The sequence below is a fragment of the Spermophilus citellus genome (genome assembly GCF_964194105.1).
Source record: "Spermophilus citellus genome assembly, chromosome: 4".
In the NCBI taxonomy this organism is placed as follows: domain Eukaryota; kingdom Metazoa; phylum Chordata; class Mammalia; order Rodentia; family Sciuridae; genus Spermophilus; species Spermophilus citellus.
Window position 1 is genome coordinate 226,995,458 of NC_138185.1, and position 106,788 is coordinate 227,102,245.

General features: G+C 59.6%; 3 protein-coding genes and 2 long non-coding RNA genes across 11 annotated transcripts; 1 reads left to right on the top strand and 4 right to left on the bottom strand.

The window, feature by feature from the left end:
* Window positions 1-4,748: 4,748 nt before the first annotated feature.
* GPR132 (G protein-coupled receptor 132) lies at window positions 4,749-15,940 on the bottom strand. Its single transcript, XM_081292425.1, has 3 exons — window positions 15,915-15,940; window positions 11,178-11,283; window positions 4,749-5,885 (listed from the first exon to the last, which is right to left on the bottom strand). Exons 2-3 carry the CDS (start codon window positions 11,182-11,184, stop codon window positions 4,759-4,761), a joined length of 1,134 nt encoding a protein of 377 aa, XP_081148551.1. The 5' UTR covers window positions 11,185-11,283; window positions 15,915-15,940; the 3' UTR covers window positions 4,749-4,758.
* Window positions 15,941-39,050: 23,110 nt separating this feature from the next.
* Window positions 39,051-40,715, bottom strand: LOC308647003. The gene is made up of 3 exons (XR_014021558.1): window positions 40,582-40,715; window positions 40,206-40,379; window positions 39,051-39,553 (listed from the first exon to the last, which is right to left on the bottom strand). It is a non-coding gene; the product is annotated as an uncharacterized lncRNA (long non-coding RNA).
* Window positions 40,716-68,408: 27,693 nt separating this feature from the next.
* On the bottom strand, window positions 68,409-91,403 carry JAG2 (jagged canonical Notch ligand 2). 5 transcript variants are annotated; one of them, XM_081290692.1, is made up of 27 exons: window positions 90,660-91,403; window positions 90,091-90,441; window positions 83,463-83,520; window positions 81,811-82,062; window positions 81,678-81,738; window positions 78,678-78,808; window positions 78,460-78,579; window positions 78,193-78,306; window positions 77,891-78,004; window positions 77,645-77,758; window positions 77,519-77,565; window positions 77,248-77,421; window positions 76,342-76,492; window positions 76,103-76,255; window positions 75,923-76,036; window positions 75,676-75,789; window positions 75,485-75,598; window positions 75,277-75,393; window positions 74,876-75,026; window positions 74,717-74,802; window positions 74,055-74,168; window positions 73,866-73,981; window positions 73,241-73,489; window positions 72,607-72,738; window positions 71,425-71,581; window positions 68,940-69,041; window positions 68,409-68,561 (listed from the first exon to the last, which is right to left on the bottom strand). In XM_081290692.1, the coding sequence occupies exons 1-26, from the start codon at window positions 91,386-91,388 to the stop codon at window positions 68,971-68,973; spliced, it is 4,104 nt and encodes a 1,367-aa protein (XP_081146818.1). In that variant the 5' UTR covers window positions 91,389-91,403; the 3' UTR covers window positions 68,409-68,561; window positions 68,940-68,970. The 5 variants fall into 5 exon arrangements, with proteins under 5 accessions (XP_081146818.1, XP_081146816.1, XP_081146814.1 ...); XM_081290690.1 differs by lacking the exons at window positions 68,409-68,561; window positions 68,940-69,041 and adding an exon at window positions 69,767-71,274 and having other exon boundaries at window positions 74,876-74,903; XM_081290688.1 differs by lacking the exons at window positions 68,409-68,561; window positions 68,940-69,041 and adding an exon at window positions 69,767-71,274.
* Window positions 91,404-96,132: 4,729 nt separating this feature from the next.
* NUDT14 (nudix hydrolase 14) lies at window positions 96,133-102,992 on the bottom strand. Of its 2 annotated transcripts, none has more exons than XM_081291092.1 (5): window positions 102,858-102,992; window positions 99,991-100,034; window positions 99,301-99,365; window positions 98,893-99,130; window positions 96,133-96,467 (listed from the first exon to the last, which is right to left on the bottom strand). In XM_081291092.1, the coding sequence occupies exons 1-5, from the start codon at window positions 102,936-102,938 to the stop codon at window positions 96,227-96,229; spliced, it is 669 nt and encodes a 222-aa protein (XP_081147218.1). In that variant the 5' UTR covers window positions 102,939-102,992; the 3' UTR covers window positions 96,133-96,226. The 2 variants fall into 2 exon arrangements, with proteins under 2 accessions (XP_081147218.1, XP_081147219.1); XM_081291093.1 differs by having other exon boundaries at window positions 96,295-96,486.
* A 90-nt stretch (window positions 102,993-103,082) lies between these two features.
* Window positions 103,083-106,518, top strand: LOC308647162. Of its 2 annotated transcripts, XR_014021602.1 has the most exons (4): window positions 103,083-103,219; window positions 103,577-104,084; window positions 105,523-105,621; window positions 106,119-106,518. It is a non-coding gene; the product is annotated as an uncharacterized lncRNA (long non-coding RNA). The 2 variants fall into 2 exon arrangements; XR_014021603.1 differs by lacking the exon at window positions 105,523-105,621.
* The last annotated feature ends 270 nt before the right edge of the window (window positions 106,519-106,788 follow it).

Consider the following 106,788-nt stretch of genomic DNA (forward strand, 5'->3'; position numbering starts at 1 on the left):
ACCTCCCTGTATTCTCTCGGCAGGAAAGTCCCCCTGGGTTGAGCTGGTGCTGGGTGGCTCTGGCTCGTGACTAAAATACTCAGGGGTCACTCCAGGGGAACTGGGCTGATTGGGCTGCACGAAATAACCACACAAGAAACAATACCTTTTTCTTTGGGGGTGCTATGACTCCTCTGACCTTAAGCTTCTGCAGAAAGAGTGGCACTGACCCCTTTTATTGAGGAGAAACTATTCAAATGAGGCAAGGGATCATGTTTCAGGGGGCTGAGTCTATCTTTGTGATGTCTGCTGTCAGCAGGTTGATTGACATCAAGGTAGGCCACACCCAAGGGCAGAGTAAGAGAAGGGGACACACACAAGGCATTTCCATGGAACATTCTATCCCAAACAGGGCAAGGGTAATATTACAAAGGAACAGGTGAGTGTAGCTTCACCCATGGGGATGTAGGAAGGCACGCCCATGCACGAAGACACAGTGGCACCCTAGAAGACGGGGCTGTCCAGCAGCATGACTGCCAGATGCCACACCGCTCAGCAGGGGAGATAGACCCAGTCATGTCTAGTTCAGCCCCCCACAAGCTGGCACGTGCACAGTTCCTCTCTGTTGCTTAGGTCCCTTCCTTCTCCCCTCCTGTGTGTCCAGGACTGTGACTCTTACACTCAGCATTACCTGCACGTAGCTTTCCATTCTGCCATCCTCTCCAGCTGCTTTTCCTACACCCCAAGACATTTTACATTTAAAGCCAGAGACTGTATTTTGAAAACGAACCACCAGACTTTCCATTTCTCACAGGCCTGGCCCTTGGGAAAGGAGCTGCCCCCACTCAGTTGAGCACGTGCCAGAGCCATGGATTCGTCTCTAGGCCATGGCACCCCAAGCCAATTGGTCTGCAAGAACTCTCATGCCCAGTGGTGACTGCCCAGTTCCTGGTCTCCCTGATTATCCATTTTCTAATTTCACTCAGTTCCCACATCAACGCCAGCAGGCCCTCTGGGACCCTGCGGCAGAGGCTCCCCAGGACGCCCACCTGGCCATATCAGGGCCTGTCTCCAGCCTCCCCGCCTGGTGGAGGCAGCCTCCCTGATACTGGCAAGTCCTTCAACTTCTTATCTGGGCCCTAGTGGCCAGGGTGCTCTCTTCTGCAGTACTTATACTAAAACCCTTGGGGTAGCCCAGCATAGGAAAAAAGATCTGTTTATTTGTTACTCTGTGGCAGCAAAATTGAAAAGGCGATATCTTTAAAAAAAAAAAAATCATCTAAATGGGAGACTCCAAAATCCCTTGGCAATGGGGGAGGCCACAGCCAGTGGCTTTACACTGCACCACACAGGAGCCAGATGTCCCAAGAAAGCCCTGTGAGGGATGGAGAATGAGCTGAACTTGTGCTGAGTAGACAGGGCCTCATGAACCGACAGCTCCCCCACTCCTCACCCCCTGCAATTTGCAGAGGCAAAGACCTGAGGCTGGGGTTGCAGTGGGGTGGAGTGGAGCCCAGAGAAGGGGTCATGAGGCTGTAGCTCTGTCGCCAAGCCAAGGCCCTCTCAGACCTGAGAAATAAACCTTTTGCTAACCAGTGTTCTGTGCCAGACCAGGTGTCTGTGCCCCCGCCTCCCACCCAGCCATGCAGACCTCTGGGGCCCAGGTTGCTGCTGGGAAAACAGTTACAGGATGACTGAGCCATTTCAGCCATGAAGGAAGCCCAGTGGACCTACAATTCACCTGCTCATCAGCATGCCAATGTAAAGCATGGCCCTGACCACATTCCCACCCATCTTGGTATGGTCTGCTTTTGACCCCCAGTTGAAACAGGTCCAGAGAAGAATCTGAGGACAGGGACTGGTGCCCTCCAGAGAAATCAGAGACAATTCTTTCCACTAACCCCTGTCTTTCCTCTTTTCACTCTTTTTAAAAATACCTTTATTTTATTTGTTTATTTTTTATGTGTTGCTGAGGCTAGAACACAGTGCTCTATTCCTGAGCCACAACTCAATCCTCTGCCTAAGTGGCTCTCAGTTTGTAGGGGAATAACCAACCGCCAGCTAGGGTCAGAAAGGGGTGACAGTTCTTGTCCCTGCTGTCTGATTCCTGCCCGTGTCTCTCAAAGCTCTGCATCTACTTTCTGAAGTCTTTTGTCTTTTTCAGACATTTAAAAGAGTTTGTGTGCTCTCTTCTGCAGTACGCATACTAAAATCAGAAGCCTGAGAAGATGAGCATGGAGGACGCAAATTCGCGAAGCGTTCCTTTTTTTTTAAGTGCTACATATTTTAAGTGGCGTCAATGTTGTTGAAATTCCTTTTATTTAGCCCCACCCCCACCCGACGCATGTACTTTTCTGGGCCTCATGTTTATGATGGGAAGGAGCCCCAAGAGAAGAGGCCACTCAGGGACTTCCCGGTCACCCACCCCTCCTTACGGGACACTGTCCAGGCCAGCCCGCGTGGTACTGAGGGGATGCTCACGATGCTGGCCCATCAGCGCCGTGACAGCCCCCGGATGCTGCTGGCAGGAAAGGGCCCAGGGCAGACCTGAGTCCGCCTTGGGGAAGGACCCTGAAGTCCCCAGGGACTCGGTGAAGAGCGAGCCAGGGCGGGCTGGCGTTTAGGACAAGGCACAGCTTCCCACCCCTCCTCCCGTCCAGGCCTCGGTGGAAGCGCTGGCTCCCAGGCGCGGGTCTGGCCCGCAAGTCTCGCCCACCAGCCCTCGGCCCCGCCCACCGGCCCTGGCCCCGCCCCTGCTGCGATCGCCCAGCACTCGGCCCCGCCCAGCCCAGGTCCCAACCGGCACTGGCTGTCTTCGGCCGCGCACCCCTCCTCCGGACACAGCCCAGGGGTGCCATGGCGTTGCGGGAGGCGTAGCTCGCCCGCTGTGCTGCGCCGACTGCAGTCCCAGCTCCCGCCTCCAGGCGTGAAAACGCTGGTATCCGGAGTGACTAAGGCACCCAGGGCCCTTTGTCACAGGCTGCTGCAGCTTCAGCTCAGGGATGGAGAGAGGCTGAATGGGCCACTGGGACTGCCTCCAGGGCAGAGGGCAGCATGGTCACCCTCCACCCGACCCGGAGCACAGGGAACCAGGCAGGTATAAACCCAGCACGCGGAGCTGTGTTCCCCTGGCCACTGGGCCCAGCATGTATCCTGGACACAGAAAGGACAGCAACAGAGAGAGCAACTAGAGCCATGTCCACAAACTGGGGAGGCCCGGCAGCCAGGGCAGCTGGAGGAGGGTGGGAGGGCTGTGCCCTGCCATGCTTGGGTCTTGGACCAGTGGTCGGCAGAGCTGTGAGGTCACTTTGTGGTCAGTGGCCAGCTTGTGAAATCAGTCACAGCAGCCCCCAGACACCAGCATACTGTTGAAACAGCAGGCAATCTCTCCAGGGTCTTTTTGTTCTCACCCATCCCAGAATTTTCCAGACTGTTTGCAGAATCCCTGCCATCACTCTTAACGCCCCGGTTCTGGTTGTCCCTGTGGGATCCAAGGGCTCACCCTCCTCAAGGCCTTTGTACCAAGGGACTCCCAGAAGAAAAAAAAGCTCTTGTAAGGGTCAAATGGAGTCTTTCTTTTCCAAAGGAAGTGAAAAGAGCATGTATTTTTGTGTTTTTATTTCTAAGTGTGTTTCTGTGTGTTTTCCAGGTGTCTCTCACAGTGAAGAGCAGAGGCCCACACCTGCCTTACAGAAATGAGAACCTGACTCAACACAGGGGCTCTGTGCAGTTCCCCGGGAAGGAAACTTGAGCGTGCCCCTGGTACCCGCCCTATGTCCAGGCAGCTCCACCTGCTCGGCTCAGTCTCCTGCTGAGACTCTTGCTGAGGCTAGGATATCAGGCAGGTGGGAGGGTCAGCCCCAACAGTGACCCAGTGAGATAGGTGTCATTGTTCCCAGTATCCAGATGGGGAAACTGAGTCATCAGCATGGCCTGGCAGAGCTGGGATCCGAGTGGGCCGTGAGTTTCCTCCTGTACTCCACCCTGGTGAGGCACTAGGCAGTCATCTGCTTGCTCTGTCCCAGCTCCCAACCCCCTCCCCTGTGACGATGAAGTCAGGAAGTCTCAATGTGAAGGAACTCCAAGCATCCTCTTGCTCTGTGGCAGCTGTATCTCAGCCTTCCTGGGGTATCTACCAGCATTTCTGACTGATTGGACTTCCCAGCATGAGTGTCTGGGGCTCCCTGTGGAAAACACATGGACTACCCTACTGGGCACCAGCAACTGGCCACCCTGGCTTCTGACTCCCTTAGGTGACCCCTGGCGGCATGTGTCTGCTCAGCTCAGAACCAAGCCCAGACAAGTGTCCTCAGGGCTGGGCTCCTGCCTCTTGCTGCTGCTGGGCTGTGCCAGTGTCCAGGCACTGTGACGGTGCAGGGTGCCCCTCGTTGTGGCTTGTATCGACCTGTGAATCAGAAGCACGGAAAGCCCCCTGACACACTGCAGCAGTCACCCAGCAATGCCTGCGGCAAAGCACACTCATGAAGCTGTCGTCCAGAGCTCTGCTGCAGCCCTGCGTTGGCTAATGGCTGAGGGAACCCGCAGAACAAGCTGGCATCTCCCGCTGCCCATTCCCATGCTCTCTGGCTCTCTGGCTCCTGACAGCCTGGGAGCATCACCCACTTACACACTGCCACCTTCCAGTCAGGAGACCCTAGGGGGCAGAGGCTCACCGAACGGGTGGCTCCAGCACATGGACACTGTGGCTGATGGGCAGTGTGACCACGTTTCTGGCCCTAGCTTCCCACACCTGTGGTCCTCCCCTGCAGTACAATGGTCTCAGCAGGTCTCCTCGACCAGCCTCTCTGGGGTGTGCGCTGAGCCCCACCTAGCTGGCTGCAGCCCGGGAGGGTTCACAGGCGGGGGGAGCGCACAGTCGTCTGCAAGCGCCATGGGGAAGTGCATCTCCTCTGAGTCCTTGGAATGCGTGAGCTTGGTGACTTCTGTCTTTGCAGACCACTTCTTCCACCCCTTCTGGATTCTGGACACTTCTTGCCGAGAATGGTCTGTGGCCAGCACATAGATGATGGGGTCAGCCACACTGTTGACCGTGGACAGGCAGAGGAACACCATGGACACCGTGTACAGGCTGGCTTCAAAGGCACACACCGCAACCTTGTCTCCTCTGTAGTAGGAGAAGGTGGCCGCTTTGATGAGAAGAACCACATGGTAGGGGGCGAAGCAGACCAGGAAGATGACCACCACTGCTATGGCCGAGTGCTTCACCTTGGCCTTTTGGGCAGCGGTCAGGCCCCTGCTCAGCTTGATGCTCCTGAAGATCCGGTGGTTAGTGAACGCTATGGTGCAGAGAGGGATGGCGAACCCCACTGCAAACCGCGCATAGTGGTAGCCCGCGATCTTTTCGTTCATCCGCATGGGCTCGAAGCAGCTCTCCTCTTCTTCCATGTCAAACACCGGGTAGTAAACAAGCCCCACGAGGACAAAGACACACACCGAAATGAAGACGGCAGTCTTCTGGAGGCGCCGGCCGCGGCTCTCCAGTGCATACACCACTGCCAGGAAGCGGTCGCAGGAGATGCAGCACAGTAAGAGGATGCTGATGTAGATGTTGCAGAAGAAGATGTAGGCGGTCACCTTGCAGGCCCGGGGGCCCAGGGTCCAGCGGTGCTCGTTCTGGATGTAGATGACCCAGAGCGGCAGTGTGCTCAGGTAGAGCAGCTCACAGAGCGCCAGGCAGAAGAGGTAGACGGCCAGCACGTTGCCCTGCAGAGCCTGCAGTAGCGTCAGCCACGCGGTCAGGCAGTTGGCCGGCAGGCCCAGCACACACACCGTGCTGTACACCACCACCAGGACCACTCTGCTCTCCTCGAAAGACGCGTTGCAGAGCCCAGCAGACAGTCCCGGGTCTGCCTGAGAGAGCGGGGTGGTCACTGGGGTGGCATTTCCTGTGGGGCAGAAACAAGAGTGAGATTTGCAGAGCCAAGAGAAAGTGAAAGGCCCACCAGATGCTTAGACAATTTCCAGAGGGATTATTGAAAGAGATCCTTAGATCCTGGATGTCCAACCCATTGACCTCACGGACAAGAACACAGGCTGTGCAAGATGCACTCTTTGCAACTCATCCAAGTCAGTTTTTAAACTGCATGTTTGAAGAGGATGTTTGTGTCTGTTTTCTGACAGCTGAGCAAGAGCCCTTCTGAGTACCCCATCAACAGTGTCTGGAGTTAGGTGCTCACTGCTTCTCTCCTCCATCCTCGATCTTGCTCTGGCCCCAGCCCCTGCCCTGACTTGGGCACTGTCTCATCCTTACTCATAGTTTTATCTTTTCTTTGCCTTTTTGACTCTCAGTTACCAAGAAAGATAACTAACCGTCCCTGTCATGATGATAGATTCATCCACTTCTCCTTTTAGGTCTTTCAAGATTTGCTTCCTATATTTGATGCTTTTGTTAATTAGTGCCTAGAAATTAAAACTCGTTCTGTTTCTGGTGAGTTGATCCATTGGGCATTATGTCATGATGCTCTTTATCTGTGTGGTAGGCAGAATAATGACCTCCTACAAACATGTCTGTATCCTAATCCCTACTTGTGAATGTGCTAGTTATGGCAGTGGGGGAATGGGTTGCTGATAGAATCAGGATTAATTAGGATCATCTGGCCCAGTGCATCACAGGGAGTTTAGATGTGGGAGAGGGAGAAAGAAAACAGCCATTGTGGCTCTGAAGACAGAGGAAGGGCCTCAGGACAAGGAACATAGCCTCTAAAACCTGGAGAAGCCAAGGACAGGGGCTCTCCCTGTGGCCTCCTCCTTGTAATTTTATGTTGCCTTGGCATCTACTTTGAATGCCAGTCTAAGTTTCTCCTACAGAAGCAGGGCTCATTCACCCTGGACAGAGCTTCAGTTCAAACCCCTCCCAAACAACAGGTCAGGGGTGAGCACCAGGAGCCAGCAGGGCATCTGATAGGACCAGCAAGCCTCCCACAGGGAGCCCTGGTCACAGGTCAGACACCTGGGCCCCGGGCCACCCACTAGGTGGAAGAAGTACCCAGAAAGCACCCTGTGCACATGGGGGCTCCTTCCTGACCCTTGCCAGGGCTGCCGGTGCCCTGGGGCTGGACCCAGGTGGCCGGGCCCTCAGAGCACTCGGCCTCAGCTGGTGGGACCCACTCCAGACTCGGGAAGCCAGAACCCCAAGACCACATGTGTTGCATTCATAGCCACTTGCCACATGGGCCTTGGGAAGTCCCAGGGCTCCAGATGCTCCTGGGGACAGCCCTGCTTGCTGTGGCTTCTTGTCCAGCCTGGCCTTCGGAGGCCCCTGAGTTCTGCTTCTTTCTGTTCGTGTTGCAGCACCAGAGACTGAGCTGGGCCCCAACCCTGCTAAGCACATGTCACTAAGCCATACCCCAGCACAGGACCCTTGAATTCTAGATGTGATGCTCACAAAATACTATGGCTGGATTAAAACAACGAATATTCTTTGCCTCTGAACTCTCGAGGTCAGCCCTTTGCATTTATAATACTCTCTATGTACTTTCTTTCTGAGACAGGGTCTTGCTAGGTCAGGCTGGTCTCCAGCTCCTGGACTTGAGTGGTTCTCCTGCTTCCACCTCCCGGGTTCTTGTCCTGCTTGGACATGGGTGACACCAGGACCCATAGGTGGGTGCCACCACTCCTAGCTTCCCGTATTAGATTTACTCCTCCACCTTGTTTTGCCCTCCTTTGCAGTTTTCCATTTACTTTTACTCCCCTTTTGCTTTCTGCTATGGGCTGAATTCTGTCCTCACTAAAAAAGACACTGTGGGGCCCTAGCCTCTGGGGCCTCAGAAGGTGACCTTATTTGGAAACAGCATCTTGACTGAGATGAGCATGTGAGAATGGGCCCTGAGGTGTCCTTACAAAAAGGGGAAATTTGGGGCTGGGGCTGTGGCTCAGCGGTACAGCGCTGGCCTTGCACATGTGAGGCCCAGGTTCGATCCTTAGCACCACAGAAATAAATCAATAAAAGGTATTGTGTCCCAGTACAACTAAAAATAGATAAATATTAAGGGGGGGGGTTGGACACAGGCGAGCACAGAGGAGAGAAGATGAAGACACCCATAGAGAAGAGGGCCCAGGGAGGGGAGGCGGGGCCAGCCCAGGGCCCTCTGGTGTGAGAGGTGAACTGTGCAGTCAAGGCCCCCCAGGGCAGCCGGGCCTCATCTTCTGGAGCCAGTGAGCTGACTCCACATTGCTCTACTCCCCTCTCCTCGCTTTGGAACTTACTGATTCTCTGGATGGTTCAGCGATTACCTTGAGGTCTCCAAGGGTGCAGTCACCCCTGAGTGGATCCAGTCTTCACCTCTGGGACCCCTGGCCTGGCCTGTGTTTGACTCATGTCCCTTCATTTCACTTGTATGGTTTTAAAAAGGTGGTTTTTAAAAAGTCTGCATAATAACATCCCACTATGGCAACCATCCTGGGCACGCGTCCAGCGAGCTCAGAGTGCTGTCCGGGGTCACCCTGGGGTGGGCTGCTGGCCCGTGACCGCCCGAACCCAGCCAGGCCTCCTTCCCCTCAGGCTTTGCCCTGAGATGCGCCCCCTTGCTGTTGTCCAGGTGCTGCTGTAACCAGCTGGCACAGCCCGGGCAGCTTACGGACATCGGGTGTGCCTCTCACCCTGCTGGAGGCTGGGCGCCCCACAAGGCCAGCAGCCTGCTCTGGGGCTGGTGAGCCTGCTTCCCACCTCCACGGTCTTCACTGTGCTGCAGGGGTGAGGCGGCTCCCGGGGCCTGCTGGGAGGGCACTCACTGACTCCTGGGGACCTAGTGGCCTCCCCCAGGCCCACACCCTCCTGCCCTCAGCTGGGGGGCAAGGATCTCAGCAGTGTCCGGGCGCTGGAGGATAGCCTTAGTAATGTTCTTCTCTGTCTCTGCGGCTGGTCTGTGCCAGGAGGGCATCTGGGGCTCGCGCTACCACTGGGCCACATGCCGCCCCAGAAGGGCTGCTCACCGGAGCCTTTGGGGGCAACCCCCGTCTTGGTTGTCAGACGTGCCTTCTACACGCAGCTCTCTGGACGGCTTCCCGTGGACCTACCTCAGCTCCCGGCTGGAGGCCTCGCCCCTGAGCCTGGCTTTGGTGGTGGTTCTTGTCCTGCTTGGACATGGGTGACACCAGAGCATATTTTGACACAAGACTTTTGCCGGTAAATGGATGGATCTGGAGACTATCGTGCTAAGTGAAGTAAGCCAGTCCCCAAAACAAAGACGGAATGTTCTCTGATCTGCAGAGGCTGCCCTGGTCCTGGCCTCTGTGGCTGCTGGGGAGTGGCCCCTGGCTGTTGTGCGGCCTCCTTATCCTGGGCTCTGCACACGCTCACCCTGAGCTTTCTGTCCTTCTGCAGTGCTTCCTGGTGGCCCACACCCGTAGGGCTAGCCTAGTCATCTTTTTATATCCATCCAACCTCTGTGTTTAAACTCACTGGAATTTAGAACTGTGCCTTTCACTACTAGAGGCTCCGCGCGGCTCCTGCTCAGGATGCCTGGCATTGCTGGAGGACGCTCCTGGGGGGAAGGTGTGGTCCTGGGGGGGCTTGCTGCCCCAGTCCCACAACAGCAGCCTGCAGGAGGGTCCTCTGATCTCTCCAGCCCTGGCTCCTCACAGTGGGGGGCCCATGGAGGTCTTCTCTGCAGGTGCCCCATTTGAGCCCCCAGTCGAGTCCTAGGATCACCTACCATCCTGATCAACTGGAGAATGGACCACAGGAGGTCAGTTTGCAGCATAAACCAGACTCAGGATGTGCCTCTCACTGTGCTGGAGACTGGGCCCTTGGTCTGGGCCATTGCTGGGGCTCGCTGTGACTCCAGAGCAGCACATGGCCTCTGAGGTCAAGAGGATGGAGGCAGGGGTCTGAAGGCCACAGGCCCGTGAAGCTCCTCACAGCCAGGCACAGCCACTGCCTGGCCACACCCTCACTGGCCTCTGGGTCTCCTGTGAGTCCAGCCTCAGCAGTGCTCCTGGACATCCGGCCAGCTCAGGTCCTGCCCAGTGTCCTCTTGTGTTCTCGTCCGCGGAGTGGACGGAGCCCAGCCAGCCTGGATGCTGGGTGCTTGTGTCTTGGGCCCGTGCTGCCTCCTCGGTGCTGCCCTACTCTGCCCTCAACAGGACAGGGTCTCATCTCCCATGTCCCTCTCAACACGCTGTTTTCCCCAGAGGTGCTGGGGAAGCAGCCCAGGGCCTCACCCTGCTAGGCAAACTCTGCACTGAGCTCCGCTCTAGCCCTCTTATTTTCTGTCTTCTGGTAGTGGCTGTCCTGTTGGGTGTGAGGTGTGAGGCAACCCACCCACTGTTCCTCCCACTCTGGCATGTGTCATTGTCCCCAGTCTAGACGGACAAGTTGAGGCAAGTTGAGACTCGGGAGTGCTGAGCTGCCTCAGGGCCCCCAGCGATCCTCTGCACAAGCCTGTGAGCGGACGGCAGTGAGCAGGGTGCCGGGGCTGCGGGGCCCACAGCTCCCTCCCCTCATGTGAGCACCCTGCCTGGTGTATGAGCCCACAGAGAGGTTGTCCCCCACTTCCTGGCCTCAGATGCCCCTCTCAGCCGCGCCCCCCCCCCCCCGCTACCTCCATCCCAGCATCAACACCTGTTAACCCAGGTGAGGCAGTAGTGAGCCCTGGGTGGCCCAGGGCCCCTGCGTGCTCCAGAGCAGCTCTGGTGCGTCCCCCTCCTCCCCTGCACTCCCCCACTGTCCAGGGGCTTGGTGAGGCCCGGTCCCATACCACCTGCTCAGGCCCACACTCCTGTAGCCTTCACTGAGGGCCAAGTCCCTCCTGCACCTCCCTCCCCCACTGGTGACTGGGCGGGGAGCCTTGGTGCAGGCAGAAGAGCCCCAGAAGGGGAGGCAGCAGGGGCGGAGGGTGCCGCTCACGGTCAGCTCTTCCATGGCCAGCAGGGGTCCCACAGGGCAAGGGCACGTGGGACGGCGGTGACTCAGGCCTGGTGCTCAGGGGTCCTGGACGTGAGAGCTGCTTCTGTCCCTCACCCCTCTCCTGGCTGTTCCCAGCACTCTCTCGAAGAACTGTGAAGTGGGCACTTGTCAGCTTCCTGGTGGAGCTCCTGTGGGCCTGTGGTCTCCGTCCACTTTGGTTCAGAAATCTGTCTCTGCGTGCTAATTTTTGAACTGTGAGATGAGATGGAGTACGTCGTAGGAAGACTCTCATGGACCCCCTGAATGTTGAAGTTGAAGGAGGCTCACTCACCTGGCATGTTTGCAGGTTCCAATCTCAGGGTGGCTCTAATGTAAGCCTTCTGGTACACCTTGTGCGTCTTGTTGGTCCTACTGAGAAGTGTACTATTTAAAAGGACCTAGAGAAAGCGCAGGTGGAAATTGCTTTAGGAAAAGCAGATTAAATCATGTGAATTAAGCATGAATTAATTCATTTGAGAAAATGATTAGAGAACATTTATGATGTGCCAACTCTTGAATTCATCCTGTGGGATGCAATATCAGGTCCTTAATATATATAAAAAAAAATTCCCCAAAATCAACAACAGGAAACCTAATAGAATTACTAAAGCCAGTGAACATCACAATGTACATCATAAAAAAAGGAATTTGAACTCTCAGTGTCATGGAGAATAAGGAGGAAGGCGATGTAGTGGGGATTGAGGGGAGTCTCAACCATCGCCAGTATGTTTCCAAACATCTTAAGTCTTTCCCTTGGGCCTTCTTGTTTTCTGTTGTCAGCGCTGGACATCAAACTCAGGGCTCCACACACCCCAAAGTTCTGCCACGGAGCTGCATTCCCAGCCCTGTGCTTCCTTCGAACCTATCAGATTCTGTCTGGAGTAGTCCTCACCAGGAGTGACCCACGGCATCAAGTGCATGTGACCCAGAAGCTGTGTCACCGCCTGTTGCCCAGTGTGAAGGGGATGAGGACCCTGACAGGGACCCCTGAGAACAGTGTCCTCAGACAGAGGGCATGGGAGGTGGGCAGCAGGCTCCAGGGGACCTGCTTCTCTGCATCCCTCAGTAACAAGGACAGCCCCCAGAGAGGCCCCGTGATGACGAGACAGAGGGTCTGAGGGAAACAGAGCCAGGCCCACTCCAGGGAGTCAGGGAGGCCCACTGGAGTCCTGGGACCTCAGGGGCAGCCTGGGCCCTCTGGCTCGGGTACATGTGTGTCTCAGTCCTCCACAGAGGAGCGGAGGCTGGGTACGCAGAGGTCAACTCAGGGGCCCCACTCCACCTACTGTGGCTCGAACCCACCACCGCCAGGGACAGCACTGGGTCAGGCACAGCGCCTTACAGAGGTAGGCCAAGTAAAGCAGGCTGCAGCCACCAGGCAACCAGGACTACAGGGACACCCACGCCAGCACCTGGCCAGGGCCGCCTGCACCCAGACCCCAGCTCACGGCTGGCTCAGCTCCTGAGCACCCTGCCTTCCTTTTTCAAGTATGTTTCTAGAAGCTGGAGGTAACAGGAAGCTGAGCCGCTCACCTGAGGCCACAGGAAGTTGCTCAGTGTGTGAAGAGTCAAGGCATCCTCTCCACGTACGTGGCCAAGCGAGAGGCCCAAGCCAGACAGAATCCAGGAAGGCCTTTCCCAAGCGTGGCTGGTGGCAGCAGCCCGGAGGCTACCCACTCCCTCGGTCTCCCTTCCTGGGTCTCGGCCAGCAGCCTGTTTCCCAGTGTGAAGGGGACGAGGACCCTCATAGTGACCTGCCGGGACACTACCGGGGGACTTCAGGTCCTCCTGCACTGAGCTCTGCATGCTGTGGTGGAAGGGGAGTGCCCTGTGTGTGGGGCTCTGCCCTCTCTGCGTCCCCAGCTAGCCACCTGGGGTCATCTGCTGCTGTACCAAAGCCTTGTGAGAGATGCAGGGCTTTCTGGCCCTCTCTAAACAGAGGGACTCCAGGGCACGGAAGTGGTGCTCCCCACCAAGGAGGGTCAAGGAGGTGCTTTCCAGCTGGTGAGGTGGCCACGTGGGCCAGGGCCCCCAAGAGAGGGGCTGACGGGATGAGTGCCCACCTGTCCAGGACCAAGGAGGACAGCCACCCCACCTGTGGCCCGCTTCCTCCCGGGCCCAGCCCTGGGTGGCAGGTGGCACTCTTGTACCTCATCTCTGGCCCAATGCTGTGAGCCTCTCTCTCCTTTCAGATTTTGAGGGACACAAGAGGAGCGTGTCCTTACAGAGCAGCAGAGCAGCTTCATGAGGCCACACACATCAGACAGAGTGGAGGCCCCGGGTGGGCGTCAGACAGCAGCCCTCCCCTGCAGGGCTACCCCAAGCACTGGTCCCTGGAGCGGAGGGAGGGAGGGCAGCTCCACACCCAGGCTCACAAAGGCCGCGGGACTGAGAGCCCACAGGAAACCTGAGAGAGGCTTCCCTCCTGCGAGGCTGGCCTCGGGTCCAGCAGCCGGCAGAATGACCTCTGGTACCGAGAGGCTTCTCTGGGTCCCTGCCTGCCTACGGAGGCACAGCCTGGACAGCGCAGCCAGGCACAGCAGGGCACTGTGGTCCAGATCTGGGGCCTGTCTGACCTCTGGGCTCCAAGGGTTTCCCTGGACCACAGCAAGGGGGCAGGGGGTGACACCAGGAGGGGGCAGCTGGTGCTGGGGCAGCTGAAGGGAGGCTGTGGGCCCACGGGACTGAACCCCAGCCCCGGGCTGGACTCCTCCCATGGTCTCCGGGCGCCTGCCCAGAACTGCCTCCAGCCCGGCCCTGCACACCAGTCCCCAGCCTTGGCTTCTCAGAGTGGGCCCCGCCCAGGCTTTGTCGGGGTGCTCCTGCCCCACAGGCACACGGCCTCAGGCCAGGCAGGGTCCAGGCCTGGACACTGCCACGCCCACCCTCCGTGCTGCTCCCAGCCGCTTCCCGCTTCCCCTGAGTCTCCTCCCCGTTCAGGTGAGCCTCTCACCTGCTGGACTGCAGGGGCTCCCTGTCGGGCGGCTCAGGTGCCATGTGGCCATCTCTGGAGCAGCAGGGCTGTCTCCCACGAGGAGCGGTAAGGGGCAAGCAGCCCCAACCTCCAGACACAGGCTTTTCCCAGGAAGGGTGCCCCTGGGCGGGGCCCCTCCTGCCCCTTGGCTTTGTGTGCCTCAGGAGGACCAGGGCCAGGTGGGGGGGTCCCGTGCTGCTCCACTTTTAGAAGCAGATGTGGCCTTCCAGCAGGGCAGGAGTCAGGCCAGGCCATGCATAGTGGCTGCTGGCCTCGCCTGCCCTGGCCATCTGGGCCCATCTCTGGGGCTCTGACTCAGCTGGGGCAAGGGCCTTGACATGGCAGCAGGGTCCCCCCCCTGGGGGATGGCCCCCCATGCCCAGGAGCATCCATGGGTCAGCAATGCCCTCAAGGCCCATAGTACCAACAGGCTCAAGTCACCCTCGCGGTCCCAGGCCATGTGCCCATGGTGGCCCCATGTTCCTGGGGAAACTGTGGAGGCTGGATACAGAGCAGCTCAGCTGGACCCTGGGATGTGGCCTAGGGACCGCAGTCACAGTCCTGAACGGGCAGGCACGGATCAGTCCTGTCTCTTCCACCTGCTCCCGAGCGAGCTCCGTGCATCCCAGGCCGCAGACACTGCTAGTCTCCTTCGTGTGTCCCAGCCCCCCCTGTAAACCGCCATCTTCAAACCACACCTTCCCCTTGAGCCCCGCCAGTGCCCTCCGCCTGACTTCTCCTTTCGTGCCTCCAGCTACCTTCCCAGGGCCCGTCCCCACCCTCAGCTCACACCCCTGGGGCAGCTGCCACTGGCTTTCTGCCCACTCTCCCAGGGAGGAGCTTGCCCAGTCCCTGGAAACGCCAGGCGCCAGGGTCAGGAGTAGGACCGGCGGCAGCCAGCCTCGGCCGCCCAGCACCACCCGGCACCTGCCTACAGCCCCTGGGTTTTAGAATGTCTGTCCATCACAGAGCTCTTCAGACGTCCTGGCTGTCCCTGCCCCATGCTTCCCACCCACCCTGGCTGGGGCTTCAGGGACTCCCAGCCTGGGCTGCTGGGCCTCTGAGGCTGACTGGTTTGGTGGGTTCCCCTCCTGGCTCACACCCCTCGCCACAGCAGGGTTCGTCGGCTGTCTCCACCGTCCTCCTCCCACATCCTTCTTTAAGAACCTACCCTGGATTCGGTCCCCACATCAGGATGTGCTCAGGCCAGAACTGCAGGCTCACCAGAATCAGTCACGGGCTCTCCAGGAGGAGCCGGGGCTGACTTCCTGCCCAGCAGAAGCCGCGTTGCCATCCTTCCCAGTGCGGTAAGGTAAGACCATCGTCTCTGACACACATTCTCTTTGGTTGGACTGCTGGTGAGTGGGCCTCCCACACAGCTGCCAGCTATCCAACACCTCTCAGCCTTGGCTGGGCCTGGCCCTAACGCACGGCATTATCCATCCTGGATGGCGATGCTGGAAACCACTGCTCAGCCTCATTCTCCAGTCCCCAGTGGTCAGTCCAGCCCCTCGGGGATGTGCCCAGCCTGGGTCCATGAACCCAGCAGAATTTACAGAGCCCCTGCTGTGCCAGGTGCTTGGGATACCTAGCCTGAGAGACCTGTGAGCCACCAGCCACAGGATCTTGCCCCATGATTGGACAGACCACCGTCCACTCCAGAAGAGTCCCTACTGTCCTGCAGTCCCTCCTTATGCGGTGCCTCTCAGCCTAGGCCACCCTGGAGGAAGGAGCCCCATGTCCACAAACCATGCTGCCCCAGGGGGATGGCAAGCACGCAGGCTAGGAGAGGGGAGAGGAAGTCCAACCCTGCCTGGCATCTGCGCCAGCAGCCACGTAAGGACCTCTAGAGAGAATGGGGGCAGATGAGGACACCAATGTGACAGATGCTCTTGGTGGGCACAGTGCCCCTAAGTCCTATCTTGGGGACAGGCCTCAGGTTAAGAGCCTTCAGCGAGCCCCACCTTTGTTCCAGCACACAGGCAGCCTTCTCTCAGGCCCTCTCCTGGGCCAGCCCCCCAGGACCCTCCCAGCACACCCAGGACAGTGACTTACCCAGGCCCATCCTGCCGCGGCTCTGTGTGCCCTCTCTACAGGCCCCCTGACATTTCAGGAAGTAGAGGGGTCTGAGCATGTTCACTCCGAAACTCCCTTAACCACAAAGCGGAGCTGAGTCGGGGTTGGCTGACAGGCTGGGGCGTTATCTCCTGGCTATGACAGCATGCCCCTCACTTTCCTCGGGACAGGGGAATCAGGAAACGGCTCCAGACCCTCCTGTCTGCTTTGACAGCATCCCCAGCAAGCCATGCCTCCTCTCAGGAGATGAGCCGGGACCCAGGACAGACACCAGGGGCCAAGGAACAACGCAGCCAGGCAGCTCCATCCAGGTGGTGCCACACCTCCCAGTGTTGTCCCAGGGAGACAAGGCAGCACCCGCCGCAGCTGGGCCTGGAGAGAGGGAGGCCAGGTCCTCTGCAGCACAGGAGCAGACGCTTCCTGCTCACCAGGAACACCCAGGGGTGCCTGCCAAAGACGCCCAGCCCTCCCTCTGCCACCTTCCTAGGGCAGGCCTGCAGGCACAGGGCTCTGCTGGGGACTTCTCCCCGACAGGCCATGTGGCGACCGGGAGTTGGGGGTCAGGGGCCACCTGGGAAGCTGCCTTCACTGATGGGCATGGGCTTCCTGGGCCCAGTTTCCCTGGAAGACACCAGCCCTGCCAGCGTCACCCACCCCTCCCCGACCTCTCTGCACAGAGGGCTGCCTACGGGCTTGGGGTGCAGCCCCTCCCTTGCCCAAGCCTGGCACAGTCCTGGCTCTTCCAGCCATGAGGTCACGAGAAGGAGTGTGTCCAGGGACATCTCCAGGACAGCTCTGCGGCCAGCACTGCTCCAGACACGCACACCGGGATGTGCTCAAGGCTGGGCCCTGGGGTTCCCCCAGTTATGTGGGCCTCCGCCCACCCAGGCGCAGGGCCATGAGGCCCCAGCTCGCCCCCTCGCAGGTGCACCCTGAGCAGCAGTCTCTGTGGTCTCGTGTGGGCGCAGCGGAATCCCTAGGAGTCCTCGAAAGCCCACATGCCATCATGTGCGTGTCCAAGGCACCACTCACCTCAGCCTTCAGGGAGCACCCACCAGGAGCTGGGACCCTCGAGGGGTCTGCCACGCACACCACATCCACCGGGGTTCACCACAGGCCACTGACTGCCCTGCCCCTGGGCCGGCGCCTTGGGGAGCCCAGGTGCCCAGGGCAGCGAGAGGGCACAGCCTCCTGCCCCCACCAGCCTGTCTGGGGCACTCTGCCTTCCGCTTCTCACAAGAGCCCCATCTGGGGCTTGACAGGTGGTAATTTCCAGTGACATCACCCTCTGTGCCCCGCTGCTTCATGTGGCAAGGGCTCCCCTCCCAGCGGGGGAGACGCACTTCCCCCTTGGGCGCCATGGTCTCCTCCGGGGGTGGCAAAGCCCTGGCTTCATTTATTTTTCTCTCTAGACTCACAGACTTTTCCTCTATGTGGTGAAGTCACCGTTCCACCACTTCCAAGTGAATGGCTGGGTGGCCTTCGCACACTCACAGGACAGCCCAGCACACCCGGCTCCTGCCCTGCCCGACCCTGCCCTGCCCGGCCCGGCCCTGCCCTTCCTGGCCCTGCCCTGCCAGGGCCAGGCCTCTCGCTCTGCGGCTGCATGGCACTGGCTGCTCCAACCTCGTCTTGAGCAGCGCTGCCCGCTGTCCACCCTCCTGTAATGGTTCTTTCAGTCAGCACTGTGTCCCCGAGGTCCTTGCCTGCTGCAGCAGGTATCAGAGCCCCTCCTTGTCAAGGCTGCACGGTGGTCCACTGTGTGCACCGACCTTTGCTTCTCTGCTGGACACAGTGTGGCTTCTTGGCTGCCATATGTGGTGCCCCGAGGATGCAGATGTGTGGGACCCGTGGACTTAACACACTCTGTGCATCTCTGTCAGTCGCCATTCTTATTCTTTTTTTTTTTTTTTTTTGGTACTGAGGATTGAACTCGGGGGCCCTGAGCCACATCCCCAGCCCTTTTTTATTTTGAGACAGGGTCTCACTAAGTAGCAGAGGCTGGCTTTGGACTTGCAATGCTCCTGCCTCAGCCTCCTGAGCCGCTGGGATTACAGGGTACGCTACGCAGGCCTGTAGGTCATTATTCTTGAAGACGCTCGCATCGTCCAAACTTGACAAGCTGCCCACTCTGCCTCTGTGCTGTTGAGCATGGGGTTGTCTCTGTAGATTTGTCACTGTGGCAAGTCACGTCCACCAGTTTCCAGAAGCCACGCTGCCTCTCAGTGGGCCCCTCTGTGGTGCCTGACCTGTGGGCTGAGCTGGCAACCTCTGGCCAGGAGGGGTCTTCCTGGCCTTTTGGACTCTGTGGTTGGCTCCACCCACCGTCCCTTGGAGGAGGGCCTGTGCTTGGCTCTCCCGCCTTTTATGATGCCCAATGGGGGCAGGGTTCCCAGGAGTTTCTATAGGGGCCACAGTTTCCTGGGTTCCAGCCAGGGGAGTTTTGAAGACAGCCTTGCGGAAGGAGGAGCTGCTGGGGAAGGAGAGGGGCTTTTGAGAGGTGTCAACACAAGAACTTGCCAATTCTGAAAGTCCTCGGTGCTAGCCCCTGTCCCTTCAACCCAAACTTGCTGAGTATGAGTCACCAATGTGCTTTCAGTTAGGCCCAGTGTCAGTGTGCCCCAGTTAGGCCCGTGTGTCAGTCAGATTTTCTTCACCGTGACCAAAATACCTGACCAGAAAAACTTGGAGGTGGAAGGGTTTATCTCTGCTCACCGTTTCAGAGGGTGCAGCTCAGCTCTGCAGAAGAGGTTGGCACAAAGCTTCCCAGCTCGTGAACCCAGGAAGGAGAGGGAAAAGCTGGGGGAGATAACCCTTCCAGAGGGTGCCTCTCCTCCCCCAGCTCGGTCCCACCTCCCCCAAGTCCATGCAGTAATCAATGGTGGTTACAGATGTCCGGTCCAGTCATTGCCTGCAAGGCTCGCCTTTGAACCTCATTGCACTAGGGATCATGTTTCCAACCCACAGCTCTTGGGAGAAATTCCGGATCCAAGCCCTGACGTCCCCCCACAATCCCCTAAGCTCATAGCTACCTCAAAATGCAAAATGCATTCAGTCCATCTCTAGGAGTCCCAGTAGCCTTAACAGAATTGCTCAAAAGTCCAAGTCCAAGGACTCCTCTTGAAGCCAGATTTAAAGACAGGTAGTTAGTGTAGCTAGATAAATCGGTCAGATGGAAAAACAGGAGTCTGATTAGAGCCGAGCAAATGGGAAACAGCCCCTGGGAGAATGGAAGGCTCCTGTCTCCAGAGCCCTTTGATACTCCCCCTCCCAAAAGAGTTGTTTTAAGCAACTCCTGAGCAGACAGGGAGCTGCTCATCAAAGCCCTGGGCTTCTGCTCCCTTCCTGTCCAGCACTCCACCTGGCCCTTCCAGGCCACCTGCTCACCCCCTGGCCATCCCACCACATCCCCAGCCTCTGTGCAGGATGAGGTAAATGCACAAGACAAGGGAGAAGAATGCAGGAGAACAGGGGACTTCAGACACATAAAAGGGACAGGACTTCCTCATTCCACGGATTCTTTGGGTCCCCTTCTTCCACATGGGAGAAGCCTGCTGCACTGTCCTTTAATAAAGCTTCTCACTTCCTACTCCACGCTTGCCTGGGCGTGCTTCTCTGCTGTGACCCTGCAACTTGGAGGAAGCAGGACCTGTCTAGGTGACCAGTCACTGGCCGAGTCACTCAAGACAAGCTCTCAGTGTGAGCCTCTGTAAAACTCAAAAGCAAGAGACCTGTATGCAATATGTTATGACACAGAGGAGACATCCCATTCCGCCAGGGAGAAAAAGGGGCATAGAACCTTGGGGCCAGAGCAAGACTGAAACCCTGCTGGGAAAACATTAAACCTCTAGCTCCATGCCCTGTGGGCCCCGAGGCCCGCTGCAGCCCGCGTGGCCTCTCTCGAGCTGGCTCTGTTGTTCCCTGCAGCTCTCCTCAGCAGATGTCCCGTACTCTTGGCATCCCTGACTCCCAGGGCTCTCCACTGCAGCTTGGGCTTCACTCTCACGGCTTCCTGGGTCGCCGTCTGAGGGCCTGCCTGCAGTTGTCCATGTCCTGCTACGCACTGCCTGGCCTTCGAGCTTCCCTTTGAGATCCCAGCAGAAGCCTCCAGGACCCATAACCACAGCAATTTTCCTTCCTGCAGATTCCCTACTACATGGCCAGAGCCATCACCAGCTTGAGCAGTCACCAGGCCCCTCCCCCACCCCGTGGACCTCACCACCAAGTGCCAGGGAGCCGGGCTGAAGGATCCCTGGGAAACGACTTCCTAGGCAGCCCAAGGAGTGTGCACGACTGCAGCCCTGAATCTGCAGTGGGTGTGGTCCTGCATTTCCTGAGGTGACCTCGTGGTATCTCTCCTGCTGACTCCCCAAGAAGCAGGTTTCTCTTTAGGGGTGCTGATCTCAGCAACTACACATACTTTGGCCACAACTTTAAACCTGCTTTATTTCTGGCCAAACTGCAAATTTTTCAAATCCTTCTGCTCTGCTTTTTGCTCCTGATTCTCTCTGTCACCTGGCAGAAAACCTTCAGCCTGTGCCACTGCCTGAGCGCTGCCGGGCACTTTCCTCCTCTAAGTCGAAAAGTCTGTAAGCTTTAAATTCAGCCTGACAGAAAGTCTCAGGGCATGGACAAAACGCAGAAAGGTTCTTTGCAATAATGTAACCCGAATGGCCTCTAGTCCAGTTCCCAATACAGTCCTCTTCCCCCCTGAAACTTGGTGAGCACGGTTCTTACTGCGCACATTCCGATCAGCATCTGGTCCTGAGCTCCCACCACAATCACCCATCAAGCTCTGCTTGCAACACTCTAAGGCTTCTCCCGCCTGCGCGTCCAAGCTCCTCCTGCAAACCAGTTCTCAGGAACCAGAGCAACAGGAATAAACACAGCTGTGACCCCCATCTGGGTTCCAATTTCTGTGTTAGTCACCTTTCTATCACTGTGACCAGAATACCTGACAAGAATAACTCAAAGGCGGAGGACTTATTTTGGCTTACAATTTCAGAGAGATCAGTCCATGGTCAGCTGGCTCCATGGCAGAAGGACATAGCGGAGGAGAGCTGCTTGGCTCAGGGGAAAGCTGGGAGAAGCAGGCAAACGGAGGTGGGGGAGGTGAGCCCCTTGGGCACGCCCCAATGACCCACCCCTCCAGCCAGTCCCCTCCCAGAAGTCCATTCAGCTCCCAGTGGATGTGGAAGAACACACTGATGATGTCAGAAACCTCATGATCAATCATTAGCCCACGAGCCCACCTCGAGCCCACCTCTGAGCCCACCCGGAGTCCACCTGGAGCCTACCTCAAGCCCACTTGGAGCCTACCTCGAGCCCACTTGGAGCCCACCACTGAGCCCACCTCAAGCCCACCTCTGAGCCCACCTCGAGCCCACCTCTGAGCCCACCTCAAGCCCACCTCAAGCCCACCTCAAGCCCACCTCTGAGCCCACCTCGAGCCCACCTCTGAGCCCACCTCAAGCCCACCTCTGAGCCCACCTCAAGCCCACCTCTGAGCCCACCTCAAGCCCACCTCTGAGCCCACCTCAAGCCCACCTCTGAGCCCACCTCGAGCCCACCTCTGAGCCCACCTCAAGCCCACCTCGAGCCCACCTCAAGCCCACCTCTGAGCCCACCTCAAGCCCACCTCTGAGCCCACCTCAAGCCCACCTCAAGCCCACCTCTGAGCCCACCTCGAGCCCACCTCTGAGCCCACCTCTGAGCCCACCTCAAGCCCACCTCTGAGCCCACCTCTGAGCCCACCTCTGAGCCCACCTCGAGCCCACCTCAAGCCCACCTCTGAGCCCACCTCAAGCCCACCTCTGAGCCCACCTCAAGCCCACTTTGAGCCCACCGCTGAGCCCACCTCGGAGTCTTGCTGTGTTGGGGATGCACTTCTAACACATGAGCTTTTGGGGGACATTCCAGATGCCAACCAGAACAGCCCAGGACAAGCTGCCTGTAGCCCCCGAAACCCCAAGCACCATGCCTGCCCACAGGGTCTCTTCCTCAGGAAAGGAAGGCCTGGCAGCCTGCACACCCTCAGAACCCCGAGCCTTATCTCTTGGTGAGTTCCAGCACTGGCATGAGGGTCCGGGTGTCGGGAAGGAAAGGAGAGAAGAATGCTCAGCCCTGCCCCTCGGAGAAGGCTCCGGATGGCCCAGAACCTCTGCTCCAGCCTCTGATGAGAGCTGGCTGCCCCAGAGAGGGTGGGAGAGGAGGCCCTGGGGTGAGACAAGGCCTCCCCTGTGGGGGATGGGGGAGGGTGTGCTGGCTGTCTAGCTGGGCTGTCAGCCTTCAAGCACACAACTCCACGACTGGGGGGCTGGGGGGTGGGGGAGAACTCATGTGAAGACAGGGACAGACAGAATGACAGCCCTAGGGCTCTGAGAGGAGCAGCCCAGGCAGCCTGGGGACTGGGCATGGTGGGAACCACTGCTGGCCCCTCCCATCTGTGGACCATGTCCCTCCTCCTTTTGGGGGAGGGCCTGGAACCCTCCATCTCCATTTCCATATTGAGGGACAATCCCTGTTGGGCAGGTCAAGTCTGGAGCCCACCCCTAGATTAACCACACCAGGGCGTGGCCCAGGGGGCAGCAGAACGGAGGTGCAGCTGGGGCTTGTTCCAGCCAGCATGGAGGCTGCAGCAGGCAGGACCCGCCTACCCCAGCTTCAGCCTGCTTCTCCAGTGTTCCCCTTTACCTGGTTTTGCCCTCTCTGCTTTGTGCTGGGGTCAGCCTGTCCCGGCCAGCTCAGTGTCCTGAGGGCATGGGTCCTCCCCCAACCCCAGCCCCCCAGGCCTTGCCTCACCCCAGGGCCTCCTCTCCCACCCTCTCTGGGGCAGAGGGTGGGGAGGACAGTTTTAGCTTAGGCTCCAGGGCTCTGGACTCTGCCACCCCATATATTCAGTGGAGGGTCCTGGGGAGGAGGGTCCAGAAAACCTATGGCTCCCTCAGAAGTGGAACATCGGCCTGATGGGCCACTTGCTGGGCCCCAGTACTGGCCCCAGTCATCCCGCCCATGATCTATCTCTAGACCTCCCTAGACGTCCCTGTTCCTCCCCACAGAGGGAGCCTGAGAAGGCACACCCCTCTGGACAGTCCCTGTGGCACTCATGGCCTGGGGCTGTGAGTCAGTTGGGGTCAGCCCAGGCGCCTGTCCATACCGCTTCCAGACCCAGGGAGGAGCTGGGCAGAGCCCGCATCTCTCTGGGGCTATCCCCAGGGTTGTGGGAGAGACCTGTTTAAAGAGGCATCTGCTGTGTGCCACCCCTTGTAGCTTTAGGAACTGTTGGCTTTTGTCCTAAGGATCTCTTGAGAAGACAGGATGAACTTCAACCTGAGGGCCACCAGCCCTTGGGACCTGGGGGCAGGGACAGGCACTGTAGAGCCACCAGTTCCCTGGGGCCTACCGTGAGTCAGGCCTGATGAAGAAAGTGCAGGACAGTACAGGGGAGGGCCCCCTCTGTCCTCTCTGCACAGACCCCTGTCCCAAGCCTTGTGCAACTCCTGGCCTCCTGCAGAGCCCCAGCCTGTCTTTGACCCACATTGTCTCCTTTCTCCAGGAAGGCAGCTCTCCCCCCAGGAGGCCTGAGCAGCTCATGCCCTCACCCAGCACGGCCCAGGCTGGAGGACCTTGCCCAGGGTAGAGCCGGTCCCCCTCCAAGGGCACAGTTAGCATCTCTGGAGACACACTGGAGAGGGTGCTACGGGCATCTATTAGGGTAGAGGCCAGAGATGCTGCTACAGGTCTCACACCACCACCAAGAGGCACCTGGCTTCCAATGTCCACAGTCAAAGCCCTGGCAGCCTGCATGGCCAGGGGAGGGTTGGGAACAGGCCCCACAGCGGGGAGGAACACCCCGCTCCCTACCCTCCTCCCTGCATACCAGGTGTGGTGTCCCCCACAGGCTATGGGGGCTCCAGCCACCTCAGCTTCCAGGAGCTCGGGAGCAACCTGGGGGCTGCTGTCCTGGGGACCCCTCGCCTGTCACTAACGGGGAGGACTAGGACAGGCTCCAGCAGTCCTAGAGTGAGGTGGGAGCTCCACAGAGGGGCTGAGGCCCAAGTAGGGAAAGGGCATCCGGGCAGAGGGGCAGCCGGTGCCAAGCTGGGAGGGGAAGCTGAGGGGGTGGGGTGGGCCAAGGGCACAGCAGGCGGGGGTTGCCCTTGGAGGCAGATTTAAAGACAGGTAGTTGGTGTAGCTGGATGAATCCAATCGGTCAGATGGAAAAACAGGAGTCTGATTAGAGCCGAGCAAATGGGAAACAGCCCCTGGGAGAATGGAAGGCTCCTGTCTCCAGAGCCCTTTGATACTCCCCCTCCCAAAAGAGTTGTTTTAAGCAACTCCTGAGCAGACAGGGAGCTGCTCATCAAAGCCCTGGGCTTCTGCTCCCTTCCTGTCCAGCACTCCACCTGGCCCTTCCAGGCCACCTGCTCACCCCCTGGCCATCCCACCACATCCCCAGCCTCTGTGCAGGATGAGGTAAATGCACAAGACAAGGGAGAAGAATGCAGGAGAACAGGGGACTTCAGACACATAAAAGGGACAGGACTTCCTCATTCCACGGATTCTTTGGGTCCCCTTCTTCCATGTGGGAGAAGCCTGCTGCACTGTCCTTTAATAAAGCTTCTCACTTCCTACTCCACGCTTGCCTGGGCGTGCTTCTCTGCTGTGACCCTGCAACATGGAGGAAGCAGGACTTGTCCAGGTGACCAGTCACTGGTGGTGTCACCCAGAGGAGACTCTGGGGACAAAGGGCCTCCTCAGTCTGCTGCCACAGCAGGGGGTGTGCAGAGGGCTGTGTGCCACTGTGTCAGTGGTTGCTGCTGGCAGACTCAGGAGGTACCAGGGCTGAGGAGACCCGAGGGCAAGGGTGTGTGCACACAAGCGTGTGAACAAGGACGCATGTGTGCGGTGAGCTCGTACACATGTTAGAGTGTGTCTGTGACTGTGGTGTGGGAATGTGCCACCAGAGAGGACCTGCCACTCAAGGGCAGCAGAGGACACTCCTCCACCTCCACTTCCTGCTCCTCAGCTACGTACCCCTGTCTCTGCCTTGGCAGCTGGGGCTTCCTTCCGGGGGAGGAACGCTGGGGCTGCCTCTCCTGCCCAGACTGGACCATGAGACCACGGCTGCTCACCTCACACACACCTGTGCACACACAGGTGCCCATCCTCACAGAGTCGTGTGTAGAACACACACACACGTGCCAAAACGCCAAGCCGGGCTCTAGGCTCACTCCTAGACCCCACCTGGAGTCCCCGGGGACAAGGCGGGTGGGACCCTACAGTGTGGGAGGGTCCTCCCAGTAACACCATGTCCACTCTCCTGCGCTGCTTTGCACACTGCAGCCACCACCTGCCTCCACGGGGCAGTTCTGACCTCCCCTGGCCTGGAAGCTGACACCCCCAGATGTCTGCCCAGGAAGGCCTTGAGCTATCAGTTAAGTCCATCTCATAGTTGCAGGGCTGTTGAGGCTTTTGATTTCCTTTGGCCATTAATTTTTTTCTAATAATTCGTCCATTTCGTCTTCATTTTCAAAGATGTGGACATAGAGTCGTCGTGGTATTCTCGTTATCTTTATCTGGCGTTTCCTGCTTTGCATTTCTTGATTTTTAAGTGGACATACAGGAAACCTCCCCTCTGATGTCGATATCCACAGGCTTGACCAAAGAACAGCCCTGATGCAGGGACTGGCCCCAAACTCACCCCTGTGTGGTCAGCCCTGCTCCCTCTGCCAAGTCTGATGTCTTTCCCAGAGTTTGCATGGATAGGATCCTACAGTTAGTGCCCTGTGGAATCTGGTTTCCTTTACAGAGAAAATTGCACTTGTGACCTGTGCACGGGTGGGAAACAGCCTGAATTCAGCCGACAATTTTCCTTACTGCGTAGTCTCATCATTTCACGCATGGACCTTGGTTTTTACCTACTCATCAGTGGCTAAGTGCCTCATTTAATTCCAGTTTTCTGTGACTATCAATAAAGTTGCTGAAGGATTTGTGTCAGTGGGCTTTCTGGGGTCACGGGTGAGAAACAGCCAGCTTTGCCTAAGCTGCACCAGTCTGCCTTCTCGCTGGCAATGATGAGCACCCCTTCTGTGCACCCAAGATGTCATCTCATTCCTGCACTTTCCCTACAAGCCTTTGCGTTATCTTCCTGGACAGCTGATTCCAACTGGGATTTGATTGAGCTGCTTCCAGGCAGGCCCTGTGTCCTAGTCAGTCACAGACCAGCAGAGAAGGCCTCAGGGCTGCCACAGGTATCTGCCGTCCATCTGCCATGCCCCGGGGCCTCAGATGTTCCAAGGGCTCAGAGCTGCCTCCCAGGAGCCAGGCAAGGGCCAAACCCGTCTCTGACTGTGCAGGGCATGGATGGCCCAGGCCTCCTGAGCTGGGCATCTGCTGCACAAGTTCAGAAAGAGGAAGACACCTAGACCTACCTGCAGGGAGGGTGGAGAAGGGCTGAGTCCTGGAAGGCTGGGAGGCAGGTGGGAGTGACATGGCCAGGGGGACAGCCCTGGGCATCAAAGGAAGTGTGAATTATGCCACAGTGTAAACCTGGGTTGGGACACCTAAGTCAATCTATGACAAAAAGCCATGGCACTGACCTCCTGTGTTGCAGGCCTAGTGGCCAGGTCCCCCAAGCTGGGCTTACATGAGGGTAGGGTTGTCTGTCTGACAATGGCACTTATTAAACCACAGTCTTCAGGCCACTCAGGTGTCGGGGGCCGGGGAGGCCTGGGTTCACACTGACCCTCCTCTGGAAAGCAGGGTCTGGCAGGGGATCAGCAGGAGCTTCTTAGGGACACAGGCCTGTCCTCCCCCCTCACTTCCCACATCCCCACAGCTGCCCAGACCCCCATGCTCTGAGCCTCATTTTCTCACACTGGGGCCCTGAACTGCGTCCCAGAACAGCAGCAGGAAGAGGGAGGGTTTCCGGGAGAGGTTCTGGGACAATTCCAGCAGACCTCCTGGTAATAGTGGGCTAGGGTTAGGGGTGGCAGGTGGCTGCACCCGAGGAGAGGAGTCCAGGCCCGTCCTGCTCCAGCCTCCATGAAGATGGCCCAAGAGGGCAGGAGGTTGAAGGGAGCAGTCCATTTTGAAAACAGCCCCCTCAGGCCAGCACCTACCACAGACCTTGGGAAGTAATTGGGGTGGGGGACTCTGTGTAGGCTGGCACGCTCTGACCTGCGGTACCTGATTCAGAAAAACTCAGTTGCCTCAGCCAGAAAATGTTTCAGGGACTCCAACCTGAAACATTGAGGGCAGTGACAGTGAGGGCAATTGTCCTGATCCTACAGAGGAGTCCTGGACTTCTGGGACTTGTCAGGACTCCCTGCCACAGTCTCCCTCACACCTGCTCCACAAACTGCTCAGCTCCTTCCCCCGTCCCAGTGCCTGCCCTGCCACCTGGTGGCTTCTGCTTGCCCTGCACCTGCCCACCCAGGGCTCTCTAAGGGACTTGGTGGGACTCCTCACCGGCAGGAGGGCAGCCCATGGCCTGTGGCTCACCAGACAACCTGCTGCTCCTCAAGCCTGGTTCCCACAGATACAGGACAGACAGACCCGCAGCCCCTGCATTCTGGGCCTGCCCATGCCCAGATCCCTCCTGCACCACCTGCTGGCCCACATGCCTGCCAAGCCCCAGTGCCTGAGACAGGAGGGACAAACTTCCACCAGCCAGGCCACCTGGCAGGAGCTGCTGCTGGGTGGGGTGCTGTGAGCATGCTCAGTAGACTGAACAGGCTCCAGGGGTGGCAAGACCCTGGTGAGAGATGCACCCCCAGGACCCAGCCCCAAATGCCCATGGCTGGGTTCTGACCTGCACAGCCCCAGATCAGACCAGGGTCCCTGGTCACACGGCTCCTCCTCCTGGGGGCAGCAGTGGTCAGTTTCTCTTCTGTGCAGACAGGCCCTGCTTCTCCAGAAGCCTGTCTTTCCTGGGGACAAGGAGAGTCGGCAGCCTGGAAATGCTCACCACCCCCAGGTTCACAAGGGAAACCGAGGCATACAGAACTTGGTAAAGCTGTTCGAGGCCACGCAGCTTGATACAGTAGAGCTGAGGGACCTCAAGTTTCTCCCACCTCATGATCCAAGATAGCTGCCTCCCTGTACCCCTCTTGTCTCAGGGGACTGAAGATGAGACGTGGGTATCATGAGCCTGCGTTCCCAACAGGCTGCTCCTGGAAAGGTTGGAGCAGGTGAGAAAACACCTGCCCAACAAACTGCTCAACATCCCGCGTCCCAGTGCCTGCCCTGCCACCTGGTGGCTTCTGCTTGCCCTGCAACTGCCCACCCAGGGCTATCCAGGAGACTTGGTGGGGTTCCTGGGGAAGGGCCCAGAGCCTGGCACTGGGCAGGGCTGAGCCTGCCGGCTCCTCCTCGGTCTTATACTTCGTGCCTGTCCCCGGAGCGGTGAAACGCAGAGCTGTCCGGGGCGGAGGTCGTGCTCTGAGACCATAGGCTGATCCAGTGCTGCAGGGTGTGCTTCCTTCCCAGCGCAGCCGGTGCTTCCGCATCTGCTCTTCCAGGGGATCCCAGGCAGCTGCAGCTCCTCACAGGTCCTGGGCACCCCACCAGATGCACAAAGACCCGGCGTCTCGTTCTCCGTTCTCGCGGGCGAGGAGATGGGAATGCGCCCTCGCGCACTCAGGACGGGCAGCGAGCCCGCCTTGGGTCAGCAGAGGCTGGCGTGGCCTCTGTGTCCCGAAGACCCCTTCCCCCATTGAGGTTCCGGAGATTCCCAGCCCCTTTCTCTCACCCTATTTAGACCCTTGCCGCCCGCGTCCCCGTCCCTCGCAGGCCAGGCTGGCCAGGACCTAGCGGTGGCGCACCGGCGCCCACCTGCACCCCCGGGTGGAAGGAGCGTGCCGAGGCTTGTTGAGGCCGCGGGAGAAGCAGCGTCTGGGCGCGCAGGGAGGTGCGTCGGCGCGGCCCCATGACGCGGGGGGGGGGGCTCCCCAGCCTCGAGCGAGCCCCGGCAGGCAGGGGCAGAGGCGCGGAGGCGAGCTGGGCCCCAGACTCGCGTCGCAGCCTTCGCCTTCGCGGTCTGGCTTTGGAGGGCTGACCCGCTACGGATTTCCGGTGGCCTCACACGGGCGCGCGTAGGGTGTCGGCAACCCCACCCCCACCCCCGCAAAAACGGCCTTCACCTTTGTCTCTTCCTGCACAGTATCCCTGAGAGAGAGGTCCTGCTCTCATTCCCATTTTGCAGATGCAAAAGCGCGCTGCAACTGGGATTTCTATTTAGTCTCCAGGCGTCTCCCCACTCAGGTAGGGGTTTGCACAGAGACCTGAGGTCCTCTATGACCTTGGGGGCTTCACCGAACTCCGTGTCTCTCCTCCGTCTGCCAGCAGGGCAAAGGGCAGGGCAGGACTTGCCCTCCAGGGGGAGGGGAAGATCCCCGGACTTGGGCAAAGGCCCTGATGCCCCAGGCCTCCCTCCCTGATAAACCCTCCCCCTCGGGTCCCTCCCTTCGACCCCTTCCAGGTAAGCGTCTGCCTTCGGAACTCTGAAACTGGGCTGGGGTGGGGGGGCTCTGATGGTGGAAAGGCGGTCCCCACCCGCGGCCTAAGCCCTGGAAGCCACGCCCCCTTGCTCTTGGAATCCGGAATCCGGCGCCACGTGCCAAACCGCCGTGGGGCTGGGGGGCCGAGGGGAGGGGGCGATCCTCAGCTCGCTGGCGCGTAATTCTGGAATTTCCAGGTGGGGGCCCTCCCGACACCAACGACCCCTTCGGCCCAGGACTGGCCCCGGCGGGCGGGGGAGGGCGGGGACGGTTCCAGAGTTGGAGGCTGGTGCCCCCAGACCTCGCAGCTCCTCTCCTGCCAGCCACAACCCTAAACTTCCAAGTCTCTGCGTGGCAGCAGAGGCTCGCCCTGTGCCTGAGCCACCCAAAAAAGCTGCCAGACTCCTGTCTCAGGGTCCTGGGTCTAAGTCCAGCTATCTGGGACACATTTCCAAGCAGTCTGTGCCTCAGTTTCTCCATCTGTGCAAAGGGTGTTATTTCTGTCTCTTCTACCCCAGGATGGTTTGGGAGTCTGGAACAGTGCCTGGTAAACGGAGGTTATGGTTGCTAGAAGGGAGACTGAGGCTGAGAGGACCCCCACGGCAGAGCCACCTCTCCTCCATCCCTCTCAGTGTCCTTAGGGGCTCCATTATGGCACCCTATCTTCCTGAGGGCAAGAGGGTGCCTGGGCTGGGAGTCTTGAGAGTGTGCCATGTGCTCCTCCATGTGCAGAGGCGTGTGCCTGTGTGTGCTGGTATGGCTGCGTGAACCTCGTGCTCATGCCTGCATTCCTGGGCTGGTTCTGCTCCGCCAGTGGGGAGCTGCGTGATGGTGCAGGTCTCAGATACCAGCCCCTGGGATATTGGCCCCTGCCCCCGGTTTGGCTAGCCACCCCCACCCCATCCTCTCCCCTGGTCAGCCCCCACCAAGCAGTGTTTTGCCACACAGTGATCAGGGGGGCGTATAAGGGACCAGCTCCTGGTAAGGCAAGCCAGATGGTGACCTAAGCTCATCCTCCAGGCCAAGGGACCACCAGCTTTGTGACAACAGAGTGCGGCCAGGAGGGCCAGCCATACAACCATCCACAGGGAGACCCTATCCACAAAGCCAGCCCAGGCCTCAGGATGGGGCACTCACTCAGAAGAAGCCCAGGATGGACTGGTCCCAAGAGGAAGGGTCCTGTTGGCAGACACTCGGGGAATCTGGGGGGACCTGAGTGGGACTTGCTGCAGAACTAGGAATACCCAGGGGAACAAGAATCCCCAGGGTGGCCAGGCACAGTGGTGAACACCTACAATCCCAGATCCTCAGGAGGCTGAGGCAGGAGGATGGCAAGTTGGAGCCACGCCTGGAAAACCCAGTGAGAAGGGCTCCAAATAAAACGGGCTGGGCAGCTCAGGAGAGAGCGCCCTTGGTGCCATTCTGTCATTCCATGGAGGAGCCTTGTCACTCCTGGCCTCAGGTTCCTCAGCACCTGGCCACCACAGACTCTGCCTGGAAGGCTGGACCCCAGCAGGGTGGGAGGACTCCATGTTCATTCATTCATTCATTCCCAGAGCCTCAGTCATTCCTTTGTGACCTCAACCAACCAGGACTGTGGGCTTCCCAGGGCCAAACTTGGAGCTTGATGCTGGGATGGCTGCCAGCTGGGCAAGTGGACCAGGGTCACTGTGGACCTCTGAGGGTCAAGGAGTGGACAAAGGCCTCCAGAGGCAAGACCTTCAGAGAGCCTCAGTCTGGCTTCCACTCCAACCACAACTCCACTGTGGCCGGCTGAGGTCTCAGACTGACCCCCCCTGCCCCTGGAGCACAACAAGGCTGGGGCATCTGCCAGGGACCCTCCAGACTCTGCAGCTGGAGCTACCTCCTCTTGTCTTTCCAGTCCCTACTTCCTCTGTGGCCATTCTCTGGGAGATGATGTCCCTTAGACCCAATGGGTTTCAACTGCTCCTCGGTGCAGCCTCCCTGCAGACACCCTGGCAGGACCAGCCCCTCTCCAGGCACTCCATGCATGGCCCAGCCCCCCAGGACATTGCTCCAACCCAGCAGCCTCTCTGCGGTGGCCTGTGGCCCTCCCAGTCCACCTCCCTCCTCCCACCCTGCTCCGCAGGGCCTTCCTTTCTCACTGGGTTTGCTTGGAAGTGGTCCTATCACCGGAGCACACTAGGGTGGCCACCAGGGGGAGCCCAGCTTCAGCAGCAGAGGTTAGGATGTGGTTCTAGAAGCTACCAGGGGGCAGGGATTGGGTCAGCAGAGCTGAGCACTGGCTGGTGCCTTCTGGGCTTCAGAACAACTCAACCAGGTGGTTCTTGTGAGCCCATTCCCCAAATGAGGACACAGGCCCAAGAAAGGGGTGCCACTCACCCTAGCTCTCCAGTTCCTCTAGTCCCTCTTGAACTGGCTGTTGCCTTCAGCTTGCTCTGTGGCTCTGGGAAAGTCACTTGACCTCTGGGCCTCAGTTTCCCCCTGGAAAACCGGGGAAGGAAGGCCTCACCGCTGTGCCTGGGCAGGGCCAACTACTGGCCAGAGCAGACCTTTGACCTTGTGTCCCTGGGCAGGGTTCTGCAGGGCCTCCAGTGCTGCTCCAGCCATCTGGGGACAGCACTTCAGGACAGTTTGGGGACATAGCCAGGAAGGGGGGTGCCTTTCTGCAGGCTGTGTGTACATGCATGGACACATCTGAGTGTGCCAGGATCCTGTGCCCAGTGCCACCCCTACGAGGAACACCCTGCCAATAACACTGTCTCCCTCCTGTGTCCCCAGTGGGAGCAGGGTCCACCAGCTTGTGGACCCTCTTTGGCCCTGGTGCCCAGTCATCCGGGGCCGTCGGAAGGAGTGAAGACCACAGGCCAGGCTGAGGCTGCCACCTGCCCCAGGCTCCTGTGCTGGGTGCTGGCAGCACAGTCATTCCCATGCTCTGTGGTGCCATTCTTGGCACCCAGTCCTGTCCCGCCCTTGCCTTATGGGGACCAGGGCACCTGGAATGTGGCTGTGGATGCTGTCCCCTGGGGCCACAGATTCCTGTCTCAGTGGGTGAGGGTGGAGGCCAACTCCTCTTAGTCCCTGCCAACTCCAGAGAACTGTGTCACACCCAGGCCCTGCCCACCAGGCCACAGGGGGGCTGGGGGTGGGACTTGCTCCCAAACCCCAGCCCAGGGCCTCACCTGTCTCCCCTGCTGCCCTAGAAACTCCCGACCCTCCTCATGCCCATGGGTAGGGGTCCTGCCTCCAGGTGGGTTGGCTGGTACTGGTCAGGGTGTTGGACTTCCTGGTATCAGGAGGGATCGCAGGATGCCCTAGGCTGTGCCTCTGCCCACAAAGAAGTGGGCACAGCCTGAAGCCCCACCCCCATAGCCTCTCTGAGCTGGGGGACAGTTACCCACTCACTTGGTACACCTTCATGGGTCATCTACCCCTTGTTAAGTCACCACCAAATGTCCCAACATTGGGACCAGGTCACACAGGAAGCAGGAACACCCTCTTAGGCCTGGGGAAGGGAGGTCAGGGTCCCAAGACCCACGTAGATGGGGCCAGGTCCAGAGATCTCAGAGGGGACCCACAAATGGTTCTCTGGGGGCTCCTGAGAGGCAGGAAGGCCCAGGAACAAACTCTGCTCTGCCACCTCAGAAGCCCCCAGGCCTCAGCTTCCTCATCTGCTAAATGGGAATTGCGGCAAGGAGAGCCCCTTCCCACAGAGTGCCTGGGAGTTAATTGCACCGCCCTGCCACGTGGCCGAGGAATCCAGGGAAGAGGTCTTGGGGGGACTCCACCAGCTGAGCCACCTGCCTCGCTGGGGAGCCCTGAGGAGCCCTAGGCAGGATCTCTGTTCTCCTGTCCACTCCATGTGGGGGAGCACCCTCCACCCCCGGCAGGGTGCAGCGGCGTCTGTGGAAGTCTCCTCCTAAGGCAGCATCTTGCTCTGGGAACACAGAAGAGGAGAGGGCCCAGCTGGGTCCTCTGCTGGCCAGTGAGGAGAGGCTTCGCGCTCACAGCCAGTGATGCTTCCCCTGGGAGCAGAAACCGACTCCTGAGCGGAGCGACCTCGGGGGTGGAAGGACTGGGGAGTGGAGGGACTGGAGAGTGGCGGTCCCCCCCCACACACACACACACTGTCCCCGCCCTGCGCGCCGCACACCCCTCCCCTGCGCAGCGGCGGGGCGGGGTCGGGAACTGGCACCGGTGGATTCCAGCGCAGCGGCAGGACAAGCCCACGCCTGCGTGGGGGCGGAGCGGGCAGGTGGGGACCCCGGCACACCCCCGCAGCGGGCCAGGCCGGGCCGGGCAAGGCCGGCCGCGGGGCAGAAGGTGGCCGGCCGGCGCGGGGCTGGCGGCGGCGGCAGAATGCGCCTTTGTGCGCGGCCCCTGGAGCGAGCGTGTCTCCGCGGGCCCGGCGCCCGGCGCGCTCCAGTGCCCGGCGGGGCCCGCGCGCATACCGGCGAGGCTAGGGCGCTGCCCCTCAGGGAGCAAGGGTCCCTTCGGGGGCGTGGACCCTGCCCGGAGCCCCTGTGGCGGCTGCGACCCCCGGCTTGCTGGGGTGGGTCGCAGAACCCCAGAAGGTGACTTGGCTGGCCTGGGGCTGGGGGCGAGGCGTCCCCAGTTGAGCACGCAGAGTGTGTGGGGGAGCTTCCGCACCGCGCCTAGAAAAACCTAGGAAGGGCTCCTGTGTTCCTGGCCTTCCTCCTGGCCTGTCACCCTGCCTCAGCCCTTCAGTCTTTCAACAAACAACCCCAGGTGTGCGAGGACAGGATACCCACCCTCAGAGCCCTCCAGGGGCTGGAACCTTGGCCCAGGCCCACTCCTGCAGGGCCACTCCCGTTCGCAGGGCCTCCTGGCTCCCTTGCACCGACCCCCCTGCACCCCACCCAGGTCTGGCATAGGACAGACCACCACTCCTTAGGAGATGAATAACAAGAGGTACAGATGGGAGCACGCGCATGGAGGGCACAGAGGAGGAAGAGGCAGGAAGTGAGCGTGTGGGGGGGAAGAGGGGGGTGGAGTGAGGGGCTCTGGGTTCAGTCCTGAAGAGGTCGGGTGTTCCAGGCAGAAGGCACCCGGAAGCAAAGGTGAACTGGTGAGAATCACCTGGTGAGAGCCTCAGCGGCTGGGAGAGAAGGCTGGAGGGAGAAGCCCCTGGGCCCCAGCATGGCCAGCAGGGCAGTGGGGAGCCATGGAAGGTGTCTGAGCAGGGCAGCAGCAGGGTCAGGTTTGAATTAGGGAAACATCACCACAGCCGACATGGTGAGCATGATTCATAGTCTGTAGAATGACCCATCTTCAGGTTGGACCTATAGTACTTAATAAGTTCTCTATTGCTGGCATTAACATGGTTTCTAGGTTTGTGCTTAGAGATGGTTCTTCATGAGAATCACATTGATTCCTTGCACATTGACACATTAAAACCAATTTCTAGGAGAAAGGAGTTTTTTGTTTTGTTTTTTCTGGGTACTGAGGATTGAACCCAGGGTGCTCTACCACTGAGCTACATCTCCAGCCCTTTTTATTTTTATTTTGGGACAGGGGTTCACTAAATTGTCCAGGCTGGCCTTGAACTTACAATCCACAGCTTCCCAAGTTATTGGGCCACTGCACTTGGCTGGAGCAAGGACTCTTGGTGTGTGTCCTCAGGAGCTGACCAAAGAAGCTGGACCCTCTTCATTCTCATGGGCAGACACAGACCTACTAATCTGGTTATGCCGACTGACTTTTAAAATGGTGCTTATCTTTAGAAATTTCTTTAAAAAACAGTGAGACCAATGTCTTCTGGGTATGTATTAGCCCTTTGGACCTCTCTTGCGATTTGCCCAGAGCCCCAGAGAGGCTGATGTCCATGATGAGCATGGAGCCCCTTGCCCAGGCCCATGCTGTTCCAGCCACTGAGAGACCAGGGGTGTGCCAGGCCCTGAGGAGTCGGCACACCCCTATCTGTCCTGTCAGTGCTGGAGGTGACCCCTCTGAGAGGGAAGGGTCCTGGGCCCTGTGTGTCCACTTGCTAGAGAGCTGCTGTCTACAACTCATTTCCCAACTTCCTCAGGCTCAAGCTGTTGGCCTTCTGTCCTGGGGCTGCAGCTGCAGGTTTCTAACTAACTGATCAGCTAACTCCCACTGCCATGCAGGCTGCCCACCATGGCCGGCTGCACCTGCTCCCCTGGGTGCTGGGAGTTTGCACCGAGGGGTCCCAGCCAGCCGCCGTGTGCAGGTGGTTCTGCCAGCTTTCCTTTTGTGGCTTCTTCTTCTGGTTCCCTTGTGATATCTCTCTCTCTCTCTCTCTCTCTCTCTCTCTCTATGCTTTTTTAGTTGTAGATGGACACAATGCCTTCATTTTATTTATCTTTGTGCAGTGCAGAGGATGGAACCCAGTGCCCGACATGTGCCAGGCAAGCGCTCTACCACTGAGCCCCAGCCCCTGGGATCTCTCTTTTGGTGCTTGGTAAATCCTCAACTTTCATATCCATACCTTCCCGTGGACTTAGCAGACATTGAGTTCTTTAACCAACCCACCTGCAGTCCAGATGGAAGGAAGGTGCAGGTGTGAGCCCCAACCCTGGCCCTGTGTGCCAGTCCTTCCTCAGATGGGGATAAAAATGTCCATCACAGAGCAGCACGAGGGTTTATCTGGGCAGCAGGTGCCACGACAGGTCGCTGTATTTGTCAGCTTCCCAGAGGCAGACCCAGGGCCCCTGCATGGGCCCCAGCTCCCCCTAGGCTGCTCTGACCCTGCTTCCCCAGGGTATGCCAGGCTCCTGTGCTACCTGGGCTTCGAGTGTCTTCCTGGCCTCTTGCCTTTCCCATGGCCACATCTCTCCTCCTGGGTCTCCTCGTAGATGCCCCAGCTCTGCCCTCCGATTCCCACACCTCTGCTCCCAGCCCGAACCCTCCTGAGCACCAGCGAGGGTCTCCAGCAGATCTCCAGACCCTTCCCTGGCCACAACCCCTCCATCAAGGCACCCCACCCCTGAGCCCAGGCTAGGGGATGCCCCTTCCTCTCCCCACAGTCACATCCACCTCCTCTGTCCACCAAGCACAGAGCACCACCTAGTCCCAGCTGTCCCCGCCCTACTGCATTCCAGGCTCCTAGTCACCTGCATTCCAGCTGCCAATGGAGCCTCTCAGATACATTTGAATGCCCCTCCTTTGCTTTAGAGGCCACCATAGGCACACACACACACACACACACACACACACACACACACACACCCCTGCCTAAGGACCACCCCCTGCTCCTGCTGGGCCACAGCCTCAATGGGGCCTTGCGCCATCCCACTGCCCTCTGTGCCTGGCCGCTGAGGCGCTGGCCTGGTGTTGAGAGTGAGCTCTGCTGCATCGCACACTATCCCCCTGCCTCTCCTCCAAGTGCTACAGGCCCTATGTCCCTGTGACATGCTCCTGGTGTGCTGTCCCAGCCCCATGCACTCCTCTCCCCCCACCAGCCTGAGTGCCTGGACATCAGCTGAGAAGCCCTTGCCTCCGCCTGCCCTGGCTCTACCCCAGGTCCCTGACCATCTTTTCTCCCAGCCCCAATCCCAGGCCAGACCCTGTGTCTCCCCTACCCATGGCAGAAAGAGCCCTCAGGAATGGCCTGCAGAATGAGAGCTGAGGCAGGGGCAGGGCCTGTGGCTGGCTTGATGTCACAGCACATACAGAGATAGGTGGCTGAGTGGAAGGGAGGACCCCTGGGCCTGATCCCTCCAGCTTCCCATCTCCTGGCACAGCAAGTGCTGGCTCTTCACTCTGTCTGGCCCCCTCCTTCACACACGCATGCACACACACAAACCAAGCTGTTCGGCTGAGCCAGGCAGCTGGCATGCTCCGGCATGCCCTGGCATTCCCACTTCTTGGGCTGGGAAGAACCCAGGCAAGGCTGGTCACCACCCGTTGTCTTAGGAGCTCAGGCCATGGAGGGCCGAGCAGAGAATACCAACTCAGCCCACTGACCTGTGACCAAGCATGCAAGAGAGGGTCCAGGGTATCTTGTCTTCTGAGCCACAAAGTTCAGCATGGGAAGGGTGTTCTGGGGGAATGCCAGGTCTCAGCACCTCAGATGGCTTGGCCTAGGCCTAACATGCAGGGCTCTAGGGGCCACCGCAGCTCCCTCCAGTGGGATCAGCTGGGGTCAAAGGCAACCCCAGAGGGGCTGGGTGCTCACACTCTCAGGGCCCCATTGCTCAGCGCCTCTTCCAGGCCTCCAAAGCCACAGGAATTTGGGCAGCAGAACCCAGCATGCATGGCCAAGGTAACCCTGGCCCAGAGTGCACCAGCCGTGCCTTCCCAGCTGGGCCCCCGGCCAGCAGCAGGGCAGAAGCTGCCGTCTACTCCCACCTTCTGTTGAGGCTTGTAGAGAGGTTTCTGGTTGTTTGTTTTGTTTTCTCCTATTAAGGACTTGTGGATTCCATGCTTAATTCCCAAATATTTTATAATTTTTGTTCTTTTTGAAAATAGCATCTCTTCCCATTAGATATTTAGTAGCTTAAAAGAAGGTCATTAACTTTTTTATTGGGCAATCTTGCTGACTGACCTCTGATTAGTCCTGATTATTGATTAATCTGGTGATTATTTGGATATTTCAAAGTAAGTTATCACATTACCTAAAAAGGAATGGCCATACAATTTTGTCTTCCTTCCTCTGCTAAACTCCTGATTTCTTTTTCTTGTCTTGTTACATTGGCCAGGATGATGCTGAATAGTGAGCATGAGCATTTTCCAATCTTAACAGGAACTCATGACAGTGTCCCTGTGACAGTGGCCAGTTTTACAGGAAATAGACCTTCTTAAGTTGAAAAACTCCTTCTGGTTCTCATTCTCTAATTTGTTGTTTTTTTTTTTTTAAGTCATGGGCGTGGATTAAACTTCACCAAATACTTCATCCTGCATCAACGTAATGAATATGTGACTTTTCTTGTTGAACCCAGTGCGTTTCTGTATTAAAATTTCTGATTTAAATTCTCCTGGCATTCCTGAGATAAACTTATGTGACCTTAGCACTGTCTTGGATTTTAGGCAGCTAACACTTTAAGATTTTTGAATTCACGCTTAAGTTGAAACTGGCTTCCAATTTACCAGTTTCCTTTCCTAGCTCCCCGGGAGCCCTGTGAAGTGGTCAGATGCTTTCCTTCCAGGTACTTCTCTTTGTGGAATGACTCATCTCTCCTGTGGATTATCTGCTCTCAGAGGGTTTGACAAGTGGAACCTGGGACTTTTGATGGGTGGGGGCTTTGGGAAGTGTGTGTGTCCCAGTCCGTCCATCCCAAGGGGATTCAGTTTCTACTTTAACTTCATATGTATATATTTTAGTTGTAGGTGGACACCATATCTTTATTTATTTTTTAAAATGTGGTGCTGAGGAGCAAACCCCGTGCCTCACTGGCTACAGCCAGCCCTCTACGTGAACTTCTGAAGTGGTCAGACTCTCCTGGTTTGTTTTTTCTTGTCTCCATTTCTTAATTTTCTGACAGTCTATGCATTCTGCCTAGGTTTTCAAATGTATTCCTTCATACTTATGTTCTAGAACGATGGGCACCTCTGTCTCGTCGGCTGCACAGGTGGGAGGAGGAGGGTCTTGCTTTTCAGGACCTGGCTTGTCCTCAGATGGGACTGAGCGCTCCCTGCCCTCCAGTGCGCCATCTGCCAGGTGGCCTGGGGCCCCGAAGCCTGCCCTGGAACTGCCCCTCCGGAAGCCTTCTAAAGCGGCCTTCCTTTTCCTTTCATCACATTTCTTTTGAATGTTCTTTGATCTCCAGTTGTTTGGAGTCTCTTCCTCCTCAGCAGCCGGCTTGGCCAGGGGCTGTGCATAGTGGGACTCCGCCCCTGTCTCTGGGTTTGACAAGTGGAATCTGGGACTTTTGATGGGTGGGGGCTTTGAGACCCGTGACCCCGTGGTGTGGTGCACCAGGTGGCGGCAGGACGCGGGGTGGGCAACCGTGGTTCCCGGCTTGCAGGGCCACGCTCAGAGCCCACAAGAGGCTCCTCACAGCAGCCCCAGGCGCAGCGCTGTGGGACCATGTGGGCCACAGTCGGGCCCCAGCTCCTGCCTCTGATCGGGTGGCAGGGCCTTCTCTTGTCCCACCCTGTGGCGCCTCTGCCCTTGTCCTGTGCCCATCCCCGACACTGGATGGAAAGGACCTGGTGACATTAAAACACATAAACCTGCTACACTGCCTGCTCTGGGGGCAGTTGCTTCCCTCCCCTTTATCCTGTAATTTGTCATCCTCTCTCTTTTCCTCGTCAAACTTGAAATGAACTTTTTAGACAATCAGCTTGAATTTTCTTCACGATTTCTATTTTTTTCCTTTTGCTCTTGATTTTCCTCTATTTTTGTTATTTTCCTCCTTTATGTTTCTGCTGACTCTATGCCTCTCTATCGCTCCTTGACAGCCTGTTTGTTTTTGGCTTTTCTTATTTTCAGATAAGCATACACATTCGAAGCTACCTAACTGTCCCCAATGCTGTCGCGAACAAATCCCACGCATTTCAGGTGGCAGAGGCTTCATTACGGTTAAATGCTATATGTTTTGTAATTCACCCTGTAAATTCCCCTTTAAAGGTTATTTAGTCCCTTTTGATATATATAAAAACAAGCTTCTGAGTGTGGCATTTTAAAAAACCCACTTCTGTTCTGATTTCTTTGTTGAACTTTCCATCTTATTAACAGAGACGCAGTCCTACTGTGAAGTTCACCTTAGCACCTCCCGCAGCAGCCACTCCCTGCAGCAGCGCCCTCGGGCTCCCTCCGCCCTCCGAGCCTCCCCCAGCGCCGCCCACACCACGCACGCACTTTGCACCGCTTGGCTGCTCCTTCGCGGTGACCCTCCAGCGCAAGGCTCAGCGCTCCCCCCGCGGTGATCGTCCAGCGCCAGGCTAAGTGCTCCTCGGCTTGTGGCTCTGCCCTTCCCAGCCCTGCGGGATTGTGCGGCAGGGGCTGCTATCTTGCAGTGAGGAGGCAGGGAGGCTGCAGGAAAAGAAAACGGAAAGAGGACGCTGAGGATGCGCCTGTGGAGAGGTTGAGTCAGGACCCGCGCCATATCCTCGCGGGCTCGTGGGGGGGCAGAAGCCTGTTGGTTTCATGTTCAGCTGGGTTTCTTTTAGTCAAAGCCAAGACATTGCTAACATGGAAACTGCACACCCTCGTTTTACAAGGGTCAGGTACTGACCGTCAGCTCCTGGTTTCATTGACCACCTGTCTCCTGTGGGGTCTAGCGCTGTCTCCTGCCAAAGACGGTGCAGCCCACCATGGTAGTGCATCAGGATTTGTGTGGCCAGCCCTGCTGGCCCTTTGAGACCTTCCCATCTCTGGGTCTTACCGACAGGAAGCACACTGGAAGACAATTCCTGGACCAGGAGCCAGGAACACAGCTGCCCTGCGATGGCTCAGCTCTGCTTTTCCGCCTCAGTGTGGGCCTCCCTTTGGCTCTCACACCTCCCTCTCCAGGTTTCTTCCTGGGATTTGTAACTTTGGGTGCTAAATGGCCTCTTTTCTCATAATCCTTCCTGCTAAGGAATCGACCGTTTGTGTACCTGCCAACGGTGATGTTACTTTTGTCCCAACCAAAGAATTGAGAGAGTGTTTGTGATAGAATTTAAGTTGATCCTCTTGGACTTGTAGGGATTTGATCATATCATCTGCAAAACGTGATCTTGTATTTCTTCCTTTGAGTTTGGACACCTCATTTCTTTCCATTTCTCCAGTTGCATGAACGTTAATAGAATACGCCCCCTTGCCTTTCCACCTAAGGGTGTGTTTCCGGCATCTTCCCCATGGATATGGCAGAGGCTCTGGGATCAACATAAACTATGGCATCATGTTGACAAAGCTTTGTCAAGAATGCATGAGGGGCTGGGGATGTGGCTCAAGCGGTAGCGCGCTCGCCTGGCATGCGTGCGGCCCGGGTTCGATCCTCAGCACCACATACCAACAAAGATGTTGTGTCCTCCTAGAACTAAAAAATAAATATTAAAAAAATTAAAAAAAAAGAATGCATGAGGACCTGGCCAGGCAGAGTAGCTGGATCTAGAGTGACCCTCCCACCATAGTCACTGCACAGCTAGCTGGCCCAGATGTGCGCAGTCATTATTTGCAGGGGTTGGAGAAAGGACAGTGGAGTAAAAGTAAAGGGCCCTCTTTACCTCAGGTTTCCCTCCAAGGGAAGAGACCTGAAGCCAAAGCAGAGTTTGGGGCAGTGGCAGTAGCTGCCTTTGGCAGAGTGGGTGCTGGAATCGAGTCCCTGAGGAGTGAGGGTGTGGAAGCCTGCCTGGCGCTCCCCCCAGAGGCCCAGCTGAGGCCCAGGCTGGAGGTGTGCAGGGAGCCCCTCCACCAAGCCCAACAGACAGCAGCTGCTGTGGGCCAAGGGCTGGGGGCTGAGGAGAGAAATTACCTCCGGGATGGGCTGGTCAGCCTCACCGTCCTGACAGGCTGGTGCCGGGGTCACTCCAGTTGAACTGGGCTAACTGGGCTGCACAAAATAACCACACTAGAGACAAAATTCCTTTTTCTTTGGGGTCGCTATGACGGCTCCTCTGACCTTAAGGATCCACAGGAAGAGAGAGCGAGAGAGAGAGAGAGTGCGCGCGCGCCCACACACACACACACACTCTGACCCCTTTTATTGAGGAGAAGCTATTCAAATGAGGCAAGGGGTCAGGTTTCAGGGGGCTGAGTATCTTCATGATGTCCACTGTCAGCAGGTTGACTGACATCTGGGTAGGCCACACCCAAAGGCACAGTAAGAGAAGGGGACACACACAAGGCACTTCCATGGAAGATTCTATCCTAAACAGGGCAAGGGGTTATATTAAAAAGGAACAGGTGAGTGTAGCTTCCCCCCTGGGGCTGTACAAATCACAACCATGCACGGAGACACCAGCCCTCGAACCCAAGAAGGGTGGGGAAAGCTCTGTCATACTCCAGACGGGGAGTGTGACTCAGTCACGTGTGAGGTTGGTCTCCCATAGGCTGGAGTGGACAGACCTGGCCAGGCCCCTTGGGTCACCAGGGGAAAGCCTAAAGGCATTGTGGGGAGCAGGAATCACTCTCCAGAGTGAGGCCAAAGCCCAGGACTAAGAGCCACCCAGAGGACTGACTTGTGTCCAGCTTGTCTCTGAGTGCTGATGGACCTGGAGGACTGAGTACAGAGAGAAGAAATGGCAACTTGATCTAGCGTGTGACTAGTCTCCAAAGCCCCCTCCCATTCAGCACTGAGCAAACAGGCAGAAGCCCGGGACAAGGAGCAGGATGCAGCCCCCAGCAGTGCAGCTCCCTGGGTGTGGCTCAAGGTCCTGGCTGTGGGCTAGGACAGGCAGGACCTTGCATGCCCTGGAAATCCAAAGGCTGCGAAAGGCAAAGAGAGGGTGATGGAGCAGCTGGATCTTGGACTAGGCTGATTAGTGAGGGTCTTGTGCTGAATGAGATCAGTCCGTTAAAAACCAAGAGTAATGAAACACACCAACATGGAAAAGCAAGGAGAATAAAGAAACAGGGAAGCAGGTTTCAAACAAAGAGACAGGAGAAATCTCTAGATATGGACTCTAATGATACAGAGTTATGTGACTTACCTGGCAGAAAACTCAAAGAAACTATCATAAAGTTGCTCACTGAGGTCAAGAGGACAATGTATGAACATTGTGAGAATTGCTGCAAAGAGGAAATAGCTTAAAATACCAAACAGAAGTCATAGAGCTGAAGAACACAATAACTGGACAAAAAAGTCTGCTGGAGAGGTTCCACAGCAGACCAGACCAACGCAGAGGAAGGACCAGTAGACCCAGGACAGGGCTCTGGCAGTGGCCACGCCTGTAATCCCAGCTGCTTGGGAGGCGAGGCAGGAGGATTGTGAGTTCAAAGCCAGCCTCAGCAACTCAGCCTCAGGGTCCTAAGCAACTCAGTGAGACCCTGTTTCTAAATAAAATGCAAAAAGGGCTGGGGAGGAGCTGGGGTTGTGGCTCAGTGGTAGAGCGCTCGCCTAGCATGTACAAGGCCCTGGGTTCATTCGCCATCACCACATAAAAATAAATAAATAAAATAAAGATATTCGGGCTGGGGATGTGGCTCAGGCGGTATCATGCTCGCCTGGCATACATGCGGCCCGGGTTCGATCCTCAGCACCACATACAAACAAAGATGTTGTGTCTGCCGAAAATTAAAAAATAAATATTAAAAAAATTCTCTCTCTCTCTCTCTCTCACACACACACTCTCTCTCTCTCTCTCTCTCTCTCTCTCTTAAAAAAATAAAGAAATAAAGATATTATGTCCAACTACAACCATATATATATATATATATATATATATATATATATATATATATATATAGTTTTTTAAAGGGCTTTCAGCCCTCACTTCCAATCGTGAATGAGAAGAGAGCGTGAAGCGTACTGAGAGCTGTCGGTGTCAGCCACCTCAGGCCCTCAGGCAGCATGGCCTCATCCAGCTGCACCGAGTGGCACTCCCAGTTCCTGCAGTCTGTGGAAGCCCTCCATCTGGACAGTTGGCCGATTCCACCCATTTACAGAGACAAGGATTGGATCGAGGCTATCCACGACCTATGGCTTCAAGGGACTTTCATCGATTTTAGCGCCAAGGAGATTCACATCTTCAGCGCCCTGGCCTTTATGGCTATAATTCTCTTGTCCCCCAACCTGACCATTCCTCCTTCCTTCGTACTCGTCGTCCCTCTCCAACAGGAAGTAGCCAGATGATTTCAACACCCTGAGTCCAAACAAAAACAAGAAGGGAGGAATGTTGTGCTTTCAGGAGACCTTGACATGGGGTTTTATTTGCCCACTGGGTCTCTCCCCACTGAAGTTTCTGTCTCTACAGAAGAATATCACACAATCCCTGACCCCTCCACCTCTTCTCTCAATGGCGCCAAAGTCAAAATTTTTTCCAAAAATTCCCTCAAGACACATTGTCCGATCACCCTTTCCTAACAAACCCTGCAGTCACCACCATTCCCGAGTCACTGCAAATCAGCAACCGTCATGTGGCCTAAGCGACACTTCCTAAGCCAAAACTGGCTCAGGGGGCTCCTCTCTTCCTCTCCTTTTCTTCTCCTTCAGGCAGACCCCAGTAAAATGTCCTAGTTAAAAAAGGGCGGGGGAGGCTGTGGATGTTGCTCAGTGGTTACATCCCCATGGGTTCAATCACTGATACCAAAAAAAAAAAAAAAAGATGGGATTCTGGAAACTAATCAGTCACAGGAGCAAAAAAGAAACAAGGTGAAGGAGTGAAGAAATCAAAAGGGACTTGGGGAACACTGTGAATGGGCCATGCATTAAGGGAATCCCGGAAGGACAAGAGACAGAACTAGAGCCATGTTCAAAGAAATAATGTCCCCAAACTCCCCATACCTAGGGAAGGACGTGGACGCCCAGACAGGAAGCTCAAAGGACCCCAAAGAAGATAAACCCAAAGGAATCCACACCACGACATGGTGCAAGCCACCTGTCCTCAGCCAAAGGCAAAAAGCGAATTTTGAAAGCAGTAAGAGAAAAGTGAGGCCATCTATAAAGGAACCTTTATAAAACTAAGTCAGTTTTGAACTGAAACCCTGAGGGCCAGAAGGAAGTGGAGGATATGTTCAGAGTGCTGAAAGAAGCCAAGTGCACTCCAGTGACCCCAGAGGCCGAGGCATGAGGATGGCCAGTTCAAGGCCAGCCTCCGCCATATAGTAAGACCCAGTCTCCACCTAGACAGTAAGAAGGGCTGGTGGTGTGGCTCGGCAGCGCAGCACCTCGGGGCTCAATCCTTGGCACACGAAGAAACAAACAGTAAAGTTCTAGATGTGTGAACAAACAGGGAAGGTGATCATGACCAAGAACAAAGATTCAGTAGAAGCAGATGGCCAGGTGAACAGGCTTTGGAATGAGTGCACCCTTATTTAGAAATTCCAAGGCCATGATACAATCTGCAGAAGGAAGAGGAGAACTCTCTGGTATGCTGAGCAGCAGACTGGACACTGCAGAAGTCTCAGAGGACATGGAGAAGACCAACGTGAAGAAGAGAGAGAGAATGTTGAAAGCTCACATGGGGTACGTGAGGCCCGGGACTGACACCCGTGGAACTAGACTTCAAGGACAGCGGAGACCAAATGGGGCCGAAAACATTTTTTGAAGAAATAATGGCTGAGGATTCTCCAAATTTGGTGAAAAATGTAAGCCTACAGATTCAGAAAGTTTAGTGCAGACAAACACAAAGAGAAGCCCATCTGGGCACATAGTAGTCAAATGATAAAAAGCAAAAAATAAGGGAACTTCAACAAAAACCACACGAAATACCACAAATATCCATTAATAGTTAAACAACAAAGCACACCATCCCCAAACAGCGGGGATGTTATGGAGAGGCAGGAACACAACTCGTGGCCGCTGAGACTGTGATGTCTCTTTGCTCTCCTCCCCTGCCCTGCCACCATTGGTTCTGCCCCTAGTTACTGTCCCAAGACAAACGAAGACATGGGGCCGCAAACACCCTGCACAAGGGTTCTTGGGTGTAGCAGCTCTGCTCACAGCAGCCAAACCCTGGAAGGACTCTGAATGCCAGGGGAACTGAGAAGGAAAACACTCCCCAAACAAGAGGGACACCCCCCCACCCCCCGCGGGCTGGGTCTCTGCCGACTGGCACCGAGTGAAACTCCGCCAGACACAAAAACACACGCACTTTGTAATCATACTTGAACTCATGCGTTCCTGAGCTCACCGGCAAAATGAATTTGCAGTGAGAAATATCAGAACACGGTGGCCCGCAGGGAGGGGTGATCTTCCAGGGGGCAAAGTACGCATCTGGAACTGCCCTGTGTCTCCGCAGGGGTTACTGGCTACGGGTGCATGCACTGGTCAAATCTCCTTGAACTGTACACTGAGAAGACACAGCCTAGTCCCGGGGTGACTTTTGTGGGGACTGCTCTTTGAAAACTGGTCTGCTTGGGCTTTTAAATCTCTTCAGGCATCTGTTGTTACATAATTAAGATTATTAATCATAATATGTTGTTCTTAGAAATCATCTGTTTAAGTCAGGCTTTATTTGCTTGGCATTCAAAGTGTTTTCTTAGAATTTTTTTTCTAGGTTTTTGACTATTTTCTTCTTTTGTATACTTTAACTTTCTTCTCTCCCTTATTGGGTTATCTAAGTGTATCTCCATGTCATTTGACTTGCTCCCAAATAATCAGCTCTGAGATTTGTCTACTAGTTCTAGCCACCTTTTGGTGTTCAAATCCAGCCATCTTTGTTTTTCTCTCTATTATCTGGTCTTCTAAAAAGATCTGTCCATTTTCCTTATTGCAACCAGGGAACCCATATTTGTATCAGCATCTCCCTCGTATTGCTCCGTTTTCTGTTACTATGACAAAAATACCTGCACCTAGGTAACTTATAAATAAAAGAGGTATATTTAGCTCACAATTTTAAAGCTGATGTCCAAGATCGAGCAGCCCCATTGATTTGACCTCTGGTGAGGGCCCTAGGGTCACATCCCAGCAGAGGGCCTCATGGCAGAAGCACGTGTGAGAGGGAGAGACGATGTGGCAAGACAAGAAGCTGGGGCAAAGTGCCAGGTACTGAGGGACCCCACAAGAATCATGTGAGTCCCTCCCAGGGCAGCCGTGACCTCAGGACCTCCGGCAGGCCCCACCTCCTACCAGCAGGCTGAGGACCAGGCTCCCGACACAGGAGCCCTTGCTCTCTCCTGTCCAGAGTGAGGCCCACTTGTATCTCCAGGGGGGTTATTGGCTGCAGGTGCACACATGGGTCACGAGAGAGGGTGAGAGAGGGGGGTGCTTTTCTCTACCTGTTCCTCCAAGTTGTGGTGAGGCAAGCGTCCTGGGGTCTCCTGGGGGCCCAGATAGAAAAGGAGCGGTTCCTTTCCCCTCCTCGGGCCCCCTCCCCAGCACGCCAGCAACCAGTTTCCTGGGCTGGCCGCTGAGGCCCCAGCCAGCCCAGGGGAGAACTGGCCACACCTCCAGCTCCTGGAGCTGCAGCTCAGGGGCCATCCCGCCACACCCCAGGCCTGGCGCTCTAAACGGCAAGCCTGCAGCACTTTAGATGTGTGAGCCTTCCCTCGCCAAGTCAGGTTTACTCACCTGGGACAGGCCAGGGTCTGACTCCAACTGTGGGCTGGCAGGCAGGGAGGGGCGGCCTGCTCGCAAGGCAGCTACAGGGGGGGTGGTCAGAATGGGGCCTTCCAACAAGCCAGAGGGCCTGGGGCAGGGCAGGGGACTCCCGCCTGCCCGCAGAAGGGCCATGACCTTGGGTCCCTCCCGCCCGGGCCACTCACCCATGACACTGCCCACAGAGAGGACCTGGGGAGGAGGTGGATTCAGTCTTCCTCCCGCAGCCTCCGTGGCTGATGCTGGGGTCCAGCGACTGTGACTCGCTAGCCCAGGATCCCAGGCCTTGACAGCGACCTTGGGTTTCTTAGACTGTGGTTGGGCAGGCCAGCACATCCCACCAGGTTCCCAGAGCCGGTGGAACGGGCTCTCATGGCCAAGGGCACACCTTTCCCCATGCTGTACCCCAGGGCCGGGCCATCACCGCCGGCCTGGGCTCCGGCCCTCACCCCTGTGGCCTCAGATTCAAGCAGGGCCAAGACCAGCCCGACTCAGCCTGGAGGGTCTGAGCCTGCAGACCCCAGGGGCTCCAAACGCTGAGGGAGTCGGCCGTCACCTCCAGCCGCCTTACCTGTCCTTCTGGGGAAAGGCTCAAGTGTGCCAAGATCCAGCTCTGCCCCCAAGGAGGCTGAGCCGGGAGCAGAGCAGAGACAGGCAGAGGCAGAGGCTCTGTGGGGCCAGAGGAGGGGGCTGACCACCCCGGTCAGCAGTGCCGTCAAGGAGAGGGTCCCTCAGTCCTAGAGGGTCAGCTCGAGGGGGCCATGGTGCATGGTCCTCACGGGCAGGAGAAAGGGCACACTGCTGGAGGCCACGGGACAGGAAGTCCAGGTTGTCACTGGGTGCGCTCATGACGAGTGACCAGGTGACAGGGTCAGGCTGCCACGGTGTCCATCTTGGGGCCTCCCCCTGTATGAACCCCAGGTGGGGGGTAGCGTCTGGTGTCCCCAAGGTGATCTGGGGTGTCTGTGTGTCCAGGTGCTCCTGGCTTAGTTTAGGGTGTTCACCGCCCTGTGCCCCTGGTGGAGCTGCGGGTGGTGGGTGTTCACTTGGGCAAACAAGGTGTAGACTGGCTCTCCCTCGGCACCGGTCCTCAGAATGCAGCAGCTCATGGCAAACTGCTGCTTTACAAGGTCTCCAGCCTGGTGACCTGTTCTGCACACCGTGGGGTGGCTGGGCAGGGCCTGGCCTGCTGTCCACTTAGAGCTAAGAGGGCAGAGAGGGAACAGGGAGGTGGTGGGGGGCTGGGCAGGGCCTGGCCTGCTGTCCACATAGAGCTAAGAGGGCAGAGGGGGAACGGGGAGCGGGTGTGGTGGCTGGGCAGGGCCTGGCCTGCTGTCCACTTAGAGCTAAGAGGGCAGAGAAGGAAGGGGAGGGGGTGGAGCAGGAACAGCAGAGCCACAGCTGCACATTAGAAGCGGCTGCTTGCGAATGGCCACAAGTCCCTGGCAGCTCCTGCAAAGAGGTGGGTCAATCTCACAGGCCCCTGAGCAGGTACCAACCTCGTGACCAGCACTACCCAAAAGATGTATTTGCAGGGGGTGTGGGGCCTCTGCTCTGATCTCCTGGGGAGCAGGCTCCAGCCAGCCTGGGACAAGAAGACGGAGGCACCCAGCCCGAGAGCGGACAGCTGAAGCTGTGCGAGAGGCTAATAAGAATCTGCCAGACCCCAGGGGCCCCCTCCTCTAACCAGCATCAGGGCACAGGCCTGTGGGCAAAACCAGGCGAGAGCACAGAAGAACCGTCCAGCGGGATGGCCAGCCCTCAGGTGCTGAGCTCTGTATGCTGGGGAAGTTCATGGCACAGCTGAAGATGAGAGGTGCGCCCCTCCAGGAAGCCGCCACTCCTGCTGGGAGGGTTCCGGGCACCAGCAGATGCTCTCCTGGCTTTGGCTCCAGGACAGCAGAGCTGTAGCCAAGACCAAGGGCAGACAAACGGGTGTCCTCGCAGACAATGCCCGGGTGAGACCGGAGGCTTCTGCAACGGCAGCCCCGGAAAATCTGAACACCTTGCCAGGCTCAAAGGTCGCGAACAACAGAGGCAGCAGAGGACCAAGTCCAACTCCTTTCTCCTCCTCGGGTCCCCTGAGGGGGTCTGCAGGAAGGACTCCCCCAGGGCTGACCCACCTCAGTCCATCACAGCCTTGTTCCCAGCCAGATTTCACCTCCACCAGATCCTCTCTGGGTCTTTTTCCGTCCCAACTTGGCAGAGGGAAGAAAGGCCTCCCCCCAGGTCTCCCAAGATCCAGGGCACAGAGCGCAGCTCTCCTTGGCCACCAGAAACTTCTGCAGCTCTGCTCAGGAGGACCACTGCTGCCGCAGCTGGCTGGGCAGAAGTCACGAGCCACTCAAGCAGGAACAGACTTTATTTTCAAAACTCCCGTGAACGCCACGCACACGGCCTTCTCCCGGGACACACCACACCAACCGGGAATCCCTCCTCCAGAAATCCCTCCTACCGCACTTCCCCAACCAATGGGAACTCTCCGGGAGTCCCGTGAGAGCTCCAAAGTAGCAGGCTGAAGCAGACAGCAGGGGTCTAATCTCCAATGGAATACACATCTTAACATCACCATCATCATCTCAATGGCTTGCTGGCGTCACCTTTCAACCAAAAATGCCATGCGTCATTCCTACTCTGCTATGGCTCTCAGTACACTACTAACTGGAAATGCTACCCACAACCCGTTCGAAAAGAAGGATAAATGCACCGTAACAAACTGAGACTCAATTCAGCAAAGGACACTGCTAACTCTGAATTCAAAGAAGAAAATTTGCAACATATAAAATGGAAGAATTCCACAGATTCAACCATTTAAAGTTTAAAAACATTTCAGCGAAAGCTACCGTCGGCACACAGCTAGAGTAGCCTGCTCTGCCAGCAGGGGGCACAGGTGATGTCCCATGCTTTTGCTCCTTGTGGGCACCCCACCCACTCCTGCTGTTGGGAACCCCATCCCCCTGCTGAGCTCTGAGTGCAGAGCCACATGGCCCTCCCACCAGTGTCTTCAAACTCGGTGGTTCTTCAAAGGCGTTGATACAGCCGTCCCTCAGAAACACTGCGCACAGGTGGGTCCTGCCATCATACCTACCCATGGCTGGGACCAAAAGATAGGTCTGTGACCTGGTGCTTTCCCACTGGGGGGGCTGGCCACAGTCAGAGAGAGAGTGGACCTGTCTTTAACCCGGGGTTAAAGGCTGTTGTCCCCTGAGCAATGGCACTGGGCCGTGTCTACTTCTGTGTGCTGGGTGTTAGAGGAGGAGGGAAGGCGCTGGACATGGATCAACAGATATTGCAGCCACAGGGCAGAGCTGTGGGGCCCAGGTGCACCTGGAGGCGCTGGAGATCTAGGGTGGCCAGGTGACACCGTCAGGGCTACAGTGTGTCCCCGGGCGGGGCCTGGAGGGGGGAGGTTGAGTTCACGCACTTGCAGTCGGCACAGGTGCCTGGGGATCCCAGCACAGCGTCCAGGGTGACGAGGGCTGAGGGACCCACCTGTGCACTGTGCAGTGTCTGCTCCCAGGACACTCGGAGACCAGAACCACCTGGGCAGGTCTGGTCAGGGGCTCTCCTCCCAGCACAGAGGCGTGGAATTTGCACGTGTGACTGGTGACTGGAAGGGGTGGGGTGCCCTCCGCTCCGGCCCTCAGGAGCCTGTAACCTGCTCTAGGCTTCTAACTGTCCAAGGGGCGGTGTGACAGCAGCAGCCCCAGCAGGACACCCACAGGCACCAGGAAGGACTGACGAGCTGTTTTTGCAAAGTCCTCAGAACTGGCACGCGGTGTATGCACTTGCAAAGCTTGTCACACGAGCTGTCCCTGAGGCGGGCTCTGCAGTCAGCCCTGCTTAAGGGGAGAGGAGCTAAGGTCCACTCCCTGAGGGGAGCATCCACAGGCTGTAGAGGTGCTGGGTGGCCTGCTGCAGAGCCAGCCCGAGCCTCCCCTGAGCAGGTACCAACCTCGTGACCAGCGCTACCCAAGAGGATGCGTTTTCAGGGAGTGTGGGGCCTCTGCTCTGATCTCCTGGGGAGCAGGCTCCAGCCAGTCTGGGACAAGAAGACGGAGGCAAGGCGTGCCCTGCACCAGAGAGGGGCCAACCCTCCGTCTGTCAGTGCGGGCTGCAGACACAGAACCAGGGAGCCCTCCTGGCTGGAGCCCAGCTGGCCTGGTGAGGACACCCTCCTGCTTCCCAGACCCCAGGCTTGGAAGCCACTGTGGGCTGAAGGCTCTGCCCCACTGGGAGAGCCCTCTTGGGGGGCCAGAGCCATCCCCACACACAGGCCTCAGCCGCTCCGTGAGGGTGGACCTGGTAGGTGCTCCAGGGTGGGGCAGGGCAGAGGCTCTGAAGCGCAGTCGAGGCATCGAGGGGCACAGGGCAGGGAGAGGGTGATTCCTGGGACCCGCACCTGGCACTCTTGGCACAGCGGATGTGAAGTAAGGGGTGCATCCCAAGGGGCCACCTGGAGGTGGCTGGTTCACCAGGAGGACCCAAGGCACCCCTGAGAGCTGGTGCACACTCGGGCTCTACCACCGTGGGAGCAGCCCTGGGGAGAGAGCCTGGGGCAGCAGTGGGAGTCACAGGCTCCGGCTTCCAGCTGTGGGGGACAGCCGCAGGGGTCATGGTGGCCAGGGAAGCTCTCCAGAGTCTCAGTGTCCAGAGAATCTACTGGGGTTCTGTGGCTAGTGGCCCTTCCTGAGCCCCTACGTTGCCAGTGTAGACCACCAGGTGCAGCCCCAGGTCCCCGAGGAACAAAGACCCTCCCATCAGGCAGGACATCGCAAGCACCTAGAAGTCACCGGCCAGGCTCTGAGGGCAAAGGCAGAGCGCCCCCCGGGAAAGCTGATTCTTCACACACCTCTGAGTGAAGGAGTTCGGAGCCGGGGGCTGCTTGCTGTCCAGGGCATCTGGAGGGCAGCTGGGAGTTCAAGGTCATCACAGTCATTCCCACCCACCTAATGTCCTCTTTCTGATCTCCAGATCCCACTCTTCTCACTGATGACTGCCGCCTGTGTGACCTGGTGATGCTTCTCCTGCCTGCAGCCAGCTGTCCTCGGTCAGTGCGGGGCAACCAGGCAGGTGTCAGAACCACCCCAGGAGCTCTTCCCTGGCCACGCTGGGCCTGAATTTCCTCACAGGTGTCGGCGGGAGTCCACCGTGCCCATGGTCATCCTTATCTGCACTTGGCAGCGGCAGGAACAGCCCCACTTCCTCAGCACTCCCGAGACCCATGCCCTGTCCAACAGGCGCGGTCACTTCCTCCAGGCTCCCTCAACAGCAGGGGGCACAGGCCACGCCCAGCGCCAGGGCGAGGCCTCAGGCACTGGGCCTGGCGGGGTGGGCAGGGAGAACCGGAGCAGGTCATCCCAGAGTGGAAGAAGGCACCGCACATCTCTGTGCTGGACAGCCTGGGACCGCTCCTGTCACCACAGTCCCCAAGCTCAGCCAACTCCCTCCCTGCAGGCACTGCCAGAATCCAGCTGGGTGAGGCTCATTGTTTGTGTGTTTCAGAAACTGAGAAGCTGATCCTAAAACTCATGTAAAATGCCACTTGAAGGTACCCCAGCATCATCTGGTACCCTGTCAATGTGGACAGCTTTGATGTCTTGTTTAACAGTTAGTCAGAAAGTACCCCAAGTAGCCAAAGTGAGACGGATCGAGCAGGAGGCCTCCGGGTCCTGAGGTCAAGACCCACCGCAAAACTCGGGCACAGAGGAAGGCAGACATGCAGATCAACAGAGTGGAGCCAGGAGTCCAGAAATGACCCCCTACGCTCCCGGCCTCTCGATGTCCAGCAAGGATGGCAGCCCGGGAAGGGCAGAGAATGTTCAGGACCTGCATGCGTGTGCCAAAACCCAAGGGTAAAAAGCAACCCCGTTGAGAGTGGCCAAAAGATCTGAATGGAAGTTTCTCCAAAGGACATGTCCAGGTGCTTTTGAAAGTGCTCAGCAACACTGAGGGACAGCAAAGTGCAGACGGTGGTGGTTACCACAAGGGGCCACAGTCGCAGGGTGGCTGTCCTCACCCACAGCCAGGCTGGGAAGGTCGTGGGGAGGGTGCAGCACTGCTCTGGAGAAGTCGGGCAGCTGGAGATGCCAGCAGATGCACCAGACCCTCGGGCACAGCAGGTCCCACCCCAGAGGAGTGAAGCCACCATCCCTAGCACTTGTCCACCAAGGTTCACGCACCTCTGTTTGTGATCGCCTGCATGTCCCTCCCCTGGTGAAAACCTAGTGTGGGCCCCCTTCAGTGGGACACAACGTGGCAATGGAAAGGAACCAAGTCCTGGTACAGGCACAGCTTCACACACCCAGCGGAAGGAGCCAAACACCGGGGACGGTGGCTGGAGCAGCATGGATGCTGCCTGGGTGCAGGGCGAGGTCCCTGTCTGCTCCCCTGCAGCGCTTCATTCAGAAGCCCACAGGGAGAGACCTGGGGCACTCGGTCCAGCACAGCCAGCTCTCAGTCCCTCTCCATTAGAGTGAGGTCGCTACTGCCTTGGAGCCCAGCCAATGAGTGCCAGCCCAGATCAAGATGAAGGACACAGAGGACAGAGGCCAAGCCTCCCTGTCAGAGGGCCTCTGCAGTCCAACCTGCTCCTTCGCCAATCTGTGGGAGGCTTGCACAGTGCACCAACCACACCTCCTGCTCCCCAGAATCAAGCAGCCAGCCTCAGCTCAGACCTTGAAACATGAAGCCCACCCGGAAGCCATGCTGACGGTCTGGCGCCTGGTCCTGCATCTCCCTGATAAAATCCCCATCCTCTCCCACCATGACAGTTGACAATCACCATGGCAACGACCAGAAAGGGCCTTAAAAAGAGTGTAGGCAGTGTCACCAGAATCCCCAGAAAATTTCTGTGCTTGGAAAGGACAACCCAGCCTCCCCTCCTGCTTTCCCCGTCTGTGGCTTCTCTAAGTGCAGCAGTGCAGGAGTGGGGCTGTGGGCTCGGTCCCCCCGCTGCTCCTGTTCTCTGGCCAAGAGGAAGCTCCCTCCATGCTGGCCAGTCTGGGCTTCACAAGCCGGCCTTGCGACCTGAGAAGGGAAGGATAGAGTCCGTGTGGGCATCTGAAACATGGGCTCCACTCCCCCTCTGATGCCTGCTGACGGCTTCCAGCCCTCCTCTGACCCTCTGGCCCTGCACCTGAGAGACCTGCAGCTGGGCCCCATGGGAAGCCAGAGCCCCGGGCCACAGCCTGTGCCGACACGCCCCTGTCCAGCCCCCCAGCCAGCAGGAAGTCACGGTCCTGGCTGAGCCTCTCCAGCACTTGCCCTGCCCCTCCCTGGGGGTGCCCATCATGCCCGGGAGGAAACCTCAGTACCCCCTTGGCCAGTGCACCCTGGTGAGCCTCAGCATGGGGACCAATACAGTGGTACAGCCCCTCACCCGTGGGGCTTTTCCTGGGTGTGTACCTGGTGCTCATCCCTGTCTCGGCCTGGTGCAGACAGGAAATGGAAGCTACCCCATGTGGCCCAACAGAAGCACCGGATGTTTTTTGTACAGAGCACAAAGGGGGCTGGCAGTGCCACCCAGAGACCCCCGCTGGGGGAAGCTGCAGGATCCCTGCCGACAGCCAGGCCCCATTGGCCATGATGCCCCTGCCCCGCAGAAGCACATAGTCTCGGAGCCTGTGTCCCCTGCAGAAGCTCACAGTCTCGGAGCCCGCGTCCCTGCAGAAGCTCACAGTCTCGGAGCCCGTGTCCCTGCAGAAGCTCACAGTCTCGGAGCCCGCGTCCCCTGCAGAAGCTCACAGTCGCGGAGCCTGTGTCCCTGCAGAAGCTCACAGTCTCGGAGCCTGTGTCCCTGCAGAAGCTCACAGTCTCAGAGCCCGCGTCCCCTGCAGAAGCTCACAGTCTCGGAGCCTGTGTCCCCTGCAGAAGCTCACAGTCTCGGAGCCCGCGTCCCCTGCAGAAGCTCACAGTCGCGGAGCCCGTGTCCCTGCAGAAGCTCACAGTCGCGGAGCCCGTGTCCCTGCAGAAGCTCACAGTCTCGGAGCCCGTGTCCCTGCAGAAGCTCACAGTCTCGGAGCCCGTGTCCCTGCAGAAGCTCACAGTCTCGGAGCCCGTGTCCCTGCAGAAGCTCACAGTCTCGGAGCCCGCGTCCCCTGCAGAAGCTCACAGTCTCGGAGCCCGTGTCCCTGCAGAAGCTCACAGTCTCGGAGCCCGTGTCCCTGCAGAAGCTCACAGTCTCGGAGCCCGTGTCCCTGCAGAAGCTCACAGTCTCGGAGCCCGTGTCCCTGCAGAAGCTCACAGTCTCGGAGCCCGCGTCCCCTGCAGAAGCTCACAGTCTCGGAGCCCGCGTCCCCTGCAGAAGCTCACAGTCTCGGAGCCCGTGTCCCCTGCAGAAGCTCACAGTCTCGGAGCCCGTGTCCCTGCAGAAGCTCACAGTCTCGGAGCCCGTGTCCCTGCAGAAGCTCACAGTCTCGGAGCCCGTGTCCCTGCAGAAGCTCACAGTCTCGGAGCCCGTGTCCCTGCAGAAGCTCACAGTCTCGGAGTCCGTGTCCCTGCAGAAGCTCACAGTCTCGGAGCCCGCGTCCCCTGCAGAAGCTCACAGTCTCGGAGCCCGCGTCCCCTGCAGAAGCTCACAGTCTCGGAGCCCGCGTCCCCTGCAGAAGCTCACAGTCGCGGAGCCCGTGTCCCTGCAGAAGCTCACAGTCTCGGAGCCCGTGTCCCTGCAGAAGCTCACAGTCTCGGAGCCCGCGTCCCCTGCAGAAGCTCACAGTCTCGGAGCCCGTGTCCCCTGCAGAAGCTCACAGTCTCGGAGCCCGCGTCCCCTGCAGAAGCTCACAGTCGCGGAGCCTGTGTCCCTGCAGACCTCACAGTCGCGGAGCCTGTGTCCCTGCAGAAGCTCACAGTCGCGGAGCCTGTGTCCCTGCAGACCTCACAGTCTCGGAGCCTGTGTCCCTGCAGAAGCTCACAGTCGCGGAGCCTGTGTCCCTGCAGACCTCACAGTCGCGGAGCCTGTGTCCCTGCAGACCTCACAGTCGCGGAGCCCGCGTCCCCTGCAGAAGCTCACAGTCGCGGAGCCTGTGTCCCTGCAGACCTCACAGTCGCGGAGCCTGTGTCCCTGCAGAAGCTCACAGTCTCGGAGCCTGTGTCCCTGCAGACCTCACAGTCGCGGAGCCTGTGTCCCTGCAGAAGCTCACAGTCTCGGAGCCCGCGTCCCCTGCAGAAGCTCACAGTCTCGGAGCCTGTGTCCCTGCAGACCTCACAGTCGCGGAGCCTGTGTCCCTGCAGACCTCACAGTCTCGGAGCCCGCGTCCCCTGCAGACCTCACAGTCGCGGAGCCTGTGTCCCCGCAGAAGCTCACAGTCGCGGAGCCCGCGTCCCCTGCAGACCTCACAGTCGCGGAGCCCGCGTCCCCTGCAGACCTCACAGTCGCGGAGCCTGTGTCCCTGCAGCCTCACTGCCACTCCCGGGAAAGCAGACTGGTTCTTCCCTGCTCCTGCATTCCAGTCCTGCACTGGGGCCTTGGGTACAGAGCCCACCTGGAACCCCTTGGCACGGGAGCCTGGGACTCTCGGGTCCTGTGGTGCAGGAGGAAGGAGGGAGCCGGTACAGCCAGAGACGGGCCTGCATAACCCTGCGGCCGCACAACCCTGCGGCCTCACGGGCAGAAGAGTCGACCCACAGCGAGGAGACGTCCGCATGGGCTTTCTGGTCTGGGACAAAGACCTGAGGAAAGCCGCCCGTCAGGAGGAAAGGTGTGTTCTGGCCTGTCTCAGGTTCCGGCCCGGGGTGGCTGGGCTGGTTGTTTGGGGCCTGTGGGAGGCAGAGCATCATGACGAGGACCCCGGGGACCTCCTGGTGGAGCCGCTCACCTCCTGGTGCCCAGGGTCCCAGCACGCCATCAAGGGCACGCCCCCAGTGACCTGCTTCCTCCCACCAGGCCCCGCGCCCCAAGGTTCCACCTCCTCCCAGCAGTGCCACACACTGGGGACCAGGCCTTCAGCACATGGCCTTTGGGGACACCTGGGTCCCAAGCTGGAGCAGAGTGGAGCTGGCCGTCTCCTGCACAGCAAGTCGGGCTGAGGGACGGCAGGAGCTCAGAAGGTCCCATTCCGCAAAGTGACACTTGGGACTGAAATGACAAGAGCACGTGGAAGCAGTCCATCGAGGAGAGACGCTGGTCACTGACAGCTTCACAGGCCTGCAGGACACAAGCCAGGGGACAGAGGGAACTCTGGCTCCCGACTGGGCACAAGCCGGGGACAGCAGCAGTTAGACATCCAGGTTCCTTCACGTGTCCCAAGGCTCCTGCTGGGGTCTGGCCTCGGCCCCTGCTTCCCCACAGAGTGCCCAGGGCTAGCCGGGCCCTGCCTGGACCTTGGGCTCCAGGGAGATGGTGAGCCCCCTGGCCGGGAGGTGCGGTGGTGCCAGAGCAGGGGGTGCTGGGCCCGGCAGGGCCTGGAGGGGCACCAGGGCTGACTCATGGAGCACTAGGCAGCCCAGCTGTTGGGGGGCAGCAGGAGGCTGTCTGGGGGCAAGAGGTGGCCAGGGGAGAGAAGGTTTCCAGGTTTCAGAAGGGGGAGGAGGAGGAAGCAGGGCTGGAGAGCACGGAACCACCCAGCCAGGGCCTCACGTGGGCCAGCCCTGGCTGGGTGTCCCTGGGCCCTCCCGCTTGGCGATGAGGGCCACTCCGTGGGCTGCTGTGGCAGGCCCTGGCTCTTCCCTGGGCCTTGTGCCACAGGGGCTGGGAGGCTGTGGATGGATGTGACCCCCAGGACAAGGGCTGGATGCGTCCAGGGACAGCTAGGGAGTGAGGAGGGTGGGAGCCATCTGCCCCCTCTGCTCCGCTGGCACTCGGGCCACCCAGGGCTCCTCCAAAGGCCCAGAGGAGGCTGCTGGCTTGTCAGCAGCTGCGATAGGACCCAGAGCCTCCACAGAGGCTACCCAGCACCCTGCTGGGGGCCGAGGCAGCTGCTCCCTTGGAAGCAGCCTGGCAGGGCTGATTTAAGCTCTCCGTGAGGGGCCACCCGCAAGCTCACGTCCAGGAGCTGAGCAGAGACTGCTGGATGGCGCAGGCAGCAGCTCACTGCAGCGCCCCTCTAGGAGGCAGAGGCTGAGACAGACCCCGGGACCTGGGGAGGCTGTGGTCAGCAGAGACAATGCACTCAGGATTCACTGCAGGAGAGCGCGGGGAGACCACAGGGAACTAAAGTTGGAAAGACACTCACAAAGGCATCAGGAAGCCAGAAGTACTCAATGTAGACCTGACAAAGGACAAGGCCAGCCTGCGAGCAGAGTCACCAAGCACAGACCCTGCTGGGACCTGGTGAGAGGGCACTGTGAGTGCCGCCCCCTGACCTTGTGAGGATGTGCAGGAACAAGAGAGCAGAAAGTAGGCTCCAGACCCCAAGGCCGACCTGGAGGCTCCAGCGGCAAGATGGCACCCCCGCCCCTGCCTCCCTGTCCCCCTGTCTTTCAAAACGCTCCCCGATGAACAAGTCTTACTTCACAACTGGAAAAAAGCAATTAATCTTAGACCAAAGCACAGTGGCAGAGGGCTCGCCTGACAGGCACAGGCCCCGGGTCTGAGTCCCAGCACTGAAAGAGGAAACCGTTAGCCAGGGGCAGTGGCACACTCCTGAAGTCCTGGGAGGCTGAGGCAGGAGGATCCCAAGTTGGAGGCCAGCCCAAGCAACTTAACAAGATTCTGTCTCAAAATAAAAAATAAAAGGGTGGGGGATATGGCTCGGGGTAAAACGCTCCTGGATTCAATCCCCAAGACAATTAAAATAACACATAAGTAAAAATCAAAATCAGCAATGGAGGGTCACTGAGGGCCTCCCCAGGCCAATGCACAGGCGGCGTGTTCAGGGGCACAGGCTGCTTCCTCCAGGTGTCACCTCACCTCCCGGCTGGAATTCCACAGGTGCTCAGCAAGCCAGTCCCAGGGCTTCCTGAAAGTCACACTGGGACTGCTCCCCTGGCCCCTCTGTCCCAACAGCAAGTGAGATGTTGAAGTCACATGCAGGAGGGCATGCTGCTGTCCCCAGAGCTGGAGTGGCCACCGTCAGGTAGAGTCAGGACGCAGCCAGGCTCCGGGGCGCTGGGTGGGAAGGAAAGCCCTTGGCCACAGACAGCCTGCTAGAGGCTCACCGCACACTTGGGGCCGGTCACAGAGGGTTGGCCGCACCCCTGTGACCGAGTGCAGTCCCCTGCAGCAGCTGGGCCAGGTCCTCACTGTGTATCTGGGGTTACCCCGGAGCTTCCAGCATGAGGCACCCTCAGATCTGACCTGCAGCTGTCCTAGAGCCCACCCGACCTGGGAAAGGGGCAGGCCCAGCCCCCGCCCACCAGGGGCACTGATGAGAAGCCAGGCACAGGCTCCGCAGGGGGACGCTGCCCCGCTCCATGCCTCTGCACACACCACTGACCACCCAGGGCGAGAGACTCTCTCACCTGCCGTCATGCCCAGCTTTGAATGCAGAATGACACACAGTGACAGCAAAGCACAGCCCAGAGGGACAGAGTGGCCAGGGAGAGCACCACAGCCCTCAGTCCAGGGACGTCGGTACCTGGGAGGGAGGAGCTGCGGTCTTGGTGGGCAAGGCAGGCAGCACCCCATGCAGCACCATGGCGGAAGGCAGAAGGCCCGCAGCTGGCGGCTGGACGGCTGGGGGAAGGGTCTCTGCTTGAGGGTCTGACAGCAGGCTTGGAAGTCAAGAGAAGGGACCTGGGACAGGGCACCCAGGAACAGAGGGGCAGCCACCAAAGGCACCCCGCAGGGTTGGGCGGAGGAGGACAGAAAGGGCCCACAAACCACTGGAAGCAGGAACAGAGTCCCCGGCCAGCGCTGGACACCAGACCACAGACCCAGGAAGCTCCAGCAAAGGGCAGAGCTTCATGGAAGGTGGAAACTCCTGCTCTGTGAAAAGACCCTGCCAAGGAATGAGGAGGCGAGCCACAGGCCAGGGGACGTGCCTGCACAAGACACGTTCGACAGGGACTGTCCCCAATACACGAAGAACCTGACGGCTTAACCATGCAGCCGGAGGGACAGACCCCGACAGACGCCTCACTAGTGTGCAGACGGCAAGAGAGCACACGGAGAGCTGCTCCTCACCACGTCCTCATCCTCGGGGAACTGCCACCTGCCAGTCCCCGGAGGTCACGGCGAGGTGTGGCCAGTGAGTTACCCAAGGGTTTTTCCTAAGGTTAGCTTTATATATGCAAATTCTTCATGTTTAGAAACACCAGTGGCTCCTTAAAACGTTGATCTGCTCTTATCTACCAAGATATTTTCTTGCATCTGTTAGTTTTTATTACTTAGGGAAAACATGTCTTAAAGGGATCAGGGTTCAGATGGGTTTTAAAGTCTGTTAAGTGCTTACTTCATAACTGTTAAATAAGCAACTGTTATGCATACATCTGAGAACTGTTTGAGCCTCTTCTAAGTTTTAATGTAAAAGTTATACTTAGTTAATGAGGACATCTGTGACCCTAATCATTACTGGCTTCTCCGTGTGTTAGAAGTATTATGTTCTTTAAGTATGCAAGCCTTTTAAAATGCAAAGCTTAGGAGAGCATTTTACCACATTGGTGTTGCCAAACTAAAATGTCTGTCGCAATGTCTCTTTCAGATTTATAGACAAATGAATTGCAGTGATTTAGTTGGTATTGATGTCACTTAATGTTTTGTACATGGATAAAGCAAACTGTTAGCAACTCTTGACACTAGGATGGGAATTTAAATATATTTTTGGAAGGTAATAAGGAGAGTTTGGTTTGCTTAAGAACTCCCTTAGCTTTTCTGTTTGATTTATGTTTCAGGTGTACTGTTTGTTGTATTATGTTTACTGATATTCAGAAAGATTCAGAAAATAGGATGTGGGGACTTTGTAAAGTGATATTTAACTAGCTCCTTCAGTTTTCCTCGACCAGCCGAGCCATCTGCCAGGATGTGTCACGGTCTTGCTGACCCCTGAGGGACACTTCCCTCTCCAATGACCAGCTTCAGAAGCAAAGCACTTTACCTGAGGTGGTCAAGAGCCCTGTCTCTCCTGGCTCTGCCTCTTGCCTACTCAGGGAGGATGGCTCTATAGTAGGCTGGAATTAGGCGCATTTAAAGTTATGTTCAAAGACAGGATTTCTTTTTCTTTTTCTTTTTTTTTTTTTTTTTTTTTTTTTTGCTGTTGTAAAGATTACTGTGATCTCAAAATGAAGAGTGGATATAATACATAACTAGGTAATGGTTTGGGATCATAAAAATTATGTTTTTTGGTGCATACCTATTATGAAACCTGAATATTGGGCTGGGGCTGCTGCTTTGAGGTAGAGCGCTTGCGTCTCATGTTTTAGGCACTGAGTTCGAGCCTCAGTACCACATAAAAATAAATAAATAAAGCAGTTGTGTCCATCTACAACCAAAATTTTTTTTAAAACCTGAATATTTTTGTTCTAGTTAATTTAATTTTGTATTTTCCTTGTAAAACTTTATAAATGTTGCCAGTTAGTGTTTTGAAGTAGCATTGCATCAAATAGAATGAACTGAGTTAATTTGAGACAATAAGCCATCTCGCCTACAGGACACGGTATAATGCTGACTTCCAGTACCAATGTTAACCCCAAATAATTACAGACATTGAAATTAAAACCCAGGGGCTGGGGATGTGGCTCAAGCGGTAGTGCGCTCGCCTGGCATGCGTGCGGCCCAGGTTCGATCCTCAGCACCACATACCAACAAGGATGTTGTGTCCGCCAAGAACTAAAAAAAATAATAATAATAATAAATATTAAAAATTCTTTCTCTCTCTCCTCTCTCACTCTCTAAAAAAAAAAAAAAAGAAAGAAAGAAATTAAAACCCAGCACTCCTACTTCAAGACTGGTGGAACTGACCTGCTGGATGTTTAATCCCAAAACTTGGAGACCAAAGTCAAGGAAGAAAAAGGGCTAAGGAAAAGGCAGCCAATATTTTGGCCCTTGCCTGCTAAGGTCAGCAAGGACCCAGGGAATGATGGGACCCCTAAAAGGGTCCTGCAACTCAGGTGAGTCACCCAACTTCCTGATCAGGGGGATCATACAGACCCCAGAGAACAGGAAGCCGCCCAGTGCACATTCTGCCAAGAGGAGGGTCATTGGAGAGGGAAGTGCCCTGATGGGTCAGCAAGACCCTGACCCATCCTGGCAGGTGGCACAGCTGGTAGAGGAAAACTGAAGGAGCCAGAAGGCTTCTCAGAGGTCCCCAAGAGTGAACTCTGAGGAATCTCCACTGACCCTAAGAGTAGATAGGAACAAGGTCAACTTGAGCACCTGGCAAGAGAGTCTAACCCAAGCACAGCCATACTTGGGCATTTAGAAGAAAAGACAGCAGTTCTTTTAATGCAACAGAGATGGACATTTGTGTCAGCCCTCCCGAAAGCAAGTAAAACTGGGAGGTGATAAAGGAAGGGTCTTCATACCGGAAGTCCTGATCAATATCACAAAAGGCTCTGTCAGGTCACAAGTTTGTTCTGAGTCAATTTGAGACAGATCTGGTGTGCCCTTTTTGGCTGGTGTGATTGTCATGAGCTGCTGCTCAGACTCCCCTCCTGGAGTTGGTACTTCATCACGCCAGCCTGGTGACTTGTCTCAATCCAGACCGGAAACAAGACAAGCTTCAGTTGATCTGGAAAGTGCTCCTCGTCACCAGACGCTATCTGAATTGCTAAAAGGGGAGGACTCATTATTAAGGGAAATTGCCACCTCAACAAGCTAGTATGTCTAGGGTGCAGGGCAGGACCAAAGGGCACAAGAACAAAGGAAAGTGAGCCCCAAAAGTGTAAAGGGGGGTTGTGAGAACTAGGAAGTCCAGTGGTCCATATTCGGAATACAGCGTCCAGCCTGACTGTGATGTCACATCCAGTCATTTTAACTCCAGCCCCTCCCTTTCCCGCCCCAATTAGAACTAGCCGGGTGTGTAGGTGTAGTCCCAGCTCCCCCATCAGAGCCAGGGGCAGAGCGTTCTGGGGACAGAGCGGGCGCACTCCGCCCAGGTGTGCTCGTGAGCCAGGTTGGGAAAGGTTTGCCTTGCTGGGCCACTTCCCAGCATGGGCTTGATTCCCTGCTGCACCAGGTATTTCTGACAGTATTTACCCAAACTGAACCTGTGCCCACAAAAGCCTGCACACCGATGTTCACAGGACTTTGTTGACAGTTCCCACCAGGATGCAGGCCAGCCCCCCCGCCCGACACCGTGGTGCGTGCAGACTGTGTTGTGCAGATGCTGGAGACACAGTGACGTGGAAGGGCTGCTCCTGACTGCGCCCACCCACAGCCTCTGGAAAAGGCAGGACAGGAGAAGAGGATGGCTCTGGGCCAGAGGCAGGAGGATGGCCAGGAAGACAGCCAGGCGGGGCACAGGGGCCAGAGGCAGGAAGACGTCCAGGTGGGGCACAGAAACACCTCAGGCAGCCAGCCTGGACACAAGCCACTCTGCATCTGCCCAAACGCATAGGGGATGTGAGAGGAGGGTGGCTCTAGGTGGTGATGTGCCTTCCCGAGTTGGCCGTCACCAGCCGTCACGAAGGGACTACCCTGGCAGGAGAACAGGAGGCTGAGTGGGGCTGGGACTGGGGCCTACGAAGTTCTAGTCTTAAAGTTCAAATCCACTGTGAACCTAAACCACTCCAAAAGTCAATTTCACTTAATTAAGAGGAACACACACTCCCCACAGCCCAGCACTGCGTGCCAGGCCTTTGCTCCACAGAGGTGAAAACACACATTCACACGAGCACCCATACGCCGCCCGCCGTGGGAGCAGCTTTATTTGTTGACAGTTTTGATTTTGCTCTGGGGTGCCGGGAACAGCCCGGGGCTTTGCGTGTGCAAGGCAAGTGCTCTGCCCTGAGCCACACCAGTCCCACGGTGGCTTTTTCCACAGTGACCCCAAACTAGAACCAACCCGTGTATTTTGCAGGGGGAGTGGCTAAACAAACTCTGGTAGATGTACACCATGGAGTGTTGCTCAGAAATGAGAGGGTGAACCGTGTGCTCACAGTAACCTGGAGGGCCAGGGGCCTGGGAAGACAGCCGTCTCAGCAGGTTGCTGAAATGACAAGACTGTAGAGTCATGTCCCCCGGGGGCATCTTGCCCATCTGTACATCAGTCTTGGCCATGGGGTGGTTTACAGCTCTGCATGTGTGTCAAAAGCTATGAAATTGGGGCTGGGGCTGGGCTCAGCGGTAGAGTGCTCACCTATTATGTGCAAGGCCCTGGGTTTGATTCTCAGCACCACATGTAAATAAATAAAATAAAGGCCCATCGACAACTAGAAATATATATATATGTGTGTGTGTATATATATATATTATTTATATATATATTAAGCCATAGAATCATGCACGACACACCCCAGAAAACAAGGGCAACCAGAGCTGCTCAATCTGCATGGCCTGGAGTGTGTTGACCGCCTCTTTTTGGCCAGGCGTGGCAGCTGTGTGCGCCCCACCAGGAGGGCAGCACGGTGTCCAGACAAGCCCCTGCACTCCTTTTGTAACTTCCTAATTGTTTCAAAATTAGAAACCAAAAACCAACCAGATCTCAGGAGTTTTCCTGGGCACAGATTAGCAAACTGACTCTGAAATTCACATAGAGATATCGAGGACCTAGAGTGGCCTGAACAGCCTTGGAAAAGAACCCAGAATCTGATTTCAAGACTTGTGGCAGTTGCTACGATCCCAGATGCAAGTTCAAGGCCAGCCTTCTTTTGAGACCCTATCTCAAAAGAAAAAGGAAAAAAAGAAGAAAGAGGAAAAAGATTACGTCAAGACTTATGATAAAGCTAAAGTAATCAGAATAATGTGCTATTGTCACAAAGTCAAAAAGATCATGTGACTTTTTTTTTTTTGGTACTGGAGATTGAACCCAGGGGGGGCTTAGCCACTGAGCCACATTCCCAGCCCTTTTTATATTTTGTTTAGAGACAGGGTGTTGCTAAGTTGCTTAGGGCCTCACTAAGTTGCTAAGTTTCTGAGGCTGGCTTTGAGCTGGCGATCCTCCTGCCTCAGCCTCCAGAACAGCTGGGATTATGGGCGCGCAGATCGTGTGACTTCTAACAAGTGTGTAAAGGTACAGAGTGGAGAAAGGAGACTTCTAGCACACAGCCCATAACAGGTGAGTATCCGTGTGAAGTAAAAAGACCTGTGGTCCACAGCACTCACCATATGCAAAACCAACTCAAAATGGATCGCAGACCGAAAGGTCAACCAAAAATCCATAACAATTTCTAATTAAAAAACAAGAGAGCTGAGCTCTGAGCTCACCACACCCAATGCAAAGCCTTCTGCCCTGCATGGACACGGTGGGGCCTGCTCAGGCCCATCTCCTGACCTCATCCAGAGCCAGCCTTGGGTGGAGGCCCTTGGACCACCCGAAGACCTCTAGTTAGGAAAGGGAGTGACCTGGGGCCATTGGAATAATGAAGCTGGTGACCATGAGCTTGGGGCCCGGGCAGCCTCCCGGCCATCTTGTGTCAGCCTCGCCACCTGGCTTCTCTGCGGAAGCTCCCCCCAGGGTCAGCACCAGGTGGAAAAGCTGCATGAAGAAGGGATCCCTGAGGGCCACACCCTCCAGCCCTGGGCTAGCTGGACCCCCACAGGAAGGAGAGCTTCCTGTGGCCTCCTAAGGCCCACTGCTGGACAACCAGGCCTCCCCTGGCCTGCACTCCATGCGCGTGCCCTCCTCAGGATCTCGCCCCCTCTGGCGTACTCCCCCAAGGCCACACCCTGGCTACCTCTGCAGTGAGCATCTGGGGCCAGGGGCCACAGCCTGTCGGGGCACACCTTCCTCCCAGGCCTGTCCCGTTGGTGTCAGGGCCTGTGATCCCCACTGCTCCCCATCTGAGACCCTCCGAGTCATGCTGACCAGGGCTCCTTGGGCGACCTAGGCCTGGGGGTCTGATGAGGAAGGGGTGAGCCCAGCTGGGACGCGGGCAGCTGGACTTGAGCCTATGGCCACCACGGGGCCCATGCCAGCTGCATGTGGCCTGGCCTGCAGGGGTTAATGGGCTTAGCCGCCCTGGGACAGATTCCCGTGTGGAACCTCCTCTCTGCACCCTGGGGCCGGTTTCTTCGGAGACAACGGCAGTCAGAGCTGTCGCCAGGCAGAACCAGCTGGCCTGGTCCCCAGGGCCAAATGCCAAGGAAGCAGCCAGCCAGGAGGAGCCAGGCATGTGGCCCTAGTGGCAGTGGGTGCTAGAGGTGCTGCTCCAGGGCCTCAGAGCTGCCCACACACAGCCAGCAGTGGGGTGCCCTCTCCATCCAGTCCCAGTCCCTGCCCTGCCCGGACACAGGGGACGGGGAAGGCCACCTGACCCAGCCCGGGAGCCAGGCCTTCCAGGTGTGTGTGTGAGGCCCTGCCCTGCGTTGGACTGGCAGTGTTGGCCACTGAGCACTGGTCACTCACCTGCATGCAGTGGTGGGGACTGTGGGGCCGGTCTGTGTCCTCTGGCTGAGGACTGAGCACCTGCTGCCCAGACCCCAGCCAGGTGCCCACCACTGGGTCTCTGTGGCTCCCTGAGCAGCACCCAGACCTTTCCCCATCCCTGAAGCAGGCAGCCAGCCCCCACCTGACCACGAGGAGCCTTAGCCGCCCTCCAGGCTACCCGACCTGTGCTGCCTACCCCGGGACCCCTCTCTTTTCAGGGTCCTGCTCTTCATCCCCTTAAGGGATGCGCCCGCCCTCCCTGTCCCCCTGCCCAGCGTCTGCGTCCTCAGCACAAACGAAGTCTCCTGCTGTGCTGGTCACGCAGCCACCAGACCCCAGCTGGAGCAGGTCCAAGGGCACAGGACAGCCTGGCCACTTGGTCAGTTCTCAGAAGTCCCATGCCTAGGTTCAGACTTGGCCTCATGCTCTTAAACCCACTGTCCCAGGTCAGGGCGGCTGGGCACCTGCTCCTTGATGGTGGAGCTGCCCCATCTTTCCACAGACACCCCCCTGCCCAGCCCTCCAGGCCTGCCAGCCAGGGGAAACCAGATGGGAGGGACCACCACTGGAAGAGGCACCCTGCTGAGGGGGGTCAGGGATGGGTGGCATAGCTGTCTGCCTCTGGGCCCCAAACTGCTCCTAGTGTCTTGTCCTTCCCTAACTGGGCCACAGGGATGACCTCAGGCTTGCAGGACCTGTAGGAGTGGCACGAGCCAACTCAGGTGGCCTCAGGCACCAACACTTCCCACCACTGCCTTCTTCTTGGCCAGGTGAACCCTGGGGGCCAGCAGCACCCTCGGGGGCAGTGAGCAGCCAGCTTGGGTGAGCAAGTTTTCTTCTGATGGACTTGCTGGCAGGGAGGCCCTCTCTGGAGGTGAACTTCTTACCCCAGGAGGGAAGAAGCCGCTGAGCTTCAAGCTGGCAGGGTGGTTGCACTCTGGGGGCTAAGTGGCAGAGCTGGGCTATACTCCCCAGGGCCAGTCTTCAGAGCCTCACCAAGAGTGGGGCCAGCACTGGAAATGGAAATGAGCCCATCACTCAGGAGGGACTTGAGTGCAGGACCAGTGTGGAATGCACCGGGCCCCATGCCTGGGCCTCTTCATTGTGGCCATCTGCATGAGTTGGCCATGGCCAGGCTGGGAAGAGCACATGGACAGCTTGTCCCCACCCCTGCTGGCATCAGGTCACCTAGGCAGGGCACCTTTCCTCAGCAGCCGACCAGGCCAGGCCTGAGCAGGGGATGTAGAGAACGGAGGTGGGCTTAGGACACTGGACGGCAGCTCAGAGGGAGTGGCAGGCCTGTGTGCCTACGTGCACCAGCAGGCAGCTCAGGGACCCTGGCCCTACCCACCACACTCTCTCATAGGTGCCCCACCAGTGACATGCCTCAGGACAGCCTGCCTTTGTCTGCGCGTCCACTTTCCATTTTGTGTCCCTCTAGGCCGCATTCTGTACGATTTCTCCTGACAGCTCTTCTAGTTCACCTGCTCTCTCTTCTTTAGGGTCGGAGAGTAGTTGCCAAACTGCTCCTTGAGGTGGGGTTGGAGCATTGTCATTTCTGGACAGTCCACTTGGTCTTTTCAAACCTGCTAAACAGCTGAAGTTTCTCGTTGACCATCAGCACTTCCAGTCCTGTGGGCACAGACAGCACACTTGTTTATAATCTGGTATTTTTTCCAGTGCTGAGGATGAAACCCAGGCCCTGGGTTTTATGCTAGGCAAGCGCTCAGCCACAAGCCACACCCCAGCCCTTGGATCTGCTCCTGAGCACCCCAAGGACATGCCCCAGGCCTCTGCAGGCCCTCGGGGCTCGTGGTCATGGCCAGACCCCCCCCCCCCAGTGCCAGGGTTTGCTGTGCTCTGCTATTGACACTGAAAAACCACTTATGGGGCAGGCAGGCAGAGGCCTAGGACAGAGTCGTGTTTGTTTCTACTAAGCACCTAGGGGACCCCAGGTCAGGAAGACACCGTCTAGAAGGAAACTCCGAGCTGAGGAAACTTTTGGCCAACCTGGTGGTGGGTATGCAGGTCTCGTGTCCACTCAAGTCCTGGCATGAACCACACACAAGTCCTCAGGGCAGACTTCCCACCTGGACTGCCCAATGGCTCCTCCTGGGGACAAGAGAGGAGGAGGGCTTACCCCTGGGGTCCAGCCAACAGTGAATAAGCTCCCCCCACCAGCTCCTGTGCCTGTTCCTGCAGACCTGGCCTCACCTAGAGAAGCGGCTGGCAGGAGGACACAGGTCAGAACATGGAGACCACGCTCACGGCAGTCAGAGCTGTGGATCCCTGGAGAATTCCCACAGAAACAACCCAAGGACAGGTGTCCAGAATAATCCCTCACGGTGGCCAGCAGGTCAGGTCACCTAACAAAATGTACAGAGAAATCGCTCTCCCGGGCTCCTGTGGGGCTCCTTCTTCCTCAGCCATGGCTCCTGGCTTTGCTTCTCACCCTCCACCAGCCCCTGCCCCTGGCAGGAGGCAGAACAGCTTGTGCACACCTGGGAGATGCCCTGGGTCAGCCGGACACACAGCCACTGTCAGCACGGGGCTGCGCCTTCCCTCAGGTGCAGTGTGGAGATCATCAGGACCCAGGTGTTTTTGCATTGCTATGGATATCGTTCATCAAGTCCTTTCTTGGCTATGAGGAGGTGGGATGCCAGGCACCCAAACCCTGTTCGGGAGGGGTCCACCAAGCCACAGGGCACCAAGGCACTCCAGGCCAGGGCCACCTGTGGGGCCCCAGACCAGCAGGGCCACCTGGCCCGACACCTACCACACCCCACTTTCCTGCACCTCTGCCCCAACTCCAAATAAAAAAGCAACAGCACCCAAAGAACAGGGAGGCCAAAGCGTTTAAGTTATTAGATCAAATATACAGAGTGACTCATTTAATATGTACATATGTACAGAAACGCACTTTCACAAGGAGCCAGGGTCAGCAGGCGGGCAGCGGCCTGGCGCCCACAGCGAACGCTGACAGTTGCAGGGGGTCTATGTGAAGGCACTTGTCACAAGCTTCAGTGCTGCCGCGTCCCAGAAGGGGAAACCGAGCAGCGGGAAAGGGCACTTCTGAAAGCACAGTGCGGCGATCTGAGGGCAGGCTGGGCAGGAAGCCAGGAGGGCAGGCGGACGGGGCCCACGCCGGGCAACAGCTCTGCCCCAGCCCCAGTCACGCAGGACCTCCAGTCCCACCAACCACCAGCAGCCACAGGTCCCAGCGACAGCCGGGGCCCACACAGACAGCCAGAGGCGATGCTGTCGGCCCTGGGTCCCAGCAATAGCCACGGACCACACTGTCAGCCACAGGCCCAACGAGAGCCAGGGGCCACACAGCCACAGATCACCCAGAGAGCCAGGGGCCACACAGCCATGGACCCTACAGATAGCCGAGGCCACACTGTCAGCAATGGGTCCCAGCAACAGCCACAGGCCATACAGATAGAGAGCCAGGGGCCACGCTGACAGCCACGGTCTCATGGGCTCTTTGGTCTGGAGCCATAGAGAAACCCAAGTGAGGAATAAAAAAGAAGATTCTGTAAACAGCACACAGCCTCTGGTGACAAAGGCCACACCACCCGGGGAACACGCTGCCCGCTCCTGCCACACAGCACGTGCCACGCAAACTTTACAAAAATAGCCACTATCTGAGAATACTCCACTGTTCTCTGCCTGACAGTCATCGAATAATTTATACAAGGTTAAAGAAATGTAGAAAATAAACATTTTTTTGTTTTTGGTGGTTTTTTTTACACAAAATAAAGAAACTATGCACATGGCCTCGGCCTCCCGTGGCTGGCAGGTGGCGGGGCCCCGGCGAGGGCTCCTAGGTCCCGGCCAGCGGGCGGCTGTGCCTAGTCCTTGACAGCACAGGGCACGTCCGTGACATTCCTGACGGCGCGGTTGTCCACTTTGGGGCCTGAGGCCCAGAGGGCAGGCCTCCCCAGCGAGCTGCTGGGCTCTTTGGTGAACTGACTTGAGAGGAACTTCTCCGCCTCCAGGGAGTCCACCTCTCCGCGGCCCAGCTCCTCGTCCTCCTCCTCGTCCCCAGCGCCCCCGAGGCCCGCGGGGCCAGGCAGCGCCTCTCCCGCCCTGCGTGGCGGCGTGAAGTTCTTGCACTGGTATAGCACATCCTTGTGGCTCCCTCCACCTGGGCCCCCGCCCGGCCGCTCGATGGGGTTCCGGATGGGGTTGAGTGGGGCCCACTGGTTGTTGGCGCTCTCATCCCGGGGCAGACGGCTCCTCTCCCGCTCTTTCCTGCGTTTCCGTGTCCACCACACACAGATGACCACACAGGCTAGCCACAGCACACTGAACACGCTGCACAGCACGGGCACCAGCAGACCTGGGCAAGGGAGGGGCTGAGGAGCTGCTGGGGCACCATGCCGCCCCCCCCAGGCTCCTGCAGGGTAGGGCTGGAGGCTCCCTGTCCCCCACCCAGCCCTCTGAGCCTGATCTGCCCGGTGCATTCCCACTGGTCTGGGGTCCTGCTCACCTGTGGAAGAGCTGCCCATGACGACCGTCTCCACCTTGACCTCGGTGACCGCCAGCAGCAGGGAACTATTGCCCCGCTGTGTGATAGCAGCCACAAGGGCATGGGCTGCACTCTGGATCAGGCTGCTGTCCGCCAGGTCCCGCGCAGGGCTGAAGGACTGCAGCAGAAGATGGCCTGTGGGGACGGCTGGGGACACACTGCTCTTGTCCCTGAAGCCTGCCCCAGAAGGCCTAGGCCCTGGCTAGGGGGCCACCAGCAGGGGGCGCCATAACCAGGGTTGTGCTGCCCTAGGTGAGGGCCTGAGGGAGCCTGGGGCCCAAGGCTTCCCTTGTGGGGGGGCTCATGGGAGAAGAGCCCCTGACCCAAGTGCTGTGCAAACCAGCGTTGTCCCCAGGCCTCGACCTCTGCCCATGCGCCCACGCTGGCACCCAGTCTGCACTTCAGGAACTTTCCACCCTTCACTCTCCCTGACCACTGTCCCTCCCTTGTCGGGCATCCCTCCCTGTGGAACCTTCCCCTTGGTCAATCCCACCAGCTGACAGCTGCCAGCCACTTCTTCTAGGGCATGCCCCTACCCAGGGCCCTCTCCCCAACAGCCCCGACCTCTGTGGCTTCAGATAGCACACACAGGAAAGGACTTCTGCCGCCCAGCTGATGGGGTGCTGGCCATCACTGTCCAGACCTCTGACCCAGTACCTGCCCAGCCTGCTACCTGCTGACCCACTTCTGCCCATTCTGCCTCTGCAGCCCAGGCCCAGCCCTGACTGAGACCTGAGTCCCCCAAGCCTCTGTTCACTCCTTCCACACCACACAGGGCAGCCACTGCCCTGCCCACAAGCAAGCTCCCTGTGGACCGCTTTTGGGTGGACCTGCTCTGGACCTGTCCCTTGCTTCTGGCCCTCAACAAGCTGACTTCACAGCCTCCCACAGCCATCAGCCCCTGCAGTCTCTCCAATCTAGCACATCCTGGTATCCTGTCATCACGTCCTCCAACCTTTGCCCTCCCACCCTTCCCAGGGGCACTCAGATCCCAGGTGGACATCCCCAAGTGGATGGCCGTCCAGGCCCACAGTGTACCCACTGCTCTGCCCTCCTGCCCTGCTGACACTTCTCCTCAAGCCTCCTTGGTTCCAAGGGACTTCAGCATGTCACAGGACCCCTAAGGGCTCAGGATGCACTTACCATGGCCACCTCCACTGCACTGGCCCCTGAAGAGGCCCGGTCACAAAGCAGCAGAAGCAGGCGGTCGTGGGCCACTGCCCTGGTGGCAGGCAGAGAGCGGATCCCAGAGCAGATGGCGTCCACGGTGGTGCCCTGTAAAAGTGGGCAGCAGGTGAGTGGGGCCTGGGACTGGCGGCCTGAGGCCAGCAATCCCTCAGTGGCCATTGGCTCATGGTGAGACACACCTTGCAACCTACCAGAGGAAGCAGAGCAGACCAAAAGGGCTGGCCCTGCCGCCCCCGTCCTGGGGCAGCAGGTCCACCCAGGGAGATGGGGAGGGGAGGAGGGGCTGGAGGGGCTCAGGTTCTGAGACCCCAGGGGGATGGGCAGGTCAGCTCTGGGCACCCAGACGACTAGGGCAGGACCTTGACAGGAAAGAGAACTATCCACAAAGCTGCAGGCAACAACCCAGATCAGGGCAGCCCACAGCCACCTGTGGTCCAGGACCCAGATGGCCGGGTAAACAGGAAGCCCAGCCTGGACCTGCTCTCCCAGCCTCCCCCATGCCCAATGGCACCCAGGATGTAATGACCCCTTCATCTGAGTCCACAGGAGCACAGGCAGCCCTGGGCTGTGGGAGCTGTGCACCACTTACCCGGGGCACCTGGTCACCATCGAAGCGTAGTGTGAGGCGTGCACAGTTGTTGTCCAGGTGGCCAGAGCGCGGCAGGCAGGGTGTGCTGGGTGGTAGGTGCTCCCCTGCACCACACTCCCCCCAGGCCTCGCAGGGCGGCTGCAGGCACTGGCCTGGGGCCTTCTCTCGGCACTGCTGCCCGGGCGGGCACTGGGCACTGAGGGCGGCAGGCTGGCCAGACAGCAGACAGGGCTTCCACCCACACCACACCTGGGGCAGGCATGGACACCACGGGGACAGGAACCGATGGTTGGGTCAGCGGGTCCACCATGCAGCCCTTCCCCCACCATCCAGGCCCTAGGAGCTAGGCTGAACACCACAGTTCAGAAAGCTTTTCCACCGGAGCAGGTGGCCCCATGAACCCAGGCTCAGCCTCAGTTTCCCCAACTGCACAAGGAGGGGTGGGGCCTGGCTGTGCCCAGGGGCCCTCCCAGAATGTCTCAGAAGTAGGTACCTCCAGCCCCGACCCATCCCCGCCCAGCCTCCTGACATCTCAGAGCAAGCCTTAGGATTGCGGATGCCTGGGGTCAGCATCTCAGCAGACCCAGCAGGGCAGGCAGGCCCATGACTCCAAGCTGGGCCCCACCTTGCTGCAGTCTCGGTGCCCGTCGATGCAGTGGCAGCTGTTGCAGTCTTCCAGCCAGGAGCTCCCGTGTGGGAATGGCGTGCCCCGGGACCAGCAGGACCTCCCAAACCCTATCACTGCCAAAGAAGAGCAGGGTCACAGGGGGTGTCTGGGCCCAGCCCTGCCCAGCACCACCCCCACCAAGCCTACCTTCCTGGCATCGGGGGCCAGCTCGGCCAGGTGGGCAGCTGCAGCGATACCCGTCGATCTCATCTACACACGTGGCCCCGTAGGCACAGGGTGAGGACTGGCACTCGTCGATGTCTGCAAGAAAGTGGCTGGCACTCAGGGGCAACAGGCTGGCACCAAAGCAGGGCCTGGGATTTGGGCAGGGTCCCCACGGGAACAGCCCTGGGCCTGCCAGGCTCCCTCAGCAGGGCCACCTGCCCACAGCAGCCTAAGCTGGGATAGCGGCTGCCACTGTCACTCACCAGCCTGAGGCATTCCCACCCCCATAGCCCTCCATCTGCCTCTGGGACGGGGATGCACAGGGGTCTCCAGGCACCAGGCCTTCCTAGGATATTCCACTGCCAGGGTAGACCTGGTGGACAATGGCCCTGGGCCACAGCTAAGAGGCCATGCTGTGCCTTTATGGCCCCCTGCCTCCCCTCATGATCCTCAACTGGTCCAGGGCAGGGCCACCACTTTGTCACTGGAGGGCATGCCCTAGGACACAACAAGACACATAGTTGGTGCAGGAGAAGCAAGACATGGATGTCTGGATCCCTAATCTTGTCACCCAGGCTGGCTGGAGGGGCCCCCAAGGTGGCAGCTCACACCCTGTGCCCACCCAGCTCGCCTAGGCTGCTCACTGATGCGGCAGTCAGGGCCCGCGAAGCCAGGTGCACACTCGCAGCGGAACCAGTTGACCCCGTCCACACAGAGGCCACCATTGTAGCTGCAGGGAGAGGGTGGGCATCAGGGTGTCCCTCTCTCAAAGCCTCCACCCCACCTCTGGGGCTGCCACTCACCAGGGCAGAGGGTTGCAGTCATTGGTGTCTGGATTTGAGGGAAGAGAGAAGACCATTGGTCCAGTGGCCACCTGCCCAGCACACCTCCACGCCAGACCTGGGTGCCCAGGCTCATGGGCAGACAGATACTGTCCACACCAGCCCCCCCAGGCTGTGGGGCAGGAGAGCGGTGGAGGAGTCAAGAGTTCAGGCAGGGTTGCCCAGGAGGTGGATAAGGGCCTGTGAGCAGGAGCCCTAAGCTGCAGGGGGAGGGCTTGGGCAGGAGTGCACCTCTGGGGGAAGGGTGGGTGTGGGCAGGTAGTGGGAGGAGGAGGTCTGGGATAGGAGTCTGATGGAGAGATGTGGACCCCCCCACACACTGGACAGGCAAGTGGTCCCTCACAGCCCGCTCCCCAGCTCACTGTGCGTGCAGGTGCGGCCTTCCCAGCCCTCCCGGCAGATGCAGGAGAAGGAGTCCCCGCTGCCCACGCAGGTGCCCCCGTTCAGGCACGGGTTGGGCAGACAGCTGCTATTCTCAGCTGTGGGAGGGAGGCACGGTCGGCTCAGACCCCAGCCCTGGTGGGGCAGCAGGGACGGGGCGGCTGTGTGCAGCGGGTGGGGGCTCCTCACCAATGGTGCAGGTGCTGCCCTTCCAGCCCGGGGGACAGGCGCAGCGGAAGGTGTCCCCGCTGTCATAGCAGGTGCCGCCGTTGCTGCAGGTGTAGGCGTCACACTGGAACTCGCCTGCGGGCACACGGCGGCTCAGCAGGCAGGCCCGGCCAGGGCAGGGTCCCGGCGGGCAGCTGCAGCCGCGCACTCACGCGAGTGGCAGGTCTTGCCCTTCCAGCCGCCATCGCAGGCGCAGTAGAAGTCGTTGACAAGGTCGTGGCAGCGGCCGCGGCTGTGGCAGGGGTCGGGGAGGCAGTCGTTGGAATCTGGGGGCGAGGACGCCGGGTCAGCGGGAGCACCGGTGGGGGGGAGGGGCCAAGGACCCCAGCCCACCTGCCTGGAGGGGCGCAGGCTTGCGGGGGGCGGAGTCAGGCCCTGGAGGGGCGGGACCGCACTCACTGATGTCGCACAGCTCGCCCTCCCAGCCACTGGGGCAGAAGCAGCGGAAGGCGTCCACCTCGTCGATGCAGGTGCCCCCATTGCGGCAGGGCTGACCCAGGCAGTCGTCAATGTCTGTGGGAGAGGGCGCGTGAGTCCCAGCGGCCGGCCTTCCCAACCCCTGCCCCTGCAGGTACTCACTCTCATGGCAGTAGGTGCCGGTGAAGCCGCTGTCGCAGACACAGGAGAAGTTCCCCCCCGGCTGGCTGACACAGTGCCCGTGGGGGCCACACACACCGGAGGGCCTCGAGCCAGGCACCCGGGACCCTGCCTCCAAGCCGCAGCCATCGATTACTGTGGCAGAGGGACAGCAGTCAGGCCAGCGGTGCCCGGGCTTGCCCCACCCTGACCCCACTGGGCCTGAGGGCTGCGCCCTGCACCTCTGCAGCCTCCACCAGGGCAGGGCGCCCTGGGCACCGAGCAGTTCTTGCCGCCAAAGTCCTCAGGGCAGGCGCAGTAGTAGTCGCCCTCCAGGTTGTAGCAGCGGGCACCATTCAGGCAGGGGCTTGGCTGGCAAAGGTCCACGTCCACCTGTGGCCCAGGTGGAGCATGTGTGAGAGCCCAGCCCCGACGGGGGCACCGCCAGGCCTGTGTTCACCTGAAGGCAGATCCCTGGGGAGCCCCAAGGCCAGGCCACTACTCCACCTAAATGACTTGACGCCCAGCCCCAGGCTGGGCAGTGCCAGCCAGAGCCTGGAGGGAGGCCTGCCTGCTTGAGACCACACTGGCCGTCAGCTGGACGGAAACACCTGTGGGTCCCAGGGCCCTCCCAGCTCCTCGCCTCCACAGCCCGAGCTTCCTCTGCCTCCCACAGCAGCATCCGGCCTCAGCTCCTCCCGCTGGCAGGAAGGCTAGCTCCCGACCCCACATGCCAGGCGCCCTCAGAGCCAACACTGCAGGTCCCTCCCCAGGTCACTCCATGCTCACAGACCCGAAGCCAGGCCTTTGTTGGGCAGAAGGCCAGAGCAGAGGCCAGTGTGGCCAGGGCCGGGGGTGGGGGGACGGGGGGGGGTCTAGGGAGTGGCGGGGGGGCTCCAGGGTACGTTCACTGCTGCTCAGGACCCATTGTGACCCATGACACCCTCGCGCCCAGGCACCCTGCCTGACCTGGGGCCCTCTCAGGCTGCCCACCTGCCCGCTCCATCAGATGGGGCTACTCTACCCAGTCAGGCTCTCAGGGACTTGGGGGACCAGGTGTGGGGGACACTCCTGGGCCACTCTGGGGAGCTCCCACTATAGCCCCTGCAGGTCCCTCAGGTGGCGGCACGGCTTGCAGCAGGCCTCACCTCGCAGAAGAGCCCTGACAAGCCCTTGGGACAGTGGCAGCGGAAGCCATCCACCAGGTCCTCGCAGATGCCACCCCCACGGCAGGGGCTGCTGGCACACTCATCGCTCTCCAGCTCGCAGTGCCGGCCTCCAAAGCCGCGGGGGCACAGGCACTGGTACCCGTCCACCAGGTCCTGGGCGGGGCATGCAGGGCCATGAGGCAAGTGCCTCACAGCCCTCCCGCCCAAGCCACCTCCCAGCACCCCAGGGGCAGCGGCCACAGTGCCCTACCTTGCAGGTGCCACCGTGCTGACACTGCCCACGACAGTCATTGACATCTGGGGGTAGAGGGTCCAGGTCAGGGTCGGGGCCCCCGGCATGCCCCAGCCCCACCCGCCTGCGCCCACCCATACTGACTGATGTGGCAGTTGATGCCCTTCCAGCCCGGGATGCAATCACAGTAATAGCCGCCAATCAGGTTTTTGCAAGAAAAAGCATTAAGGCACGGCTTCCCTTCACACTCGTTGGCGTCTGTGAACGAGAAGGGAGCCGTGGGGCTTGGGCCCCACCTGCTCACTGCACCCGGCGCCCGCAGCCCAGCAGCAGCCGCAGCCACATGCACAGCCTGATGTCCATGCGCACGTGGCCCCAGGCAGCCCTTACCCAGCTGGCAGGTGGCCCCCACCCACTGCTCAGGGCAGATGCACTCGAAGCCGTCCACCTGGTCCACACAGGTGCCACCTGCTGCACAAGGGTTCGAGGCGCACTCGTCAACGTCTGTGGAGGGGGAGAGGCAAGGCACGGTCTGTGTGGGGAGGGGCGTCCCCTGGTGGGAAGCAGGGCTACATGCCTGGGTCTGCCTGCCACTGGATGTCCTGGCCATAGCATTCATACTGCTCTCCCCAAGGTGCTGTCCTGACCCGGAACCCCTCAGGGCCACCCCAGACACATGCATAGGCACTCACCCAGCGCACAGGTGGGCCCACTCCAGCCTGATGGGCAGTGGCACTCGAAGCCAGATGGCACCTCATGGCAAGAGCCCCCATTGGCACAGGGGTTGGAGGCACAAGCATGCTCAGCTGCAGAATCAAAGTGGGGGTGAAAGGGTGGCACCCAGGACCCACTGCTGAACAAGGGCTCCTCCCTGGCCCACAAGGCCCAAGGCCCAAGAAGTGCTCCCCAGAGACCAGCCCTAAGTCTGGCCAGAGTTCTGGGGTGGCTTGGCAGCGTACCCCGCTCGCAGTTCTTGCCGGAGTAGCCATCAGGGCAGGCGCAGTGGTACTGGTCAGGCTCAGCGTTGATGCAGGTGCCCCCGTTGACACAGGGGTGGTGGTTGCCACAGTAGTTCAGGTCTGGGGGCATGGACAGTTCCTCAGGGACAGAGCCTGTAGTTCCCACTTCTAAGCCGGGGTCTGGCCTCCACCCCTGCCCTTTCCCCACCCCAGGCTACCTTTATCACAGAGCAGGCCACCCCAGTTGGTCTCACAGTCACAGTGCCAGGGCTCCACGCAGCTGCCGTGCACACAGCCAGGGTAGGGGACACACTCGTCACAGAATCTGCCCTGCCATCCGTAGCTGCACCTAGGGAGGCCAAGGTGTAAGGTCCATGAGTGGTGGCTGAGAAGCAGACAGTCATGCAGGCCACCCCAGGGACAGCGGTCTGGCTTTTGAACCAGAGTGGCTTCAAGCCAGGCTGGGGTTAGGAACCTGCCGGCCAGCCACTGCCACGGGCACTCCCGGCTGCTGGCTGTGGACACTCGGCCCCAGCTGTCCCGTCACTCCTCCCCGAGCTATTCTGGGACTCAACCCTGAGCCAGCCCCAAGCACAGGCGCCCGGCAAAGGAAGGCCCTGCCCACCGGGGCGTGCACACCAGCTCCCACTCACCAGGTGCACCAGGCCTGGCAGCTGGCAGCTGGCAGCTGCTACGGGGCCCAGGCAGGCCGGCCAGGCATCAGGAGAGGCTCTGCCCACCCTGGCCGTGTGACCCCGGGCATGCACATGACCTTGCTGCTACTCAAGGCCAGTAGTTGTGTCTCAGTGAAGCCCGTGAAGGGCATGCCTCAGGAATGCTGTGGCCACAGGCTGCCTGGGCAGCCCTGCTGAAGGCCACACGGGAAGGCTGCCGCACCAGAGGAGCTCCCTGGAAAACGGCCCCAAGGGCCCCTTGGTTCTGAGGCCTTGATGCTTAGGCTGGGCTCTGCCCGTGCTGCCCACCAGTGTCCCCTCTGGCAGCCCTTCAGGTGTGCAGGCGACACAGAGCCACCAGGTCAGAGTGCCTGGGGTCCTACAGCAGACGCCCTAGGTCCCAGTGGGCTGCTCTCCAGGCCCCAGGGGGACTCCAGGGCCCTTCCCTACAGCACTCATGTCCCACAGGACGGGAATGACGTCCAGGCCTCGTCACTTCCACGCCGGCACCTGCCACGAGTTATTTTTATAAGAGGAAAGACCACAGCCCTTCCTGAGCTGCCCTCGCCCCGAGGGCACGGGCCCAGCTCACCCAGGGCTCACAGTTGGGAAACTGAGGCTGAGAGCGGGGGCTCCAGGGTCCAGCCCAGGATGCGCTGGGCAGGTCCATGAGGCCTTGGGCCCCACCTGGCGTTCTCCCTCCAGGTGACACTGGGAGATGAGGCTCAGGGTGGGGCCATGACTTGCCTTGGTTCACCCGCCAGGGAGTGCAGGGCCGGGCTCGGAGCCCAGACCTCGTGGGTCCCAAGGGCACGCTCTTGGCCCTGGGCGGGGCAGCCCACGCCACGCAGCTTCCCGCCAGCAGCTCCAGGGCCTGGGGAGGCGGCAGGAAGGCTCAGCCATCTCCCGTCTCTGCAGCAGCATCCGGCTGGGGAGGGGAGTGTCCTCTGCTGAAACCTGAGCCTGGGCTGCTGGAAGCAGCTGCCTCACCACAGGGCCAGCAAGAGGGTGGGTGGGGCTCACCTACTGGCCCCAATGCTGTGGCCGTGAGGGGATGTTCTTCCATCTCCTCCTGCCTCAGTTGGGCATTCAGGCCACGCAGCTTCCAACCACCGGGGACGCTGGTACAGCTGTCACAGTGGTGCACTGCACACAGAGACCAGGGCTCTGACCGAGTTCCCCACCCACCCCCAGCACAGGTCACAAGGGAGGGCTGAAGTGGAGAGAAAAAGCCATGCCTGGGCTGAGTCATGAGGCCACCCCTCACCCCATACTGTCTTCTTCCACCCAGGATGTGGCACCTGGTACCCCTCACAGGACATAGGCTCACTCTGGGCCAGAGCCTCCTGTGTTCCCTGCAGGGCCTGGAGACCACCAGCTAGTCTGAAACCCCACTATGTTCAAGGGATAGCCCCCAACCTGGCTCCCCTCCCTCCCTGGGACTGAGCGGGGCTACTGATCCATCTCTTGGCCAAGGCACCTCCGTCCCCAGCCTCGGTCCAGCCCCAAGCCCTGAGGTCCCTTCCCTGCAAACTTGGTGCTGTGTGACCTTTTCTGCTTCAGTGTCCTGGACTGGAGCGCACCTGGCCCTCAGGGGAACCCTTCCAAGGACATCTGGAGGCTCCACGCAGCCTCCCTCCAACTGTAGACCCTCTACTCCAGTGGCTCCCAGGGCCTTTTGCAGCACCCACAGTGTGAGTGTCCAGCCAGGAGCACCCCAGCCCATGCTCCCAGCCCATGCCCACGACTCGCTCCACAAAGTGGCAAAAGTGCCCTTGAAGGGTGCCCAGTACCCCTCACCCTGATCACGTTGGTCCCACACCACTGAGCCAGGACCCCCTCTGTCTGCACCCGATGGCAGCAGCCCCCACACCTGTGTATCTTCACCTGTTGTGGGGACTTTCTCCTGGTCTCTGCCCTCAATCTGCCCAGCCCCAGAGCCCACACCTGTATGCACAGGCGCCCATTTCTGGGCAGACCTCTCCATGCCCACATTCACTGCTTCTCAGCTAGCCTGCCCAGCTCAGGCTATAGGCTGGGGCTCCTTCTTGACCCCACACACTCTCTCCTCCATGTATCAAACCCATTTCCAACGCTGGTCCCTAGGGAGCCTGCAGGACTGGGTTGCCCGGACACCTCCCACTGGGCCCTCACCCCCCCTACCCACCTGGCCACAACCCGCAGCAGCCTGCTCCCCACAGCCCCCTGTTCCACCGTGCTGCCTCTCCTTTCCCCTAGCCTCCTTTGCTGCCTCTCCCCCAGTCTGGCCCCCGCTGCTCCCCAGAGTTCCTCCTGTACTGTGGACTCCCAGTCTGCTGGTGGCTCTGAGGCCTCTGACCCTTGGGGGCATGACCATTTGGCTGTCCTCCCCAGGCCTCTGTGGTTCCATGGAGCCACCACCAGACACTCCTCAAGCCCTATATAGCCACATGCCCCGCAGGGCAGGATGGCCTGTTCTGCATCGAGTGGCTGACCCAACATGGTGCCTGGCACAGGAGTGTGGTGGACAGTGAGGGGAGGGCCGGAGGGCGGCGCGGGGCTCACCTGCACTCCCCAGGCACTGCGCATCCTCCGTGGAGCAGGTTACATCCTTGCTTGCACACGGCTGTGGACAGAGGAGCGGAGGCATGGCTACAGCAGCCCGCCCGGCCCACCCGCCCCTGCCCGCAGCTCTCACCTTCCTTGCACTCCTTGCCCATCCAGCCGTCCATGCAGGCCTTGTTGCCGTACTGGTCGCAGGTGTAGTGGCCAAAGAAGTCGTTGCGGGGCCGGCAGAACTTGTTGCAAGTGGCACTGTAGTAGTTGTCATCGCAGCGCACGCGGATCTGCAGCTCCAGGTGCGCCACATGGCCGCTGAAGTGGAGGCTCTTCCAGCGGTCTTCGGGGTTGATCATGCCCGCGTGGGACACCCGCTCGATCAGCAGCTCCTCTGCAGGGGCAGCAGAGTCAGCCAGCAGCCCAGTACCTGCCTCCCCCGGGAGAGGCAATGGGCCCAAGGAACCAACCCGTTGGTGGCCTCAGAGGCACTGGGGCAGCAGAGGAAGCCACAGTCACTGCCACAGCTGGGCACATTCTCCAACCAGGCAGGAAGCTCAGGGCCCAGGGGTGCCCACCTTGCCCTGGCCCACCCCCAGCTCCCCCTGGACACATACCACACACCAGTGGGGTGGGGCCCACCAGTACAGCAGCCAAGGCCATGAGGAGCCCAAGTCCCCACACCTGAGCCCCATTGCTCCACACATGGCCCTGCCCCCATGCCAGTACCCACTGGTGCTGCATCTAGCCCCAGCCTCTCTCTCCCAGCAGCCACCACTTAGAACAGCCTCCCTTGGATCCCAGACAGGGGGGTCAGGCACCCCGCAGCTGGGTCTCACGTTGGAAGGAGCTGCTGGGCGGGGGCACCCTGAGCCAGGACACTCTGTGATGCCTTTCCCTTTGCCTTCGCACCAGGTTGCATCAAGGAACCTTCAGACCCCACCTGGCCCTCGCCATGTTCAACAAAGTCTGGGGTCATCATTCCCCTGAGCCAGCCCACCCCCTGCCAGGCCTCACGCCCTCAGCCCAGCCAGCCTTGTCAAGGACCCTGACGAACATGCCTGGGCCTCTGTCCACCTCTGGCCTGAGCTTCTGGCCTCCACACATCCCCAGCCTCGTCAGTGGTGGCCCAGGCGTGGCTGACTCAGCCCACACAGCACTGCCTGGAGGCTCCCCCGGTGCCGTACATCCAAACCACACCAGCCCCTCGCCCCGCTCCACGACCCCAGCCCACCCTCAGCTCCTACTGACAGCCTGGCCACACCTGACCCTGCCTGCCTTTGGCCCACCCTCACGGGCAGCCTAAGCTGGTGCCAACAAGGAAAGGCTAGAGTCTGGCCTTGCCGACCCTGTCCTCCTGCAAGCATCGGGGCCTGGCATGGCTCCTCGGACGCCAGGTGCTGCCCACCTCCAGGCTCCATGCCTGCTGCCCCTCTGCTGGGAGGCTCTTGTCCATTTGTTCATACCACAGGGCCAAGACCCTCACATGCCAGCCTGCAGAGGCGGCCACTGGTCCCCCGTTCCAGGACAGAGGGCCAGGGAGGAGACCATGAAACCAGAGGGAGACACTTGAGGGGTGCCCCACTGCACAGTGTCACCAACCAGGGCCCCAGAAGAACACGTGCAGCAGAATGGTGCTGGACAAGCTGGGAGTGAGGAGCAGGTGCCCCACGGCTCTGCCAAAACACAAAGGTTGGTCCCCGAACAGCAGCTCCGTCCCCAGATACCGGCCTCCCCGCGGCCGAGTGCAGCCTGCAGCAGCCACCCTCCTGGCCCCCGCCCAGGCGCACTCACCATCGGGGGTGGTGTCGTTGTCCCAGTCCCAGGCCTCCACGATGAGGGTGAAGGAGCGCTGCAGACAGAGGTGCAGTCAGCCCCAGCCAGGAAGCCCCCGGCCCACACCTCCACAGCCCTGCCCTCCTGGCCACACAGGTCAGCTCCTCCTCGGAGCCCCGGAGGCCACATCCAGCCATCCTGAGCTGACTCCAGTCAGCAGGGAACTAAGGGGGATGACCCGCCATGGTGGCAGAGACAGCCCACAGGTGGCCTGACAGGTGTGCTCCATGTGAGAGCACCCCATGGCAGGACACCTGAGGTCCCACTGCCAGACATGCTGTGCCCGCCCTGCTGCCCCTCCACCAGGCACGTGGAGTCACCCCCACAGGCCAAATTCAGGTGCTGCCCCCCAGACAGCAGCTTCACAGCAAACAGGCAAAACCCGTAAACGCTTCCACCCAGGCCCGGGCAGGTGCAGATGAGGAAACTGAGACCCAAGTGGTCCTGGGCCTGCCTGGCACAGACTCTGCCAGGGCTGCAGCTGCCCCACCATCTGGCCCTCCTGCTCAGCCACGGGTGCAGCTGTGTCGGTCACTCTGGCAACACAGACCTGGCCTTGCAGAGGGAGCTCTGAGCTGCTCGGCCGCACTGCCCCTCAGGGACTTTGTACATCCCAGGATCCTCTGTGGCTGCGTCCACACTGCCCAGCACCATCCTCAGGGCAACCATGAGCCCATGAACAACCCTAGGGTCAACCGGCTCCATCAAGCCAGGGCCCCTGGGATAGCAGGTCTGACCTCAGTCCACCAAAGGGACACTGCACAGGGCATCTGGGGAGGCGCCCCCTCCCTGCAGCCGGGCTGTGCTGGGGAAGCCACACAGCCCCAGAGGCCCACTCTCACTGCTGCATCCTCCCATGGACTCCAACCCTAAGCCTGGCACCCTCATCCATGCCTGGCACCTACGAACTCAGCTTCCCCAACCCAGTGCCCACCAGCCCCAATCATGCTCAGCCTCCACCACCCAGCCTGGCTTCAGGAACCCTTGCCTGGTGATACCTCAAATATGGACAGCTTAGGCCAGCAAGGGAGCAAGGCCACAAGGAGGGATCACCTTGTCTCCTTCTAGAAGCTTCCCAGTGGGGCTCACCATGCCTCTCCATTCCACTTTTTAAGTCTTTCTTAAATTCTCCTCCCAATGCCTGCCACGCCCCCCAACCCCGCCAGGCGCCAGCAACTGCCCTTCTCCCAGGGCTCCCTGTAGCCACGAGGACTCCCAGCCCCACCCATAGGACCCAGGCAGTCCCCAAACGCCCAGTCCTTGTCTGCCTGGTGGCAGAGACCTCCTGGGGCTCACGGCTCCCGTGTTCACAGCCACTACCTGGGCACACCACTTGTCTGCCTTGGGGCCCACACCTGGACACCTCTGCCTGGCAGTCCTATCTGCCTCCTGGGGACAGTCGAGGCCTCCAGCCCATTCCCAGGCTCCACTTGTCCCCTGCACTCGTTCACATCAGGCGTGGACCCATCCAGCTCCAGCATGGAGGAGAACTCCTGTCCTGGAGGACTGGAGAGGGGCAGGGGGACAGGGACTGCCGGGCAATGAGGCGGCACTGTGAGCAGAAGGACCACACAGCAGGGCTCAGAGCAAGGACAAGGGCTGGGAGGCAGCACCAGGCAGCATGCCACACCTGAGGGCCACAGGTGACTTTGTCACTGACACTCCGCAAAACAGAGGCCACTGGGGGTCTGAGGCCAACAGCTCCACAATTGCTCTGGTTGCTGGGCAGGACATGGAATCATCAAGGCCAAGAGTGAGGACAGGGCCAGAATGGATCTGAGACCACCCAGTGGGCCACGCCGCCGACTAGCCAGGGCCCAGCAGCTCCAGCCACACCTGGGCTGCAGGGTGAGCAGGGAGCTCCTCCCAGCTCCCAGGAAACCCACGCCAGCCGCCCAGGTAGGATTACCGCCTCCTTCGCCTGAGCCTGGGGCTCCAGTTACACACTCCCACAGGGACATGAGCCCGCCCGCCCGCCGCCCAAGAGGGCCCCACCGCCCGCCAGCTGGGCTCCCTACACCTGGGCGGCAGGAAGTCATCCAGGGAGAACCTGAGCCGGCAGGCGGGATGGCACCTGCCTCTCGCCCACCTGCCAGGCCCTGCAGGCCCTCCCAGCCCCTCTCTCCCACCCACCAGCCTCTAAGACTCCGTTCCCTCCCCTGCAAATGACAACCTGTGGCCCGCGGTCTGGGGCAGGGTTCTGTGGAACCCTCTGGACAGGAGGAACAACGGTGCTGTGTGGACGCAGAGTTCCCGCTGTTCCGAGGGATGGGGCTAGGGGGCCATGGGGACTTGGGACCAGCAGGGGAAATGGGTGGACTGGGCACAGGTCCCAGACCCCCACCTGCCCAGGTTCCCCAACAAGCAGGAAGAGCCCAGAGCCTCCCCCCAACCCAGCCCCAGAGGCCCCCAGCTGGAGGATGTCATCACTGAAGGCCTTGCCACACGTGGTCACACTCCTAGCCAACCCCACCCCGCCCCATGATGACCTCTTCCCTGTGCAGAGCCCCGAGGCTAAGTCCAAACCCATCCCACCCCCAGACAAGGCTGGTGGGGTGAAAGGCAGATGTGGGACCAAGCGCGGGCACCCAGGCCAACACAGCCTCAGGCTCACTGCCCAGGCCCAAGCCTCCACTGGGCTCTCTCCACATCCCCAGCGACCCCAGAGCACAGTGCTAGGTGCCGGAGCCAGGAGCTCTCAGCAGATACATTTCCTGAAACCCGAGCTTTGGAGAGGCTCAGGCCTCCACCACCATTGTCATCCAAGAGATGGGGGAGGGCCCCCACCCCAGGCTCCAGAGACCCACCAGTGACTAGCCTGAGAGCCCCTCATACTCCCAGGCCCTCACTAAAGGAGAGAAGCGGCCTAATTCAGGCTGAGCATGGGTACAGGGATCAGTTGAGGTTGGCGACCACCTAAGGTTGGTGATTGAGGACCTCTGTCAGCACCATGGCCTTCAGGTCCTGGCTTGGCTCTCCAGGATCCCGTACTGGCCCAGCCCACTCCCCATTCAGTCCAGACACCACAGAACATCCAGGAAGAAGCCTGGGAGTTGCGATCCCTTCCCAACCAAGCCGCACCTGCACACCCACCTTTGCAACTTACCTTCTCCCCAACTACACCCTTAAGGTCCAGAGAAAGATCCCCAGCCATCTGCAAACCCCCTACTAGCTGGGCAGCCCTTCCTCCTCCCGGGTGCAAAGCAGAGCTCAGCTTGCCCCGAAACCCCCCTGAGCAGGACTCCTGGTCCCAAATGAGAAGGTGTGGAAGGGTCAGACAGGGCAGTGCCCACCCCACCCTAACCTCCTGTGTGCAGAGAAGGCGCATGGAGGTGGACAGGATGAGCAAGAGGCCAGTGCTGCACCAGCCCCTAGCTCCAGGCAAAGCAGAGGGCAGCTTGGACCTCACACCTGCCAAGGGCAGCTCTGGAGCACCTATCAGCACAGCCTGGCTGGGGACTCATAAGGCTGGGCCTCCATGGCCAGTTGGATGCATTGGGGCTGGGTCCTGTGTCCACACCCCACCAGCCCTGCCCCTGGCACTCATGGCCCCAACCAGCCACAGAGCCCCTCCCCAGGGGTCTCCCCTGGTCCTGAAAACCCTGCCAGTCCTCTCCTCCCACCCCCAAGCACACCTAGGCCTTTGGGAACCTGGGCTTTCTGCTGAATAGCCAGTTGGGGAGGGGAAGGCTGGGAGCCAGGCTTGGGGCTGCAGCAGCACCAAGCCGGGTGCCTTTCCTAGGGTCCTAGTAGAAGGCACTGCTGCATCCACCTCTGGTGAGGACAGCTGAGCCCAAACTGCTAATGGCCACGGATTTCAGCTCCTGGAGTCACCAGAAACAGCCAGCCCCAGCCCTCCTTGGCATCTGCAGGGCCCTTACCCACCCGGGTCTTCCTACACCCCCAGACCTACCCGGGGCCCATGATCTGTCATGCCACCACTAGCAGCTGCCCTCTGGTACTTGCAGTGCACATACCAGGAGGGTCTACCTCCAAGGAAGCAGACTGGGGACAGGACCTCACTCTGGACAGGGCTCTTGAGCTCAGAAGGTGGGCTAGCCAAGCAGGAGTGGCCTCCAGCTAGACCACCATGTCTCCTCCCTCATCAGTCCTCTGCAGGGTGGGACCCTGGCTGTCCAGGTCAGGGCCAACTATTGACCACCCTATACCTCCCCTAATCCACCAGGCCCCACAGGAAAGCTTCCTGCTCCTCTGAAACCCTCCTCTGGCCACTGCCACACAGAGTACTCACTCACACCTGTGAACAGCCACAGGCCAGGCATCAACCAACCCAGGATGACACCAAGCTCTGAAAGGCACCCCGTGGGGCAGGGCCAAGAAGACAGCCCCCACACATGTGCAGCCAGCCAGGGCTGCACCTTTCCACATCCAAGACCCCAGGCTCATCAACTTTAAGAGGCTGAACCTCAAACCAACATGGAGCTACAGGCCACAGACAGCCCCAAGTAAGGTCATGTGCAGAGTCCAAAGTAGCTTCCGGTCGACCTCCCACCGCTGTCTCATTTCTCAAGAGGCCCACCTCACACCCACTCCTCCAAGGAGCCCAGGGGTCTCCGCTGGTCCTAGCTAGGACTTTGCCCCACCCTCCAGGCTGAAGCACCTGCCTCAGTCCCTGGGAGCCTAGACAGTCCTCACTCAGCCGACTCAGAGCCAAATGTCCCAGTGGCCACCTTGATTCCAAGTGCACCCCAGTTCATAGGACAGAGCTGAACTTGTGGCAAGCTGGAGAAGTGTGGCCGCGGGACTGCTGCTGGCTGAGCGGAAATACCAGGGTGTTGGCATCACCATGCCAGCCAGCTCCAGGCCTAGCAGCCGGGTCGCATGGCGGGAGGGGAGAGGGGAGCAGAGCCTCCGCCATGCGTGCTACTACCCCATGGCCCTGGCCCTCCTGGAGCATTGAGGGAGGCAGCTGGAAGCAGGAGGATGGGAGGCAAGGTGGGACTGAGACCCAGGCCCAGACACCAGGGAAGGCGAGGGCCTGTCCCATCCCATCCCACACAGACTGGCCGCCTGGCGGGGCAAAGAGCCACGAGGGACACGCGTTGGCCCGTCACATTCCTCCAGGGCCTCCCTGCCCCCATGCCACTGCTGCCAACTCCAGCAGAAAACACATCCTCAGGTAGCGATCTAGAGCTGTGCTGGCTCTAGCCCAAGTGCAGATGACAGGCTGCGGGCCCTGCTCAGACCTGCCCGATGCGCGCTGTGGGGGCGAAGGGGGCTGGGCTGGTGGTAAATGCCGGGGCCCGCCCATGCCTGCCCCTGACCTTTTCCATCTTGGGGACACATTCCCCACTCTGAGAGCTCCGGGTCAAGGAATAGCAGGGGTGCTGAGTGGTAGGGGAGAGCAGGAGGGGCTGTGGCAGGCAGGCATCCCCAGTGTGGGCAGGACCAGGAAGGGTGAAGATGGAGAAAACCAGGGCAGCCCACAGAGGGGATGCAGCCTGGGCACAGAGGAGAGCCTGCTGGCCAGCCTTGATCATGCTTGGCCCCAATTTCCAGGCTCTTTAAGGCCCAGGACGTCAGGTGGACACACTCCTATGCCTCCCAGTGGCTGGGCCACCCAGAAGACCACAGCCAGGAAAGGCTCTTGAGTCCCGGGGCACCTGCTCTGTCCACTCCCTAATCACAGGCCCCAGCTGCCCCCACCACAGCAAAGACCTACTCAACAGCCATTCCAGTTCCTGCCCCCCCCCTCAATTCCAGGCCTGCAGACAGCCAACAAGCAGATAAGAACCTACAAGTTCTGGTGCCTCAGCCCTCTGCACCCTACTGCCCAAGGCAGCCATGGGCAAAGGCCTGTCTCCCAAAGCAGGATCCCCATGTCCTCCTCCCAGCATGCTCAGGATGCCCACGCCGGGGCTCTTGTCTGTCTGGCCAACCCTAAAGAAGACAAAACGCCCCCTAGCCTCAGCTTCCCACCCTCCAAAACATAACAAAATCAAAACACAAACGAGAAGCTCCACAAGGATCACAGCACTGAGGGTCACAGCACTGGGGCCCACTGTTTCCTCTGGGCATCTTTATTCCAGCAGCAGGGACTTCCGCCAACACACATGCATTAGGCCCTCCCGACCCAGGTCCCAAGCGCCTGCCCGTGCCCCCGGGCATCCAGGAAACTGCAGGGCGGGTGCAAGCTGGCCAAGGGCCCGGGGCGGCTCCGCCAGGGCCTGCCCCAGACTGGCCCCAGCACGCGCGACGCACATGCCTCCGCCGCCTGCCCGGGCCCAGGGCGCCTCGCGCCTCCCCACCCAGACAGACACGAGCGGGGCGTCGCAGGCACACGCCGAGGGCCGCCGCGCACGCGGACCGCTCTGCCCGCCGCGACCCCGCGCCCGCGCTCGTCGGCGCCGCGGCTCCTGCGCGCCCACGTGGCCAGGCGTGGACCGGCCCGCAGAGCGCGCGCCTAGGGACCGCCCGCCGCGGGGCGCCCCCTGCCGGCCCCGCCCCGTCTGGGTGAGCGCGGCCAGTACCCCGCGGGGCCGCAGGTGCTGGAGTGCCGAGCTGGGCTCAGAGCGCTGAGGGGGGGGGGGGTGGAGAACAGGGTGTGGGGAAGGGGCGCACCTACCGGCCAAGCGAACTGGAAGGGGATAACGACGAGCCCCGGCTCCAGGTCACCACCAGCCCGGGCCCGCGCGCGCGCTCGGTCCCCCGCAGCGCCCGCCGGCGGCAGGTAGAAGGAGTTGCCGCCCAGTACGGGCGTGGCGCCGTGGCCGTAGCTGCAGGGCCCCGTGGGCGTCACCTTGGCCTGGTACTCCTTCAGGCACACGCGCACGTACGTGTCGCACTCGTCGTGGCCGCAGCCCCCCGCGCGCGTCGTCCGGCCGTCGCCGTCACAGCAGGCGCCGCTCAGCAGCTCCCCGTTCACGTTCCGCAGCGCGCTCAGCTGCAGCTCGAAATAGCCCATGGGCCGCGCCACCTAAAAATAAGGCAGCGGGAGAGCCGAGGGAGGCGCGGGCCGGGGTCGGCCCGCCGGGCGCCCGGTTAGGGGCAGCCCTGCTGCCCCGCCCCCACCCCGATAGCCGCGCGCAGCCCCGAGGGCTTCGGAACCGCTGCGGCCCCGAGGCGCCCTCCTGGCCCCGAGGGGCGGCCCGGTGCGCCCTGTCCGCGCCCCTCGCCACTGTGCGCCCAGCTTACCTGCACCCAGAGTGCCAGCAGCAGCAGCAGCCACCGTGGCAGGCGCCCCCGGCCCCGCATCGCCGCCTCGACCCCGCCCGCGGCCCCGCCGCCGCCGCCGCCCGCGCCCGCTCCGGCGCCGCGCCGGCCTCCAGCGCCTGCCCGCCCGCCCTCCAAGCGCCAGCGGCAGCAGCACAGGCGGCGGCGCGGGCGGGGTCGAGCGCAGCGCCGGGAGCGCGGGCTGCGGGCGGGCGTGCAGGGGCGGCGGCGGCTCCGGCTCGCTGCGGCCGCGCTCCGGCGGCCGGCCCGGCTTCCACCCGGCAGCGGTGGCGGCGGCGGCGGCGGCGGCGGCGGCGGCGGCGGCGGGTCCCAGCCTCGGCTCTGCGCGCCCGCGCTCCCCGCACCGCAGCCAACAAGTTCGGGACGAGACTGACAGCTCGCTCGCCCATTCGTCACCCGCGCACCTGCATATGCATGAGGGGGCGGGGCCCCGCTGCGGGGTGGGGCCGGGGGGGCTGGGGGCGCCCAGAGCTTTAAAGGCGACGAGGGCGCGGCCTGCTTGCTGAGCGGCGGGCTGCGGGACGCCGGGACGGCAGGGCTGCGGGCTGCGTCCCTGCTCCAGCCCCAGCCCAGCGAGTGTGGCTGGCACAACAAGGCGGCCTCGGCTGTGCTTGAGTTCCCCCCCCTCCCCGGGGTCAGGAGACAGGAGGTGGGGCGCCCCCTGAGGTCACCGCTGTGGTCCTCTCCCATCAGTGAGCCTCCACCGCACTGTTGCAGGTCCCAGAGGAGATGCGCCTGCTGCGCAAATCCTCTCGGCCGAGGGATGGGCGCGGCCCCGGGACTCGAGGGGCTCAGCCCCTACTGTGCGCCCCTTTCCCCAGAGAATCTTACCCAGCTCATCCCTCCTGCCTCCTCCGTGCCGGCTGCAGGGGGCGCTGCTCCCTTCTGACGCCCCGGCCCTCCCCTCCGCGAGGCACGCGGGTAGAGCCGCCAGTTCACAAATGCTTCTGGGTGCAGGCTAGGTGCCCAGCTCGGCACTGGCATGGGGTCGCCAGGCCCTGCCCTCGAGGAACGCCCAGGCCAGAGGTCCGGGCTTTGGGCGGGGGGCGCAAACAAAAGCTGGTGGAACATGTCCAGAGGGCTGTCTGAAGAGTATCCTGCTGCCGGGTTGCCAAGCCCTCTGTCCCATCCCTCTGCCATCACTTCCTTGCACTCTCCCTGGGTGACCTCTCTGCTCCTTCTACCCAAGGTCAATACCAAGGGCTCCTTGTCTGCAAACAGCCTCTCATCCACTGATCAGGACCCCTTCCAGGGCTGAGGTCACCATGATGGTTGGATATCCCCATACTGGAGAAAGGTTTCTGATCCCACCCCCACAGTAGCTGAGCCGTCCTCTCCCCTGACTGTTCCCCAAATCTCTGGTCCCGGGGATGGGTGTTGATGGGTTGCCCCTTTCCTAGACCAAGTCATTGCCAATGAGGGGCTTCCTGGAGCAGAAACTTCGGAAGCACAGATGCCCCCTAGATTCAGGGGCTGGGCTGTCAAGAGGGAAGAGGGCATAGAGGTGCTGCCCTCCCTCTCTAGGCTGTGCCTGGTAGCCTGCCCTGGGGACCCAGTGCCCTGGGAATGGCCCCACACCCTATTGACCTGCCCTGCCTGCCCCCTGCAGGAGCAGGGGCCCCTGAAGGAGAGGGCTAGAGTCTTGTGACCACAGCCTCTGTTTCTGCTCAAAGAGCTCCGCCCCCACCTGAGTCTCCAGCTTGTGGCCGGCAGACAGGGTAGGGGGCACAACACAAGCCAGGCCTGGCCACACACAGAGACCCCTGCCAAATAAGGGAATCTGAGCTGTATCCAGAGCCTTTCAGTCACTTTCTTCCTGCAAAAGGGGGCTCTGAGTGGGGATGCTTCTTCTCCTTCACTCACCTGGAGAGGGGGTCCCATCTCCATCCCTGCCTACGCCCTCTGCCCTGCTACCCAGGGAGGTCTGGGAAGTCCCTACAAGTGGTAAAAAGGCAATCACAGCCCCTGCCCACGGTCAAGGACCTTTCTGTTCAGGGGTGCATAGGGACTTAGACAAATAATGAAGAACAACAAACCACTTCCCAGAAGCTCTGTGAAGACCCAGAAGGTGGGCATTCAGGTGAGGAATGGAAACAGCATGTATCAAGGCCCTGGGGCCAAAGAAGCTTGACCTGGCAAGGGCCTGGGTGGGAGTGGCAACTAGGCCAAGCCACTTGGAGACTGTAGTCCTCCTGCCGAGACCAAGGGGAAGTCTGAGAGCAGCTGAGCTGGGCAACATGGCAACTTCCATTTTCACCAAGAGCCCTGGCTGCAGACAGGAGAGGAGCACAGGGGCAGGGGCAAGGCACTGCCACAGTGCAGGTGACAAGGGCTGGTAGCCAGCTAGCACCTGGCAGTGTAGGGGCTGAGAAGGGGGAATGCATAAGGGAGACAGAATTCAGGCAACAATCTCCCTTGCCCCCCCTCCCCTGTCTGCTGCCCTGGTTTCCTGCGCCCAGGCAGTTCACACAGAGCTGTGAGCATGGCCCTCCCAGGAGGGGTGCTCACTGCCCCTAGAGAGGCAAGCATGGTCAGGCGCAGTGGCACACGCCTGTAATCCCAGCGGCTTGGAAGGATGAAGCAGGAGGATTGCAAGTTCAAAGCCAGCCTCAGCAACAGTGGGGCGCTAACTCAGTGAGACTCGTCTCTAAATTAAATACAAAATCGGGCTGGGGGTGTGGCTCAGTGGTCTGTGCCCTGCGTTCAATCCCTGTACCAAAAAAAAGCAAGTGTGCCCAGCAGGGAGCAGGCAGCTTCCTGCTGCTGTCCTGCCTTTTGAAGAGCTGGGAAATGGTGATCTGGCCCCTCCGGCCTCCATCCAGGCCCTCTGGGAGTGAGACCTAGGTCTCTGTGGCCAGGGCAGCTAGTGAGCATCTGAGCAATACCAGGGGTCAGTCCCTGCCTTCCTGCCCAGGATGCCACCTGCTAGGTACAGGTGCCCCTCCCCCTCAAGGTAACCTTCCTCTCCTACCTGCAGGGAACCACAGCCTGGACCTGGTGGTGTCCAGGAGGAGCCGCAGGTCCAGAAGGTGCCCTTGGGGAGAAACTGGGCACTATAAAGGGGCTTCTTCCCTCCTAGGTCCCTCCCGAGAGGGTTGCCACAATCCACAGGCGAGAAGTGCTGGGGAGGTGTGCAGGTTCCCAAAAGTCAACAGCAGTGACAGATTTCAGTACATGTGACTCTCGTGCTGCACCCTGCTGGCTTGAGGGGACTGGAGATCCCTGGCCACCACTCTTCCTGGAGCCTGCTTGGTTATGCTGCAGCCCACGGAACCACAGTGTCCCTCTGCCTCTCAGCTTCACTCACCCGCTACCTGGGGGACCCTTTCCAAAGCTTAGCTTGTGCTGGACAAGGCACAGAGAGAGGGAGCCACTTGGCCTTGCCAGGGGCTTCAGGCCCAGGGGACATTGCTAGGGACCAGGCTGGGACCAGACAGCCTGAGGTTCAGAGCTGACTGGGCTCAGGAGTGAACTGTGCTTCCGCCAGCGTCCTGTGGTGCTAAATATAGCCATGGGCCAGGGAGGGGAGTTTCCGGTTACAGCCCCCCCCCCAACAGTGCCGGGAAATCGATGCCAGCTCCATCAGGCCAGGCAGCCGCGCCTGCTGACCTGCCCATCAGGCTGCAGAGCAGACCGAGGGGATGAACTGCACCCAGATCCAGATGCCCAGGGACCACCAGGAGTTGCCAGGCAACTCCCTCAACTGGAAGTGAGGGAGACAGGGTGGGGGCAGCTGGGGCCTGGACAGGGGTCCTCCCTGGGAGTCCTTCTGGGCTTTCTCTGGGCAAGTGAAGCTGAGTGGCCAGGACCCCACTGCAGCCCAGCCCAGTCTGTCTCTCCTGCCAGTCTTATCACTTGCTTGGCTGGGCTTCCACAGGTCCCACCTGGCGGTAGCCAGCATTTACATTTGCATACAGGTGGTGCTGCCTGAGTGGGCCCCTCAGCACAGCCTCCTCAGGACAGCCTGATACTAGGCCTCCCAAGGCCATCCAGCACTGTGCTGCAGGTGCCCCCTGGATTGCTGCCCAGGCCAGCAGGAGGGGAGGGCCTGCATGCCCTCCACATTCAACCTCACCTGCCTGCCTGTCTGGCTGGGCCCAGGACAGGGCAGAGTGTGGGAGGGAAGGAGGCCCCAGCCCTGCACCAGCATTTGCTAGTGGACGCCATCCCTCCAGGTCAGGGCCTGGTCCAAGGGGACACTGGACACAGAGCAGCAAGTCAGGATCACAGCAGAGCTCCTGTCCCTCCAGTTCCCGTTCCAACCTACCCAGGGAGACAGCACTCCTAGGTACCTCCACCTTAGGGTCCATGGGCCATGACCCTGCTGCCCCACCTGCCAGGGTGTGGCCCAAGAGCTCACTAGAGGGACTGAGGTGGGGAGGACTGAGCCAGGTGACCATCCTCAGAAAGTCTCAGGCTTGGCCTTCCTTAGAAAGCCACCCTGGCCCTTCGTCTGCCCCCACACCAGACAGATCACTTAGCATCTCCAATGCCAGTAAGGACACCCGCCACAGTGAACTCTGCCTTGGTGACCTCAGCCCACTAGCTGGCCAGGCAGCAGTGTGCCCTCCTGCCACCCCGGTGCTCTAGGAGCCTGTGGCCGGAGCTGCCCCTCCATGGCCCCTGAGCTGTGTGCATCTCGGTTGGCTGGAGCCTCCCACCAGAGAGCAAGGCTAGCTCACGTGGGCCAGGGCACGCGGGGTTTGCAGGCAGAGTGCACAGGCCAGCAGAGCCCCGATGCTAGGTCCTGGGCCTGGCTGAAGCAGTTCTGCAGAGGGCCCAGGCGCCCATGCCAACCAAGAGTACTGCCCTGGGTCCTCATCATGGGGCAGGCCTGCAGACATCCCTCACACCCTGCAGACTGAGAGGGGGTCCTTCACAGACGTGCACAGTCCAGGGGCCATGAGGGGCAGCTCTGGTCACAGGCTCCCAGAGGGGACAGTATCCCATTCCCAGGCAAGGCAAGGGACCTTCACTTGCCTCAGGGGCAGGGGGTGCACACTCTTTGGAATGTGCAGCAGCCATGCTGTCCCTCCCAATAGGCCTTCAAGGGCTGGCTCAGCCCCCACTCCCATGGGCACAGCTTGCCCTGTGGCACAGGGACTAGTGAGCCCACCCCAGGCCTATGATCTGCACTCCCTGAGCACCCAGCCTGGCACACCCTGGACTCTCTTCCCCTGCCCAGAGGAGGCACAGACTAGCCCCAGCCTGCCCTAGCTGACCCTGCTGTGGCTCACCCCTGGCCTATTCCCAGCCCTTTGCCACCTGTCTGCTCCTCAGAGCAGCTACCTCATGGCCTACAGCAGAGAGAGCGGAGGAGCTCTCATGGGGGCCTGCCACCCCCACCCAGACCTTCCCAGGGTAGGCTCACAGACCCCTGCCCTGCCCAGTCCTCTCCAAGCCTGTGCCGGGTCACAGACGTGGTGCCAGTGGCCATGAGCTAGAACTGCACAAGCTTTATTGGGTCTGCAGGGAGGAGGGTGAGTGGCCAGGACACTGCTTCTGAGTTGAGTCCCCATCCCAGAGTCTCACTGGAGATTCAGGCGGGGAGCCACCTGGCTGAGGAACCAGGAGATGCCAAAGATGACGCCAAGGGTCTTGGGGATGTCCATGTTGTCCACAAAGGCCTGGGCACTGTCCAGAGGCAGGTGCACAACCTCAATGAGCTCACCCTCTTCCACCAGGCCCCCTCCTGGCCCGCCTCGCTGGGCATCTGTCACCTCTGCATAGAACATGGTCTGGCTAGAGCCGGTCAGTCCTACTCCAGACCTGTGAGGGGAGACAGGGCCTGCTGACCCACCATGGTGGCCCTATGAGTCACCCTGCCCCTTTGGCTTCTTTCCTTCTGAGCAGGTGGGACTCTGGGTTGCCCCATCCCTCCCCAGATTCCCACCCATGATGCGTATTCTGGTGCCACACACCCTTACATGGGGGGGAACCAGGCACATGCTGGGGTGTGCCTTCCAGGACTGGCCTAAGTGTCAGAGGTAGGCGGGTTCTGCAGCTGTGATTTAGGACCTTTGGCTGATCTGAGTCTACCCCAAAGGACCCTAATCAGGCGAGCTCTCAAGAGAGGTTTCAAGGTCAGAGGTGGAAACAATGAAAGAGATGCTGTCTTTCTGGCCCTCAGGACAAAACAACCTGCAGGTAGTTAGTATTAGAAGTTGAGAGTGGTCCCTAGCCAACAGCCATCAAGGAAACGGGCCCTCTGTCCTGTGGTCACAAGGAGCTGAATTCCGCCACAACTGTGTGAACTCGGAAGAGGACCCACGTCTGGAGGGGTCTCTGAACTGCCTGACAACCCTGACCGCAGCTTGGGGACACCTGGCAGAAGACCACAGCCAGGGACTCTACTTGAGAGCCCCAGGAGCAGTGAGGTCATGAAGGGGTGCCACATGACACCACCATGTCTGTGGCAGGCTGCTCTACCGATGGCCCCTCCTGCAGCCCCCTGCCCCTCACCCTCTGGCCATCTAGTCAGGGCCTCTTTCCCCACTGGCCCAGCCCCCAGCCCCCTCCTTCAGCTGCCGAGGTCTCTGCCAGACCTCTGTCTGCACCCGGGGGCCCCAGGCTGATGGGCAGAAGACAAACCCAGCAGGCCCAGTGGTCACAGGTGAGGTCAGCATGGGCCAAAGCAGTCAGGGTGTGGGACTGGGGCTCTCAGCATCTCAGCATGGCCACTGGTCCTCGGCTGGAAATGAGTGAGGTGTTTCTGCCTCACAGTTAGTGGGCAGTAGCCCAGACTGGCATGGACAGGGTCCCAAGTGGTGACTGCCAGCCATGAAGATGGGATGGCCAGGGGCCAGGCTGAATTGCAGAACAGGAGGGGTGAGCAGGCGAGCATGTGGGCCGCGGGGTGTCCAGGAGATGTCAGGGCTGGGGCAAGCCCACCCAGGAGGGCACACTGAGAGCGCCAGAGAGGAGACTGCCCTCAGTGACAGGCCTGCAGAACGGGGCAGTCCCCAGGTCCCCCAGCCCCACAAGGGGGCCCCCAAACCAACTCCCTGGTGGTTCCTCGCCCCTACTCCTATCTCCACAGGCCCCGATGGGCTCCTGCCAACAGCCGCAGCCTGGCCTGGGGGGGGTCTCCAGCTTCCACCGGCTTGTGGAGGAGGCGGTCCCTCTGTGGCCCAGCCTGCGGGGCTGCCCCTCCCCAGGCGGGTTCCAGTTTCCCTCACTCTTTAGCTAATCACTGGCCCTCCTGGGCTTTGTTTTCTGTGTCCAGCAGGTGAGTGCCCTGGCCAGATGTCCCACGGCCCCCAACCCTTCATGGCTACCCGGCATCGTCAGAGTCAGGCCGCAGCCTGTCTGTGAAACCTCTTGTCCACTTGCCCTTGAAACTCTGCCAGGACCCCGCGTGGCTCACCTTGTCCAGAGGACCCCAGCCCGTCTAGGTACCTCCCACCTCCCTTCCATCCCTGCGTGGTCCACTACCCTGCCCACTGGCCAATCCCCTAAGCAAGATCAGGCCCCTTGGATTCTCCCTGCCCACCACCCCAGGATAGAGGGACACCGGCAGAGAAACCAGCCAGCCCTTCACACTCACAACCTTCAACCTGCGCATGGAAATCCTGCCTCGTGTGGAAACCCTGCCCCACCACAGGGCTGTACCTGGTGAGGTCCTGGAGCCCAAAACAGAGTGACCATGTGCTAGGCTGAGAGGTGGCAGAGGGACCCTCCTCCTGTCCCAGACCTTGGCTGGAGTCAGGGAGCTTTACCCCAATATCCTGTCTGGGAAGGTGGTCCCAGCCAGCCTGCCTCATGGAGGCCAGGAGGAGACATCTGGGCTTAGCTGGGATGGGTTCTGAAGCTCGGGCTTTGCCTCTTCCCCTCATGGAGAGCTGCCCCTTGGGCCCAGAACTGGCCTCTCCTCATTCCTGAGCCTCCATCTGAGAACAGAGCTGTGACTCACCCACCCCCAGCGTCCTGGTGCTTAATCCCACAGGAAGTGAAGGCATCTGTCAGCAGCAGCTGCCACTGGGAGTTGGCCCCACGTGGCTGGCCCGCCGGGTGGGGACCTGCACCAAGCATGTTCCAGGCCCCAGGAACCCTGGGTTCTGGACTTGCTGAGGATCTGAGGAGTGTCGGTCCAACCTCTCGATCCCACGTGGAAAACCAAGGAGGAGTCTGTCCTGCCCACACACACCTCTCCCCAGGGCCCGAGGACAGCAGACGCCCTGCCCCAGCCCCTCACCTGTACGTTGCGACCTGGTGCAGATCAGAGGGCGCCAAGCGGTAGCCACACTCCTCCCAAGCCTCCTTGCACACCACCTCCTCCAGCGAGAGCCCGGGCTGATCCACAAGGCCAGCACACAGCTCAACTGTCACCCCGGCTGAGCCAGGCAGCGTGGGCTGCAGTTCCCGGGGCTGGTCCTGGTTCACATCGGCCAGCGACCCTGGGAAGCGGCGCTCCACCTCACCTGCATACACAGCTGGTGGGGAAGGACACCGCCATGCAGTGGTTACCCCCAGTGATTGCTAGGAGCCTGACCCTCTCACCAGGCCTCAGTGTCTCCTGGAGGTCCCCACACCTGCACACAGTCCCTCAACTGGAAGTGCCCTACCGATCCGTCCTCCCCACCTCCCACCCAGCTGGCCTCACCTGGCCGGAACTGCTTCACCAACACCAGGCTCCTCTGAGAAGAGTTGAACAGGAGAATGGTCACGCTGTGTGGGGGCAGGGAGCTCAGCACACAAGTGGCCCCACCTCCCCTCCCTGGGGGACCTGGTTCCCATCCTCCTATCCCCAGCATGCCCCCTCCCTCTTCCCAGCAGCCCAGAAAAGTTGGCCCCTTGCTCAGATGAGGATACTGAGGCCCAGCAGGGCCAGACTTGCTAGGGATACATGGTGAGGCCAGGACCTGGACCTACTGTATTCTGGCTAGCAGGAACGGGGACAGGACATGCTGGACAGCTTACTGTGTCAGGAGGGGCGTGGAGGCCGGGTAACTGACAGGACACTGGGCCCCTACTAGCTGGCTACACGACTGCCACACCCCTCAGGCCACCTACATCTCCACCCAGGCTGCATCCCAGTGCTGGGGCAAGGACACCAGGCTGGCCTCCCAGCTCCAGGAGGCCCAGCCTGCTACCAGGATCCAGGTGGTCTGAGCCAGGACCCAACCAGCTGTCAGGCCTCAGGCTGACCTCTCAGGGACAGGATCGCCAAAGGCGGGCCTGAGGGAAGGGTGACTGAAGACCATGGGGAGGGCAGAAACTAGGGGTTAGGTGGGCCCCCAGCCCAGGGCTCCGGTGTATCCAGAAATTCCCAGCCACCAGGCCAGGCCCTCACCTGTCATGGGTCTTCATGAAGTCCCACGACTTCTGGACACCATTCTGAAAGAGGCAGGGCAGCAGTCAGGAGGGCCAAGTGCTGCCAGCATGGATGGAGGCCCTGGGAGCTGAGGCCACACAAAGCCACTCCACAGGGCAGCGACACCCACTCCTGGCAGGGAGCCCTGCCCACAGCCTGGCCCACATGAGCTAGGAGCCTCGGTGGGTGGGGAGGAGGTCAAGGGCAACCTGATCTCCTGAGGGGCAAAGGGCAGAAAGATGTCCCCTGGGCACCAGGGGCTGCAGAGGTGTACACTGTCACAGGTGTGGGAAGCATCAGAATCCAAGAAGTGCCAGCTGACACCTCAGAGTCAGGGCAGAGACGATCCCATGGAGGCACAGCAGAGGCCAGGTGTTCATCACTGAGGCTGGGCTACTGGGAAGCGGGAGACAGGAGGCAGGAAGGCAGGCTGGTCTCCGGAAAGGGGCCCAGCCCCCAGAGCAGCTGGGCTGTAGAGAGATCCCGCTGCAGAGCTGACTCGCGGATGGCGGCTGGAGACTGGGACATCCTTCCCCACCCAGCTCTGGCTTGGGCTGCGTCTCACACATCCCACAGTCCTGCTTCCCCAGAGGGGGCTCCCAGGGTCCAGCAGAACACAGTGGACAGAGGGGCTGAAGGGACAGGACCCAGCAGACTGGGCCCACAGGGCCGCCAGAATTGACGCCAGTGGGTTGAGTGTGAGGAGCCCACAATACCACCACCTGGACACCACTAGCGAAGATGTTCTCCACCTGGAAGCTGGGGTGGCCAGTGTCCATTCCTCCCAGGAGTCTCTGCTCATGGGGCCAGACCTGAACCCTGCCCATGACTGTCCATCCCTGGCCTGCTTGGCCCACCTACCACTCAGCCTCTGGGTCAGCCCCAAGGCCCTGGCCAGCCCAGGACAGATGATGGAGCTCCATCCAAGCTGTTGAACTGTGGTTAGGGTTAGGGTTAGCTCCAGAAGAAAGGGTGCACCCTGTGAGGACTTCCTACAGGAGGCACGGGAGGGAGCGGGCACTCCGGTCAGGGAGCATCACAGTAGAGGCCCAGAGGAGGCAAGCAGGCCAGATGAAGCCGAGCTACAGGCAGAGGTGTCGGGAGGGGCGTGGCATCAGGTTTCCAAGGAGAGGGGAGGGCCCACTTCCTGTGCAGGTCAGGCTGTCCCAAAGGTGGCTGAGGCACCACCCACAGGCAAGCCCAGGCCTGCTCAACGACTGGCCACCCAGGGCCAGCTTCCCACCCAGGTAGGCTCCAGTGAGGCCCCCCCCCCCCCCCCCCCCCGCAGCCTACAGTGAGCCTTCAGTGCCTACAGCTGTCATGGCCTTCCTTTGGGTAAATGTTGCCCTGTGTAGGTTTCAGGGACCCTCTCGTCTGAAGATCAAAACTGTCAGACCCTTAGGTACAGCAAGGTACAGGGGAAGGTCCAGAGAGACCCACTAAGACCCTGGGAGGGAGGGGCAGGCCAAGGGTATAAAGGCAGTCCCATCCTCTTGAGGGCCAAGGTTTCCCCTGCTTCTGGTCCACTTTATCTGTCCACCAGGCCTCCCCTGGCCAGGTGAAACAAACAACCATGGGTTGCACCCCATGGTGTCCCTTGGCCTCTGAGGGAGTGCCGCCTGGTCCCCCATATCACATCCACAGCCTGTCCCCTGTTCAGGTCAGCTTTGGTTATCAGACTCTCAGTGGAAATATGCTGATGGGAAGCCCCCTAGGGGCCACACCACAGCTTTTCCTGGGAAGGTGGAGAGACATCTCTGGCCATCAGCCACAGCTGGACCATGCCTGGACCACCCTGTACCCACTCACTTCCTACAAGGACCCTTGGGGGGCTGAGCAGCCACAACCAAGCACCCTCATATCCACCAGCCTCTCTGCCCCAGGCCAGCAAACAGGAAAAGAACAGAAATCCATGGCCCCACCACGTTCGTCCCTTGACTGGCCCCAGCTGCTCCCCCAGACCTGCAGTGTCCTTGGCTTCACCCTGGAGAGTGGAATTCCCTGTCCTCTGGAGCCATGGGACCACCACAGCAGGGAAGGGGAGGGCTGGGGCCTCTCAGGCTGGGCTAGCCAGAAAGGCCACACAGGGCTGGCAGGAAGCAGGCACCGGGATGAGCTGGGAGGGACATGGTGTGAATCCATGGGCCAGGCGGAGGGACACCAGGGGTGGTATTGGCTAAGGCTGGGAGGGCAGGGGCACAGAGGAACAGCACAATGGTAGCAGGTAGGGCAAGCAGGCAAATACAGTGCCCATCTGGATGGGACCAGGCACTGGCCCATGGTTAGGAGGAAGGTGGCCAGGTCTGGGTAAGGGAAGACAAGGGCATGGGCTACTCATCCACCCACCAAGTGTGAGCCTACTATGTGTCAAGAGCGGTAAGTGCAGCCATGCTGTGGGGGTGATGCTGGGGAGGGCAGAGGTGCCTTCCCTGTGAAGACCCCTGGGAGGCCACCTTGAGAGGCTCCCTTTTCTGCCTCCTCCCTCCCAGCTTTGGTGCTCCAGGTTCCTTCCTCCTCTGCCCAGTTATCTCCTCCTTCCAGTCTTAGCCGGAGGGCCACCAACTCCGGGATGCCTGCCCTGACTTTCAGGGCGACCAGTGAGTCTGACTGCAAAAAGGGACAGGTGGGCCAGGCGGGAAGGCAAAGCTCCTTTGAAGGGGTGAGCGTTCACGTGCCGGGGCCGGCCCCCGAGGCGGAGCCTGGGGCGGGGGCGGGCCCGGGGGCGTGGTCTCTGTGGGCCGGGGCGGGGCGTCACGGAGGCGGGGCGAGCCGGCGGCGCGGAGTGGGCCGGCGGGTGTCGCCGGGGCGCGGGGGCGCGGGGGCGCGGGGGCGCGGAGCGGACTCACCTGGCGGTAGTGCAGCGTGAGCGGCCGCATGTAGGAAGACCTGGCGCAGCGGCCCACGGCCACCCCCTCGATGCGCTCCATGGCGGCGCGGGGCAGGTCCGGCCCGGGCTTCCGCGGGGCGAGGAGCTCTCCCGTCGGGAGCTGGCGCGCGCGTGACTGTGGCTCTGGGCATGCCCAGTGCGCGCGGGGCGGGCCGTGGCGCCCAGGTAGCACCTACCAAGTGTTGCACGCGGGCGGGGCGCTGGTCGCCCCGGTGCTCCGCGAGCCGCGCGGAGGGTGTGAACCCGGGAAGGACTCGCCAGCAGACCTCGACCGCTGCCCGCTGCGTGGGAGCGTGCGGGCTGGGGCGCGGCGTGCGGGTGGTACGTTTGGGGGGAGGAAGGGAGGGAGCCGAAGGCCTGAACCTGGGGGGAAGTGAGCCCTGGGATGCCTGCCCTTCTGGGGTCTGTGACAACCTCATGATTAGGTCGTCCTAGGGCGGAGCAAGGGCGGCAGCCCTCCAAGAGCAAGAATGCTGGGCCCTGGCTGAGAGTTACCGGAGCCCGAGGTCTGGGCAGCCTCGTGGAGCCAGGAGGGAGGACCGGGTGAACCCCGTAGGGGAAAGTGTAGACACCTCTCAGCCATTCGTTGGAAGGAGGGCTCTGAGAGGACTGGAGGAAAGGTGAAGGGACTGGGGTGGAGTAGGGGGCCCAGGCAGAGCCTGGCTGTCTCTCCTCCAGATTCCCAGAAAAAGGAAGTGGCCTGGGCCGACAGCCCACCTGCTGCTTGGGGAGGAGTTGCCGATTCCTGTCTGTCTCTGGGGCTGTCCCTCCACGCATAAGCCGGTATGCTGTTCCCACTCCAAGAAGTCCCACCCTTCCAACAGCCTCCAGGCAACTGGAATTCTTCCCTGGACAGACCACACGTCACCACTGCCTTCCCAGGGGCAGGTTAAAACCACTGGGTGGTGGAGATGAGGACCTTTGCTATTGAGCCCTGACCTGCACCTGTTCTTTGAACCGTGTCTTGGGGTGGGGGGGGGTGGCCATGTGGATTTTAGATTGATTCCCAGGTCCCTGTTAGTTTTTGCTCCTCAGAACTTCAGAACTTTAAAGCACTGTGTCCCTCCTACTCTGTGAATTACCACAGCTCCCCTAGGCAGCTCTGCTTGGGGTCTCTGCAGTGGCAACCAGGTAACAGCTGGATCTGGAGTCTTCTGAAGGTTAAACCAGGGGGGGCCATCCTCAGGTAGGTGGCATGTGGCATGTGGCCTTTCCCGTGGCTAATTGGGGCTTCCTCACTGCATGGATTCTCCATGGTATCTGGCTCCCCCTGGCATGTGTGTGTCAGGCCAGGCAGAACTGTTAGACTTCTATGACTCAGTGTCCAGTGTCATGTAGAATCATTCTCGCTGTGTCCTATAGGTCAGAAAGAACATTCTGGGCCACCCCCTTTCCAAAGAAAGGAAATGTCACAAAGTGGGACCCGTGATCCAGAACTGTCATCTGAGACTGGCCATCATCCTCTGTGACTGTAGGGGACTGTGTTTTCCAGCTTTGGCCTGGCCAGCCTAGTGTCCTGAAGGGCAGAGAGACCACACACCAGTGAGCCCCTCCCAGAAGCTGGCCCACCACAGCTGGGAAGGCCCAAGCAGGCAGGCCAGGGCAGGTGGCTGAGCAGGTGGCCCCAGCCCATGAGACCAGGCCCTCTGCCTCCGGCCTTGGTCTGAGCTGCAGCTGGAAGCTCTGCGATTGGTCTTCAGGATCGGAGCAACCACAGGCAGGAAGTGCCTATGCTAGAGTGAGACTCCCCGAGCCCTGCAGTGGGAAGGGGCCTGCCTGGCTGTTGGCTGTGGTATGCTGAATTCCGACTCCTCTCCCAGAAATGACAGCATGTGGCCTTTTCAGGGCAGGCAGAACGTTTTCCAGGTAGATATCCGGTCCATCTCTGGGCTTGGCATCCTGGGGGCTTTGGAGACCTTGTCTAGGGCGTGTTTAGAGGTAGAGACAGCACCTGGGGTGGGACAGAAGGACCCTCTGTAGGTTCCTGTGGGTACTAGCTGAGGCAAACTTCTGCAGCCTCCGTGGCTTACAGCCTCGCAGCTCTGGAGGGCAAGATCCCAGGTAGGGTGTTGGCAGGGCTGACCCTGTCTGGTGCCCCAGGGAGGTGGCATTCCTTGCCCTCTGCAGTTTCTACAAGCACCCCCACTCCTGACACTTGCTGCCCCTTCCCGTCTTCAAAGCCAGCAGCAGGTGTCTCTGTCCTTCCACTTCCACCCCTTATCTTCTGACCCTCTAGCTCCCTCTTCCAAGGATTCTGATAACCAGGGTCACCCCATCTCAGGGTCCTCACTTCATCCCATCTGCAAAGTCCTTTTTGCCATGTGAGGTCCCAGACCACAGGTTCTGGGAACAGGTGTGGACACACAGCAGGCACACACTGGGAGAGAGGGCACCACAGCCAGGGCAGAGCCCTGGGTCCTGAGGGTCCAGGATCTGCAGGTCTGCAGGACACTGATGCTTTCCTTTCTGTATAAGGGGAGTGGGGCAAGTTCCCCTGCAAAGGATGGGGTGGGAGGGAGGGAGGGATTCAGAGTGGTCCCAGGGTGAAGAGGGTAGAGGCAAGGGAGGCTGGGGTCCCAGTAAGCAAGGCCTCTGGTGACACCAGGCTTTTGGGCAACGTCCAGCAGCCTGTCAGGTAAAGAAGTTGGCAGCTTGGTGCCTGGCAGGCTGGGGGTCTGGAGAATTCAGTATGCCACCCTGGGAGCTGCCAGCAAGAGGACCAGGTGAGGGGGTGGGGTGAGAAGGGGGACTGAGGGAGTGGTGACCCTAGGGCACAGAGGCTCCCCACATGGCATTGGGCAGGGCTGGGCTGCTCTGCAGGTCTGGCTTTAAGAGGCCCAGCCTCAGTCCTCCTGTGTGCCAGGCATGTTAGAGCAGGCCCCTGAGGGACAGCATCCTCAGCCACCCCCAAGTGCCATGCCATGCCACACTGGAGCCTGGTGGCCAGCTCCCACCAGCACAGACAGGCTCCAGAGACCTCCCTCCACCAGCTCCCGGGGATTGCCTTCCCAGCTCCCACATGAGACCCTTGGCCTGGGTCTCAGTGGGAATGGGCATTAGCAGCTGGAGACCATGCGTGAGACACACATTTGGGGCCCCTGGCCTGCCTGGGAACACTTGTTATGCCTCGTGCCGGGTGGAGGCTGGGCTGGCGCAGAGCTCTGATGGAGGCCACTTCCCTTCGGCAGCCAGAGCAGTGCCTTCTGTGCCTCTCCTGCAGGGGCTGCTTTGGCTCTCAAGTCATTCTGGGCCTCCTGTGGACTGGATATCTGTCTGGAAAATGTCCTGCCTGCACTGAAAAGGCCACGTGCTGTCTGTGGGCACCTTGCTGTGTCTGCTTGACTGTCGTCTCTGGGAGAGGAGTCCGAGAGGCACCCTGGAGCACCAGGTGACGCCTGGACTCTGGACTGCAGACGGCAGAGCTGCCTCACATGTGTGGCAGCCACAGCTCTGTCAAGGTCTGGACTCTGCCTGCTGCTGTTCCCGTTCAGACAGGAACAGAGCTTCAAGAGGCTGAGTGCCTGGGTGGTGGGGGCATCGCTGTCACTCCTGTGGCTTTGGTCACCAAGTGAACAAAAACCCCTCTGGGAGCTGGGCACCATGGCACCCGCCTGAAGCAGGAGGACTGCAGGTTGGAGGCCAGCCTTAGCAACTTAGCGAGACCCTTTCTCACAAAGTAGAAAGGGCTGGGGGTGTAGCTCAGTGTCGGGAGCACCTGCTCTGATCCCCAGTGCCCCCTACAAGACTGTAGTTCCCATCGACAGGTGGAGGGGTGTCTTGGCTTTTCTGCTGCTGTTTCTAAAGGGCCTCGGCCAGCACAACTGGAGAGGAGGAGAAGGCGATCTGGGGGCTCATGGTTTCAGAGGCCTCAGACCAGAGACAGCAGGCCC

What these genes read in the sequence shown, in the direction of transcription:
- NUDT14 (XM_081291092.1), bottom strand. Translation starts at nt 102,938, where the DNA reads ATGGAGCGCATCGAGGGGGTGGCCGTGGGCCGCTGCGCCAGGTCTTCC. An exon ending in GGTGAAGCAGTTCCGGCCAG is followed by an intron (nt 99,131 to 99,300) that starts GTGAGGCCAGCT and finishes CTTCCCCACCAG; the next exon opens with CTGTGTATGCAGGTGAGGTG. An exon ending in CACCAGGTCGCAACGTACAG is followed by an intron (nt 96,468 to 98,892) that starts GTGAGGGGCTGG and finishes CTCCCCTCACAG; the next exon opens with GTCTGGAGTAGGACTGACCG.
- JAG2 (XM_081290688.1), bottom strand. Translation starts at nt 91,388, where the DNA reads ATGGGAGAGGACCACAGCGGTGACCTCAGGGGGCGCCCCACCTCCTGT. An exon ending in CCTTCCAGTTCGCTTGGCCG is followed by an intron (nt 83,521 to 90,090) that starts GTAGGTGCGCCC and finishes CTCTGTCTGCAG; the next exon opens with CGCTCCTTCACCCTCATCGT. An exon ending in GGGCAAGACCTGCCACTCGC is followed by an intron (nt 75,599 to 75,675) that starts GTGAGTGCGCGG and finishes GTGTGCCCGCAG; the next exon opens with GCGAGTTCCAGTGTGACGCC.